This window comes from Haliotis cracherodii, unplaced genomic scaffold (assembly GCF_022045235.1).
Source record: "Haliotis cracherodii isolate W230 unplaced genomic scaffold, xgHalCrac1.p SCAF_13, whole genome shotgun sequence".
NCBI classification, from domain to species: domain Eukaryota; kingdom Metazoa; phylum Mollusca; class Gastropoda; order Lepetellida; family Haliotidae; genus Haliotis; species Haliotis cracherodii.
The window spans coordinates 32452946-32557933 of NW_027266268.1; the positions used below are offsets into that span (position 1 = coordinate 32452946).

A 104988-nucleotide genomic window follows, 5' to 3' on the forward strand; every position below is an offset into this window, starting at 1 on the left:
AACTGAAATGATGTTCAAAGCAGCGAAAAACTTGCTCACTCAGTCACTTCAAGTGCAGAGCGGACATGGAGGGAAAAAGATTAAGTAATTGTATGCAATAAGATTTGGCTTGACAATGAGTAAATATGTAATCAACGGCTACCGAATGTGGAAAGAGAAGTGCAATATGGCGGTTCTTAAACAAAAGTGACAAAACCCTTTCGATATTCAAGAAATCGCTGCAAAAAAACATAGTCCTTTGCTTGATTTCGAATATATCATGAACATGTGTTTACAATGTGTGAAGCGGCGATAAACCAAGCTGGCTCGCATAAGGAGAATCTGCTCTTCAGCAATATCCTGTCTAGCTCAGAGTACAGTGGCGGATCCTGGAGTTGAAACAAGGAGGTTTGCAGCAGGAACCGACAACATTCATTATCAGCTCCTGAAACACTTGCCCGATTCAAATTTTGAAACACTACTTAACATATTTGATGAAATATGGACAACTGGAAATTTTCCGCCTTTGTGGCATAATGCCATTATCATTCCAATACCCAAGCATACCTGGGATCACACTGATCCACCCAATTACCGTTACATATTATTAACTAGCAGTGATTGTAAAACCATGGAGCACATGGTCAACAATCGATTAGTCTGGTAGTTGGAGACCAATAATCTCCTGAGTAACATCCAGTGTGGGTTAAAATAACAGAAGTACCATTTATTATTTGGTGCGTTTAGAATCATTTATAAAAAAAAACATTATCAACAAACAAAATGCTGTATCCATCTTTTTCGACCCAGAGACCATTTCAGATACGAGTGGGCTCTGCCCTGTGTGATCATTTCGATCAAGATGAGTGCGTCGCTCAAGGCAGCATCCGATCTGTCAAACTTTTTCAGCATCAAACTTCATAGTCTCACTAAAGTATTAAACGCTTGTGTTATGGGACACCTTTTGTGGATGATTTCAGCATTTCATGCCGTTGTAAGGATATGCAGAGAAAGACAACTACAACTATGTGTTTGCAAATTTCAAAAATGGGCCAACGAAGCCCGAGATTTCAACAGTTGTACATACTATTGGTATGCCAAAATAAGTTTTTTAAATTTGCTTTTAAATATAACTTTATATTCATGACTCACCTGTTTAAATCAACGTGTTCCCGTCGTCATATGGCTGAAAGTCACCCGACAGTCACGATCTGCTTCCCATCAAACGTCTCCAAATATGGAAGATTTACGGTAGTCATTTTTGTAAATGATACCTAGTGCGACTGATTAATGTCTACAGCGTCCGAGTGGGATGAGTAGGAGTAGCATATGGCATTCATGGTCAGTAACTGGAATGGTATCAAAAAGTAAAGCAGAGCCGATGGCACATACATATTGCAGGATAAAGAAACCGATTGGCTTGAAATACAGAATGCATTGCAAAGTATATCTGTAGTTAACTTGGATGTAGCATGTTTGGACTAAATACACAAAATATTAACAAATCTAAGAACTTCATTTAATGCATGGTAAATGTATACGCCCACTATAAGAGTGGGTGACCGAGTGGCCGCTTTTAGCAATATTCCAGTAATATCACGGCGGGGGACACCAGAAATGGGCATCACACATTGTACCCATGTCAGGAATCTAACCCGGGTCTTCGGTGTGACGAGCGAACGCTTTAACCACTAGGCTACCCGACCGCCCTTCACATGTTACATGGCCTTAAAAATGAAAAAAATGGGTTTTGTCGCTTCTATTTACACAATCACACCAGGAGACATCCTTGAAAAGTCTCATCATATTACTAAATAGAAGCATGGATGAGCTAGCTTCGTTACGAGTTACAGGATGACGGTTACCTTTTGTGTGACCTACATGCACCACCGCCCACCCAAAAAGCAGTGCGTTTCCTGAGAGAGTGAGACCTTTTCCTTATGCAGAAAAGAGGAAGTGTTTTCTGAGTGAGTTCAGTGAGGAAAGTAACAAGTGAGCGGTTCGTAAAGAATCAACCACGTGATCAGTTGTACACGTTGTGCATGGCATATACACTAGAGATGTCATTACTGTCCTTGCCGCGGGATTTCCGATACGTACGAGACGGTAAAAGTCTTACGATCCCAATCCTCTATTGGTCAAGATCATTATTTGACGTGTCATGAACTTATCGTTACTGTCATTAACCAGGGTTTATACTCTGTGAGTTTTTGAATGACTCGTACGAGATGCATGAGACGTTCATTATAAATGGCAAACAAATAGTTGATAATATAATTTCATACCTAATGAAATATTCACTTTGCCAACTTAAAACTTTAAAACAATAGCCAACAGCAAACATGCAAATGTATCCTTCTATGCATATCACTGTGGGGTCCAGTTTTGGGTAACACAAGAATTTTACACATATTTTCATTGTGACGCTACCAAACAATCATTAAGTACAATACTCCATAGTCGCAATGGCAATGTTAACTAATGCTCTCTTTGTATTCATTTCAATCTAAACCAGGATATAAATTTTACATCTGTGTCCCTTCTGTGCACATCACTTTAGGAGCCAGTATTGGATGACACAAGCACGTGACATATTCATATTGTGACGCTATCAAACAAACATAGTCGCAAGGGCAATATCAAAGACACTCCTTTTGTATACATTTCAATCTCAGCAAGGATATAAATTTCAAGTCATGACTGATCATGAGAAGAGTACAAAGTAAACACTACGCTGTCGCTCAGTGGAGGAAATTTGCTAACCGATTTCAAGAATACATCCTGGTTGAATGTTGAAATGCAGTCTGACCCGAAAAAGGATTTTGAGAAAATGAAGATTCTTATTCTGCTAACGTTAAGCCAGTTTGGATTGTGCCAAGACAGTGAGTACAAACATATATTATGAAACATGTCGTTTACGTTTAGTAACCTATGGCATGCCAATATATTGGGATATAGTTTTTGCGTTTAAGCTAATGTGTAAAGAAGGGTTTACTGATGCCCATTAAGATATACTTTTTGGGAATTATCTCAATTTGATGGCAAATAAACGCCGCACAAAACGTTCCATAAAACATAAGAAATTTCAACGGAAGGCAAATTGCATTGTACGATATCAGACTTTATCAGAAACATGTGTTTAAAGTCAGCGTATCCTGTCCCACTTGTGGCACCCGTCACTCGTAAGTTACTCGTCACCCAGATGTCATTTATATGGTCTTTCACTGTCAGATATGTCCATTGCATCCATTTGGTATTTCGCGGTTTCAATACACACCCCAAATATCATTCATACAATCTCTCATGGTCATTAAGTAAGGATAAGATATATGGATGAACGACTTCTTTAATACAATTAGGAGCGACGTTTTGGTGTAGGTTCTAACAAGGTTATCAAGCATTTAGTCAGATGAAACACTTGCTTGATAACAAGCTCTCATAGAATCTCACGGTCAGGTATTTTGGTTTTATCTGATTGATTTATTATGTCAGTGTTTCAGTGATATGAGGTAGAATGGGTTTAACGTCGAGTTCAAGATTATTACACTCAGAGTGTATAGCAACGCACATGCACGCGTGTGCATGTGGTGGTTTGTTCCAGTGCTAGCCTACGGAAATACCATGCCACAGTTTAACATGGATAACTCACTCAAACTCCGAGCCAACCAGTCCATGTTTTATCCCCTTAATGCCGAGTGCCAGCCAGGGTGTCAACAAGTATAGATATGGATTTGTTAACACCACAGATGGCAAAATGACAGTTGCCTGTAATCGAGGCTGGATTAGACAAAACCAGTGTGATAAGGTGTGTTTTGCCTTGAACTGATATTACGTCAAAGAACTCGTACGTAAGCTTCTACGTACTTTAACTTTTAAATATGAGGGCAAAACTATACCTCATTACACTTCACATGGGGTTTGAGCAAACTTTAATTTTTAATCATATTTGTATGTACGTGCATGAAATTGACATATTAGCTTCTACATACCAGCAGACATCATGGTTATCAGCTACCTACACTTTGTCCTTGTTGAATACAATGTCATGATGAAGTGTCTCGTTTGTTTACAGGCCACCGTCGCATGGTTGGTTAGTTTGTTGTTTAATGCCGCACTCAGCAATATTCCAGCTGTATGATGGCGGTCTGTAAATAATCGAGTCTGGACCAGACAATCCAGTGATTAATAGCATGGACATCGATCCACGTAAATGGGATCGATGACATGCATCAACCAAGTCAGCGGGCCTGACCACCCGATCCCATTAGTTGCCTCTTATGACAAGCAAAGTCGCTTTTTACAACAAGCATGGGTTGCTGAGGACCTATTCTACCCCGTCGCATGGCAAGAGAACTGTTTTTCGGCGTCAGGCAATAAATACTTACTATTTTTATGAAAATTGTGTGAATGACAGGTGCTCCCGATCGAGCAGGTCATACTCACCCCTTTCGCGAATTCCAGGGATCATCACTTATTTCTAGTGGTCCATTATTATAATTTTGTATATTGTCCTCTACGCCCAATGGATTCTTCTTCGGCGGATAATCAACATTTACATTTTATAAGTTACAGAATGTACATGTTATTTCATGACTTCATTGTATTACATTTCACATAAGTGTTCCTGTTGATGTGAATGTTTTATCAACAGCAAACTGCGTTTATTATATGTTGGATTTTGCAAAGTGTGATTAATATTCGCATCGGTTGACTACATTTAATATTATCAGTAGACTGACTCCACGATTATACATCAGGGCAAAAGTAAAGTACTCCTCATACCTCTCAACTTCAGATGTCATTCAGCGTTAAGTACATGTGACGTATTTACAAAGAACATAACTTCATCTATTGTAAATATTGTTAATGTCCATATGTGATGGGCGTAAAGTAAAGTTAATGTTTCTGTGAATCATTTTACATTTGCCAAATATTCATGACATACAGCCACGCGCTTTTAGTCTTGTGACTTCACATATGGTCAGATTATACATTTTCTCGACGCGAATAGATGAAAGATTGCTGATGCGGCGTTACTCTTGTGGCCTGGAACTTGCACCAGGTTGATTCCGTATGGTCCAAGAACATGCCCGGGTCACTGTGTATAGTTATTGATAAATCTACTCCAGTTCGTTTTAAAAATACTTTTAGATTTTCGCCTGAGCCTACATGTAGATATTGTCGTAAGTCAGGGTATATTAATTCCGAAGGTAAAAAGCTGGCTTCTTCCCGTAATGCTTTTGTAAATAACAGATCACAGCCTTGCGAGGTTCGGATAAAGAGGAGTTAGCTTTTTGTAGACCAGTAGTGAGATGAGTAGTTACCTTTTGTTGGTAATTGGTTTGTGTCAGCTAGCTATCATTCAAAAAATGAGTTTTGATGAGGAAATGAAATCCGCCAGATGTTCCTGCTAATAATAAATGGGAACCTTTTCCTCAAATTGTTCATCCAAATTCATATAAAAAACCATGTTTTGTGTTAGACACATGAAACTCGTTTGACAGGTCATTGGGATGTAAACAAAATTTTATCCCATTTGTTTTGACCTAATTTGCGGCATGATGTGGTTGAACATGCCATTTATGTAAAAAAGTTGGCAAACCTAATCCGAAAATCCCAAACGCACCTTTGAAACTCATACCGGCCTTTGAAGAACGTTTCAGAATTGTCATTATTGATTGTGTTGGTTCGTTGCCTAAACCTAGGTCAGAGGAGAATAATTACATGCTTACTATCATGTGTGCTTCCACAAGGTTTCCAGAGGCTATTCCTTTACGGAGAATTATGGCTTAGGTTATTGTTCAAGGCTTTGGTAAAGGTCTTCACTGAGGTTTGTTTGTCCAGGATTATTCAGTCAAATCATGGCTTTAATTTCATGTCATGTATTTTCCAGCAGCAGTAAGCCAAATTCAGGTTAAGTCTAGATCATATAATACTGAATTTCACAAAGCTTCTGAGAGACTCTTAAGAATATAACAAGGACTTACTGTCTTGAAACTCAGAAGAATTTTGAAAAAGATTTCAGACTGACAGTAAATCGCCTGATGCACTGGAGCGTGTCTTTGCAGGGTCTTCATTAGACATTAAGGATTTTAAATGCAAAGACAACATTATTGCTGGTGCAGTTGGCAGAATGTGATCAGTTTTGACTGCAAACATGATTTTGCATTTTTGTAAAATATTATAATTATCATGTCCAATGTTTTTGCACTTTATTTAGCAAAGAAAGTTATCGCTATGTTCAAACCTTCTTTCCCTGAAAGGGGAGAGTGTTATGGGGCAGTGTCATTAAGTGTTGAATCTGTTGTAATTGTATTTCATTGTTTCTGTGGAGATTCAGTGGAAGTTGATAGCATAGTGTTTTGACAACAAGTAGTTGTTAGGAATGCAGTACTTTCTAGCGATATCAGTGGTGTGGAAGTTACTCTATTTGGATGTCCTTTGGAGTCAAGTGTAATATAGAATCTTCTGGAACAGCTAGACTAGTCCAGCACTGTATAGAACCTTCTAGAACATATTTAGACTACATACAAAGCGGCAAGCCGATGCCTCACGCATTTCACATTACATCACGACCAGCGGCTGTGTAACGATGACGTTTTGACCCTGGACATAGAGCCTAGGCCTCATTGACCATTGTTATTGCTTGACCATTGTTATTGCTAGGTGAATATTATTGTCACTATTATGTGTCATGCTTCCATTGTAATTGAACTGCCATTGAATGTTGTACTGCCACTATATTGTAAAGTGCCATTGCAATACTTTGCAATAATTTCCATTGATTAGACACCTAGTTAATTTATAACATTTCTTGGTTTCACACTGAATTCTTTTACGATTAGATTTCAGGGTTATTATGCTAACTATCAGAAAGTAAAACAAAAACAACAGTTTGGTGGGAATAAATGGGCGCAGTATATTTCAAATTGGACAGTAGCTGGGAGCCTAGGAACCTAAAACCTATAGTGGGTGCCTACCCGAAGGTACCTGGGCAGCCCAAGCAAAGCACAGGAAGCACACACCTAAGAGGATATCAACATTCACATCGATAGCGCCTCCTTAAGCACTGCAGCAAAAACCTATTACACAAGCAGTGTACGAACATACAAATCAAAGCATTACCAGGTGGAGTGTCACACTGACTGGTGATACCGAGAGTAGTTAACAGGTAGGGTATCACATAGCCTGCTATTAGCGAAGGGAAGCATACTCAATGCAATAACAACAAGCTAAAAGCATTTTGCCCCCAGATTCCCCTCCACCACTTCTTGTCTATGCAAGAATGTCCCACCAAATGTACCATTGCCAGCAAGCCACCAGATTTTGGGGATTAATAAGCTAGAGAGCCAACATATGAATGGTATTCAAAGCATTTTCAATGCTGTCTTGCAAAATTGTTAAATAAATGTCATTACCCAAATCAGAGAGGTGGATCCTATCATACACCGGGTCACGGTACATGCCAGATATTTGACCTGTTATGTCATGTTTAACCATAATACCCGCTCTGCTACAAACAGCCACAGCGGCAAACCAATTGACCCTTTTGCTCTTATGCTCAATAGCAGCATTATTCTTTGCCCCACGCCAGTGTAGTCTAGGAAGCATCTCTGACCACATTAACTTGGTTTGGGGCATAAGTTTAGTGATAGCTTGAATATTCACCTCTATAACAGAGCATAACTGTTTACCACTTCTATCGACAAGGTCATTGGACCCCAACTGTATAACAAGTATTTTGGGGGGTGGCAACCTCTGGATCTTTCGTCTGAGATATGGGATTAGTTGTTGCCACTTCATCCCCCTTTACCCAAGCCAAGTTATCCCTTCGCCAGGTTTTTCCAAAGACAGATGTAAACCTATTGGTTGTCCAACTGCCCTTCTGTGAGCCCAGTACACAATCGATGAGCCGACTATCCAAATTTCTGTAAACATATAAAGAATTTGATGACGAAGATACTGAATTAAGCCAAGTTAATTCTAATATATGATTTAAAGGCATTTGACTTCCACCGGCCCCACTCCAGGATTGTTTGCTCTGGGATGCCTTGAATGGCAGCAGTTGTGGCTGCACCAATGCGAAATGACTGTGATTTGTATTATGATGTACAGCAGCCAATAAATCTAAGAGCCTTAGCGTGTACAGCCCTGAATTGAAACTGAGTCACTGGACTAGTGCTGTAGTGAAGAAACAGTTGAGGAGGTGATGGCTTCGGTTGAGTTGACAAGTATGACCTCAAATTGTAAACACCACACGACGGAGTGCTATGTTTGGCTATTTGCAGAGTTGGGCCATGACCAGTCTGATCAGTTTAAGAAAATCGTATTTTTAGAGTAATATCGTCATCTAGGACTGTCACATCACCAAACAGTTATCTGCTCTCATGTTTTGATCCAGATGGTGTGACCTCACCTACCCAGAGAAATCCATAAAATGTAAGCGAGAACATGGCCTTGAACAAGCATGCTTCATAGCGTGATGAGCAGACATGCTGCAAACCGTGCATAAGTTTCTCAAGCAAACAAAGGGAAATTGGGGCCCTGCTATCATCCATGGAAGACATGATCCTCATACCTTTCAGCATTTTTCTCATTTTCTCTTTTTCATCAGTTGGGTCAGGAAAGCCAAGTAATTTATGTTGTCTGCCCAATCCTGACAAATGTTTTGCAGCTGTAGCTGGCGATGCCTGTTTTAGTGACAAGTAACCTGAATATCTTACTAAATGCTGTAAGGGGGCTGGCCATGTGACTGGAATACCTACTTGTGATCTGAACATCTCAAATTGATTTACTGCAGATTTAAATGCTTTCCTAGTATTCTCTGCGATCGAATGGTCTAGTAGCCTTTCAGCTTCAGTATAAGATTCCAAATTGAAGTTGGTATCTGTGTTGAGTCTGAGTCCGCACCTGGTGCCAATTGACGAAACCTCTGAAATTCAGATCGAGACAACGCGTCTGCTATTGTGTTGAGCTTACCTGGGATGTATTTGCCTCTTACCATAAGATTAACTTCCAAACAGCTGAGAACTAATTTCTTACGAGTACCATAACCCGCGATGACTTTGCAGATAATTTGTTCAAAATGGTCACAACAGCTTGATTGTCAGTGTTGAAAACAACCTTCTTGTGTTGGAGGTGATGACCTTGCAGGTTTACTGCAATGATTATTGGAAATAGTTCTAAAAATGTGATGTCAGAAAGGAAACCAGCTTCAATCCATTCCTTTGGCCACTTTTCTGAAACCCATCTTCCGTTGAAATATATCCCAAATACCATGTCTTCTGCACCTGCACTATCGGTGCATCTGATCATTATCCATCCATAACCTATTATGAAATACAGATATGCCTTTGTTGTTTCTGAAGAAGAAGAACCATGTTGATAAATCCAGTTGGATCTCCTTAGTAATGCGAATCCTGGCATGTGGTTTGTGAACATACTTCGTGGAGTCAATCATTCTCCTAGAGAAAGGACATCCTATAGGGATAGCTCTGCATAGACAATTTAAGGTTCCAATGAGAGACTGCATCCTTTCCAAAGTGATTTTGCGTTTTCCCATTAATTACGAGAGTAGATCCAGACACTTGGCAATTTTATCTGGAGGAATCCTGACCAACATCTCCTCTAAGTCAATTTCTAGGCCCAAAAAGGTGATCTTTGTACAAGGTTGTACTGTTTTTTCATGTGCTACAGGGACCCCCAAGTCTTCACAAAGATTCATAAAAGTATCTAGCGCTATGCTGCATTCATTTGTATTCATCTCACCTCCAAACAGAAAGTCATCCAGGTAATGTAAAACATCACCAGCTTGAATTGATTGTTGGACAGCCCATTGAAGAAAAGATGCAAACTTTTCAAAGAGAGCACAACTTACCTTGCATCCCATGGGTAGGCACATATACACATAATACTGTTGCTTGAATTTTATTCCTAAGTCTGAATGATTAATAGGACAAAGTCTAAAAGCGCTCTTTATGACTTTGCTAACTGGCAGCTTTTACCTAAAGTTTGAACTATTTCAACTGCACTGTCAAAACTAGTATATTTTACTCATGCTGACTTCTCCTCAATGTGATCATTAACTGATGAGCCTATCTGACAGGATAAATGGTGTATTATTCGAAACTGACCTGGTTCTTTTTTAGGTACAATACCTATCGGTGATATCCTGAGATTACGAGTAGGTATTGGTCGATACTGGAACGGACCTAACATTCTCCCTGCTTTTATTTCTTTATTAAGTTTATCATGAGTGACCGCAGTGTTTCCTTCTGCAGATTTTAGGTAAGGAGATCCTGTTTCCTTACGAGGACCACTATAGTTCAAAACAAAACCCTGTGTAGAACCTTCTATTAATTCTGCTGCCGCTGCCTGATCCTGATCCGGATACCTTTCGAGCAAAATTCTCAATACACTAGTCTTAATGGAAAGCTGAAACTTTTGGCTTATTTTGGTTTGTTCGAAATCTGCAGAATTTCATGGGATGAAGTTTGGTACACTGAATACAAGAATGGGAATACTTGCAATTTTGTCTGCTACAGCTCCGGTAGTTGTAATCAAAACATGGCCATGGGCGACGGCCCTGCATGTTGGACTGTAGTGATCTAGTCCGCATACTCTGTTTGGAGTGGGTGTTCTTGAACATCAGCCAATAATCTGGATAAATTCTTGCCCATGAATTGCTGGGATCGCGTGCCTGTCTAATTCTAAAATGTTGATCATATGATCTCCAACCTATACCACCATATTTTTGTCCTGCCTACCTGGTATGAATATACTTAATCTACTGTTGGTGCTTTTCTGGGAATCTTTTTCGGGAAACGATCATTTAAATAAGGAAGCATGTAGACAATGCTGGCTGAAGATTTTTTCATAACCTCAATACCACCCCTACTATTCATTGTTACCATCAGATCCGGGATAGAATAGGTCTTCAGTAACCCATGCTTGCCGTAAAAGGCGACTATGTTTGTCGTAAGAGGCGACTAACGGGATCGGGTGGTCAGGCTCGCTGACTTGGTTGATGCATGTCATCGATCCCAATAGCATGGATGGATGCTCATGATATTAATTACTGGATTGTCTGGTCCAGACTCGATTATTAACAGACCGCCGTCATATAGCTGGAATATTGCTGAGTGCCGCGTTAAACAACAAAAGAACCAACCAATGTTACCATCCCAATATGCTGTGATTCAACAAATCCTGATTGGGTTGTCTTCAGAATAATAATGATAATTCCAGATTTTTTCTTTCAGTGATTGTGGCAATGGGTCGCTTATCTTGTCTTCAACACACCAAATAATGGGGGTATCGTTCATATCTTCAGCAATTTCTGAACTAGTTAGGCCACTCGACTGACCACCCTGTTCATGGTTTAAGTTGATTGATGGAAAAGTTGAAACAGAAACCGCGTCACCTGATTTTGGCTCCTTTTTGGTCTTGTCAAACGCCATTTTCAATCTCTTGTAGCCACCTGTGGTCCCTGTCCCGTCAGTGTTCTGCGTCATCCGTGTTGCGTCGTCTGTCCCCTCTGTCTCATCTCATTGACGCTTTCGGCCGTCTTCCTTCGCCTTTCTTTTCTGTAGCTTCTTGCCTCGTGGCATACTGTTGATTGGCGAGACGTTGGTTAAATTTAACTGCACTTAGTGTTGTGACAACATCGGCAAGAAGAGACAAAAACGCGACTTGATTCTGTATATATAGTCAACGTTACCAAAGGGAGGTAACCCATCAATATTTCATGCCGCTAATAAATGAATTTATCCTGGTATTATATCTTGTACTTAGCGGATAAACTTAATTAACTTGTTGTTTTAGCTTGGAAGATGACAGGTAACATGCATTAAATATAACTTTTGAAATGGTATACATGAATATGTTTATTTTACTGCGTTAATTTTGGATTATTATTGATAGTATTTAACACTTCAGTGGTTGCATTGTTGTGATAGCATTTTTTTCTATTTCCAAAGTGCTCTTATACCACATACTTCATTAGACCACTTACCAAGCTGGAATTATCTGTGTAGAATTATATTTGAGAATACAACCTTCATTTGGAATGAAATATCTGACATATATCGTTCTTCCTTCTAGGTATAGGAGCTATCGTTGACATTCTAAAGCCAAATCAAGGGTTGAGAGACTGTACTCTCCCCAGGGAGTTCACAGTGAGTGTAAGGACACACAATGACTCCGTCACTCTTCAGTTGGAGACCAGCACGTCGGTGAAGAAAACAACCCCTGTATATGTATCTAGACAGGATGAGAAGGGGAACCCAATCATCGTCAGAGATACAGTGTTGGAGCTGGAGGTAATAATGCTGTCATAACTCAGTATTTGTTGCAAGAGTTGTTATAATGTAGATAAGATGAGAACGTATGTAGTATGGTAAATATTCATGATATCAATTTTTACAGAGATCGTTTACGCATATTAGCAAAAGGGCATGTACGGGTGTAGAAAATACAAGAAACTAACCCAGAACTGTTTGTGAGACTTTTATCGATGCAATAATCATTCTTGACATTTAACCAAGTCAAAATGTATTTTTACATTATCTAAAGGGTGGGGTGTGTATTCAATTGTCAAAATATCATTTGCATATTTCATTTTCAAAATTGATAAAATCATTTTTCACTTTTATTTTAGAAATATAGAAATTTACTTTACCCTTCTCAAAAACATTTGATGCGTGAAGATCCGCGGTAGAATGGGTCTTCGGGAATCATTCTTGCTGTAAAAGGCGACCTTGCTTGTTGTAAGAGGCGACTAACGGGATCTGGTGGTCAGGCTTGCTGACTTGGTTGATGCAGGTCATGGTATTCCAATTGCGTGGATCGATCCTCGTGATGCCAATCACTGGATTGTCTGGTCCAGACTCGATTATTTACAAACCGCCGTCATATATCTGGAATAGTGCTGGGTGGGGCGTTGAACAACAAGCAAACAAACAAAGCAATTGCGTATCTCGATGTTCTTAATGTCTATCATTGGATTGTCTTGTCCAGACGAGAATATTTAAAAAACACTGAAATATGGCTGAAATATTGAGTCCGGCGTTAAACAGCAAACAAAATAAAACAAAAAATGTTTTACAATATTAACCATGTTTATTTCTGTCTTGTTTATTAGCACAAGAATATTTAATCTTCAAGGAAACAACCGTCCGTGATACACACCGGCGTTTCAAAAAGCAAAGAAAGAAGAGTCGCACCTATATCTGCAAATACGTCACTTGCTAACTTTGGAAAATTTATGTCATAAAGCTCATATTAACCTGATATGCTTAAGGGTTAGATAGGCATTAGCACAATTCAAAAACGACACTCTCCTATTCATAAAGAATGTCATTTCCTGTTGTAATTATTACCACATACCTTTTAATTTTTTTTCAGGGAGCAGCCGAATACCAGGATGTGATTCACATGGCTAACATCGAGGTTACCTGCATTATTAAGGAGGAGAACCAACCGTATTATGCATTTGTATGTGTCACCACTTTTCAAACTAATATGAAAATGTTGAATGGCAATTGATATAATCTGTTTGATGCGCCCATAATCAATTAAAATCAACAGAACAACGCCTGTGTCGGTTGTACAGATAGTTCTATACATCAAGTTCCTTTTAGATGGAAACCAGAAGGAAATGTCTCCAGAAGGAGTTCGCTATCAATTTAAATAATACCTTTAAAGTAGCACAGGTTTATGTCTTCATGAACGTGACGCCTCATATAAAATGCATTTCGTTTACATGTGCTACAATTCGTTCACATATATCATTCGCGATTGAGGCGGACATTTCGAACACAAGGATTAGAATTATTGTGCGAGCCACAGATTGTTTTATCTTTTGAAAGTTCACCAAAGTAGCTGTATTGTAAGGTCATAAAAATAGTTTTAACATATATATATTTTGAGTCTATGAAATGTAATTCAACACGCAAATAATGAAACAGATGCAAATTACAATTGTTGTTTATACACCAGGAAGGGTTTCTCTTGCTCAATGGACCAAGTATGTATGAGCTGAAGCCGACAGGAACAGAATCAGCTTCCAGTGATATCAAATACACACTTACTTCTTCCCCAGTACACATTCCACCAATAGATAATGATGGTAAGGTGTTCGTCGGTTTAACGGAAACAAATAAATCATCCGTTGGATGTTCTAAAAAAGATTTCTTTCGCTCTTCCTTTCAGAATATTGTATGTTTTGTCACACAAACATCCCGGCTGCACCCAAATATTTAATGGTCGGTCCGTTATGACAGTAAAGTTATCTGACATTATCACATGGTAGTGTCGACTATGACACGACCAAGTAAAGAGAATGGAGAGGGGCGTTTTTCAAGGTTATATCTGTAGAGATGCAGGTTTTTTCAAGGTTATATCTGTAGAGATACGCGAATGCAAGACTGGTTCTAAACAATCAATAATATTTTGGCCTGATAACCGATAGTAAGTTGTTTTGCACATTATCAAGATACAGAAATGAGAAATGGTTAACGTAGAGGTTACAAATCACATGAGTAAATGTCACATGGACATTTGTGTATTTTATTCAGATGATGGCGAGAACGGTCAGTCAGGAAGTGACAGTGAGATGATGGCATCAGAATCCTTGAGGAAGAAGCGCCAGATTCAGGAGCCAATCTACGTGGACGTTATTACGGTGATAGCGTTCTCTGTTTATGAAAGGTACTTGTCTTTTACCTCACAACAGTTAAACCAATCAATAATCTCATACTGCAATGTGTCTTACCTAGCAAGATATTAATATCTCTGACATAATAAATACATTTGCCATTCAATCCCTGCAAATAAATACTTTGTATTGTGTAACATGGGAGATTTTATCTTGTCAACGCATTTTCTGGTAGTTGATTCCGTTGTATGTGACAGATGGTATTCCAGAGCAACCCAGCTGTCCGAAGCCTTAAAGCACCAGGAGACAAAACAAGGCATCAAAAGACACTTTGCACATCTTGTAAACGGGGTGAGGTTTCTACTAGTAACAACTTCTTGAATACTGTAAAGTCGACGTTTCGGTATAGATCCTTATACTGTTGGCGAGCAAATGGTTGTTGTCAGTCTTGCTTCACAACGGTATAAGGATCTATACCGAACATCGCCTTTACAGTATTAAAGAAGCTGTTATCCATAAATTGTGTCTACTTTATATTTTGTCAATTCAAGAAATCATTAGGTAAATTAAACAGTTTAGCATAGATTGCTTACGTGATAATATGGGTTAGTTTGGATAGAAATTGACGAGTTTAGATGTTGTCATGATAATATTATCATTTTTCCTGTAGAGTTAAGTAACCTTAACATACTATTTCCCTTTCCATAACAGGTAGATCTCCGTTATAAGAAGGCGTCCCCTCTGTGCAACATAAACCTGGTAGGATATATCATTGAGGTAAGATGTTTGCCTCCAGGGGTGTTAGGTAAACAAACACTGGCGTGTTATATTATAAGTAACAACTTTTTAAATTTACGCTGTATTGATGGTGATATCTGATAGCGTCACTGTGTAGGTGACACTAAGTTTACCTTGTGTGAAGGTATTATGTTGACATCACCTATCATCACAGTTCATATGTACCAAACACAATTCAGCTTAGCTATGACGGTAGATTTACCCCAAAGAAAGTAGCTAGATAAACCATTTTCAAAAGCACAATAACAACAAACACAGGATTACTAAATTTCCAAAAACATGGTTATGATAAGACAATATTGATATTATCATTAATAATTAAACAATCTGATTCACTCCAATATGTGAGCCTAGGATTTCTGTTGGATATAAACAACTTCAATCACTAATTTAAGACATGTAACCTTCCACTATGTATCGTTTTGTTATACATGTATGTCTCTAGGTACTCCATGTATCATAAGTATGTATGTATCATGGTACTCTGTGTATCATTAATATGTATGTATCATGGTACATGTACTCCGTGTATCATTATTATGTATGTATCATGGTACTCCATGTATCATTATTTTGTATGTATCATGGTACTCCATGTATCATTATTATGTATGTATCATTGTACTCCGTGTATCATTATTATGTATGTATCATGGTACGCCATGTATCATTATTATGTATGTATCATGGTACTCCATGTATCATTATGTATGTATCATGGTACTCCGTGTATCATTATTATGTATGTATCATGGTACTCCATGTATCATTATTATGTATGTATCATGGTACTCCATGTATCATTATGATGTATGTATCATGGTACTCCGTGTATCATTATTATGTATGTATCATAGTACTCCATGTATCATTATTATGTATGTATCATGGTACTCCATGTATCATTATTATGTATGTATCATTGTACTCCGTTTATCATTATTATGTATGTATCATTGTACTCCGTGTATCATTATTTTGTATGTATGGTTGTACTTCATGTATCATTATTATGTATGTATCATGGTACTCCATGCATCATTATTTTGTATGTATCATTTTACTCCATATACCATTTTAGGATGTGCAGTTACCACGACCGTTCCAAAGTGCTGTCGTTAATGAAACGAAGATAGATGGTGATAAACTTCTCAGTGGCACAAGGCAATGGAAGGCTGACACACCAGGATTCCCTGACAATGACCACATTATTGTGTTCGCAGCGTGAGTTGTCACAATCAGCTTAAAGTATATTTAAAGAATATTAAATTCACACATTTCCCTGACCATCTTATTCCCTGTTGTGTTATCTCTGTATTAGTTGCCCGTGTTGTACTTGTGTTTGTTTTCATTCATTAGTTCTCTTTGCTTTTTGTCTGAAGCACTGGTGATGCAGGGTTGAATTTGAACTCGCTCACTCTGTCCGTTCTAGATCGGCTTTTCTTGATATCTCTAAACAACCCTTTTTCTTTCTATCCCACTACCTTTTTTCCCCCAATGTTGTGGGTACACATCTCGTTATTTCTGCATTTACAAATGTTACCACTTACATCAGATTATCGTAGGCTGGATTCCCAAATTCGCCCTGATTATGTTTCCGGTATTGTGGTAATATGTTCACGTCTGAGACCCTCACATCGGGTCAAGGGTAGAGCCATTTACAGCCATGTAATGAACACTTTATAGGAAGGAACACTCGACATCGGTTCAAAATTCAGCTTTAAAACATTTTAAATACTGACATGGTATCAGGCTCAAGATGTCCAGGAGTCTTCTCGCGGCAGCTTATTCATGGTTCACAACAAAACATGAGCTAAAAGTCAGTATCGGAAACAAAATATTTTCAATGAATCGAAGAAAAAACGACACAAGGCAATTTGGCTACTGACGCTTTAGAACATCAAACATAAATCTAACACGTGGATATATGACTGAAATTATGCTTAAACGTAATTAACTCTATCAATTAAAGAATCCAGGGCTATCATTAATATGATGATACTCTGTCCTGCTAAATCTCTGTCGGTGCTCAAAGATCATGTCATGTTACCAATTCGTTTTAGGAACGATCTGTTCATTGTGGCGAAAACCGGACAAACGAGAAACCTGCTTGGTGAGTCGTAGTATATTTTCTTTTTGATTTTAGATTGAGAATCTAAATATTTTAGCAATGTATACATGCCTTTGGTAACACTTGGTTCGGGGATACCTTGATGTGTACTCAAAAGGAAAACTAATTGTGGTCATATTATATTATAATTATTCGTGTTTAGAAAGACATTACTCTTATAGCCTCTGGATTTTCTTCAGGAAAACTAATATACTTCTGTTTAATTGAGATATGAATCATCTAAAGATGGCTAAGGATCATCTTAAGATATGTGTTGTTCTTTACCCAATGTTAAAGGTATTGTCATTTTCATGTTCATCTGTTCTTCCCAGAACATCCAGCTACTGTGCGTTTTGTGTATTCAGGTAGAAAACAATACATCCGGATATCCACATATTTCGCATCATCCTAAATGCATATAATCACTGTAACCTTCATAATTGAGTCTACCTTTATACGGTAAGCAATGCAAATGGCAACAGCAGGTATTTCTTGATACATGAGGTGGTTGGGTAACCTGGTGGTTGAAGCGTTCGCTCATCACGCTGAAGACGGGGTTTGAAGCCCATTTCTAGGGACACCCGTTGTGATATTCCTGGAATATTTCTAAAGAAGGTTTAAAAACATACGCTTTCCTGCTATATGTTAATGTGTTTCATGCTCAGTTTCCATCGTCGTTTTGTCACAGGATATGCATATGTAGGAACAATATGTGAAGCACCAAATTACAGTGTGTCAGCTGTGGAATACACTGACAACCTGGTTGACGACATGCTCGTCACAACACACGAAGTCGGACATGCGTAAGTGTTTTTAATGTATAGTTTACCATGGTTTTTTTAATAGTTCATATTTATTGGTCGCCGGTGATTTCGAATCTATGCTAGATTACTAATATATACATCGGACACGACATGCAAAACCCGGAAAAGACACATGTACTGGACATCTGTTGCTATTCATGTTAGCCTATTCTCAAGTTGGATGGTTAGTTTGTTGTTTTACGTCGCACTCTGTCTAAATAATCGAGACAATCCAATGATTGATGTCATGAGCATCGGGACACAATGGGGATCGATGGCATGCTTCAACCAAGTCAGCGAGCCTGACCACCCGATCCCGTTAATCGCCTCTTACGACAAGCATTGTCACCTTTTAGGGCAAGTAAGGGTTGCTGAAGACCTATTCTACCCCGGATCTTCACGGACGCTTAACTGTGTGAATAAAGCAATTTCTCAGCATACAAATCTCTTGGGTTAAATCCCTTCATTGGTGCTGTGTGTGAAACGCATGGGATGGTGCTAGAATATTGATAAAAATAGGATGATGAAGAGAGATGAATATATCTTGTAAATCGAACCTGGTATTTCGCAGGCTCAGCGCCAGGCATGACGGGGAATACAACAACGCGTGTAACTCTACATACGAGTACATCATGACCGGCAGCGGGTACAGCAGGACCCATGTTCTTGACCACAACAACTACTACGTCTTTTCTACATGCTCGTCACGCTACTTTCAAACCTTCATCCAAGGAATCCTAACAAACGGGTTGGTATGAAAGACGAAACAGTGAAAAAGTAAATAAATGGAATAGAAACCTGACACACATCGACATGGGAGATGGGGGTACCATACATGTATTTCCAAACAGACGGATAGACAGACATACAGACAGGCAGACAGGTATAATGAAGTGGTGACCACTATATTAACTGTTCCTGATCATGCGATCAATTACCGTATTCGACGTAATGAGCGCCCCGCTCCAATAAGCGCCAACGGCGATATTTGCTGATATATTTGCTTGTGAACAATCCCAATTAGCACCCCTTCCGGTTGATCAATGTACACAACACTTATTTATTTGCGTATAATACGCACTCGTGTGTTATATGCACCCTTAATTATGAGCAATTAAGTTCTGGAAAAATGTATCTCTCGTATATAAACATTTCAGGATGTCAGCTTAAACCACAAAATTTATCTTTCAAACCTGTTTTTTTTTCACCAAAATAATATTCTAATAAGAGCCCCCTATTTCTAACTTTGAAAGCGCCCTGGGCGCTTATTACGTCGAATTCGGTAATTGATCGCATGATCAGGAACAGTTAATATAGTGGTCACCACTTCATTATACCTGTCTGCCTGTCTGTCTGTCTGTCTGTCTATCCGTTTGGAAATACATGTATGGTACCCCCATCTCCAATGTCGATGTGTGTCAGGTTTCTATTCCAATGTTTTATACGTTTTATTTGATGGGAGCCTCAGGTTAACAAGGTTTTACTATAAACAGTTAACCATTTTGTTTAAATGTAGCCAAGCTAGATTTTGGATCAGGATTCAAAAGTGAGATGGTAGTTTCTTTATCTATTAAGTGAATTTTACTTGTAAAGACGATTTGTCTGTGCATTATAAAATATGTATATCGTTTGAACTCGACATATTTAAGAAATAAACGACGAGAGGGAGTTATTTATCGTACAATAAAACACTGCAGGGAGAATAAACTGTAATATAAAACAACGACCACGAGACGTTTAAATCATATATGAGATATGAACATTTTGTACAGCCTTTTGAAGGATGTCAATAAATTGTACAAGCTTTAAAGACAGTAATCCATATTTAAAATAATGATGACTCCCTGAATACAGTCAAACCTCGGCAATGTCGGACAATTCCATTTTGTGTACAAGGGGGGTTAAGTTTGGTATTATCACAACTGTCACGTAGATTATCTGCACCGTTTCTTCCAATACCGATTGTCATATCTCTTCCACTTTTGGATACGATCGTTTGGCCATTGCGTGTATCTGCTGTGTCCAGCTACATCTATGGGGAACAACTCACTTGACACTTACCTCTAAAAATTAACGTCATCCAAATTACGACGTCATCAGATTACGAGCGAATGTTCGAATCTCCAGAAATGACGTCATGATAGAACAATGTTTTATCGTGAAATAAACCGCGCTTCGTTCTTCATCTTCTTTGCGATTTAACGTGTAGCTATCTTTTATAAAAATTTGGTGCTATAATAAAAACAACCTTAACACTCAAACTCAAACCTATATGTGAAATGAACACTTTTTTACTGAAGATCTGGAATAATCCGACTCGTTTTGGGGTGTCACACATTTGCTGTCGACAGCTTTTCACGTGATTCATTTTATACGGTGTATGCCAATATGTTTGTGTGCTTGCCCATGATAAGTCATCTAATACTATAAATGTGTTAGGTGTATCTAAGAATTATTTCATTACCTTTGTCCACGGCATTTCTTTCCTGACTATGAATACATTACTATTTCCTTTGATTTAGCCAAAATCAACTTGTCAATTATAAAGTATTACTTACAATAAAAGCTGAGTTTCAGTGAGTTGTTTTCCATTAGCCCTGTTAAAAAATGTTTTCCAAACCAATATATTTTCAACTTGGTTAGTGCGAAAAGTGATTGGTAAATGTGACTCATTGTTAGGAGTGAATATGTGTGGTGGTGTGTTCACTGGAATCCGAAACCAAGACCGTCGGTTGCTGGCGTAGCTAAGGCAAAATTGATAACTCTGCGTAACGTATTTACAGCATTATGGACCGCATCCGTGGTCTAGTTGTAGAGCGTCCGCCGGAGAGCGGAAGGTCCGGGGTTCGACCCCGGCCGCGTCATGCGAATAGACCTTGAAAGATGGTACTTGTTGCTACCCTGTCTGGCGCTCGGCATTAAGGGGCTAAAACAAGGACTGGTCGGCTCGGAGTCAGTATACTGTGTCTGAGAGGGGTATTCATGTTATACTGCGGCATGGTATCTTAGTAGGCTAGCACTATCAATCGGCATCAGTCCGGACTATTACAAGGAGCCACAAACGCGCACGCACGCACACACACGAGTACGCACACACGCACACGCACACGCACACACACACACACACACACACATACACACACACGTGCATGCACATCGCTATATAAGTGCAATAATCTTGGACGCAACATAAAAAGAATATTTCTCCTCACCTCACCTACAGTATTGTGACATTTTAAAATATGTCGTGGTGCCTATGCCCATGAGTATATCCATATAACATAATACAGCCGTGATATTTCCTATTCAGTATCGTATGTTTTTCAGTACAAATGCCCAACAGCAATGCCTACAGACCAGTCTCGAGCCGGCGTCTGTGACAAACATCACGGGGACGATGCCGGGGCAGCTCTACGACGTTCACACGCAGTGTCAAATGATGTTTGGGCCAGGCTTCGTCTTGCGATCAGTACGAAAAATATATTTATTAGCATTAGAAGAAATCCTGCTTGGTCAATCATATACTAGACAGGTGTAAAACTGTCTTTCTGCTATATTTCCATTATCACGATAGACATTTTACTCACTACTGAACATAACATTTACAGGATATCGACATAGGTAATTCAGAAAACATATGCAAGAGAATGGTCTGTGGCAAGGAACAGCTTAAATCGTCCCGAAACGCTGCAGACGGAACGCCATGTGGCGATAAAAAGGTACACAATCTGAACGTGCATATGTGTCTGTACTTAACCCATGTTAACATTTGTATGCGCTTCCCAGGGAACTGTGAATGGAAATTGAATGTAAACATGTTCATGAAATTGGACTGTATAAGTTGATAGGCGTAACAATTGCTATAAATGTTTCATAAATTGTTGTTATTATTATCATTAGTAGTGTTATATGTGTTGCACTGTGATTTCAGTGGTGTGTTGCTGGACACTGTGTGTTTTCCATAGATGCACCAGAACAAAACAATAGTAAGTTATTGAAGTATACGTTTACACATAAGTCAGAGGAATCGCTTCTCGGGAGCATGGGTATGATGCTGACAAACTACGGATCATAACAAAGGTGAATCTGTGAATTCGAATCCACTAGCAGTGGATCTTGGAAGCACTAAGGGATGCAACTTTGCCAAATGTGTCGTAGCACATCAGACCACCAATCGGTACAAAAAAAGTGTACATAATATCATTTAAAGAAGCAAAGGAGCATCTGAAATGGTAGTCAAGGTCATGTTGTCATGAAACGGTCACAAAACAAATTAATGATCATAAATATTCGATATTCTGTATTTCAATTCGAGTATGTCACACGGTGAACAAAAACAAATGTTTGTCGTCAGAACATTAATACAGGATACAAATTTAAGAAATAGTAAGTGGTACTTGACTTTTTTCTGGGTGTGTATGCTATACCTCGTTAGAGAGCGCCATAATATCTCGGACGACATCTTTTCCTTGAATGCAATGATCACTTTCGGAAACCTGCCAACAATTTCAGCTGACTGTCTCTTTGGGAACCAGCCAATCGTTTACCCGGGCAGTAGAACATGTGCTGAGCTGATAAGTGCAACACCACGTTTGTGCTACAATCCTGGTTATTTGACGGCCTGCTGTGAGACCTGTCCTGTCTACAAGAGAAATGACGGTACTTATTTCTTAATGATAGTAGTCTCTCGTTAAGTCATTTCAAGCATATTGTACAGAATGTACACTATTTCTAAGTATAAATCTAATGTGCTTTACATCTACATGTTTCATGTATTCGATATGTACAGAGAAAATATCATGTTCCAATAGGGAATACTTTGTAATGGTGCTATTTATGGGATCGTGCGTGGAGTGAGGTGGTGGTGGTGGGTTGGGGGTGGGGGTGACTTGACTGAGCTGATATTTTTGTTGCAGCAAATAATTTGTTTTTGATAAAGAATTAACCAACGGCAATATAAGTTCTTGTTTACATGCTGGTTGTCCGGGGGAAATGGGTTGTGAGCAAAGGGTTTTCGCTGCTTTTCTGTACTAGAAACAATTCTAATGAAACATCTACCTCTGGTACATATATAAATCATAAATCCTGTATTTTGGCTTCAATCACACTTACTAAAATGTTCAGATTTTCAACAGACGTCCTTCTCACTGTCAATCACACAATTAGTTGTCGCAGAGTAGTCCTGTAACTACCCAAGACTTTTTTTCCTGTGTGTGCTTGAGTTAACTCCCACAGTAATATTAGTAACAATCTAGCACTTGGTAGTAAGGCACATTAAGCTAAGATAATTCTCATAAGTTTTCTATAATAACACATATTAAAGACTGTGTTTGGGGATTTCGTGAGGTCGTCATGTTGTCTCCCTCTACCCCTGGGTGCAAGAAGTGTGTCCGATTCATGGTCAGGGGAGACCCTCATGAAAACTGCACGAAGTGCAGAGGTATGATCTGCACTTAGGAGAAGAGATGTGAACAATGCAGTAGGCGCGAGGCTGCCAAGAAGAAAGTGGAAAACATCGTAACTGGAAAATCAGTTTCCACTCCAGTGCCTCCCTCTCCAGTCCACCCACCATCTCCTGCACCCACCATGAGTCTGATCAACCAACTGTTCAACAGCAGGAGATGGTGAATGGCATGCTCGAGACGAAGCTCTCAGCAATGGATACAGAGATAGGAAAGATCAAAGAGATAGCTCTGGCATAGACTATCCGATCTTCTTCCACGGCCGTAGGCCCATCTACAATAGACCAGTAAACTGGGCCGTACAGTCAGCCTGCAGGCGTTACCCAACCAAGGGAGAATACCGTACGGGAACGGCACGGTATCCATGTACAGGCCGTCCACGGCAACCAAGCCAGCCAGCCACACCAGCCAGATGCTGAACAGTTGCACGGACTCCATGGGCCAGCCACCCACAGCTACCCAGCCGACCGACTACGGCTTACCGTATGACCTTCATCAGCCAACGGTTCCCAAGCCAGCCGCACGGCACACACAGGATTATCCAGGCCAGCCGGCTGGCCAGCCGGCCGAAAGTGCAACCACCGCATTGCTTCCGCTACCCATGGACCACAAGCCACACAGAGACAGATTATACCGGAATCATGGTGACCGGAGGGTGACGAAACCTACGGTATATACGCAGAGTGCGACGATTATCCATTATATCCATTATCCTAGTTATGTCTATGGACTGTGATTTACGCCTATCGTCTTTCAACATAATGCCGAATCCGGGCCCAGTGGGAAGGCGTCTACTGTCATACGCCAAAAATTGGAAGCGAGTTATGCCCGCCCACTGGATTCCACACGTCGTGGATCACGGATACAAGCTACACTTCAGGGAACACCCGATCCTGAACACACACGCCGTGGGCCGAAGATTTCCCCTGGTCGGAGCCAAGGGTTTTTACTCCCTGGTCTTCTGGAAAAAAATACAAGCGAGATGAGGATGATTATAAATTTACAAACCCTCATCAAGAGATCTGGTACCTCCACCAAAATTCCAGATGGAGTCCATACGGAAATTATGGTCTAGGTTGAAGAAAGGGGACTGGCTTATCAGCCTAGACTAACAGATGCATATCTTCACGTCCCGAGAAACCCATCCTCGAGTAACTATCTACGCTTCAATGGTCGACGCTACGAATTCCAAGTCCTACCATTCGGGATAGCTATAGAGCTTTGGCTATTCACCAGGATTACAGCACCAGTCATCAAGTTCGCTCACCTCCAGCTAGTTCGAATTCAAAGCTATCTGGGCCACTTCCTAGCAGCAGACCAAGGAAAAGATCAGCTACATCAGAACTTGATATTCATGGTCCAACTTATGACCTTCTAGTCAATCCATCCAAGTCAGAAACTACTCCGGTTCAAGACATTATATGCATCAGAGTAAGATTCCAGCTAGACATGGGATATCTATGCCCATCGGAGGATCGATTCGATAAGACTATAGAGATGATTCAATCACTTTCAAGTCAACCCAGCAAGTCGCCGAGGTGGTGGATGTCTCTTCAAGGCAACTTTACGTCTCTACAGGTTATGATCTTCAGAGGAAGGCTCATGCTACTTCCTCTACAGATATGTGTCAACTATATACGATCTCACGGCCAAGAGTGCCTGACTCAGTTAACTCCTAGATTACTATGAGACCTCCATTGGTGGAATCACAGAGAACATGTGATGAGTGGCATCCCTCTGATATATCCGACGCAAGAGCACCATCTATTCACAGACGCGTCAGATTCGGGATGGGGAGCCCATATGGACGATCTCATCGTACAGGGATCGTGGAACACAGAGGAGAAAAACCTTCATATCAACTGCAGGGAAATCAAGGCCATATATAACGCCATCCTGGAATGGTGGATACATATTCATCTATCATCTGTTCTCATAGCCACGGACAACACCACAGTAGTGGCCAATATTCAGAAGCAGGGAGGAACCAGAACAATCACCCTGATGATGAAGACTACACGATTGTTTGCCTTGGCAGACTCCTTCAATTGAAGGATCGAGACATATACCTGGGAAACTGAACAGTCTTTCGGGTGAGAATAGTGGCAACAGAATGGACATTACATCCCCAGATCTTCACCTGGATAATAAAGCTATGGGGCATATCACATATAGATCTATTCGCCACCTGCCAGAACAACCAACTTCCGGTCTATGTCAGCCCAGTTCACGTCCAAAGAGCTCACCAGATCGACGCTCTTTCGATGGATTGGACCAATCTTTTCGCCTACGCATTCCCATCATGGTCTCTCCTTGACAAAGTCATCCATGAGGTGGAGGAGACGGATGGTGTAATAATACTGATAGCTTCAATATGGCCCAGCAGGGCGTGGTTCCCCGGTCTCCTTAAGCTACAAATGGAGGAACCTATACAGTTACCACTTCGTCGAGATCTGCTATTACAAGTCCAGCATATTTCACGAAAATCTGCCCAGTCTACATCTAGCCTGGAAGTTTTCATGCAGAAGATGCAGACATCCGTATACTCTGAACTTGCCTCAGAAGCTGTTGCAAGATCGGGGAGACCTTCATCCTCCGACACCCTTGATTATTATTCTGCATATCAGGTGTAGGGAGGATTAGAAGCACCTTAAATATCAACTATCACCATTAGACCGGAAGTGAGAGAATAAGCGAAAGTGACGTCAACACCGGAAAAAAAGTTGCTAAATGACGCCTTTGGGGTAGAAATAGGCCTAGAAAGACGCCATTACCAAAAGGGGGAAGTGACATACCGGAAGTGACGTAATCGTCGGTATTAAAAGTCACAAATCTAGGTTTATTTACGATCAACATCAGCAAATATGTGGTAAATCTAATGTAAATATCACATATGTGACTGATTCTTGACACAGTATCTGATTTTCAAGTCCTCAAAGGGAATTTCAGAGGAAATTATCTCAAGTAGGATTAGAATCAGTACATAATGATTTCCAGAAGAGGTTTGCTGTGAATTTCACAGGGGTCCCTCTGGTATATTCTGGCAGATATGTAACAGGTGTAGAAGCTTTGTAAAAAAATATTGAACAATAGTTTATCATTGTTGATAATTCTAACAATACTGCCTCTTTCACATACGAATTACACCCTCTCACGTCTCGAATTCGTCTACCTCTAGTAGTAGATGAAAGTGGTGTTGCCGCCATTATGACGTGATGGCTTGGGTAGTTACGAGACTACTTGGCGACAACTTATTGTTTGATTGACAGTGAAGAGGATGTCTGTTGAAAATCTGAAAATTTTAGTTAGTGTGATTGAAGCCAAAATGCAGGATTTATGGCAGATATGTAATAGAGGGAGAAGCCTCGCTAGAATTAAAGAACAATAGTTTATCATTGTTAATAATTCTAAAAATACTACCTCTTTTACATACGCATTACTCCCTCCCACGTCTCGAATTCGTCTACCTCTAGTAGTAGATGAAAATGGTGTTCCCGCCATTAAGACGCCTTGGCTTGGGTAGTTACGAGACTACTTGGCGACAACTAATTGTGTGATTGACAGTGAAGAGGACGTCTGTTGAAAATCTGAAGATTTTAGTTAGTGTGATTGAAGCCAAAATGCAGGATCTTAGAATTATTAACAATGATAAACTATTGTTCAATAGTTTAGTGTTTAGAAACAAGAATCAAACAAAACACGAACTGTCTCAAATACAAATCACCCCCATTTCCATATTATTACTTGATGTTTGCGATTCTCACATGATAAAACCATACAATAATGTAATAGCCAAACACATCCAGCAAACATATTCAAGAAAAGCATAAAGCAGTAATGTTCAAGACTGTACTTACTTTTGTGTTTATGATAGTTAACAAAATCCTCTTCCAGAATTGAGGATACAAGTACCACGTGATAATCCAGTACAACATTCACTCCTCTGTGGTACTCAGCACGTGGTTTACGCACCTCCCCTACGGTTTGTGTCATTTGGAATGTTTCCATCAGTGTCTGTTGAACATGGGCATATTGACTGATGTGTTAACCAACGGGTCATCTTCAAGATTAAGATACCTTTGTATTTATTTGCCTCATATTTCTTATGTGTATTTGTATATTTCGTTTGCTCTAGAAAACTGTCCATATGGAGATCGATTTAGAGACTGTGACACAGTAACTCAGGACACGAAACGTTTATGCTACAATGAAGGAAATGCCCGGGGTTGTTGTGAAACATGTCCAGTTTACAAGTCGGCAGTAGGTAAGTAATGATAGAGACATTTAGACGGTTTGAGTTTCGGAGAATCTTATAAATACAGACACTGGTAAGTCGAAAGTTTGCACACTGAAATGTGAGGTTGAAATTATTAAAATGTTAATTTGTTAACGTTAATGAGTGGCAGTAAGTTATTCTATGGAATAAAATACTTTTTAAATGATAAGATGTCTGTCACCAATTCCAAACTGGAATATTTCCCCTTAACATACAATCAAAATACTTGATTTAACACCGGATCTGTGACCAAATTCATCAGTCCACTGTATCAGTTCAATGTATCAGTTCAATGCATCATTCCAATGTATCAATTCAATGTATCAGTCCAATGTATCAATTCAATGCACCAGTCCAATGTATCAGTTCGATGTATCAATTCAATGTATCAGTCCAATGTATCAGTTCGATGTATTAACCTAATCTTTTATTAACCAGTGTATAGGTCTAATGAATCAATTCAATGTAGAAGTAACCTATATCAGTCCGATGTATTAATTGATTGCATCATACCAATTTATCAATCCAATGTATAAGTCAATTGTTTCAATCCAATGTACCACTTCAATGTACCAATCCAATGTATCAGACCAGTATATCAATCCAATGTATCAGTCCAGTGTTTCACTCAAATAAATGTGTCCACTATATATGTCGAGTGTATCAGTCAAATGTATCAATGCAATGTATCAATACAATATGTCAGTCCAGTGTATCAGATCATCCCAATAAACCAGTACACATTATCAATCTCATGTATCAATACAAAATATCAATCCAGCGTATCAATATCATCTATCAACCGAATGTATCAATGCGATGTGTCAAAACAATGTATAAATCTAATTCTTCAGTCCAATGTGTCAGAGGCGGCCGGATAGCCTAGTGGTTAAAGCGTTCGCTCGTCACGCCGAGGACCCGGGTTCGATTCCCGGCCCATTTCTGGTGTCCCCTGCCGTGATATTGCTGGAATATTGCTAAAAGCGGCGTAAAACCATACTCACTCACTCCAATGTATCAGTCTAGTATATCTATCCAATGTATCAATCCAGCGTATCAATATGTACCATCTACTTCTCTAATTATTAAAGCAGTAATATGTTATTCATAAAATTGGTGTTACAATTCGTTATTTTGGATATACGATAATTGTGTTAATGGCAAGTGTTAATACACAATGCTAAACTATTAACAGTTGTGCGTATTTCTGCAATGTTCATGTTATTGAATTGTTTGTTTTCCAGTAAATTGCACATATGGGGATCGTTTCTCTGACTGTGACACTGTTATTACTCAGGAACAGAAACGTCTTTGTTACATTGAAAACAATGCCTATGGCTGTTGTGAGACTTGCTCAGCCTACTCGTCAGGTGGTGGTAAGTACAGAAAATAGGGGTTTTGGTGAGGTCTGGTTTGGGTTTTGGATGATTTAGTCAATCATTCAAATTGTAGTTTATAAGGATTATATAAGTCTAAATCTTATTTTCGAGTTTCTGGCAGTTATCATTATTAAAAGTTATTGGACAGGCCGTAAGTTTCTTTTTATTATTTGAGCACCAAGTATATATTGGCTTTGTACATAACATACTCCTGATCATCGAAATTAAGGGATTTGCTCAAATTCTAATCTGCAACATTTAGGTTATTGACGGGTATATATATCATAGTCGCAAGGGTGTTTCACATAGGTGTTGCAGACCGCCTCCGTGGTCTAGTGGTACAGCATCCGCCCGAAGAGCGGAAGGTCCGGGGTTCGATCCCCGGCCGCGTTATACCAAAAAGACGTTAAAAGATGGTACTTGTTGTTACCCTGCCTGGCGCTCGGCATTAAGGGGCTAAAACAAGGACTGGTCAGCTCGGGGTCAGTATACTGTGTCTGCGTAGGATATTCGTGTTAAACTGCGTCATGGAATCTCATTGTGCTAGCACTATAAACTGGTGTCAGTCCGAAATAGTGCAAGCGGCCTCTCCCACACATGCACGTCGCTATATAAGTGCAATAATCTTGGAAGGGACGTTAAACCCAATTTCACCTCAAATCACATAGGTGTTGCCTTTCGCGCCCAGTAGCCACCTGTGGGTAGAAACGTTTGTTAATTTTTTTGTATATTCATGTTTACAGTTGTATTATGATCTAATGTTTGAAGGCATTGAGGAAGTTATGGGTTACCTACAGAGCACTATGGATCATTAGTTCATAGTAATATATCTATTCATAACTGCTTCGTAGAAACATAAATGCTAGATATTTCTGCACACTGATGGCCATTGTCAGTATAATCATAAGTTAGCATTTTGACGCTATTCTATATGTACCTCCCCTCTATGTTTCCTCTACAGGAAACTTAAATCATGTCTACTTATATTAGGAACTATTCAGAAAGGACCAAGTGTAATCAGTCACAATATTACAACATATCTATTGTGTTAATGGCAGGTGTAATTACACAATGCTAACCATTGTCAATATTAACATGAATCCTAACACAATTCTGCTAATCTTATGAACTATTCAGAATGGATCAGATATTATCAATCACAATATTACAACTGGTTTATTAACAGTTTGACATGCAAAGTTTCATGCCTTTAACACAAAGTGTGTATTTCGTCAATATTCATATTATTGAATTGTATGTTTTCCAGCCTATTGCACATATGGGGATCGTTTCTCTGACTGTGACACTGTTATTACTCAGGAACGGAAACGTCTTTGTTACAATGAAAACAATACCTATGGCTGTTGTGAGACTTGCTCAGCCTACTCGTCAGGAGGTGGTAAGTACAGACAATAGGGGTTTTGGTGAGGTCTGGTTTTGGTTTTGGATTATGATCTAATGTTTGAAAGAATTGAGGAGCCATGGGTAACCTACGGAGCATTATGGCTCATTAGTTAAAAGTAATGTATATACTAATAACTGCATCGTAGAAACATTAATGCTAGATATTTCTGCAAGAACTATTCAGAAAGGACCACGTGTAATCAGTCACAATATTACAACATATCTATTAACAGTTTTATTTTGTTTCAAATTGGATTTACTTGGTGGTTATATATGTTATGGTTCAATACTTTGCATACATTAACCCAAAGTGTGTATTTCTTCCGTATTCTGATTTTGTTTCGGTTGATTTCGTCACTTAACAGATTTTTTTAACTGTAAATCCAAGCTTCAACACAAAAGTGTCTGATATATGCCATATGATATATGGGGGGGAGGGGGTGCAGTTAATAAGGAATCCAGTTCATATAATGTAGAATATTTGATGATAAGAGTAAGATAGAAAGAGAGATAAGTGCATGGCTTTCCTTGTCTCCTGAAGAACGAGTGTCAATATTGCAATTTATTAGACTGTATAGCATGTCCTAACACCTCTAAAACCTGAAGGCATGTCAATTCCTCTTTTGTACTGGATTCCAAAGCTCCATAATTGTTGTCTGCAGCACTTAGTCGTCCGTCATCGCAGTGTCTGGTATCTATAATTTATGTGATGACATTACGTGTGATAATTGGTCTAAATGATGAAATATGTCTTATAGTTGAAAAGAATAGTTATGCGGAATTGCATAAATTTACTGTGAATCTATCCGCGAATGGAATCTATGCCTCTTACCACCATGTGCTGCCATTGATCATCGGATTCACCAAAGGGTTAAACATGTTCCATCTGCATTACCTTGTGATTTACTTCCACATTAACCATGGTCTAGTGAAAGGTAACACGATGGTTATGATAATTGAAAGACGAACATGCTCGACACTATTGTCATCAATATAGCAATTAGCAAATATTTGAACGTTTAAATGCTTCTTGATTACGTTGCAGACTGTCCCTATGGCGACAACACGTTGACTGGCCCATGTGCCTATAGCAACTGTATCACTTCCGGTCCCGACTACATTGGGAGGTGTTGTGACACTTGTCGCAATTTTTCGTCACAATCTTCCACAACTACGACTACAACAACTACAACTGTACCAACAACCACCACAATTACACCAACAACTACCACAACTGCACCAATGACAACCACTTTACCAACTACCAAAATTACACCAACTGCCACTACTACACTATCATCTACCACAATTACACCAACAACTTACACAACTGCACCAACAGCTACGCCCCCAACAACCTCAACTACTACACCAACAACTACAACAACTATACCAGCATCTACTACAACTGCACCAACTACCACAACTACACCAATTACTATCACAACAACTAACACTAAATCAACAACTAACACAACAGCGCCAAGAACTACTAGACCTACAACAACTTCCACTAGTTCACCAACAACTACCACAACTATATCAACAACTTCTACAACTACAACAACTACACCAACTACGACTACAACTACACCAACGACTGCCACAGCTACACCAACAACTGTCACAACTACACCGAAGACTTCTCCTACTACGCAATCAACTACAACTACACCAACTACAACGCCAACTACCACAACTACATCAACAATTCCTACAACAGCCAGCACAACACAAAATTCTTCACCTCCATCAAAACAAGCTACCAGTACAGAAATAGTGTCCAGCACAGCTACAGTCATATCTGTTCCAACACTCTGGTATGTTGCAGCAGAGATGGTCGCAGGTTTACTGGCAGTGATTTTCAGTGGCAGTAAATGATTGAAGCACCAGTACAATGTCGGCGGCAGCAAGTGAATGGAATTAAGAGTTACCATCCCTGTTTGTTTGCAAACATAACATGCTTGATCCTTCGAGACGTGGGACAGTTTCTAGGAGGATTGCGGTTCCATATATAAGATCCACAAGAGTGTGAGTTGAGGCCTTTTTCGACATGAGGTCTGCCTCATTTACTTCAAAACAACATTTTCTGTAATCACCGAATCTCCACCAGCATCCAATACTAATCTGATTCAAGAAGTTGGACAGTCATGTTTGAAAGACATTATACTGAACATTCGTGAATGTTTGAACATTAATTACAAGCCCTACTGCTGCTGCCCCTCATTTGACCCATTGTATTGCCTTGTTTGATTGCGAACCTAAAACTGTGTGTTTCAATATAATGTATTGATGTTTCTTTGATTTAGTGTGGCTACTGATTTCACAGTTTAGCTCTGTTTGTACTGATTTCTGGGGTACGTTGCAAAGCGCCAATCGCTTGCAAGCGATGTACAGCGATTCGCCTCACAACAGTGCGCTAACTTTCAGCCGCTTGCAAGCGAAACAATCGCTGGCTGAGGTCGCTTCGTTCTCAAACCAAAATGGCGGCTTACTTTGACAGCGGAACAAGAAATTCTTGAGTGGATCAACGAGGAAATCAGCAAAGGCAGCGAAGACCCCATCCTCCTCAGCCTGCTCTACATCTTCAAAGTAGTCATAAATTCCATCAGCTCGTCATCGAGCCTCTTCTATTACGTTCTTCATTACGTCAAGGCAACCAAGCGCTAGTTGCGCCGCCATTTTGGAAGAGTGGGCAAGCGCTTCGAACTGTTGCAGACATCAGAATGAGCGATTAATTTGCTTTCTCTGAGCGATTCGTGGCTTGCAACGCGCCCCTTGTTTCCTGCGTAGTGATTGTTTGTGGCATCTGCTTTTTCTTGACAGTAATGACTCCATATGTGTTTGATTGCTTTTTGTTAATTCACCCTAAGTGCCATGAAATTTATTTTGACTTATGAGAGAACGACAAAATAAATTTCAAAGGAAATGTTAGCACTCTTTCTTTGGACCAGAAGCTTAGTTTGTTTGTTGTTTAACGCCGCACTCAGCAATATCCCTGCTATACGACGGCGGTCTGTAAATAATCGAGTCTGGACCAGATAATCCAGTGATTGACCTCATGAGCATTGATCTACGCAATTGGGATACGATTACATGCATCAACCGAGCCTGACCACCCTGTCCCGTAGGTCGCCTCTTTCAACAAGCATCAGAAGCTTTGTACCTGTTAGACCTCATGACATGCGAATCATGCGAACTATAGATATTCTGACCTGAGAAGGTTCACATTCAGAACCATGTTGCGTTGTTGGGCGATGAGTTCCAGTTGGATCTGCTAATTAAAAAGCAGACTAGACAATTTATGCAAACTACACATCTGCACATTCATCTTGTACAGACAGGGCGTAGGAGGCGGTGCCAACGGTTTAATACAGTACACAAACTGGTTGACTGAAGGAATAGAAAACCTCATGACTGTACAGTGGAAAGAAAACGTAATGTACTTACAAACTCGATTTTATTAATCACGTACAGTGTACCAATTTCACAGTTTAATATATATTTAACGTAGTATCTATGTTCTTCATTATCATTTACAGTCATGTCTAGCTTCCCAAAAAAGGAAGAAATATACTTTGATCCTAAAAAAGTCGCGCCTATAGTGGAGCAACGACATTTCAGAAATATATCAGTCTGAAGAAAGTAAAGGAGTTTCTGGAAGACAAGTATGCAAATTCATTGAACAAGCAGATGAAGAATAGGTTTCCCAGACCACGTGTACGAGTCAATGAGCGAGACGAAATGTTGGACATAGACCTTGGTGACGTCAGTCATCATTCCAGTGTGCGTTATTCATGGTGTGCATTATTTCTTCATAGCGATAGACATTTTATTGCGATTTTTGTGGGTCAAGCCACATAAGAACAGAATGAGTGAGTGACTTGGCATTGACGTCGCTTTTAACAGCATTCAGGCTATATCGCGGCGTGTCAGCTTAATGTGGGAGGAAAGCTAAAAGTGACGCAAGTGTCAGACGTTTACCACTTCGTTGAAACCCACGAGCACGGGTATATTGCTGACAAACCTAGAAACATAATCGGGGCGAACCGGGATTCGAACCCGAAATCATAGGTTTCTGGCGTGCCCAAGGGACGCAACTCTGCACAGCGAATCGCGGCGCCTTAGACGACTGGGCCACCCGTGCCCCCCTTAAGAACAGAAAACCAGAGATGGTGGTAGAAAGATTGAAACATTTTTCAATGAGGGTCGTCTCCCGTGTAGACAAAGGTAGGGAGTTTGCTTGTGTTTTCAAAGAAAGTAGGTAAACAAGGTATAAAACTGATAGTTACTTTAAAGCCTAATATGCGGAAAGGGTAATTCGCCCATTAAGATCGCTCATGACTAGGTATTTAACACATAAGAACACACATAAGTACATTGATGTCGAACCAAGTTCCATTCTGTCAAAAAAATTGATTTTTCAACTTAGTACACCACTATCCAACATGACAAACTTAAGGAATACCTTCATTCCTTGAACCATAGGCCTTTTGTTCCAAACGTGGTGAACACAGATACAGTTGCGTATCTATACTCAGACGTTCAGGACAATGTATGAAAAAATGAAAGCAAATGCCATCTGACGTTTACTGAGAAAACAATATGTGAAATGCTTGACTCCCTCATTGACAACATCTGCGTAAAATTGGAGGGTAAGACATTTAGGCAAGAAGTAGGCATTCCTCATAGGCACCTTCTTGCGGATCTGTTTCTTTATGCATATGAATCGGAATTTCTTTTATTTGGACAAGAAGTTTGATATTTAGATGATCTGATATCATTCAATAACCATCAAATAGCCCATTCCCTTCCACTGATTTACCCACCTGAACTAGACATAAGGGAGACCAGTGAAACCGCCTCATCTGTTTCATTGTTAGATCTATGCATAAAGATTCAGAGTGACAAAACACTCTCCACAAGACTGTATGACAAGAGGGTTGACTTCAACTTTCCAATAATCAATTTTCCCTTCATGTCGAACAATATTCAAGCAGGTCCAGCCTTTGGTGTTTACATTTCGCAACTTTTAGATACGATCGACCATGCTCTTTCTAACAAGATTTCAAAGAGTGTCATACGACTCTTGCTCAGAAGTTGTTTGATCAAGGTTACAACATTCAAGGCCTCAGTAAGGCTTTCAAAAGGTTTTATGGTAGATTTGACCTATCAGTGGCAAAAATGATGCCAGATGCATTTTTCTATAACTTGTACCATATGTTCCCATGGTTTTTTTCAGGTGAACAATTGGTTGTTGGTTGGTTTGTTGTTTAACGCCGCACTCAGCAATATTCCAGCTATATGACGGCGGTCTGTTAAGAATCAAGTCTGGACCAGACAATCCAGTGATTAATATCATGAGCATCGATCCACGCAATTGGGATCGATGACACACATCAACCAAGTCAGCGAGCCTGACCACCCGATCACGTTAGTAGCCTCTTACGACAAGCATAGTCGCCTTTTACGGCAAGCATGTGTTGCTGAAGACCTAATCGGCCCCGGATCTTCACGGGCCAGGTGAACAATTGACTTGCCTTTGCATGTGTGACGTGTGCCATCGGTGGGACAGGATACGCTCACCTTTTCGCGAACGCCTGTTATCATTACTATTTGATAGTGATTCATAAACACATCCTCATGATATAGTCGGAATTGTACAATCGATAGATAGCGATTTCTATTGAATATGGAAAAGGTTTTGTCGCATTATTTATCTGAGTTGGTGTATAATTACAATCTCACACAACACGAAAGTCCGACAATGGGCTAAAGCTGACGTCAAAATAGTAAAGAACCTACACCAAACTAAATGAAGGTGCAAATTAGTTATTTGAAAAAAAAATTCAGTAAGGAACACAACTTTGGTTGGACTGAAGAATTATTCAAAATTGTTTCACGCATTCGTCGACAAAGTATTCCTATCTACGTACTGAAAGAGTTTTACAATGAAAGGACTTTCCTACGAACAGATCAAAAACATGAACAGAGACACATATAAAGTGTTTGTACAATAAATTATATTTATGAAAGGAATCAACAAATTCTTTTTTTTAAATGCTATAAAAGGGTTGGTCACGTTTGTCAGTCCTCTACAGCTGTGACATACGAAGACTGTTTTTTATGGTTCCCTGATCAATGAGTTTCAGAGCTCAATTCTACCCTACTGCACAAATTGCATTGAGAGTCAACAACAGTTTCAATCTAAAGAAGCATGCATAAAATCTTTGAAAGTAGCTCAAGTCCGTGATTCACCAAATAATTTTGATATACATAAACAAAAAGAACAGTATTGAGGATTGAGTAATGATTGAGACGATTTATCAGTGATTCGTTTATGGGGTGAGGCTGTACCAGTGTAGAGAAGCCACTTAATTTTATCTCACTCAACCAGTCCACAGTTTAAGGTTAAGGACATGATGGAGTGGCTCGATCCTTTTATTACCGTCTTCGCAATGCTTGTGGCTTTGACTCAGAGGTCCATCACCACGAATACCCTTTTCATTGGGGGCGCACGGGTGGCCATGTCGTCTAAGGCGCTACAACTTGAATGTGGGTTCGACTTCAAGTTCGCCCCGATTATGTTTCTAGGTTTGGCAGCAATATGATACCTTGGGACATCCGTAATAAATTCATTTCTTCCTTATATTTGAATATTGCTGCATAGAGTCATGGATGAGCCAAGTTGGGGGGGGGGGGGGGGGAGATGTTTGTATGTATCTGCCTGCCTGTCTGTCTTGTGGAAGAGCGTCCGCCCGGAGAGCGGAATGTACGGGGTTCGATCCCCGGTCGCGTCATACCAAAACACGTTAAAATATGGTACTTGTTGTTACCCTGTCTAGCGCTCGGCATTAAGGGGCTAAAACAAGGACAGGTCGGCTTGGAGTCAGAATACTGTGTCTGAGTTGGGTATTCGTGTTAAACTGCGGCATGGTACCTCAGTGAGCACTATAAATCGGTACAAGCAGCCACACAAACACAAACACGTACATGCACGTCGCTATATAAGTGCAATAATCTTGGACGCGACGTTAAACCCCATTTCACCTCACCTCACCTCATTTGGTTTGTCACGGTTTCAATACACACCCCACGTGTCGTTCATACAATCTCTCATTGTCAGTTATATTGGCCTTCAGTGATGTCGACTCACACTGGTTTAACGTTGTGTTCACGATTATTACACCTAGTAGTGTAAAGCGACGTCTATGCTCGCGTATGGGTGTGAGCGTTTGTACTAGTCCCGACTTGGACCAGTTTCACAGTGCTGGCCTACCGAGATACCGCAGTTTAACATGGATATCCCACTCAGCCACTGTATACTGACTCCGAGGCGACCAGTCTACGTTTTATCCCCTTAACACCGAGTGGTAGGGTGTCTACAGGTACAAATAATGAGTTGTTGGTTTAACATAGTAATGTGATTGTTGCCTGTAAATATTCGATTATGGGTTAGACAAACCAGTCAGGCATGACAGTGATCATTTAACCACACGATCCAATAATAGGTTACTCAAGGCGCTCTAACCTGCAAGCCCGGCGGTTATAACAAAATCAAAAGGACCACTAATTTTAGTTCGTAATAACCGTAGTTCGTTATAAGCGTATATACAGAATATATACAACAGCCGGGACTAAACAACAAGTTCGTTATATCAGTCAGTTTGTTATGAGAGTGCTCGTTATAAACGTAGTTAACTGTAGTTTAATTTATCTCATGTAGGTATCACGAGACGTACATGTAGTTGTATTACAGTGTATTGTTAAGAGAAATATATGAGACGGTCATAAATGACTATGACATGCAATAGAAATCTGTAACAAATAAAACGTGACTCTCTAACTATGGTGGATAAATGAAGCGACTGAAGCGAAGTGCACCGTGGGAGACGAAATACAAACCACACCGAACAATTGCAGGTGAACATAACTGCAGAGGGGACTGTATCACTTGATAGCAAGCTGTCATTCGAGTATGGTCCTCAGTTTGAAGTATAAGCACCCCCATCCCCACGCCCATTAGTATTAGCCCATTTATATTAGTACTGTAATGTTATTGTTATACTGTTACTGCTTACACTTTAGACACAGACGTGCACTGATGCACGTGCAATTTAGTACAAAGCTCAACAGATACTTCTAGTTTCTTCATGAATGTAGTGTTTCAAACCTAAGTGAACACTGAAAAACGTAATCGTTTTAATGAAAGAAGTCACCAGCGAGATCCAAGCTAATCAACAAACTACAAGCGAACAGAACAGAAGCCACCAATCAAACTCTTAAACTATCTCCAATAGCAAACATGCAATATATCCATCTATGCCTATTTCTGAGGGAACTAGTACTGGGTGACACATGCACTACAGATATACGAGGTGGGAACTAGTACTAGGTGACACATGCACTACAGCTATACGAGGTGGGAACTAGTACTGGGTGACACATGCACTACAGATATACGAGGTGGGAACTAGTACTGGGTGACACATGCACTACAGATATACGAGGTGGGAACAAGTACTGGGTGACACATGCACTACAGATATACGAGGTGGGAACAAGTACTGGGTGACACATATACTACATATATACGAGGTGGGAACTAGTACTGGGTGACACAAGCACTACAGATATACGAGGTGGGAACTAGTACTGGGTGACACAAGCACTACAGATATACGAGGTGGGAACTAGTACTAGGTGACACATGCACTACAGATATACGAGGTGGGAACTAGTACTAGGTGACACATGCACTACAGATATACGAGGTGGGAACTAGTACTGGGTGACACATGCACTACAGATATACGAGGTGGGAACTAGTACTGGGTGACACATGCACTACAGATATACGAGGTGGGAACAAGTACTGGGTGACACATGCACTACAGATATACGAGGTGGGAACTAGTACTGGATGACACATGCACTACAGATATACGAGGTGGGAACTAGTACTGGGTGACACAAGCACTACAGATATACGAGGTGGGAACTAGTACTGGGTGACACATGCACTACAGATATACGAGGTGGGAACTAGTACTGGGTGACACATGCACTACATATATACGAGGGACAGGGGAGCGACTCATCTCCAACCCTCAATAGAATCCACACTGTGACATAAACACTTCGAAACATAAAACATTCCCCAAAAATAAACATGTCCAGTGTGTCACCAGAAGGGTAACATTGTCAGATGCTCTCTTTGTATGTATTGTAATCGATCTAGGCCAGGGTGGCGATCGCAAAACGTGATTGAATATGAAAGCCGTTTCTCATACACAGCGGTTGTTACTCACCATTCACACTATCGCCATTGAAGCGTACAAGCATACAAAGATGTGTCTAACTGAAGAAAGTTTGTTAACAGATAGCAAGGCTAAACGCTGGTTGAACGCCTTTGGACGATCTAACATGGCATACGATTTTGTGAAAATGAAGGTTCTCATTCTGCTCACCTTAAGCCAGTTTGGATTGTGCCAAGACAGTGAGTACAAACATATCTCATGAAAAATGTCGTTTACGTTAGGCAATAACATTGTAACTTGTGTATGCCAATATATGTCCATATTGTCTTCGCATTTCAGCTTGCTGGTTTGTACGAAAGGATTTACCTATATATTTAGATATATTCGTTGTGGATTTTGTAAATTTGATGGTAAAATTAAACTTCAAGATATTTTCCATAATTCATAACAAGTCTGGGCTTAAAAGAAGAGCCTATTGTACAAGTCTGACTATAGCATAAACATGTGTATATCAATTTATATAAATAGTGATGACACGTTGTTTTGCAACAGTGTCTATGAATATGTTAATTTTATGGTGTTAATATTGGATTATTAATGATAACATTTAAAGCTAATTTTGTTGTATTGTTGTGATAAAATTGTCTCTATATCAAACGTGCTCTTATATCACATTTCGACCATTTACCAAACTCGAACTGTCTGTGTAAAATTATGTTTGAGAATATACCCTTTGTTAAAATGAAATATTTGACACTAAACGTATGAATAAATAATGTTAATCTCAAGCCTTTGTTGAGGGACTCATAGCATTCATTCACAAGGAATAAGCAATCCGTAATTTCGAGGTTATTCTATTATATTACTCACTGACATTTTAAGAGACAAAATGAAGAAAAAGCGTATGAAGTCAACCCTACAGAGAAACCCTTCACTGAAGGCAGCCTATTGTTCAGATGACGTAATGTAATTAATGTGTGACGTCATGAACAATGGATGACGTCTTGTGGTATCTTTCTCAACAACAAAACACTGTGACGCCATATATGGCTTCAATTGACCCGTCAACATTTAGAATCGCTAGAATGCACATAAGCAAAATGTAGAAAGTTATTGTTACGACGTTACTACATTGTATTATGTGCTCATACACATGATTGCTCTACTCTTAAGGGCAATATAAGGTATTCTTCTCTTCTAGGTATAGGCGCTTCCGTTGACATAGTAAAACCACATCCAGGGTTGAGAGACTGTACTCTCCCCAGGGAGTTCACAGTGAGTGTAAGGACACACAATGACTCCGTCACTCTTCAGTTGGAGACCAGCACGTCGGTGAAGAAAACAACCCCTGTATATGTATCTAGACAGGATGAGAAGGGGAACCCAATCATCGTCAGAGATACAGTGTTGGAGCTGGAGGTAAAAATGCTGTCACAACTCAGTATTTGTTGTACAATGAACGTGTACTTATCAATACTAGGTAAACTGTAGATTCGATACATGTGAACGTTTGTGTTCTTTTACTTCTTCATGGTATATTTTTCTAAAGGGATATTTTACGTTGATGAACAAACATGTACGGGTGTAGAATTTACAAGAAATAAACCCAGTACTGTTTGGGATACTGTTAACAAAGCAATTAATGTTCCTATCATTTAACCAGGTCAGAAAATATAATGCAAAGTGTGTGCGTGCTCACTCATTGTCAAAATATCAATTGAATTTCATTCAAAATTGTTAAAAAAAATTTCACTCTTATACATTATGAAGTTAGTTACTTTATGCTATCTGAAACCCCATAATTGAAAAACCCGTCTTGAGCAATAAAAACGTAATTGGGAGTATGAAAGGCATTGAAGCGAGAATTGCTGAGGAATAAGTTTGATTTTACGCCGCTTTTAGCAGTATTCCAGGAATATCAGGGCGCGGTACCCGAGAAATGGGATCCACACATTGTACCCCATCGCCCCTTTATATGAACAAAGAAGAGGACGGGTATGCTGATAATATTGTGGCAAGGGAGGGTATCTAATAGGCGAGAGACCCTCATTACTCCTATTATGTACACAAACACATACATTTTCATTTCTATCTTGTGCGAGAGTGCACAGGAAGTTATGATCTTTCATGAAACATGTACAGTTTTTCCATGAGACATAACTGCACATCAAGTGTTATGCTTGTCTGCAAATACCACACTCGCTAACTTTGGACAATATATGACATAAAACTCTTGCAGCTTTATTAACGTGGATAAGGGTTAGATAGACGTTAACCCAATTGAAAGCTGACATTCACCCATTCATAAAGAATATCATTTCTTGTTGTAATACCTTTTAATTTTCTTTCAGGGAACCGCAGAGTACCAGGATGTGACTCACGTGGCTAACATCGAGGTGTCCTGCGTTATCAAAGAGGAAAACCAACCGTATTATATATTTGTATGGGTTACTGCTTTTCACGATAAAATGTAAATGTTGAATGTCAAGTGATCATGTCTGCATAAGGCGCCCCATTTAATATACCAAAGCAAACGCCTGTGTCGATTTTTCAGTTCTCTACATGAGGTTCATGCTAGAGGGAAAGATTGAATGGCATTTGTTCAGGGCCTCAGCAAATATTTCAATAAGTCAAATGGTCACATTGTTCGTGATTCATAAAACTTGCTCATGATATAGTCGGAACTGTGCATTCGACTCGAATGGGTTTTGTCGCTTTTATTAATGTATGTAGATGGCTTTCCAATTTCGCTATCAGTTAAACGCACACCTATGAAATAGAACAAATTTGTATTTCGATGAACCAGATGCCTCATATCAAATGCATTTCGTTAAACAACCGCCAGTCTTTACATGTGCTGACACCTCGTACACCATTGTGGTTGATATGTCCAGTGCAGGGTGAGAATTATTGCAAGACAAAGATAAGTCAGTCAAATGTTTCGTCCTTTAAAAAGCTCACCTGAATGTCAGAAATTTATCCTTAACAATTATATTATTGGTCTATGAAATGTATTGTAATATCAATTTTATGATATTACAATACATTTCATAGACCAATAATATAATTGTTAAGGATAAATTTCTCAACAAAATGTATTATGAGTGCATGAAATTTACCGTAAGTGCATATTACGATTGTTGTTTATTTACCAGGAAGGCCTTCTCTTGCTCTCTGGACCACGTATGTATGAGTTGAAGCCGACAGGAACAGAATCAGCTGCCAGTGATATCAGCTACACCCTTACTTCTTCACCAGTTCTCATTTCACTAATAGCTAATGATGGTAAGGTGTTCGTAGGTTTAACGGAAAAGAAACTTGTCCTTCGCTTTAACAGAATCAAATATACATTTGCTGGATAAAAATTAAAAATAATTTGTTCAGCTCCTCCTTTCAGAATATTGTTTATTTCGAAACTCTGACTGCAAGGTATTGTCATACAAAATTCCAGCTTCTCCCAGTTACTAAATGGTCTTTCCCTTATGAGGGGGCACGGGCGGCCCAGTCGTCTAAGGCGCTGCGATTCGCTGTGCAGAGTTGCGTCCCTTGGACACGCCAGAAACCTATGATTGTGGGTTCGAATCCCGGTTCGCCCCGATTATGTTTCTAGGTTTGTCAGCACCATACCCGTGCTCGTGGGTTTCACCGAAGTGGTAAACGTCTGAGACCTGCATCACTTCGGGCTTTCCTCCCACATTAAACTGACACGCTGTGATATAACTGGAATACTGTTAAAAGCGGCGTTAAATCCAACTCATTCACTCACTTTCCCTTATGATGGTAAATTCATTGGACATCATCACTTGGTAGTGTAGTACTTGTGACATCACCAAGAAAAGAGAATGAAAAACAAGCGTTTTTTCAAGAGTATATCTACAGAAATTGTGAATGTTTCACCTTATGTTTGTCCCGTCTTTATCTGCATCAAAAAAAATCTGCTGCGGTCAGTGGCTTAATAATCCTAGGGAAGCTCTCCCTGAAAACCTAAAAAATGTTGTGATACGTTTTAACACCTTTAAATGTTGTTTTCTTATAATATAAATCCGTCTTATTCTCATTCACACGAACCGATCTGAAAATAGTCATAACAATTTATAAAGGTTTTACTAATTTCTAAATTTTGCACATTAAAAGTGGATTCAATTTGTAAAGTATATTTTTTGATGCACAATATACCTGCACACCGTGCATGTTTCTAATCAAATCAGAATGCAGAAATATCGCTAAAATTATATTCCTTTTTCTTGAACAGTTTTTGTCGAAAGTAAAAGAAGTGTTTAATCATGATAGAATCGATACAATCATTGACGGAATTATGCATAGACTGTTCGTTTTTTCTTCTATTGTCAATTACAATTTTGAACAAATATGTAACCCAAGATGCGTAAATGATGTATTCTTATCCATTGAAATGAGTTTGCTGGAAAAAAAACGAGTTTGGGCATTTTGTGACAAAATAAGACTTTGATTACATTGAATTTCAAAGTGTATAACCACATGTAGTATAACAAATTCAAGATTGGATCGTAACAATCTCAGAATCGTTTGGTATGATAACAAATGATAACAAGCTGTTTTATAAAGAAACAGAAAAGAAGCCTGAGAAATGGTTAACGTACAGGTTAACATGAAGGTTAACACCAATCACAAACGACATGAGTAAATATCACAATTAAAAGTCCCGTTGTGTATTGAGATGTTGTGTATTCAGATGGTCGCGAGAAGGGTCAGTCAGGGAGAGATGGTTGGATGATGGCATCAGAATCCTTGAGGAAGAAGCGCGAGATTCAGGAGCCAATCTACGTGGACGTCATTACAGTGATAGCGTTCTCTGTTTATGAAAGGTACTTGCCTTCAGCCTTAATAACGAGTACAATTTGTACAATTTAAAAAGTGGGCCAGATAATATTGGGTTGTGCAATACATTTACCTCCACACCAATTAACCCAGTCAATAATGCCTCAGTGTGTTTCTTTGAGTAGTTATCTGGCATTACAGCTAAAATGGATAGACTTATCATTAAACCGCCCGCATGTTATCAAAAATGAGCGGGCCACTGTTAACTTGATAATGCCCTCATATTTCTTGACGACGGGCCATTGTTAGGTGACGTCATAGGATATGGATATGTGACGTCACGTTCAATAGTGTCGTCATCTGGTTTGTTCAATGATGTTTCCATATTTGTAGGTGGGTTAGTGACATTCGTGTTGATTGCATTAAATGTTTGAAAACCGATATTGTTGTTTCTTTTTATTTGATAACAAATTCCATCCATTTAAGCTATAATAACGGTAACGCTATTTTTCAGGGCATTATCATTTGCAGAAGCTCTCGGTCTTTTCAACTGCCCTCCTTCATTTGGCCGTTAATGGAAGACCTCGGGCTTTTGAAAATGATAATGCCCTGAAAAATAGCGTTACCCTTATAATAGTAAACCAAGGTCTTGGGGATGTACGTATTTGTATCTTCGTGACAAGAAATACAATTTTATGAGGTAAAACCATTGTAACATGCCCCATGGGAGTTTTATGTCGTCAAAGCATTTCCTGGTAATTGCTTCCCTTGTCGACCGTGAAGATTCCGGGGTAGAATAGGTCTTCAGCAACCCATGCTTGCCTTCAAAGGTGACTATGCTTGTCGTAAAAGGCGACTAACGGGATCGGGTGGTCAGGCTCACTGACTTGGTTGATGCATGTCATCGGTCCCAATTGCGTGGATCGATGCTCATGATATTAATCACTGGATTGTCTGGTCCAGACTCGATTATTTACAGACCGCCGTCATAAAGCTGGAATATTGCTGATTGCAGCGTTAAACAACAAAACAAAACAAACCAAAAGCTTCCCTTGTCCTTCACAGATGGTTTTCCAGAGCAACCCAGCAGTCCGAAGCCTTAAAGCATCAGGAGACAAAACAAGGCCTCAAGAGATACTTTGCACATCTTATGAACGGGGTGAGGTTTCTTACAGTATTCCACTTGGATATTCCTAGGGAAGTATGCTGAACGTCAGAGGTGACCAAATGGATTGGGTGGTCAGACTCGGTGACTTGTTTGATTGCGTGACATATAGCTGGAATAGTACTTAGTGCGACGTTAAAACAACAAACAAAACAAACCATACATGTTCGATAGGGTTAAAACCGGAATTAAAAGTAGGCCAAGACATTGTCGTTTACGCACATCTTATGAACGGGTTAAGGTTTCTTACAGTTTTCCCCGAGGGTAAATTGGGTTAAGTTTGTTGTTTAACGCCGCACTCCAACAATATTCCAGCTGTATGACGTCCATTGCGGGTTAGAATAAGTAAGTAACGACCAAATGGTCAGGCTAGTTTGATTGTGTTTCATATAGCTGGAACAGTGTGCGGAGTGCAGTGTTAAACAATATATTTATAGCATTTCATTCAGTGTTGATTATAGAGGTTGGCATGGATCAGTAAGGTGATAACAGGTGACCCTGTTTCCTAGTTTGGATACACAGTGATGAGTTTAGTTGATCTCATTATCTTCTTATAATCATTTGGTAACCCAAATTTGCTAATTATCTTTCAATAACAGGTCGATCTCCGTTATAAGAAGGCGTCTCCTCTGTACAACATAAACCTGATAGGATATATCATTGAGGTAAGAAGTTTGTCTTCAGTTGTTGGTATTTTGGTAAGCAAACTACATTGCCTTCCATACATGGCGTATCAAATGTAACAACTTAATGTTACACTGTATTGTGATGGCACGCCGAAGACCCGGGTTCGAATCTCGAATTACTGGTGTCCCCCCGCCGTGATATTGCTGGAATATTGCTAAAAGCGGCGTAAAAACTATACTCACTCACTCACTGTATTGATGGTGATGTCATTACTGTGCAGGTGACATTAAAAGTACGTTGTGTGATGGTATAATGGTGATATAACATACACATTGACTCCAGCCATGATGTTAAAGTTTACACAGCTGGATGAACCATTTTCAATAGGCTAATAGGAGCCGTCTAGCGGGATCGGGTGGTCAGGCTCGCTGACTTGGTTGCTGCATCTCATCATATCCCAGTTGTGTGGATCGATGCTCATGATGTCAGTCACTGGACTGTCTGGTTCAGACTCTATTATTTACAGACCGCCGTTATAAGTCTGGACTATTGCTGAGTGTGGCATTAAACAACAAACAAACAATAGGCCAATAACGACAAGGACAGGATTACTATATTTCCTGAATACATTATAATCAGAAGACACTATTGATATTAACGTCAATAATTAAACATTCTGATTCAGATATTGTATGTATCATGGTTCTCCGTGATATCATTTTAGGATAAGCAGTCAGAACAACCGTTCCAAAGTGCTGCAGTTGATGAAACGAAGATAGATGGTGATAAACTTCTCGAGGGCACAAGCCGATGGAAGACTGACACACCAGGATTCCCTGAAAATGACCACGTTGTTTTGTTCACGGCGTGAGTTGTCACAATCAGCCAAGTGTATAGATAATTCACACATGTCCCCGACCACCTTATTACCTGTTGTGTTATCTGTGTGTTAAGTACGCCCTGCGGTTCTAATGCTGTTTTCATTCATAAGTGGCGGTACGGGTGGCCCAGTCGTCTAAGGCGCCGCGATTCGCTGTGCAGAGTTGCGTCCCTTGGGCACGCCAGAAACCTATGATAGTGGGTTCGAATCCCGGTTCACCCCAATTATGTTTCTAGATTTGTCAGCACCATTCCCGTGCTCGTGGGTTTCACCGAAGTGGTAAACGTCTAAGACCTGCATCACTTCGGGCTTTCCTCCCACATTAAGCTGACAGGTCGCGATATAACTGGAATACTGTTAAAAGCGGCGTTAAACCCAACTCACTCACTCACTCACTTTCAATAATTCCGAACTTGGATTATCTCCCCTGAACGTTAAGTAAAGATACTTGATTTGATACGGGATTTGTGGATCATTGACAAAAATAACATGGATTTCTTTTGAAAACATGTTATATAAAATCCTAAGAACATATCATATTTTGATATTCTTATTTATAATAGGTAAAATTAGATGATAAAATTAGCACCATACCCGTGCTCGTGGGTTTCACCGAAGTGGTGCAGTGAAGTGGTTTATCAAACGTCTGAGACCTGCATCACTTCGGGCTTTCCTCCCACATTAAGCTGACACGCCGCGATATAACTGGAATACTGTTAAAAGCGGCGTTAAACTCAACTCACAGTCATTCATTAGTTCTCCATGCTTTATAGGTTGTCCAAAACGTTGCAATAAGATGTGCAGAAGTGCGCCATTTAGGCCTGCCTTAAACCTAATGTCGTGGGTTTGACTCCCAGATTCGCCGAGGCGATGTTCTAGGTTTGTGGTTATGTGTTCACGCCTGAAACCATCACATCAGGCTGTCCCCCAACATCAGCCTAACAGCCCCTGATATAATTGAATTGCTGTTCAAAGCGACGTTAATTAACTCTCCCACTTAATCAACATCTTCCCAATAATGACCCCATGAAAATGAACATCTTTGCCTCTGCCCAAATTTCGTGTTATGTGTTAGCTTAGCCCTGTTACATCAGAATAGCTGACATGTTACCAACTCGTTCTAGGAAGGACCTAATCAATGTAGAGGAAAATGGAGACACCGCAGACCTGCTTGGTGAGTCGCAGTATACTTTCTAAGGCATTCAGTCATTTTGGAATAATTTTGGAATTTGAAGTTTACACGATATGTCTTTTCCATTGGACGAGAGGTGGGTCACATGACCTAGAAATTGACGTATCATAAGCGTATGAACGACATAATTTGACGTTTATACGTTTTCCACGAGACCGTGTTCTTGAAAAGACGTGAACACTGACGGACTACTTCCACATTACTAGGGGACCCACGGGAGTTCCCAAGCACGAATACATACGGAAGTGTTGTTTCTCATCAGTCAGGGAGTTTGATTGCTTGTCTGTTCAAGGATATCCTCTCTACAACCCATCCTAGAGAACAGAGGAAGAAAAGCAGATCCAAACTGCCGTAGTATCGACTCGATCCGTCTCTAGACTAATGTGACAGTCTTCAGCAATAAATTAATGTATCTTACAGTTTCTATTTGCCACAACTTTACAATCATCTTTAAGGGATCGACCAAATGATCAGTGATGTCTAACACTAGTCACAGGTTCATCAAAAATTCGGAAATCACTCCCGTCACGTTTATTTTGTAGTCTTGTATTTGATGTAAATGTATTAGGGCGCGCTGTCATTGTGACTGACTTACTGAGGTAGTTCTTAAAAGACCTTTGACATCTGACGAGTATATTATTTGAGTACATTTATTGTACAAAAACTACACAAGTTGATCTTGTTGAGCACATTGAGCATGTTTGGCATACATAAGCTCATGTCACCACTCGTTTTGAGGAACTATTTCATTCCGCGATACAGCTGGTTGTTGTATGGCTGTCATTGAAAACATGAAGTCACACGTACTTAATATAATTGTGTAAAGATCAAGGTCTACGATCTGTTAGGTAAAAATAGTGAAACGAAAATTACAAGAATTGTATTTCTCTTTGTGTGAGTTCATTGGAGTATGAAACTTCATAGAGTGAGGGCCAAACATTGTATGAACGTCGTCCTAAGCGACGGCGTTCATACCATCAATTCCGTCGAGTTTGGAATCGCCTCTGTTTTTGTTTTTTTGTAGAATACTGAAGTTCTATTGAATTGAGATATAAAATTGCTATTAGTTTTCAAATTGAAATAACAAATTTCACCATTAGAATTTTGCCTTGTGATGTTCACCCAAGTTATGGTAAAACGGTATTGTTATTTTCATGTTCATCATTTCTACAAGGAACAGTCAGTACAACGGCATTCAGTATCTAACTGTTATGTCAGGTGCTTCATATATACAGCTAGAGGGAATCAATCTAGAAAAATTTAAATGGCATTTGGTAACACCAGGTTCTTACTGTAAGGGGGCACGGGTGGCCCAGTCGTCTAAGGCGCCGCGATTTGCTGTGCAGAGTTGCGTCCATTGGGCACGCCAGAAACCTTTGATGGTGGGCTCGAATCCCGGTTCACCCCGATTATGTTTCTAGGTTTGTCAGCACCATACCCGTGCTCGTTGGTTTCACCAAGTGGTAAACGTCTGAGACCTGCATCACTTCAGGCTTTCCTCCCACATTAAGCTGACACGCCGTGATATAACTGGAATACTGTTAAAGGCGGCGTTAAACTCACTCTTACTTTAACATGGGTCAAAGGGGTAACCTGGTGGGTACAGAATCGCTGGTCACGGAAGGCCGGGTTTGAAGCCGAGTTCTAATATACCTGTCGTGATATTGCTGGAATACTTGTGAAGGCGGCTTGAAACCATCGCGATCACTCCTGTAATATGTTGATGTGTTTCATGATCAGTTTCCATCCTCGTGTTACCACAGGGTATGCAGGTATAGGAACGATATGTGATACGCCATATGACAGTGTGTCAGCTGTGGAATATTCAGACAACCTGGTTGACGACATGCTGGTCACAACACACGAAGTCGGACATGCGTAAGTGTTTTTAATGTACAGTTTACCATGACATTTTTGTTAGTTCATCTCTATTGGCCCGCCAATGATTTCGAATCTACGCCAGGTTATGTTGGGTGGAACGCTAAATTATCGCTGTAGTTAATTTATAATTAGATCGTAATGGCGCACGCTTACAGACCTATTAAATATGTCATACGCAACATGTTTCTTGTTCTTCGTTACAGGGGGCACGGGTGGTCCAGTCGTCTAAGGCGCTGCGATTCGCTGTGCAGAGTTGCGTCCCTTGGTCACGCCAGAAACCTATGATTGTGGGCTCGAATCCCGGTTCGCCCCAATTATGTTTCTAGGTTTGTCAGCACCATACCCGTGCTCGTGGGTTTCACCGAAGTGGTAAACGTCTGAGACCTGCATCACTTCGGTCTTTCCTTCCACATTAAGCTGACACGTATAACTGGAATACTGTTAAAAGCGGCGTTAAACCCAACTCGCTCACATTTGTTACATTTTTATGACACATTAATAAGAATTGGTCGACGCTGATTTTCTTTACCGAGTTCGGTAAACAAAATACATGTATTGTCATTAGCGACTCAAGGGCGTGCAACTCTATATTATCACGGTATGGCTGTTTTGTTGCGTGATACGTGTGGGTTATGTTGTTAATATCACTTTCTATTTTGTATAACGCATCAACAGTATGCATACGACCTATACCAGGTTGGGTCAAGGGACTTTGTCTTAATAAATTAATCTTTTGTAATCAATTTCGAATGGAGGTGGGGAAATCCCACCTCAAAAACATTCCAGAAACTGTCATAAAACAATTAACGTGTATACTTACGAGAAGCTGTGATATACCGTAACGAGTCCTGTATTCGATCAAGCGCTGAAATGTTGTGCTTAGATTTGCAAAAGTAAACATTCAACAGGGGGTGTGGATTACGAGATTTACCGATACTGCTATAAACAAAGAGTCATACTATACATCGGACGAGACATGCACTACCCAGAAAAGACACATATACACATCTCTGAGCATGTATTGCTATTTTTGCTATACTAATTTCAAGTACAGCGACGCTTAAATGTGTGATTAAAGTGATTGCTCCTCATGTAGAAGTCATTGTTTCGACATTTATAATAGGTACAGTGTGCGAAACCAATTCTTACAGTTCCGGGAGGTAATATTGCTAGAATATTGATAAAAATTGGGTGATGCACAGAATGATTTAGATCTCATAAGTAATTGAGTGAGTTGGGTTTAACGCCGCTTTTAACAGTATTCCAGTTATATCGCGGCGTGTCAGCTTAATGTGGGAGGAAAGCCTGAAGTGATGCAGGTCTCAGACGTTTGATAAACCACTTCACTGCACCACTTCGGTGAAACCCACGAGCACGGGTATGGTGCTGACAAACCTAGAAACATAATCGAGGCGAACCGGGATTCGAGCCCACAATCATAGGTTTCTGGCGTGTCCAAGGGACGCAACTCTGCACAGCGAATCGCGGCGCCTTAGACGACTAGAACACCCGTGCCCCTATAGATCTCATAAAATTGACCTGGTATTTTGCAGGCTGAGCGCCCTGCATGACGGGCAGGAGAACACGTGTAACTCTACATACCAGTATGTTATGTCCGGCGATTCCCACACCACGACCCAAGTTCTTGACCACAACAACTACTACGTCTTTTCCACGTGTTCGTTACGATACTTCCAAACCTTCATCCAAGGCATCCTAACAGACGGGTTGGTATGATTTGTTTGTTGTTCAACGCCGCACTCAGTAATATTCCAACATATGACGGCGGTCTGTAAATAATCGAGCCTGGACCAGACAATCCTGTAATTGGCATCATGAGCATCGATTCAAAAAATGGGATACGATGACATGCATCAACCAAGTCAGCGAGCCTGACAACCCGATCCCGTTAGTCGCCTCTTACGACAAGCATAGTCGCCATTTATGGCAAGCATGAGTTGTTGAAGACACGGGTCGGATGGTTTGAAAGATGAAACAGGGACAACTTTAATAAATGGAATAGAAATGGGATCGACCATGGTCTAGTGGTAGAGCGTCTGCCCGGAGAGCAGAAGGTACGGGGTTCGATCCCCGGTCGCGTCATACCAAAGCACGTTAAAAGATGGTACTTGTTACGCTGTCTGGCGCTGGGCATAAAGGGGCTAAAACAAGGACTGGTCGGCTTGGAGTCAGTATACTGTGTCTGATTGGGCTATTCATGTTAAACTGCGGCATGGTATCTCAGTGGGCTAGCACTATCAAACCAGCATCAGTCCGGACTAGTACAAGCAGCCACACACACACACACGTACATGCACGTCGGTATATAAGTGCAATAATCTTGGACGCGACGTTAAACCCAATTTCACCTCATCTCACCTCACCTCACTCTAGAAGCAATCTATGTGTTTTCCTTGCCATTTGTGTGCTACTGACATATATAGTCTCGCCATTATTATTGAAAATATAACCAGTACAAAATGCAAGAAAATAACCAGTCTAGATTATCCTTTGTAACACATTCCATTTGGCGTATGGAGCACAATAGCTGTGAAACTTATATGAATGGACCACTGAAAATCAGCGATCATACCAAGTGTTCGCGAAAAGCGTAAGCATATCCTGCCTTACCGGTAGCACCCGCCATTTACACAATTTGCATCTGAAAGTAAGTATTTATTGGCTGAAGCAGCACATCAAATGTTTTGTTCGATGGGAACTTCGTGTTAACAAGGTTTTACTGCAAACTGTTAACAATTGTGTTCTAATGTAGCCAAGTCAGATTTTGGATCAGGATTGAAAAGTGGGATGTAGTTTCTTTATTCATCAATGGAATTTGACTTGTAAAGAACATTTTGTGTTGAATTTGAATTTGGCATACATTTATTTACTGCTGTGATAATAACACTTTACCCTAAATGTGAAATGAACACTTTATTACTGAAGATCTGGATTAATCCGGCTCTGTTCCGTTCCATTTTCCGTCTTTCCCTTGTGCCAAACTTTTGCTAACCATAGTTTTTCTCGTGATTCCATTCAGACTGTTGGATTTTGTTAAGTGTATCTGAGAATTGTTTCATTACCATTGTCCAGGGCTTTTCTTTCGTGACAATGAATACATCACTCTTTCCTTTCATTTAGCGCAAATCAACGTGTTAGTTTCAAAGGGTTATTTACAATAAATGCTCCATTTCAGTTTGTTTTCCATTAGCATTGCGGAAATAACTTTTGCAAACCAATTGATTTTAACTCGGATAGATGGGAGGTGAGTGGTAAAGGTGACACACTATTAGACGTGAATATGTGTGGTAATGTGTTCACCGGTATCCTACCGGGTGCTGGTATAACTAAGACAAATATCTCGTACCGAATTGTAGCGCCTCGTCATTATTGTATATGGGGTTCCCTCCCATAACGTAGACCTCCAAAATGCAGACCTCCCAAAAAGCAGTTAAAATTAGCTCACTAATTAATTGGGCCATGCTGGTCACACCTAATTAATGAATGGACTGGTCCACTCCCCTGCTATGAGGGATTATCAATATGTTGAGACAATGAGCAGTAGTGGACAACAACAACATTGTCTTAAAAAACTCCTCCTTTCTTTAATCTGCTCCCGGTACATCACAAATCTTACTCAAACATTACCTTTAAACAAGTTGTGGGATTTGTGTAAGAATATACCAAATGTTCTCAATCTCTAATATAACATATAAATATATTTGAACATGAGCTTCAATCTCGTCCAATTAAGCTATGGCCGGACTTACGAAAGTTGAGAATGTCTTGTCCCAGAAAGGTGCCCCACAAGTTCTCCTAGACGGCTACACGTACGCTAAGAACAGGACGGAGAATGAAAATGTGTACTGTGTACTTGTCCGACTCAAGGAACAGCTTCATCGCCGTGAAAAGACACCCCTTCAGTACCTGGATGCAGTTGGTCCACTGATGATAAACAAGTGAAAATGACTGATAATCATAAATGACAAATGAAATAACATTTGAATAAAAAATTGTGAAATCTACCCAGCTTTCTTTCTTGTTACATGAGTGATACCATTTTACTTAATCAAAGGTACAGGGGACTAATTACTGATGCAACCAGCCATAACGAGTGTTGTTTTAACGGGTCTGCATTTTGGCAGGTCTACGTTTTGGGAAGATACCGTATATGGCGACATTTTGTGCTAGTGTCCATGCCCATGAGTAACTCACTATAACGTGATATTTCTGATACATCTCCTATTCAATATCTGTCTCCGTATATGTTTTAGAAGATGACGACATTTTACAATATGTGCTGGTGTCTTTGCGCATGAGTATATCCATATAACCTAATATATCCGTCATATTTCCTATTCAATATCGTTCTCCGTACATTTTTACAGTACAGATGCCCAAAGGCAATGCCTACAGACGAGTCTCGAACCGGCGTCTGTGACAAACATCACGGGGACGATGCCGGGGCAGCTCTACGACGTTCACACGCAGTGTCAAATGATGTTTGGACCTGGCTTCGTCTTGCGATCAGTGAGAAATAATACATTTCACATCATTAGAAAAAATCCTGCTTGGAACATCATATACTATACAAGTGTAAAAATTGCCTAACTGGTATATTTTCATTATAGATAGACATTTTACTCACTATTGAACATGACGTTTACAGGATATCGACATAGGTAATTCAGAAAACATATGCAAGAGAATGATCTGTGGCAGGGACGAGCTTGAGTCGCCCCGCAGTGCTGCAGAAGGAACGCCATGTGGCAATAAAAAGGTACACCATCTGAACGTGCATATGTGTCTGTACTTAACCCATGTTAACATTTGCATGCACTTCCCGGGGAATTGAAAGTAAACATCATAATGAAATTGAATTTTGTCTGTTGAGCAGCATAATAATTAATATATTTGTTTCATAAAGTGCTGTTATTATTATTATTATTATTATTATTATTATTATTATTATTATTATTATCAGTCAGTGGTAGTAGTAGTAGTAGTGAGTGAGTGAGTTAGGTTTAACGCCGCTTTTAACAGTATTCCAGTTATATCGCGGCGTGTCAGATTAATGTGGAAGGAAAGCCCGAAGTGATGCAGGTCTCAGACGTTTACCACTTCGGTGAAACCCACGAGCACGGGTATGATGCTGACAAACCTAGAAACATAATTGGGACGAACCGGGATTCGAACCCACAATCATGGGTTTCTGGCGTGCCGTGCACAGCGAATCGCGGCGCCTTAGACGACTGGGCCACCTGTGCCCCCTAGTAGTAGTAGCAGCAGCAGCAGCAGCAGCAGCAGCAGCAGCAGTAGTAGTAGTAGTAGTAGTAGTATACATGTAAATTTGTATGTGTTACACGTGTGATTTCAGTGGTGTGTTGCTGGGCAGTGCGTGTTTTCCATTGATGCACCAGAACAGAAGAATAGTAAGTTGTTGAGGCTTTTCTTCTACACATAAGTCCATACGTTAGCATGGATATGATACTGACAAACCACGGATCGTAACAGGGGTGAATATTTGGATTCAAATCCACTTCCAGCGGATCCTGGAAGCACTAAGGGATGCAACTTTGCCAAATGTGTCGTAGCACATCAGACCACCAACTCACCAGTGACCTTGACATTGATCAGCGTTAGAAACTAGTCCTATTGTCCTTGCCAAACTTCCCAATGGTAAAGGTATCCTAAGGACAAGTAGAAATATACCCTTTTTAAGGGTTTTGCTATATAATATCATTATAAGGGCTTGTGGACTAAACCTGTTAGTTTCTACCGCTGTTGATCCTATTGTAATAATATTCTAAGATACAATCGATCAGTGAAATTTAGCAAAGGGTCATTCTATGCTCTTCCAGACTGACAAACAAGTAAACATAATATTAAAAAAACAAAGGAGCATTTGAAAGGGTAATTGAATAGATCTTTTCCATGGAACAGTCACAGAACAAGCTACTGATCATGAATAATCGATTTTCTGTATTTCTATTTGGGTATGTCACGCTGTGAGCGAAACCAAATGTGTGTCGTCAGAACATTAATACAGGATACAATTATATAAAATAGTAAGTGGTGCATGACATTTTCTAGGTGTATTATATACTCTTTAGAGGGCACCATAATATCCATGCTTCCATGATTTCATTTAATGCACTGATCACTTTCGGAAACATGTCGGGGGCACGAGTGGCCCAGTCATCTAAGGCGCCGCGATTTGCGTCCCTTGGGCACGCCAGAAACCTATGATTGTGGGTTCGAATCCCGGTTCGCCCCGATTATGTATCTAGGTTTGTCAGCACCATACCCGTGCTCGTGGGTTTCACCAAAGTGGTAAACGTCTGAGACCTGCATCACTTCGGGCTTTCCTTCCACATTAATCTGACACGCCGCGATATAACTGGAATACTGTTAAAAGCGGCGTTAAACCCAACTCACTCACTCACTCACTCGGAAACATGTCAACAATTTCAGCGGATTGTCTCTTCGGAAACCAGCCAATCGTGTACCCGGAAAATGAAACATGTGCTGAGTTCATAAAGGCGTCACCACATCTGTGCTACGATCTTGATTATTTTGGCACCTGCTGCGAGACGTGTCCCCTCTACAAGAGCAATGACGGTACTCCTTTCTTATTGATAGTAATCTCTCGTTGACACATGGAAACCATGTTGTCTTTCATTTTAAATAGTAATATTTCCAGGTTGAAGTCAAATATGCTTCACATCTACATGCTCTATGTACAGTAAACTACGTTTATAACGAACACGCTTATAACGAACTAACCGATATAACGAACTTTTTTTTAGTCCCGACCAGTTGTTGTATTAATGCTGTACATATGCTTATAACGAACTACGATTATTACGAACTATAATTAGTAGTTCCTCCGAGTTCGTTATAACCGTAGTTTACTGTATTCGATATTTGCATTGAATATACAGTAAACTACGGTTATAACGAACTCAAAGGGACCACTAAATTTAGTTCGTTGTAGCCGTGGCTCGTTATATGCATATATAAAGCATAACTACAGCAAATTGTCGTGACAAAAAAGTAAGTTCGTTATATCCGTCAGTTCGTTATAAACATGTTCGTTATAACCGTAGCTTACTGTATTGCAATGGGGATTATTTTGCAATGGTGGTGTCTATAAGATCCTAAGAACAAATCATATTTTGATATTCTTATTTATAAAAGGTAAAATTAGATGATATATTTATTTGCCAGGAATTTATCGTTTGCCCAAGACACAATTACTTTGTGGTAAATACGTTTTGATAGTCTAGCTTCAGTCACTCTTGGGAAGTGTCAAATAAGTATATTGTAATTGTAAATTGTCTCCATCAAATTGCACATATGGCGATCACAATTCTTACAGTACAGTTGTGACCAATAAAAAAAAGTTTATCTTACGATGAAAACACAAACTTCGGAACTTCTTCAGCTTTCTCGTCGGGAGTTCGAAAGTACAGCTATCGCTGTTTGGGATTTAAACTCCATCGTAACTAAACTTCGTCATTTTGATCTTATGGTTCTGTGATGTATTTAACAAACTGTGTTTAGTATCGTGTTTAAAATCTTTGTTTAAAGATAACACTTGAACGGACTCGTTGGGAGTTCGTAAGTACAGATATCGCGGTTGGGGGATTAAACTCCATCGCAATTATACTTCGTCGTTTTGATCTTAAGATTACGTAATATAGTTTAGATATTGTGTTTTGTGTCGTGTATAATCTATGTCTAAATATGACACGGATCATATGAGGATGCAGTACACTTTTTTAGACTGTTTAACGTCAGTCCTTTCATCTCTTGCTTCAACTCTATATCCTGAAAATATGTCAATTCCTCTTTTGTACTGAATTCCAAAGATCCATAAGGATTGATGTCCGTCCGTCCGTCATCCAAATGTCTAGTATCTATAACGTATGTGATTTCATCATGTGCTGAGGAATGGTCATATAATGAAATATGTCTTATAGTTGACAGAGACCGCCTCCGTGGTCTAGTGGTAGAGCGTTTGCCCGGAGAGCGGAAAGTCCGGGGTTCGATCCCCGACCGCATTATACCAAAAGACGTTAAAAGATGTTACTTGTTGTTACCCTGTCTGGCGCTCGGCATTAAGGGGCTAAAACAAGGACTGGTCGGCTTGGAGTCAGTATACTGTGTCTGAGTGGGGTATTCATGTTAAAACTGCAGCATGGTATCTTAGTGAGCTGGCACTATAATTCGGCATCAGTCCGGACTAGTACAAGCAGCCACACACACACGTACATACACGTCGCTATATAAGTGCAATAATCTTGGACGCAACGTTAAACCCCATTTCACCTCACATATAGTTGACAGTATGAGTTATGCAGAGTTGCATCAATTGACTGTGAATCGATACGCTCATCGAGTCCAAGATTCGCTTGACTGAGATCCATTGCCTACCAATGATCATTTGTTTCACTTAAAGGGTAAATGTCTTTGGGGTTTGCTTCCATGGTCCAGTGAAAGGTTACACGGTGCTTCAGAGGAGATAAGGGGCGGTCGGGTAGCCTAGTGGTTAAAGCGTTCGCTCTTCACACTGACGACCGAGGTTCGATTCCCCACATGTTTTAAGGCCATTTCTAGTGTCCCACGACCTGATATTTTTGGAATATTGCTAAAAGTGGCCTAAAACCATACTTACTCACTCACTAAGAGGAGAACAGACGGGGTTCTGGTAATGATAATCAGAAGACGAAAATGCTCGACACAATTATCATCATTCAGTAATTACCAGATAATTGAAGGTTTAATCACAGCTTGTTTCTGTTGCAGACTGTCCTTATGGCGACAATATACATACTGACCCTTGCGAATATAGCAACTGCATCACTTCCGGTTCCGACTACATAAAAAGATGTTGTGCCACTTGTAGCAGTTTTACGTCAACCACAACTACAGCAACTACCACAACTATATCAACGACCACAACTACAACAACTTCTACCACAACTACGCCAACAACTACCACTACACCAACAACTACACTGACAGCTACCACAACTACACCAACAATCACCACTACATCAACAACTACCACCACAACACCAACAACTACCACATCTACACCAACAACTACGACTACACAAGCAATTACTACACAGACACCAACAATGGTAACTGAAACAACTACATCAACTACCACAACTACACAAACTTCTACCACAACTACGCCAACAACTACCACTACACTAACAACTACACTGACAACTACCACAACTACACCAACAACTACACCAACAACCACCTCTACATCAACAACTACCACCACTGCACCAACAACTACAACATCTACACCAACAACTACTACTACACCAGCAATTACTACACAGACACCCACAATGGTAACTGAACCAACTACATCAACAATTCCCACAACAGCCTCTACAGAACAAAATCCATCTGCTTCTTCACCAAAACCAACCTCCAGTGTAGTAACAGTGTCTAGCAGAGCTACAACCATATTAGCACCTACACCCTGTTATGTGGCAGCAGGGATTGTTGTAAATATATTTGTGGCGATTGTCGGCGACAGAAAATGATTGAAGCACTAGTAAAATGCCGAGGGGGCGGGGGATCAGCAAGTAAATGGAATTTAGAGTTACCGCCCCTGGCTGTTTACAAGCATGACAGATTTGATCCTATGAGAAGTTTCGTGATGGGACAGGTTCAAGGAGGCTTACAAGATCAACAAGAGGGCGCTTGGAGTCTTGACGATGTGCCTTATCTATTTGCCACATGCAAATTGAATACAAAGCTGCAAACACTGGATTCCTGCAGGCATCCAATACTATTCTGATTCAAGAACAGTTCGATCATGATTCAAGGCATTATTCTGAACTTTTGTGTATGCACAAATATTAAATTGTAATAAATGTATCTACCCCATATTATGTATTTCATCGTTCGTGTGTGGAAATAATCCTAGAACAAAGTTTCTAGCTGAAACAAAACTCTCACCCCAACACATCCCACTCATCACCATGGTAAGCACCTAACAATAGGTCAAGCAGCACTGCAATTCCGTGCTAATCCGGGCGATCTGATCACCTGAAAATACCGGCACTTTCGTTCTCTTTCTCACTAATCAGGTGCTTGGAGGGTCCTATAAGTGGATGGTTCTCAGGTATGGTTTTTCTGTGGCCCCATGGTTAGTCATCATTTTCGAGACCTACGTACACGATTGCATCCAGTTGAATTTTTTCTTTATTTCACATACTGAAGAGGCCACAGGCCTATAGTACAAGTTGAAGAATATACAGTTTTATACAATTTATGTACATATCTCACCAGATCACCTCACGTCATTCCACCTCGCATTTCAACGCAGTCACATAATTTCACACATTCAGTACAATACCATGCCCTGTAATTTCATAATTTCTATATTACCATATCACATCTTGTTATATCATACAACATATTCTATAACATCATATCATATTGTATCATTATAAGATCATATTATATAGTATTATTTCATATAACATTATCATAACATACTATACATACCATCGTACCATATATCACAACTATATTGTATCACATTTCAACATGTCATATCACACAACACATTAGCAATGTCATAGCTTGTCCCATCTTATCTTATCATATCCAGTTACTATTGACACTCAAACAACCGTTACTTCTTCGCCAGTGGCAGGAACTCCTCAGCTTTCTAACTTCAGTTCAAGCACTCGCTCAGTGAGGTCAAATACATCTCCGAGCGATTCAGTGCTTCCTTCAGCCCTTACTTCAGGAGGACAATTTGGTGCGGCCATTTATTTTTAGGGTTGTCCCAGTCCTCTACCTGCTCACCTCTGCCTCTGTATGCGTGATGTCTCAACAGATGGTCAAAAACGGGTTGGGGTTTGTTTGTTGTTTGTTTGTTTGTTTGTTGTTTAACGCCGCCCTCAGCAATATTCCACCAAAATGACGGCGGTCTGTAAATAATCGAGTCTGGACCAGACAATCCAGTGATTGACAACATGAGCATCGATCCATGCAATTGGGATACGATGACATGCATCAACCAAGTCAGCGAGCCTGACCACCCGATCCCGCTAGTTGCCTCTTACGACAAGCATAGTCACCTTTTACAGCAAGCATGGGTTGCTGAAGACCTATTTTACCCCGGATCTTCACTGGTCTCGATATTATGAGCAACAATCTATGCCATTTGGATACGATGACATGCATCAACCAAGTCAGCGAGCCTGACAACCCGATCCCGTTAGTTGCCTCTTACGACAAGCATAGTCGCCTTTTACGGCAAGCATGGGTTACTGAAGACCTATTCTACCCCGGATCTTCACGGGTCCATGAGCCAAATTAGAATGCGGTATCTTCATGTAGTAGCGAATAATAAGGAAGTCAATGTTTACTATAAAAAAAGAGTCCTATGAAGCCTAAAGAAGAGAAAGGCACTAGGATTGCTTTATGTAATGCGAAAATCTGACTAAATGTGAAATTAATACACACAGAAGGGGATAACATAATTTATGGCGCCAATTAAGTCTTGATAAGTATTTCTTATATAAGCTTGCATAAGTTCATCTAACTTCATTAGTTTCAGAGAAAGCTTGTCCCTATTGCAGACACTACGCACTAAGTAATACACAAACATCAAAACTTCACAAGGCACCAGTTCAGCATGTGTTTGATACATATGCAAAGTTTCATGATAAAATATTAAGATGTTTCCAAGGTATGTTCCGGAATTGAAACGTGACAGACGGCCGGACGGACAGCACTTATTTCTATACCCCCTCCCACTTCGTGGAGGGATAATAGATTACTCGCTGCACGTGCTGGACAGACTAAAAAGTGTGATGTCAAAAAAGGGTTTTGTTACTATATATATATATACAAAATCATACAGGACATATGCGTGATAAAATCTTATATTCACAATATAAGAAAGTTGATGCATAGAATCATGGATGCACGTGCAAGTCAGTATTAAGCTCAACAGTTACTTCAAGTACACCTGTACTGTTTCGAACCCATTCAATGATGATTGAAAAACGTAATCGTTTTGATGTAGGTAGTCACCATTGAGATCCAACCTGATGAAGGAACTACAAGCGAGTGAGTGAGTATGGCTTTACGCCGCGTTTAGCAATAGTCAAGCAATATCACGGAGGGGAAAACCAGCTACCCGACCGCCCCAAGCTACAAGCGAAAAGCACACTGAGCCACCAATCAAAACGTTAAACTATACTGAACCAAATTAAAAACTTCACAATCCTAAAATTTTAACATTTTGACCAGTTATCATTGTGGGCCCTTATTGTGTAATGGCCACGTATTGTCTTCAGATAACACCCGTTTTTGTGCAGGTAAATCGATCAAAATCAGGTGCACAGCACTATAGTGGCAAAAGTGTTTTTTCACGTGCAACTGGTCACGTGGCCATAATACCGCACGTGTTTTCAGCCATACTTGTTAGCAGTCATTAACAAAAAAAGAACAACACCAGAAAATAAAAGTCTTTACGGCCGTTTGTCATGCCACGCCTTTCAAATGTGCAACGTGAACGTGCCATCGGCATGTTGCAGACGGGAACGTCCGTTGCTGAAGTCGCAAGGACAATGGGTTTTAGTCGACGGACTATTTATGATTTACAGACGATTCTACAGCAAACTGGTACCACCGATGATCGCCCTCGGCCAGGTCGACCACGTGTGACGTCACATGCAGAGGATCGTCAGATTGTCTTACGTCACCTCCGTAACCAATGTTTGACGGCTATACCAACCAGAAATGAACTGTTTAGGGGTAGACTGAGTGCGCCAACTGTTCGAAACCGTCTGAGAACTGCTCACCTTCAAACACGACGGCCATACTGCGGGCCGATTCTGACTCAATTACACAGACGTCAACGTCAATTGTGGGCACAGCGACACTTACGATGGACTTAGAGGAATTGGAATCAAGTCGTCTTCAGTGATGAATCCCGATTTAATCTACGATTTGCTGATGGTAGGGCGAGGGTGTGGAGGCGCCGTCATGAACGTTACGCCCAGTGTTGTGTACAGGAAGTTGACATATTTCGAGGCGGAAGTGTCATGGTGTGGGGTGCTTTCTGTGGCAATGCACGTTCCAGGCTTCTTGGTCATCCGTGGCAACCTCAACGCTGCTGCTTACCGCGACCAGGTACTGGCACCAGAACTTCTGACTTTTATGGCAGCAGATGGACCCGGTTTGATCTTCCAACACGACAATGTCAGACCCCACACAGCAATTTTGACAAGGAATTTCCTTCAGAATGCGGGAGTCAACGTCATGGACTGGCCGTCAAGGTCTCCCGACCCCAATCCCATCGAACACGTCTGGGATGCTCTTGGCAGAAGTCTGCGCACTCTCCAGAACCAACCACAGAATTGGCAAGATCTTGGCACAGCAACAATGCCGTCGTCTTCCCAATCATGTGTTCACAAGCATCACAAGGTCCATGCGGAGGCGTTGTATGGCAGTTGTCAACGCACATGGTGGCCACACACGCTACTGAACTTGTGTGCCATCAGATTCTCGTGCTTGGGACTTATGATTTAAACTGTTGATGTTATTACCGAATACCGTAGGTGTTTGGAACAAATTATGGTTACCACCGTTAATTAAAATCCTTCTTTGGACATTAATGATTAAAAATTACCTTCTCTTATACATTTGTCCGTTGTATATCATATATGGGATTACTTTTAAAAATGTGAAGTTTTTAATTTGACTCAGTATATCTCCAACAGCAAACATGCAATATATCCTCTGTGGGAACTAGAACTAGGCGCCTCATGCACTACAGCTATACGAGGTGGGAGCTAGTACTGGGTGACACATGCACTACAGATATACGAGGTGGGAACAAGTACTGGGTGACACATGCACTACAGATATACGAGGTGGGAACTAGTACTGGGTGACACATGCACTACAGATATACGAGGTGGGAACTAGTACTGGGTGACACATGCACTACAGATATACGAGGTGGGAGCTAGTACTGGGTGACACATGCACTACAGATATACGAGGTGGGAACAAGTACTGGGTGACACATGCACTACAGATATACGAGGTGGGAACTAGTACTGGGTGACACATGCACTACAGACATACGAGGTGGGAGCTAGTACTGGGTGACACATGCACTACAGATATACGAGGTGGGAACTAGTACTGGGTGACACATGCACTACAGATATACGAGGTGGGAACAAGTACTGGGTGACACATGCACTACAGATATACGAGGTGGGAACTAGTACTGGGTGACACATGCACTACAGATATACGAGGTGGGAACTAGTACTGGGTGACACATGCACTACAGATATACGAGGTGGGAGCTAGTACTGGGTGACACATGCACTACAGATATACGAGGTGGGAACAAGTACTGGGTGACACATGCACTACAGCTATACGAGGTGGGAACTAGTACTGGGTGACACATGCACTACAGATATACGAGGTGGGAGCTAGTACTGGGTGACACATGCACTACAGATATACGAGGTGGGAACAAGTACTGGGTGACACATGCACTACAGATATACGAGGTGGGAACAAGTACTGGGTGACACATGCACTACAGATATACGAGGTGGGAACAAGTACTGGGTGACACATGCACTACAGATATACGAGGTGGGAACTAGTACTGGGTGACACATGCACTACAGCTATACGAGGTGGGAGCTAGTACTGGGTGACACATGCACTACAGATATACGAGGTGGGAACAAGTACTGGGTGACACATGCACTACAGATATACGAGGTGGGAACAAGTACTGGGTGACACATGCACTACAGATATACGAGGTGGGAACAAGTACTGGGTGACACATGCACTACAGATATACGAGGTGGGAACTAGTACTGGGTGACACATGCACTACAGCTATACGAGGTGGGAACTAGTACTGGGTGACACATGCACTACAGCTATACGAGGTGGGAACAAGTACTGGGTGACACATGCACTACAGATATACGAGGTGGGAACTAGTACTGGGTGACACATTCACTACAGATATACGAGGTGGGAACTAGTACTGGGTGACACATGCACTACAGCTATACGAGGTGGGAACAAGTACTGGGTGACACATGCACTACAGCTATACGAGGTGGGAACAAGTACTGGGTGACACATGCACTACAGCTATACGAGGTGGGAACTAGTACTGGGTGACACATGCACTACAGATATACGAGGTGGGAACTAGTACTGGGTGACACATGCACTACAGCTATACGAGGTGGGAACAAGTACTGGGTGACACATGCACTACAGCTATACGAGGTGGGAACAAGTACTGGGTGACACATGCACTACAGCTATACGAGGTGGGAACTAGTACTGGATGACACATGCACTACAGATATACGAGGTGGGAGCTAGTACTGGGTGACACATGCACTACAGCTATACGAGGGACAGGATTTGAAGTGACTCACTCCCAACCCTCTCTGAGAATCCCCACTATGACATAAACACCTTGAACCCAAAACTACAAATCCGATCCAACACACATTAACCATCAACCTTAACCCCATGAAATCCCCCCCAACCCCCACCGCCACCCACACCCACACCCCACCCCCCACCCTCCAACCAACCACACAAACTCTTACCCACTACAAATCATACCACTAACAGAGCTCACACACCTCAGTGCTATTTTCATTGTAACGCCACCAAACATAAACAATTTTTTTCCCACAAGATATAAATTTCCAGTGTGTCACAAGAAGAGTAACATTGACAGATACTCTCTTTGTGTGTGTTTCAGTTGCAATTTGAAATCGATCTAGGCCAGGGTGTAGATCTCAAATCGTGATTCAATATGAAAGGTAGTTGAGCGTTTCCCATACACAGCCAGTATTACACAATATGCAGACCAATGAAACTATCGGCATTGACGCGAACATGCATACAAAGCTGTGTCTCACTAAAGAAAGTTAGCTTAGGGATATAAATACTACACCCTGGTCGAATATTAAAGTGCAGTTGGGTGATCAAACCTGAAATACGATTTTGTGAAAATGAAACTTCTTATTCTACTCACTATAATCAAGTTTGGATTGTGCCAAGACAGTGAGTACAGACTAATGAATCATGGCGTTCATGTTAAGTAATTACAGTTTAACTTATACACATGTGTGGATATAGTTTTCGCATTTCAGCTTGATTATATGTAAAGAAGGATTTACTGGTGACTTATCAGATATGTTCGTTGTGAATTTTCTTCATGGTGTTAAATAAATGCTACAATGCCCTGCTATAAATCGTAAGAAAAAGCAGAGTCCATTTAACGATTCCGTCCATATCATGAACATGTGTTTATGAATCTCTATAAATAGTGATGATACCTGGTGTTCGCGAAGAGTTAGGTGTCCTGCCCCCCACCCCACCCCCACACCCACCAAATTGCTGAGTGCGACGTAAACAACAAATAAAGTTTTCTTCTTTTTTTTTCTTTTCTTTTACAACAAAATAAACTAACCATGTCAGATATGGAAATCGAACGTTATTTCTTCTTACTGAGGGATGAAAAGAGGCAATAAAGGGCCATGGGATATTAGACATGAGATGATCTACTTTCATCACATGTCGTTATGAGATCTATTTGAATGTCTTGAATACTATTTGGTTTACATTTATACCAGAGATACCTTTTGAAACAGTGTACATAAATATGTTACTTTTACGGTATTAATATAGGATAATTAATTATAATATTTAAAGTTTCTTTCGTTGTATTGTTGTGATAGCATTTACCTCTACTTCAAACCTTATCTTGTATCTCATTCCGATCATTTACCAACTGGAATTGTCTGTGTAAAATTGTATTTGAGTAAATAGCCTTTGTTTGAAATTAAACATTATACACTAACAGAATCGCCAATGAGTGAACGATTGGTGTTAATCTCAAGCCTTTGTTGAGGAACTCACAGCATTCATTCACAAGGGGCAGGCAATCCGTAATTTCGAGTTTCGAGTAGTTTATTCTATATATTACTCACTGACATTTTAAGAGACAAAATGAAGGAAAAAACGTATTAAAAGTCCACCCTTCGAGAAACTTCACTGAAGGCAGCCAATTGTTCAGATGACAAGATGTCTCTCTCTGACGCTCTATACATCCACTAGACCACGGACGTGTGACGTCAGGAACAACGGATGATGTCATGTGGTATTTTACTCAACAATGAAACACTGCTGTGACGTCATATGACTTCAATTGACATTTAGAATCGCTAAAATGCACATATACAAATATCGTAAAGTTATTACACATGATCATTCTACCCTTATGGGTAATATATAGAAGATATAATACGAGTGTTCTTGTCATACTATGTTTACGACACGAGTGTTTAATTTCCGGTATTTCACGACCGAGAGCGAGGGAGATACTGTTGGCACGATTGTCGTAAACATAATATGACATGAACACGAATATAATGTTCTTTTTATTACCGAAGAAGATATTTACAGAGACGAATTTTAGTGTTAACTTATAATACCCACATTCCACTAAGCTGCGCTCTGTGACGCTCTTACAAATCGCCATAGATCGCCAAGATCTCCAAAAGCGTTAATGGATCGCGAGCTGATCTCTAATGGATCTCCATGATCGTCAACGTCGCCACCTGTCGACTTCCCTGGTGAGATCCGTTGCGCTCCGCCCGGAATGCCGTCAGATCGCTTACTTCATCGCCGAGATCGCCATCGTAGTGCTACTTTATCGCCAAGGTCGTAATCAGAGCGCTATTGTATCACCTCAGAGCGCCGCCGATCGCCACGAAAGACCTACCCCTCTGCTACCAAGCGTAGAACTGATGAGCACCTCAGGACGCTACGAGTTTTGATAGGATCAGACCCAAAATTCGCAATAGGATGCCATAGAGCACATATTAAGTCCTAATGGACCTCCATAGGTCGCCTAGATCGCATAAAATCGCAATGCTCGCAAAAGGAGCGGGAACTGATCGTGCAAGATCGCCACATTTTGGGTCTTCGAGACGCTATTGGATCGCAGAGATCGCTATTGGATCGCAACAGGAGCACTATCTGATCGTAATCAAATCGTAAGTGCCCCGAGATAGGCGAAAAATGAAGAGACCTATGGCGCTCCCTCAGAGTGCGCAGAACGCAGTAGGGCGTCGACTAGTGGAATGGGGGTATAAGAACAGCAGCGGAACCACAATTTGTCGAATGACGTCAACAATTTTCAACTATGACGTCGTTTCTACTGTGACGTCATTCCCACCTAAAGTCACGATCAGATTAGAATGACGTCAACAACGCGTCAGGATGACGGAAACAATACACTGTTGTCTCGTGACGTGATATGACCCAAGGGCACATATGATATTTATGATCCCCAACGTGTTTGCCCTCGTAGGTAATAAATGATATTCTTCCCTTCTAGGCATGGAAGCTTCCGTTGACATAGTAAAACCAAAGCCAGGGTTGAGAGACTGTACTCTCCCCAGGGAGTTCACAGTGAGTGTAAGGACACACAATGACTCCGTCACTCTTCAGTTGGAGACCAGCACGTCGGTGAAGAAAACAACCCCTGTATATGTATCTAGACAGGATGAGAAGGGGAACCCAATCATCGTCAGAGATACAGTGTTGGAGCTGGAGGTGAGACTGCTGTCATAATTCATTAGGGCGGTCGGGTAGCCTGGTGGTTAAAGCGTTCGCTTGTCACGCCGAAGACCCGGGTTCGAATCCCGACATGGGTACAATGTGTGAAGCCCATTTCTTGTGTCCCCCAGCCGTGATATTGCTGGAATATTGCTAAAAGCGGCGTAAAACCATACTCACTCAGTCATAATTCATTCTATGTTGTACAAAGAACTCTTAAAACTTAACAATAGGTAACTGTAGATTCGATAAATGTGAACGTATGGGTTCTTTTACATCTTCATGATCTCAATGTCTACAGGGATGAAGAAACAAAGGCATATACGGATCCAAATCCAAGAAACTAACCCAGTACTGTAGGGATACTGTTATCAAAGCAATTTCCGTTCATGTCATTTAACCAGTGAGTGAGTGAGTGCATATTGTTTTACGCCGCTTTAGCAATATTCCAGCAACATCACGGCGGGGGACACCAAAAATGGGCTTCACACATTGTACCCATGTCGGGAATCGAACCCGGGTCTTCGGCATGACGAGCGAACGTGTCATTTAACCAAGTCAGAAGATATTTCAATAATGTATAGGGTGGGATGCTAACTTATTGTCAAAATATCACTGGCATATTTCAATCAAAATTGGTAAAATTATTTTGCACTTTAATATTTTTTATGTGGTTAGGTATTTATGCATCTTAAAAGCATTCATCGCAGAAAACGTCAGGAAGAATCTGTAAAAAATTATTTTAATTTTTTTTGGTATTTTTTTTTTTTTTTTTGGGGGGGGGGGGGGTGGTTATGATAAGCATTGAAGCGGGAATATGAACAAAGCAAGCAAGGAGTGAGTGAGGGAGTGAGTATGATTTTACGCCGTTCTTAGCAGTATTCCAACAATATCACGGCGGGCGACCCGAGAAATGGGTTTCACATATTGTACCCATGTTGCGAATCGAACCCGGGTGTTCGGCGTGACGAGCGAACGCTTTAACCACAAGGCTACCCCATCGCCCCCTCATATGAACAAAGAAGAGGATGGGTACGCTGATTGTGGCAAGGGGAGTTTATCTAATAGGACAGAGACTCTCATTACTTCTACCATGTAAACAAATGCATACATTTTCATTTCTATTGTATGCGGGAGTGCACAAGAACCTAGGATCGTTCATGAAACACTTTTGTCATGAGACATAACTGCCAGCAAGTGTTACGCCTATAACTGCAAATAACTCACTCGCTGACAATATATGACATAAGACTCTTGCACCTTTATTAACTTGCTATGGATAAGAGTTAGATAGACGTTTACCCAATTGAAAGCTGACATTCACTTATTCATAAAGCATATCATTTCATTGTGTAATACTTTTTAAGTTTCTTTCAGGGAACAGCCGTTTACCAGGATGTGACTCACGTTGCTAACATTGAGGTGTCCTGTGTTATTAAAGAGGAAAACCAACCGTATTATCTGTTTGTAAGTGTCGCCGCTTTACAAGCTGAAATAAAAATGTTGACTAGCAATTGATAATGTCTGTATAGGGCCTCCATAATCATTTCAAATTCAAAAGCAAAACGACTGTAATGAAGTTCGTGTTAAAAGGAAAAATTAAATGACATTTATTCAAGGCCTCAGTAAAGCTTTCAAGGAGCTTTAAGGTAGCCATGTGAAGGGCATTTCTATACCTGGTGAACAATTGATTTGCCTTTGCATGTGTTTGTGATGGGTGCCACCGTTTGGGCAGGATATGCTCACCTATACGCGAACACCTGGTATCTTCACTATTTGATAGTGATTCACAAACATGTTCATGAGAAAGTTAGAATCGACTCTACGTTTAGCAGAGATTTATTGTGAATATGGAAACGGATTGGTCGCTTTAATTAATGTCTGTGCGGCGTCAGGCAATAAATACTTTCTGTGCAAATTGTGTGAATTGCAGGTGCTACCGTTAGGGCAAGTCATGCGTACCCTTTTCGCGAACACCTGGTGTCTTCGCTGACTTTCAGTGGACCTTTCTTATCATTTGCTGCAAACTCGTACACCATCTCAATGCAAATATTAGAATTATTGCGGGATCAAAAACGATAAGTCAGTCGATTGGTGTGTCTTTTGAAAGTTCACCTGAAAAGCTGTTTTGTAGTGTCATGCAAATAGTCTCAACACATGTATTATGTGTCTTTGAAATGTACATCGACATCAAGATGCATATTGCAATTGTTGTTTACTTACCAGGAAGGCCTTCTCTTGCTCTCTGGACCACGTATGTATAAGTTGAAGCCGACAGGAACAGAATCAGCTTCCAGTGATATCAGATACACGCTTACATATTCACCAGTACACATTGCGCGGATAGACAATGATGGTAAGGTGTCACGCTTGTACTAGACAAAACTTGTCCTATGGTTAAACAGAAACAATAAATCATTTGCTGGATGTTCTGAAAATTTATTTTTCACCCCTTCTTTCAGAATATTATGTTTTGATGCCCTGACTAAAAATATTCTGTCACGCAAAATACCCTGCGCTCTCAAATATTACATGTTCTGTCCCTTATGACAGTCACATTACTGGACGCTGATACCAACACTTCAGAGTGACGTACTCAGGGCATGACCAGTTAAGAGAATGAAAGAGGGACGGGTTTCCGAGAGTGTATCTTTGATTGTGAATGCTTCCTCATAAGTTTGTACTGTCTTGCCCTTCATCTCCTGAGACAATCAACTGGAGTCAATGACTTTAAATATTGGAGAATCCTTCCTGAAATCATCCAAAATATTGTGATACGTTATAAACAGTGAGTGAGTGAGTTGGGTTTTAACGCCGCTTTTAACAGTATTCCAGTTATATCACGGCGTGTCAGCTTAATGTGGGAGGAAAGCCCGAAGTGATGCAGGTCTCTGACGTTTACCTCTTCGGTGAAACCCACGAGCACGGGTATGGTGCGGACGAACCTAGAAACATAATCGGGGCGAACGGGGGTTCAAACCGACAATCATAGGTTTCTGGCGTGCCCAAGGGACGCAACTCTGCAAAGCGAATCGCGGCGCCTTAGACGACTGGGCCACCCGTGCCCCCTATAAGCATACAAGATACAAGAAACTTGACATTTGACGTCAGAGGCAGCAGTAGAACATAAGGTCTTCAGAGCTGTCCGACCGAAAGGTAAAAGAGATAGAATATATAACAACTGAAATGTACATGGCAAACTAAAACATAATTCCAGTTACACTTTACAGTAACATAGTTAAAATTACAATAAAAAGGAAATCACAGCGGAGAATCATATATACATATAGAGCATTTGAATATGGGGCCTGACAAGATGTTGAAACCTGCAGAAATCTCTATAATATTCCGCCTAGTTCTCTTTCACACGAACTGATCTAAAAATATACATGACAATTTAAACACAATTTGCTAATTTATTGAATTATGCATATCGAATGGACCAAAAAAGCCCTTCGTCCTACAATCACAGCTTTGTATGAAATAACATGTCAAACACGGGTTCAATTTGTAAAGTTTGTTTTTGTCGGTGCACAATGTATCTGCAATATCTTGCTTAGTTTTACTTCAGTCAGAATGCTAAAATATTTCCGGAATATGTTCTTTTTATATTGAATTTTTTTTTCATCGAAATATTTAAACATTATGGGATCGATCCATTTATTGAAAGAAATACGTATGAACTTTTAATTCTTATTATTTCATTGTTAATTACTACTTTGAACTTAAATAGCTGGATCTGAATAAATGTGAATCAAAATGCTTAACGCAGTTTATATAACGATGCTAATAAAATTAAATATGTGTGCTGGAAGAAACAATCATTTTGCCAATATTTGACCAAATAGGTTCTTTAATTAAAATGAATTTCATCAACATGAACTTTGTTGTCCATGTAGTATAGCAAATGAAATATGGATCGTAACAATATAAGAATATTTTGTCATGATAACAGATGGTAAGTGTATTTTTTTATCAAGAAACAGACATGAGACATGAGAAATGGTCAAAACAGAGGTTAACATACATGTTAACACCTATCACCAATGACATGAATAAATGTCACGCAGTTCCTTCGTGTATAATGAAGTTGTGTTTAGATGAGAACTTTGGAAAGGTGTAAGTACTTAAGCATAGTAAATTGATTGGATCTAAACAATCAATAATATTTTGGCCTGATAACCGATGGTAAGTTGTTTTGCACATTATCAAGAAACAGAAATGAGAAATGGTTAACGTAGAGGTTACAAATAACATGAGTAAATGTCACATGGACATTTGTGTATTTTATTCAGATGATGGCGAGAAGGGTCAGTCAGGAAGTGACAGTGAGATGATGGCATCAGAATCCTTGAGGAAGAAGCGCCAGATTCAGGAGCCAATCTACGTGGACGTCATTACAGTAATAGGGTTCTCTGTTTATGAAAGGTGCATATTTTCAACCTTATCAATGCGTACAATTTCAAAAGTGTCTGTAACCTTGTCTGTAACCTAAACTCACAACAAAGACTGAATCAATGTTGTCATATCTCAGTGTTATCTAGCAATAGTAAATGATGATATTGGAGTTGTCCATATTTATATCTCTTTCACAACAAATAACATTTTAAGGAACTACTGCAGTTAAATATTTGCATGATGAACCATAGGAGTTTTTATCTTGCCAAAGCATTTTCACGACCGCCTCCGTGGTCTTGTGGTAGAGCGTCTGCCCGGAGAGCCGAAGGTCCGGGGCTCGATCCCCGGCCGCGTCATACCAAAAGACGTTAAAATGTTACTTGTTGTTACCCTGTCTGGTGCTCGACATTAAGGGGCTAAAACAAGGACTGGTCGACTAGTAAAATGTGTCTGAGTGGGGTATTCATGTTAAACTGCGGCATGGTATCTCAGTGTGCTAGCACTATAAATCGTGCATGCACGTCGCTATTCATGTATAAGTGCAATAATCTTGGACGCGACGTTAAACTCCATTTCACCTCACCTCACCTTGTGTATCACAGATGGTATTCCAGAGCAACCCAGCTGTCCGAAGCCTTAAAACACCAGGAGACAAAACAAGGCCTCAAAAGACACTTTGCACATCTTGTAAACGGGGTGAGTTTCTTATAGTATTCAACATGCGTATTCCTGGTTACAGTAGGTCCTTGGGAAGTATGCTGAACGTAAGAGGTGACCAAATGGATTGGGTGGTCAGGCTCGGTGACTTGTTTGATTGCGTGACATATAGCTGGAATAGTACTTAGTGCGACGTTAAAACAACAAACAAAGCAAACCATACATGTTCGATAGGGTTAAAACCGGAATAAAAGTAAGCCAAGGCATGTACGTATGGTACATTCTTTTCATTGTAATAGTTCAAAAGGTGTTCATCAAACAGGTTCACATAGATCAGTAAGGTGATAACAGGTGACCCTGTTTCTCAGTTTGGATACAAATTGATGAGTTTAGTGGTTATCATTTTCTTATTATATTTTTTTCCTTAGAGTTAAGTAACCTAAATTTACTATTTCTTTTTCCATAACAGGTAGATCTTCGTTATAAGACTGCGTCCCCTCTGTACAACATAAACCTGGTTGGATATATCATTCAGGTAAGATGTTTGCCTCCAATTGGTGTTATCTTTTACAAACATAAAATACCTTTGATAACCACACTGGTGTATCATAAGTGTCATATGTAATGACTTATGTTGACGCTGTTACGTTTAATGTGATATTGTCAAATTGTGTGAACTTGTGATGGTGACATCAGATAGCATCACTGTACACATGCCAACTCGACATGTGAAGATCCGGGGTAGAATAGGCCTCCAGAAACCCACGCTTGCCGTAAAAGGCGACTATGCTTGTCGTAAGAGGCGACTAACGGGATCGGGTGGTCAGGCTCGCCGACTTGGTTTATGCATGTCATCGTATCCCAATTGCGTGGATCGATGCCCATGATGTCAATCACTGGATTGTCTGGTCCAGACTCGATTATTTACAGACCGCCGTCATAACAACAAATAAACAAAACATGGCCACTTGGCATTAATAGAGCGTAGTCATGATAATAACATTTACCCCAAACAAGGCAGCAAGATAATCTATTTTCAATAAACCAATAACGACAAATACGGTACACTAAAGACATGATAATCATGAGACAATATTGATATTATCATTAATTATTAAACATTCTGATTCACTCAAATCTGTTAGCAGAGGAATTTCGTTATCGATAGAATGTTTCTTCAATCACTCCTTCAAGACATACAACTTTCTCCTATGTATCATTATTATGTATGTATCATGGTGCTCCGTGTATCATTATTATGTATGTATCATGGTACTCTGTGTATCATTATTATGTATGTATCATGGTGCTCTGTGTATCATTATTATGTATGTATCATGGTGCTCTGTGTATCATTATTATGTATGTATCATGGTACTCCATGTATCATTATTATGTATGTATCATGGTTCTCCATGTATCATTAGTATGTATGTATCATGGTACTCCATGTATCATTATTATGTGTGTATCATGGTACTCCATGTATCATTATTATGTATGTATCATGGTACTCCATGTATCATTATTATGTATGTATCGTAGTACTTCGTGTATCATTATTTTGTATGTATCATGGTACTCTGTGTATCATTATTTTGTATGTATCATGGTACTTCATGTATCATTATTTTGTATGTATCATGGTTCTCCGTGTATCATTATTTTGTATGTATCATGGTTCTCCATGTATCATTATTATGTATGTATCATGGTACTTCATGTATCATTATTTTGTATGTATCATGGTTCTCCATGTATCATTAGTATGTATGTATCATGGTACTCCATGTATCATTATTATGTGTGTATCATGGTACTCCATGTATCATTATTATGTATGTATCATGGTACTCCATGTATCATTATTATGTATGTATCATGGTGCTCCGTGTATCATTATTATGTATGTATCATGGTTCTCCATGTATCATTATGTATGTATCATGGTACTCCATGTGTCATAAAACATATTTATATCATGGTACTGAATGTATCTTTATACTGTATGTCGCATGATACTCCATGTATCATTATTATGTATGTATCATGGTTCTCCGTGATATCATTTTAGGATAAGCAGTCAGAACAACCGTTCCAAAGTGCTGTAGTTAATGAAACGAAGATAGATGGTGATAAACTTCTCAGTGGCACAAGGCAATGGAAGGCTGACACACCAGGATTCCCTGACAATGACCATATTATTGTGTTCACAGCGTGAGTTGTCACAATCAGCTTAAAGTATATTTAAAGTATATTAAATTCACACATTTCCCTGACCATTTTCTTCCCTGTTGTGTTATCCATGTAATAAGTGCCAATGCAATTCTTGATTTCTTCAGTTCTTGTTTTATGGACCGCCTCCGTGGTCTAGTGGTAGAGCGTCCGCCCGGAGAGCGGAAGGTCCGGGGTTCGATCCCCGGCCGCGTCATACCAAAAGACGTTAAAAGATGGTACTTGTTGTTATCCAGTCTGGCGCTCGACATTAAGGGGCTAAAACAAGGACTGGTCGGCTCGGAGTCAGTAAACTGTGTCTGAGTGGGGTATTCATGTTAAACCGCGGCATGGTATCTCAGTGAGCTAGTACTATAAATCGGCATCAGTCCGGTCACGCAGCCACACGCACACACGTGCATGCACGTCGCTATATAAGTGCAATAATCTTGGACGCGACGTTAAACCTAATTTCACATCACCTCACCAATTAGCTCTGCAGAGGGGCGCCCTGTAGGCCTACCTTAAACTTAATATCGTGGGTTCGACTCCCAGATTCGCCCTGATTATGTTCTAGGGTTGTGGAAATGTGGTCACGTCTGAGACCATCATATTAGGCTTTCCTCCAACATCAATCCAACAGGCCCTGATATAAAAATGAAATGCTGTTCAGAGCGGCGATAATTAACTCTCCAACTTAATTAACACCTTCCCAATAATGAACCTATGCCTGTCTCTGTGATAATAGTGAGTGAGTGAGTGAGTATGGTTTTACACCGCTTTTAGCAATATTCCAGCAATATCACGGCGGGGGACACCAGAAATTGGCTTCACACATTGTACCCATGTCAGGAATCGAACCCGGGTCTTCGGCGTGTCGAGCGAACGCTTTAACCACTAGGCTACCCGACCGCCCCTCTGTGATAATACTGTATTAAGGAAATTCTTCACCTTGTTGAAAGTTAATGTCATGTGTTAGAATAGTTCTTGTTACATCAGATTAGCTGCCTTGTTACCAATTCGTTTCAGGTACGACTTATTCCGTGAAGAGGAAAACAGGAACACTACAGACCTGCTTGGTGAGTCGCCGTATATATTCTGAGACATTCATTGAGTTTGGATTGAATCTAACTGTTTTAAACAATTGATACATAGCTTTGACAACACCTGCTGGGGGATGTTTTGATGTGTACTCAAAAGGAAAACGTGGTCATATCATACTACCCGTAGAATCGCCTCTGGGTCTTTTTAGAACACTTATGTACTTCTGTTAAATTAAGATATAAAATGGCAAAGGATTTTTCAAATTGAAATCACAAAAGAATTTCATAATTAGAACTTGGCCTCGAAATAGGTATTGATATTTTCATGTTGATCTGTTCTGCCCGGAACGTTCATAAAACGTCATCATAACACTTGAACTTTTGAACTTTTGAACTTTTGAATTTTTAACAGTGACTTTTATCCACAATGTACCCGTGTTTAAGTTATTGTATAACTAACTGAATAAATAAAATGAAATATTTTTTTATGGGAGGAAATTGTCCTTGGTGGCAATCGTATACAGCTAGAAGACTATCAAGCTGGAAATATTTCGTATCTTCATGAATGTATGTAATGACAATAACTTTTGCTACTGAGTACTTTCATGAGATAAGCAATGTAAATGGCATTTGGTAACGCCAGGTCCTCATTGTAACATGGGGCGGTGGGGTAACCTGCTGGTTAAAGAATGGCTCATCACACTGAGGCCTGGTTTGAAGCTCATTTCAAGTATCCCCGCTGTGATATTGCAGGAATATTAATAAAGGCGGCTTGAAACCATACTCACTCACTCTTGATATTACTTGATGTGGTTCATCCTCGTTGTCACAGGATATGCATATGTAGGAACAATATGTAAAACACCATACAACAGTGTGTCAGCTGTGGAATATACAGACAACCTGGTTGACGACATGCTCGTCACAACACACGAAGTCGGACATGCGTAAGTAGCTTACCATGACATTTGAATTACCGTATTCGACCTAATAAGCACCCAGGGCGCTCTCAAAATTAGAAATAGGGGGCTCTTATTAGAATATTATTTTGTCAAAAAAAAACAGTTGAAAGATAAATGTCGTGGTTTATTTTCAGCCTGAAATGTTCATATAGGAGAGATATATTTTTCCAAAATTTAATTGCCCATACTTAAGGGTGCAATTAACACACGAGTGCGTATTATAAGCGAATAAATAAGTATTGTGTACATTGATCAATCGGAAAGGGTGCTAATTGGGATTGTTCACGAGTCAATATATAAGCAAATATCGCCATGGCCGCTCATTAGAGCGGGGCGCTTATTACGTCGAATACGGTATTGCATTCTTATTGTTCCGCAAGTGGCTTGAACATTCGCCAGATTATATACATCAAACTTGAGATGCGCAACTATGGCAAGCCGTTTTCACATTTATTACGGAATTACAGATATCTTGAATTGTTTTAAAAATATCTTAAATTGAATTGAAGATATCTTGTATTGAATTGAAGATATCTTAAATGCAGATAATTGTGGATATCTGCAATAAAATTTAAGATATCACGAAATGAATTAAGGATATGGTGAAACGTATTACTGATATCTTGAAATGAATTGCTATCTTAAATTTAATTATTGATATCAAAATATGATTTAAAGATATCAAAATATCATGTTTTGTTATGATGTCAATAATTTAATTCCTGATATCTTGAAACTAAATACACTTATCAATAATTATTTTTTGATATCTTCAATTGTTGCCATTATATAAGATGTTACATTAATAATGTTACTTAAATTAGATAACTGATATCAATAATTGATATAATTAATGATATCTTTAATTGGATTTTTGATATCAGTAACGGTCAGAATTAATGATATCTTGAATTGAATTAAAGATATCTCTAATTGAATTAAAGACATCTGTAATTCATTTGTGGATATGTATTACTTATTTCAAGATATCTTGAACTGAATTTAAGATATCTTGAATTTATTTCTAATATATTTATGTACTGTAGGATGGTAATTGTTTAATGATATCTTAACTACATTTAGATATATCACAAACTAATTTGTTGATATCACCGTAACATTTTAAGATATCAGTAATTGTATTATGGATATCAGAAATGAATTTAAGATATCTTTAATTATTTTTTGATATCTCAAAAACATTATTGATATCTTTAAATAAAATACCGATATCTTTAAAACAATCGAAGATATCTGTAATTCCGTACTAAATGTGAAAACGGCTTGCCATACGCCACCCGGAAAATACGTATATCTAAGCATGTGGTGCTAATTGTGCTGTCTTAATCTCAAGTAGGACGGTTGGGTAAGCGTGTATTAAAGCAGTTTCTCGGCATGAAAAGTCCTTAGTTCCAATCCGCACACCGGTACAGAGTACATTATCCATACTAAGAGTTCCAGATATTACTAGAATAATGCTAAAAATAGGGTCATATATTTAAATCTAGTAAAAATTAACCTGGATTTTGCAGGCTCAGCGCCAGGCATGACGGCGAATACAACAACAAGTGTAACTCTACATACAAGTACATCATGACCGGCAGCGGGTACAGCAGGACCCACGTCCTTGACCACAACAACTACTACGTCTTTTCGACGTGTTCGTTACACTACTTCCAAACCTTCATCCAAGGCATCCTAACAAATGGGTTGGTATGAGAGACGGAACAAGGAAATTTAAATACAAAATGTCAACGCCAGAGAATAACGAGTCTCCGTAACAGATTACACTGGGCGTGAATGGCAAAGTAACGATGAAACATATATGAATGGATCACTAAAAATCGGTGGTGACACCGGGGGGTTGAGAAAAGGGTAGAAAGAAAGGGTAGAATAGAAACCTGGCACACATCGACAAACGAAACGGGAGTATCATACACGCATTTCCAAAGAGGAACATACATATATAGCCTTACCTTGATTACTTGTTTGGTCTAGTTAATAGAGCGTCTGCCTGAAGAGCGGAAGGTTCGATCCCCGGTCTTGTCATACCAACAGACGTTAAAATATGGTACTTGTTGTTACCCTGCCTGACGCTCGGCATTGAGGGGGTAAAACAAGGACTGGTCGGCTCGGAGTTAGTATACTGTGTCTGAGTGGGACATCCATGTTAAACTGAGGCATTGTATATCAGTGGGTAAGCACTATAAAACCGGCATTAGTCCGGACAAGTACAAGCACACGCACGCGCGTATACCGCACAAATCATGTCCAGCACAATGGCCTTATTACGATTTTGGAATACTAAATTCTTCAGGAAAAACAAAGGATTGCATCAAGTGAATTGAAAATCCATGGTCAGTAATTGTATGTTCAACGGCCATCAGACAGTCAAGGATATAAAAGAGGTTGAGAATTTTTGTGACGATAGCGAGTCCTATTAACACCTGTCTGACAGACCCGTGAAGATTCCGGGGTAGAATAGGCCGTAAAAGGTGACTCTGCTTGTCGTAAAAGGCGACCAACGGGATCGGATGGTCAGGCTCACTGACTTGGTTGATGCATGTCATCGATCCCAATTGCGTGGATCGATGCTCATGTTATTAATCACTGGATTGTCTGGTCCAGACTCGATTATTTACAGACCGCCGTCATATATCAGGAATATTGCTGAGTGCGGCGTTAAACAACAAAGCAACCAACCAACCTGTCTGACATCGTCAGGGAATGCAAGGGATGAGGATCCTGACCCCTGTTTTAATGCAGGCAAGCTAGAGTTTGGACCACTATTCAAAAGCGTGATGAACATTTTGCGTGAGCATCAAAAACTATGTATGGCGTGTGCACTTGACATGTGTAGTGCTGTGATAACAACAATCTAAGCGCTTCAACAATAATGTGAAATGGACACTTTATTATTGAAGATGTGGAATAATTGCGGTGGACAAATGTTTTGAGGCCATAGCTTTTCACATAATACCATTTACGCGGTGTATGGCAAAGTGTTTTTTATAAATGGCGACGATTAAAGAGGTTGGGTGAAATGGGGTTTAACGTCGCGTTCAAGATTATTTCACTTATATAGCGACGTGCATGCACGTGTGTGTGTGTGTGTGTGTGTGTGTGTGTGTGTGTGTGTGTGTGTGTGTGTCTGCTTGTACTAGTCTGGACTGATGCCGATTTAGAGTGCTAGCCCACTGAGATACCATGCTGCAGTTTAACATGAATACCTCACTCAGACACTGTATACTGACTCCGAGCCGACCAGTCCTTGTTTTAACCCCTTAATGCCCAGCGCCAGACACGGTAACATATTTTAACGTCTTTTGGTATGACGCGGCCGGGGATCGAACCCTGAACCTTCCGCTCTCCGAGCAGACGCTGACGATTAAAGAGAGTTGTATTTACGACTATGTTTTTTTCACATTATCAATACCGAAATGATTTTTTATGTGTATGTAAGAATTATTTCATTACCTTTGTCCACGTCTTTTCTTCCCTGACTTTGAAAACATTACTTTTTTCTTTGATTGATCCTGCACAACGTGTCATTTATCAAGCATAATTTTACTTACTTACTTACACACTTACTTTTTATGAAAATTGTGCAAGTGCCAGGTGCTACCGGTAGGACAGGACAAGCTAACCCTTTCCGCGAACACGAGGTGTCATCACTGATTTCCAGTTACCCTTTCCGCGAACACGGGGTGTCATCACTGATTTTCAGTTACCCTTTCCGCGAACACGAGGTGTCATCACTGATTTCCAGTTACCCTTTCCGCGAACACGAGGTGTCATCACTGATTTCCAGTTACCCTTTCCGCGAACACGGGGTGTCATCACTGATGTTTAGTTACCCTTTCCGCGAACACGGGATGTCATCACTGATTTCCAGTTACCCTTTCCGCGAACACGAGGTGTCATCACTGATTTTCAGTTACCCTTTCCGCGAACACGGGATGTCATCACTGATTTCCAGTTACCCTTTCCGCGAACACGGGGTGTCATCACTGATTTTCAGTTACCCTTTCCGCGAACACGAGGTGCCATAACTGATGTTTAGTTACCCTTTCCGCGAACACGAGGTGTCATCACTGATTTCCAGTTACCCTTTCCGCGAACACGGGGTGTCATCACTGATTTTCAGTTACCCTTTCCGCGAACACGAGGTGCCATCACTGATTTCAAGTTACCCTTTCCGCGAACACGAGGTGCCATCACTGATTTCAAGTTACCCTTTCCGCGAACACGAGGTGCCATCACTGATTTGCAGTGATACATTCATATGATTGCCACCGATATTTTGTCTTTTACGCCTATGAAATCTGTTTCGGATAATAATGGAGACTGATTGTTCCCTGTTGTTAGCGTTTAATATTTACAATAAATGACGCGTGTCAGTTTGTTTTCTATTAGCTCTGCTCAAATAGATTTTCCAAAGGACTTCAACTGGATTAATTTTGGAAGTTATATGGTCAGGGCAGCGTGTACACTATTTAGAGTGAATAATGTGAATGAGAAAGTTGGTGTTTTCAGTGGGGTCATCGGATCCTGGCACGACAACGGCAGGTGACTCTGCCTACTGTATTGTGGCACCGTTTCCCCTAGACCGCGTCATTATGGTATTATGACGACATTATACAATATGGGTTTGTACCTAAGGCCATGACTATCTCACTATAACGTAATGTCGTGACATATCCTATTCGATATTTGTCTCCGTATATTTTTCAGTACAAATACCCAAAAGCAATGCCTACAGACAAGTCTCGAGCCGGCGTCTGTGACAAACATCACGGGGACGATGCCGGGACAACTCTATGACGTTCATGCACAGTGTCAGATGATGTTTGGACCTGGCTTCGTCTTGCGATTAGTAAGAACAAAATATATTTATCAGCATTAGCAGAATATCTGCCTTGGGCGCATCATGAACTATACAGGTGCAAAAACTACCTAACTGGTTGATTTTGACGCTATACTTTCTTACAAGTGAGTGAGTGAGGTTTTACGCCGCTTTTAGCAATATCACGGCGGGGGACACCAGAAATGGGCTTCACACATTGTACCCATGTCGGGAATCGAACCCGGGTCTTCGGCGTGACGAGCTAACGCTTTAACCACTAGGCTACCCGACCGCCCCCTTTCTTACAATGTCACCCATTATTGATCATGACGTTTACAGGGTGTCGACATTGGTGGTTCTGAGAACATCTGCAAGAGAATGGTCTGTGGCAAGGAACAGCTTCAGTCGTCCCGAAACGCTGCAGAAGGAACGCCATGTGGTCATAAAAAGGTAAGCCATCTGAACGTCATATGTGTCTGTGCTTAACCCATGTTAATGTCTGTACCTACAGTGAATTCTGAATGGAAATTGAATGTACCTTTATCTGTTATCAGGCGTTATTATTATAAATATTACAAGTACTGTTATTAGTATCACTACTACTACTACTAACACTGATAGTTATATATACTACTCAAGAGAAGTTAAGGATCACCCGATTCTTTCATATTGGTAATGTTTATCTGTCATGGCATGAGAGATTAACTATTGTAATATGAAAGAATCAGGTGATTCTTAACTTCTTTTGAGTAGTATATGTTAATCAATACCACCATGTATAACAGGGAACACAATGACAATACACCTCACACTTTCCCGGTCATGTCCCCGTATTCTGGACACCATAAACATCCGGGGTAGAATAGGTCTTCAGCAACCCTTGCTTACCGTAAAAGGCGACTGTGCTTGTCGTAAGAGGCGACTAACATGATCGGGTGGTCAGGCTTGCTGATTTGGTTGATGCATGTCATCGTATCCCAATTACGTAGATCGATGTTCATTACCGTATTCGACGTAATAAACGCCCAGGGCGCTCTCAAAATTAGAAATAGATGGCTCTTATTAGAATACTATATTGATGGAAAAAAACAGAGTTGAAAGATAAATTTCGTGGCCTGGAATGTTTATGTACGACAGATATATTTTTTTCCAAAATTAAACGCCCATAAGTGCGTATTATACGCGAATAAATAAGTCTTGTGTACATTGATCAATCGGAAGGGGTGCTAATTGGGATTGTTCACTAGCCAATATATTAGCAAATGTCGCCGTGGGCGCTTAATAGAGCGGGGCGCTTATTACGTCGAATACGGTATGTCAATCACTAGATTGCCTGGTCCAGACTTGATACTTTACAGCCCGCCGCCATCCTGGAATATTGCTGAGTGCGGCGTTAAACAACAAACAACAACCGTGTATTCTGATGTCAATTTGAAGCTTATTTGTCACAAAAATAGCAACTGTATGTGTAACACGTGTGATTTCAGTGGTGTGTAGCTGGGCAGTGTGTTTTCTCCATCGATGCGCCAGAACAAAACAACAGTAAGTGTAGATTGATATTTTTATTTATACAGTTTGACGCCATTTGGAATAGCATATCAGATATACAAGACGGCGTAGCGCGTATCAGAGGAACCGTAGATGAGGCAGATTGTAGGCCCTGACAATTTAAGTGCCTCCCAGGAGCACGGGTATGATGCTGACAAACCATGGATCATTACAAGATTAATCTTTTGATTGGAATCAGTACTAGCGGATCCAGCCAGCACTAAGGGGTGCAACTTTGCCGATGTGTCACAGCGCATTAGACCAGCAGGTCACCTCGATGACGTTATAGACGTCCACTTAGACACATGCACAACATATGTGCTCGATTATCGACAGTCGTGATATATCTGCGCTGGTAAGACTTGATTTCGATCCTCCTTGAGTCACGAGTAGCTAGATGGATAAAGGCCACGAATGTTCCTCCACATTGTTCTCATTTTATTAGACCCGTGAAGATTCCGGGGTAGAATAGGTCTTCAGAAACCCATGCTTGCCATAAAAGGTGACTATGCTTGTCGTAAAAGGCGAGTGACGGGATCGGGTGGTCAGGCTTGCTGACTTGGTTGATGCATGTCATCGATCCTAAATGCGTGGATTGATGCTCATGATATTAATCACTGGATTGTCTGATCCAGACTCAATTATTTACAGATCGCCGTCATATAGCTGGAATATTGCTGAGTGCGGCGTTAAACAACAAACCAACCAACCAACTTTCATTTTATTAAATGGGCAGGATACCAACGATAGCTGATACAAAATTGGTAAGGGAACACTATGGTGATCTAGATGAACACCAGTAACCGGTTACATTATATTATTTAAAGAAGAGGGGAAAACAAATGAAAGCGTACTCTATGCACTATTGCCATGGAACGGTTACAAAACATATTATTGAATAATCGATTTTCAGAATGTCAGTATGAGAATGTCTCATTGTGAAAAAAAACTGCAAATGTGTTTTGTCAGAATATTAATACAGGAAACGATTTAAAAAAAATATTAATTTAAAAAGTAAAAAATTCAATTTGAAAACTTGACGAGGAAATATAGTACCCGGTGCTTGACATGATGCCAAGTATATGTGTATATAAGTACCGCTAGGGAGAACCATTCCGCTGATTATGATGATCAATCAATTTCGGGAATTTGTCTACATTTTCAGCTGACTGTCTCTTTGGGAACCAGCCAATCGTGTACCCGCAAAATAAAACATGTGCTGAGCTGATAAGTGCGACACCACGACTGTGCTACAGGTCTTATTATTTGACGGTCTGCTGCGAGACGTGCCCTGTCTACAAGAGAAGTGACGGTACTCCCTTTTCAATAATAGTCTCTCTCGTAACGTCATTGCAAGCATGTTTTACAGAATGTGTACGCCTGTCTTTTAGTTCAATTAGCACGACTTCCATAGAATCTGATATTCTTTACATCTACACGTTCGATATGCAGTAAACTACGTTTATAACGAACACGCTTATACCGAACTGACAGATATCACGAACTTATTTTTTGGTCCCGGCCCCTTGTTGTATATGTGCTGTATATATGCTTATAACGAACTGCGGTTATAACGAACTAAAATTAGGGGTCCCTTTGAGTTCGTTATAACCGTAGTTTACTGTATTTGATGGGTCTTTTTTTGTAATGGTGCTTTCTAACGGACCGAACATTTGATATTTTTCGAGAGAGAGGCTTGGGCTAGGATTTATTTGTGAAAAAATATAGTTTGTTCCAGTAAAAATGAAAATAAAATTGCCTTCGAAAATTTAGAAACGATCATTATTGCGTGTTTAGAAGCAGTGACAAGAATCACACCGCCTTAAAGCAGTATGAACGTGATTATGCAAACAATCAGTGTGGTTCAAGTGACTTTGTTCGAAATGTGCCTCTATTCAACCAGCAGTGAATGGGTACCCGGTAGGATGAGATGACAATGTAGCTTGGGTTGTATACTCCCTAGGGAGCTGAGAATGATTGTTGAGTGCACAATGATCCGGTGACCGGGGCAATAATAGCGCTTTGAGCATGCCCAGTTTGGTGTGGAAATATGCGCAAAATCAATGGCCTATTATTATCATCATCATCATCATCATTATTGTTATCATCATCATCATCATCATCACCACCACCATCATCATTATCATGAATCACTTCTCTGTGGTATTCAGTACGTGGTATTTACCTCACCTTCGGTTTGGCTCATTTGGAATGCTGCCATCAATGTCTGGTGAACATGGACACGAATTGTTTGATAGGCATTACTTAGAAGTTGAGGGATGACAAAGTAGACACAATTTATCGATAACAACTTGTTGTTATCCATAGAATGTGTCTACTTTGGAATACGGACACTTTGAATGTTTTGTTTACCAAGGGGTTTGAAAATTTTACGTTTGTACAAATATGCCTCGTGAATATTACTAATGTGTTCTTGAATATGTGATTTACTCTAGAAAACTGCCCATATGGAGATCGATTTATTAACTGTGCCACTGCAATAACAAGGGACACGAAACGCTTGTGTTACGGTGAAGCAAATGCCAATGGTTGTTGTGGAACATGTTCAGCTTTTAAGTCGTCAGTGGGTAAGTTTGTTTGTTTGTTTGTTGTTTAACGCCGCACTCAGCAATATTCCAGCTATATGACGGCGGTCTGTAAATAATCGAGTCTGGACCAGACAATCCAGTGATTTACATCATGAACATCGATCCACGCAATTGGGATCGATGACATGCATCAACCAAGTCAGCGAGCCTGACCACCCGATCCCGTTAGTCGCCTTTTACGGCAAGCCTGTAGTGGGTAAGTAATGAGAGAGACCTTTAGAGGGTTTGTGTTAAGGAGGATATTATAAATACGGCCATCCGTTCGTCGTCAGAGTAGATAATGAAATGTCATGTTGAAATTATATAAGTGTTCATCCTGTTAACGTTGAGGGTGGTGGAGCGCACGTCCTCCTGATGATTAAAACAATTTTACAATGAGGAAATGTCTTTCAATATTTCCAAACTTAGATTATCTTCTCTTAACTTTACATCACGATACTTAATTTGAGACCGTACCTGTTGACCATCGACATGAATAACATGGTATATATGTTTTGACAAAACAACATATAATCCAACGATAAATGTTTTCTTTTGATATTCGTATTTGGTAAGAAGTATATTTAGATCTTATATTTATCTGAATGAAAGTGACAATTTACCCAAGACTCGTACCTGTAGTATATATACATCTTGAAAGTCTAGCTTAACTAACTCTCGGTTGTAATTTAATTGTATTTTGTCCCCAGCAAATTGCACATATGGTGATCACTATTCTGACTGCACCGTTGTGACCAAGGAAAAGAAAAATCTTTGTTACGATGAAAACAATGCCTACGGATGTTGTGAAACGTGCTCGGCTTACTCGTCGGGAGTTGGTAAGTACAGATATGACTGTTTGTGATTAATGGTCTATTAATACGTCACGTCGTTGGTTTAAATGTTACATATATCCAATTAAATTAACAAAAATGGAATGATGGTATTGGTGCGGTTTGAGGAATGAACTACGTCATTTATATGTGACCGTAAGTAATACGTGAGTACAGGTAGAGAGTTGAATAAGTTTTACGCCGTTTTGAACCTTATTTCTGCTATCTCACGGCTTTTTGTTTGAGTATTTACCTAACATTTAGTTACAGAGTAGAGAACGATTGTCATGACTACTCTGGTGCTGATAGACCAAGGTTTAGTTTGGTTTGGTTTGTTGTTTATCGCCACACTCAGCAATATTCCAGCTATATGACGGCGGTCTGTAAATAATCGAGTCTGGACCAGACAATCCAGTGATTGACATCATGAGCATCGATCCACGCAATTGGGATCGATGACATGCATCAACCAAGTCAGCGAGCCTGACCACCCGATCGCCTTTTCCGACAAGCATAGTCATATTTTACGGCAAGCATGGGTTGCTGAAGATCTAGTCTACCCCGGAATCTTCACGGGACGATAGACCAAGGATCATAATTAGGGTTAAGCTGGCATCATGGATCACCGGGTCCTGGCACGATCAACTGATTGTATATCAGTGCACTGACCACCCAATCCCGTTAGTCGCCTTTTACGACAAGCATGGTCGACTTTTATGGCAAGCATGAAATGCCTATGAATCATGATCATGTTGGTTCAAAGTGAGTGGATAAGTGAATAAGTAGACGTGTGGTTAAAGCGTCCGCTCGTCACGCGGAAGCCCATTTCTGGTGTCCCCCGCCGTGATATTGCTAGAATATAATTGCTAAAGCAGCGTAAATCAAAACTCACTCACTCTGTATTCTGGTGTACGAGCCCATGTAGATCGTAAGATTTTCTACACTCCTCTAGTTACACGGGTAACTCATAGTGATTGAAGTCTAGGGCAACGATACCCCGGATATGTTTTGAACATTTATTCCTTACTCATTTCATTATTATGTATATACCAGTAAATTGCACATATGGCGATCGCTATTCTGACTGCACTGATGTCACCAAGGACAAGAGAAACCTGTGCTACAATGAAAGGAATGCCAACGGCTGTTGTGAAACTTGTTCAGCGTACTCGTCGCCTGTTGGTAAGTACAGATACAATCTCCTTAAAATCAGACCTCAGTTCTCGCTACCGCTAAACAAAGATCTGAGGACATCCCATTACGGGTCACGTCAGAACGACCTTTCATCCGACCAATCAGAGCATCGCTTACCAGATTATGAAAGTGACAGTCGGAATGGGATTTCTAATCATGCAGCCTCGAAAACTTTAACTCCGAACGATAGTTATGGGTTTAACGACTGTATCCATACAATCTAGACCATCTATTAGCTATTCCAGAATGTTCTTTTGTTCAGGTTTCAAATTTGTAATCGAGAATTTGTCAAAATATGTTTCGAAGCGTAGTCGCCAATTTGAAATTAGTGCCGTAAAGTACCAGAAAGCTGCCTTCTGATTGGTCATTCCATTGGTCGGTCAAAGTTCGCGCAAGGTCGGTCTGACGTGACCCGTAATGGGATGTCCTCAGATCTTTGTTTAGCGGTAGCGAGAACTAAGATCTGATTTTAATGAGATTGGGACAGATATGACTGTTGGTGATTGGTCAGTCTATTAATACCTCACGTCGTTGTTATAAATTTTGCATATATCCAAATAATTTGACAAAACGTTTATTGAAAGGTGGTTTGGGTTTTGATTTGGATTTCAGGGGGGAGTGTGGCACCTTCAGTGGAAGCTGTGGATGTCGGGGGGACCTGGGTTATACTATTCGTTTACTCTCAGCCAATAACTCTTCCTTATCAAACCCTTATCTACGTACTATAGGGTGGGTCGGGTAGCCTCGTGGTTAAAGCGTTTGCTCGTCACGCCAAAGACCCGGGTTCGATTCCTGACATGGGTATAATGTGTGAAACCCATTTCTGGTGTTGCCCGACGTGATATTGCTGGAATATTGCTAAAGGCGGCGTAAAACCATATTCACCCACTCACTGTTTATACTTGTTATATGGAGCTATATGTTATTATGATAGATACATTTCGCAGCTTAAAACATGATAGGTATTATTAAATACTGTGAACCACTGTCCATAATATCCTATATTATCATTTTAGTCGCTACTTTATGTTCTCGAGAAACTTAAATCATATCACACTTAAACTGCTTTATGTTATGAACTATTCAGAATGGATAAGCTATCATTATAATACAACTGATTTATTAACAGTTTTACTTTTTATAAATGGTTATGGCAGCCATATTCGATTCAGTTGGTGGCTCTACATTTGATGGTAAATCAATTAACATATTCGACCTACATATTTTATTTGCGATGTTTCATTCCTTTAACACAAAGTTTGTATTTATTCCCTATTTTGATTATTGCGTTATCTTTTTTCCAGAAAACTGCACATATGGTGATCGTTATTCTAACTGTCGGGCTGTAACTTCGGCAACGAAATACCAATGTTACAATGAAGACATTGCCCATGGCTGTTGTGAGACTTGCCTATCCTATTCGTCAAGGGGAGGTAAGTACAGATTATGGGGATTGTCTGGTTTGGGTTTCAAATGAGTTAGTCAATCATTCAAGTTGTCAATTCAATTCAAGTAACGTTTTAAACACTAAATCGAAGTTTTAAGTCTGAAGTATGTGATATGATATATATTATGTTAGATTATCATTTCTACGATTCCTTAGGCAGGAATGATAGTGGTCCTACGACCAACATAAATATATCTATTATTAATGAACATAATTGTAATAATTACAGTAAAAGTATGCTATATTCATCTGATGATACTTACATTTCTTCTTAACCAGATATAGGTTTGTCAGCACCATACCCGTGCTCGTGGGTTTCACCGAAGTAGTAAACGTCTGAGACCTGCATCACTTCGGGCTTGCCTCCCACATTAAGCTGACACGCCGTGATATAACTGTTATAATGTTAAAAGTGGCGTTAAACCCAACTCACTCACTCACTCACTCACTCACTCACTCACTCACTCTTGACCAGATTGTAGGTTACGAAAGCTGCATCTATATTACCAATTGAATTTGTTAAAAAATAATAATGATAATAAGTCCACCTTAATGCGACAACGTAAATTTACCAAGAGAATGGTCAGGGTGCTACATAGTATTATTACCCCTGTCTTAGAATCAGCATGCACTCACACTCCATTCTCAGATTTCTGAGGAGTATACAATAAAAGCTGCCGTATGAGGCGCCAGAACGCTTAAAGCCAATTTACCATTTCGTCCTACCGGGTACCGGGAACCCATTCACTTTACCTACAAAACATCTGACACTTACAAGACGCCCCTACAAAAAACGATACCAAATTTCCATGTTTTGAGTCAGGAATCTGGTAAAAATACCTTCAAATAATGAACTAGTACACTATTTGATGGTAGGCGATTGAGGCAAATATGGATTAAGCTTGCTCCTTGATCAACATGTGTCATTATTTCAATCAGTCCTGTATTTATATTAGACTGTATCGCATCACCTTTTAGCTTGAGTCTAAAACCTGAAGACATGTCCGTTACCGTATTCGTATATAAAAATATACCCAAGACACAGTTAAATGTGTTCAATCATACTTTATAATTTCGCACGTCCCGATGTGCTTTAAATTGCATCTGAAATATATATAATATATGGGGAAATATATATGTGAACCATTACGCAACGAATTGCCAATTGTTTTAGGTATGCCCGTTTGCGCTAAGACGGAACCCGGCCGCAAAAATGGCCATGAGAGGGACACGAGTCGCTGTTCGGCTTGTCCCGGAATAACACGAGTTGGTCCCGAATGTTACAGACTGCTGTCATATAGCTGGAATATTGCATTGCCTTCCACATGAACCGTGGTAGAAAGGAATAAGCATGGCCAGCATTCAAAGTACCCTAGCACTTAACTGTTTAAACAACGTTGTTTTGATAACCGTATTTTAAAAGAACTCTTTGGTTCACTGTGAGAGCACATATGTGACCAACTCGTGTTATTCCGGAACAAGCCGAATAGCGGGGTTACGGAAAGGCGCGAGTGGTGACGAATGTGTGAGAGCACTGCGAGTCGGCCCTGCGTGGTGCACGTGAATGTGCTCCCTGAGCCGATGGAATGCATGTCCAAGGGCACGTATACAATTCATATAGGATCAACTTGAGCACACTTAATTATCAATCACCTAACCATGACTTGCCCATGTTGAAGGGCCTAGTGTAAGCAACATGGCCCTGATCCCGATAAGAGTAATTTTTTTTCTATCTGTTCGTTTCTTCGAACGAAATGCTACCTACTACTTACAATGCATAGAATGAATAAAACACATATTTCGCCGTGCAAAAACTGTTAAACTATAAACTACATTAGTCGTTAATTTCATAAAGTGTCTTCCATTTTACTTTCGTAAGCCTTCGGTGCAAATATCGCGGGTTCGAATCCCGCTGGGGAAACAAGCTTTTTTCATGAAATTTTCATCAAGGGATTAGTAGGGAAAAAGAGAAGTTCCGTCATTGCCTTGTGGTTTTAACTGAATTCAATCTCATAAAAATCAGATATTAGTTCTCTCTACCGCTAAACAAAGATCTGAGGACATCCCATTAGGGGTCCTGTCAGAACGACCTTTCATCCGACCAAGCAGAGCGTCGCTTACCAGATCATGAATGTGATTTCTAATTATGCAGCCTCGAAAACTTTTAAACGGGGTATTCCGAACGATAGTTACTGGCGTAACGACTGAATCTATACAATCTAGACCATACATGAGCCATTCGAGAATTTTCTTTTGTTCAGGTTTCAAATTTTTAATTGTCATAATATGTTACGAAGCGTAGTCGCCAATTTGAAATTAGTGCCGTAAAGCACGAGAAACCTACCTCCTGATTGGCTAATGTCGACTTCTTGTCAGTAATTTCATTGGTCGGTCAGAGTTCGCGAAAGGTCGGTCTGACGTGACCCGTAATGGGATGTCCTCAGATCTTTGTTTAGCGGCAGCGAGAACTAAGATCTGATTTCAATGAGATTGAACTGAATTCAGTTAAATAATGCCCGGTCAAAGACAAGGAAGAACAAAGTGGTGTCTTCCGGTAATGTTAATCAGAAGACGTACATGCTCGAGACTATGATCATCAATATAACTACATATTGGAAGGTTTCAATGCTGCTTGATTATGTTGCAGACTGTCCCTATGGTGACAACACGTTGACTGACCCATGCACTGAAAGCAACTGCATCACTTCCGGTTCCGACTACATTGGAAGGTGTTGTGACACTTGTCGCAATTTTGTGTCACAATCTACCACAACTACGACAGTAACAACAACGACTACACCACCAACTACCACGGCTACAACTACAACACCCACTACTACACCAACTACTAACACAACAACCACGGCTACACCACCAACTACCACTACACCATCAACCACGACTACACCAACAACTACCACTACTACAACTACTACTACTACACCGACAACTACAACACCCACTACTACACCAACTACTACCACAACAACCACGACTCTCCCACCAACTACCACAACACCATCAACCACAACTACAACACCCACTACTACACAAACTACTACCACAACTACAACCACGACTACACCAACTACTATCACAACTACAACTACACCAACAACTACCACAACTACGACTACACCAACAACGACTACCGCACCAACTACAACATCTGCAACAACTACTAATACACCAACTACCACTACTACAACAATCACGAATGCACCAACTACTACAACCACTACTACACCGACAACCACTACTACATCAACAACTACCACTACTACACCAACTACTACAACGCCAACTGCAACAACGGCTTCACAGACGTCATTGACAACCAGTACAAGAATAGTGTCAAGTACAGCTACAACCCAATCCGCACCTACACCCACAACAGTCAATCCCATCAGCGGTAAGTTGGTTGGTTGGTTGGTTTCTTGTTTAACGCCGCACTCAGCAATATTACAGCTATATGACGGTGGTCTGTAAATAATCGAGTCTGGACCAGACAACCCAGTGACTGACATCATAAGCATCGATCCACGCAATTGGGATCGATGACATGAATCAACCAAGTCAGCGAGTCTGACCACCCGATCCAGCGGTAAGTAAAGCAGACACCCAGATTTATTATTGGTCCCCAGGAACAACTGCTTGTCGTAAAATGTGACTAGTGAGTGAGTATGGTTTTACGCCGCTTTTAGCAATATTCCAGCAATATCACGGCGGGGGACAACACAAATGGGCTTCACACATTGTACCCATGTCGGGAATCGAACCCGGGTCTTCGGCGTGACGAGCGAACGCTTTAACCACTAGGCTACCCGACCGCCCCTAAAATGTGACTAAATTGGATCGGGTGGTCGTGTTCGGTGGTTTGCTTGATTGCATATCATCGTACCCCGAAAGTTTGGATCGTTGTCATACCATTAACCACCGATTCGTCTGGCACAGACTCGATTAGTTGGAATAGTGAGATGATATAGTTGGAATATTGCTGACGACGGCTTAAAACAACAAACGAATACACGTCAATGAGTGATTTGGTTGGTTGGTTGGTTGGTTGGTTGTTTTTCGCCGCACTCAGCAATATTCCAGCTATATGACGGCGGTGTGTAAATAATCGAGTCTGTACCAGACAATCCAGTGATTAATATCACGAGCATCGATCCACGCAATTGAGATACGATGACATGCATCAACCAAGTCAGCGAGCCTGACCACCCGATCCCGTTAGTCGCCTTTTACGACAAGCATAGTCGCCTTTTACGGCAAGCATGGGTTGCTGAAGACCTATTCTACCCCGGAGCTTCACGGGTCTGTTAATGAGTGAAGAATGTAGAGATAGAAAATCCCGGGAGACTGCAATCTCCTGCCACCAATTTTTCCTTTGTCAATTATTTCCTTTAAGAAATAATTTGTTCATGTTGAAACATGGGTATTAACAATAAATGAAATTAATTAGTCAGGTAATTAATTACGTAAAATACTCATTTGTTTCCAGATATCTTAACAGAACCACAAAAAATTATCATAGCGGCGAGCTTCGCTGTAGGTCTTGGGATACTCATCATCATTGCTGTCATCGTCTGTGTCAAAATCAAAAAGTGCGTACAGCTATCTTCTTTAGATTAAGTGACCAACCATTGGGGGTGGGGGGTGGGGGCGGGGTTGGGGGGTAGGGTGTGTGGGATGGGGGGGTGGGGGGGGCGGGGCGTCAGATGGGGGTGGCGTCAGACTGTTGAAAACTGAAAGATCGCCTGTCATAAAAATTATATTGTTGCAAGGTTTTATTTTCTTTTAAAAAAGCAGGCTCATAGTCTTAAATTAAATAATATAATCTTATCTACACGCACGCACGCACGCACACACACGAACAAACAAAATGAAAAAATAACGATTGATGCACTTCGCGGGGTAGGAACCGCTTTATTACAATATAGATCTTGATTATCGATCAGATCGTCTTGACTGGCATTTTGTTTGAAGTAAATGCAAGCAATATGAGAGATAGAATCTGATTGGCCAATATGAGGAACATAGAAGGGGCATAACTCGTAATATTGACTGGGGGTGTTTCGATCGAGCCTGGAAATTTCCAGCCCAGTTCGGCAAGGGTGGAAACTGGACTTTTATAGTCAGTCTGCGCCCTTGCCTCGGGAAGATGAGCGCAAAATAGTTATCCACTATACAAACAGAACATGCAATGAAAGCAAATCTCAACAGCAAACACATTGTTGAAGTAAAATAATACTGTACAGTTGATATTTGGCCACTGGTCATCAGTTCATTATTGTTACGAGGTGCTTTTCAAATTGAAACGCAAAGGTCAGTGCAGAAATCATTACCTACAGAACTAAATTACAAAATCAATAACTGACCACTCAAGATCAATGAATAAACATTAAATTGTAGGGGAACACACAGTTGTCGTTATTACAATCAATTGGCCAAATAGGTGGCAACAGCCCTGTACTTAATGTGGGCACTTGCGAATGTTCAGAATTGTGTGACTGTCAAAAGTCTTGAAACAGTCCGTTCTTAGCTGATCTTGAATCCGGAATAGGGGCGGTCGGGTAGCCTAGCGGTTGAAGCGTTCGCTTGTCACGCCGAAGACATCATTTGCAAATACACTCACAAAAATCTCTAATGATTATGGGATTTGTATTCAGTGGATTTAGACATGTGTAGTGATTTGCTACATTTTCCTTGAGTATTCTGACTATATTCTTCAACGTTTCACATTGTGCAGTTTGCTCTTTGTTGAGTTACGGGAGTTATAAGGGTTATTTTTGCGATGGACTAATGCCCTGGGTGCCGTTGTACAAAGCGATCTTTGCGCTAAGGTGATCTTAACTCCCATAAGAGTACACAATTAGGTGATACTTTGTCATTTTGATAAATATATTGTGTCCACTTTTTCAGAGGCGTTTTCAGAATATTGCCAAAAGCAAAACCTTCATGGACACGAGCTGGAGACTTGGATTACACTTCTCCTCCTCTGGGGGCGTCTTCACGGGGGTTCTCCTCATACCCATCAAGTTTTTAATGTTAGCCGATTGAGTTAGACATTGATACCCAGTACAGGTTCACCCAAATGATGCACAATCATGGTCTTAAACAGCAACCGCGTGTGCGTGTGGGCTTGTGTGCGTGCGTGTGCGTGTTGGCTTGAGTGTGAGCGTGCGTGCGTGCGTGCGTGCGTGCGTACGTGCGTGCGTGCCAGAGCGGGAGAGTGGCTTACGGAAAGTTTATTTTTTTATTCCACCGAATGGCTTCGTGTTCATCACAGAAATGTGCATACAAAAGGTTCAACTTCGACTACAAGATGCTAAATATTAAGACATTTAGTTACTTTTACCCTTTTTCCACCTATGGCTAGAATTGTCAAATGAAAATCTGTACACCAAGAAATTAAAGTATTCGGGTATTATTGGTTCGCATGATTCCTAGACATGAGGGGCGATATTACCATATTTGTTTCACCTCTATTCCTGCAATATCAAGCAGTCACAGGGGGTTGATCTGATTAGGCGTTGGTTTACTTATTTAAGTAAATGCCATTAAGTCAATTACCTTTCAGTTTCTGGTGTCATCGCTTTTTTTCGGTGATCCATTCATGTAATTTTCACCACTTGTTTGCCTTTTACGCCTATTGGAATCTTTTTCAGCAGCTAATCAGGGCTGATTATTCTTTGGCATTTCTAGATTTACAATCTTTAATCAGGTTTATTTTACGTCCATATCTTCACTTTTTCTATTGCACAGTTCACAAATAGATTTTGGTAACTATATTGCATAGCAAGAAAAACGTTTCACCAATAAATAAATGGCACCGAGCCATTCGAACAAAAGTGTCTACTAAATTCAAGTGTGTCCTCGTATCTGTATGTGTAATTTAACTAGTGTGAAACACATTTTTAAGTTTCTAATAGTTTCACAATATACGTCTTCATTTTTTATTTTTTTTATGACTCTCCACTTGATTGGTGATTGTATACCTCTTTTGTATGTTTCATGTTTGTGGGTTTTTTTTCATTTTCGTTTTTAATAAAGAAAGTCTGTTTAACATGTTCCTTGTCCTTTAATAATATTTTCAAAAAATTCAAATATTGTTCACATTAATTCAGTCACAATAAGGGCAACGTTTGTCATGTTTAAGTTCAAAATACTGGCTGTCTAAGTTGGCACCAAGCACGTGGGTATAACATTTTGGACTTTCCTCCCACATTAAGCTGACTCGCCGTCGACGTAATAGAGTTGAAATGCTTTTCAAAGCAGCTATAAACTCACTCAATCACTTCGAGTACAATTAAGGCTCCATGAGAAAAAAGCCCGAGAAACTATGCAATCAAATTTGGTTGGTTGGTTGGTTGGTTTGTTGTTTAACGCCGCACTCAGCAATATTCCAGCTAAACTAGTGTACAAAAGAAACGATACCAACTTATCTTCAAAATTGTTTTTTACTAAGTGAATTGTCTAGTATGACAACATGCCAATTCGTATTGCACATCCCAAACACAGCATAGTCGATAAAAAATACCGGGAACACGTGATCACTTCCGGGAAAAAACGTAAATTTCGTGAAAGTGACATTTCCCTCTCTAGCATGTTCTGCACGTGCATAAAAACTGTATAAAACGGCTGATCAGACACGTTGATATCACAGCAACAAAAAGAACACAAGATATGCCACGTTTGACAGCCATCGAGAAAGAGAGAGCCGTTGGAATGGTCCAACACGTCGACGTCGCCAGAAGGTTGGGCTGCGCACGCATCACTATCACCAGGTTGATGCAACGGTTACGTCAGACAGGCCAGACGTCAGACAGGCCCAGGGTACCGTTTCACATAGCAGTCGTAAGTCTTACGTGCGTGTAAAACTGGCGTAACTCGGAAATACTGAACTAGGGGCGTTTCACAAAGCTAGTGTAATATTACGTCCGGGTAAAATTGGCGTAAACTCTACGTGTGGTCTTGGGGTGGTGTAAATATTTACGCAAGCGATAAAGATGGCGATCAATCCAACCACAGTCGAGATTGCCAAAAAAGTATGTAAGCGAGAACGTGTTTTCCGCGACAGGTCGAACCCCCTCGACGATTTGGATGATCATGACATCATCGAGAGGTACCGCCTATCACGACACATGATATTTTCTATCATTGGTAAAGTGAGTGACAGACTTGAACATCAAACTCAGCGTTCCCATGCAATACCACCTTACCTTAATGTTTTAATTGCTCTGAGATACTTCTCCAAGGGTGGGTTTTACAGTGAGATTGCCGATATCCACGGTGTGAGTAAATCCTCCGTCTGCAGAGCAATCCACGCAACAACAGACGCATTATGTGCAACCATGGGTGATTTTGTATTTCCCACGATGCCTTCCACTCAGAAGAGTACCAAAGAATCATTCTCCGACATAGCTGGATTCCCTAAAGTACTCGGTGCAATTGATTGCACACTCGTACCAATAATGGCGCCGAAACGTGACGAAGTAGCCTACGTTTGTTGGAAGGGTTACCATGCACTGAACATACAGGCAGTATGTGATGCCAACATGAGGTGAGATACATACACACATGGTAGATATGTCTTTTATCATGAATCAATTATTCCTATTCCTCTTGAACAAGGCACGACACAATGTAAACATTACAACATGAAATAGATGTCCTTGAAATTGACGCATGCTGCGCCCCCTAGGTAACGTTTTGGGCGAGATAAGTCATGATGCATACCAGTAAAAATGAATCCATTGTGATAATGTTTTCAAATTTCCATTGTTTCCATGTAGAATAACTGTTCCATAATTGAAATGTGAATTAATAGTGTTTATTTGTAGGCAGATGTAGATCTCTAAATGAGCTTTATAAAGTTATGCATGTGCATTTTAAATACTGGAGTTTCTGTTATTTCTGGATTTATATGGATATAAATTGTTATATTTTTCTGTGTGTTCAAGTGGCCTGGCTCTCTCCATGACAGTTACGTATGGAATAACTCTGCCCTTGGTCAGTACTTTGAAAAGAAAAATATTGATGGATGGCTACTTGGAGACTCTGGGTAAATATAACTACAACATATATACCTTACAATGTGTGATAAACAAATCTGACAAAACTGCACTTAGTAAAATATTGATGATATTTTGATGACCTGGCTGGATATAGTGTTATCCTTATTACTTATGTTACAGATACACCTGCAGACCATGGCTGCTGACCCCTGTGCTCAATCCCAGCTCGGAAGGACAGGAGAAATACAGTAGATGTCATATCAAGACACGGAACACAATAGAGTGAGCATTTGGCTTGTGCAAGTACGGTTTTAAGTGGCAACAGTAAGTTGGTAATGTAACCAAGAAATTATTGTAAGTGAAATAATTAAATATTGAAGGTACAGTTATGTAGTCGGTATAATGCTCCCCAGCCCAAGGAGGTGTCATGCTTACCCAACGTTTTTTTCTGAAGCCAAGTAAAGACAATATTAGTGGAGATGTAAAACATTTAATGTTTTCAACAGAATGGGGTAAAATCATCTGCTCATGCATCAAGCGCACATGGCAACATTTCTTACACACCTGTACAGTGAAATAACATTGCTTTCATATACAATCTGTAATCATAAATCTTATACATACATGATACATGAAACTTGGAATAAAACTTGGAATACTTCTTATATCTTCAATCTTACATCTTGACTTAAGGGTATCTTTAACATTGCATTCTTAGTACTTAAGCATTATCTCCCTTGGATTACTAAATAATTGACATGAAAATGTTTAGATAAACAATTCTTAAAAAACTCCTGATGAAATATAAATAAAGATATTTATGAATTATTGATGAAAAACAAAGTTCCAAAATATTTAGAATATTGATAATATTTTGGTTAAAATATATATATATATGATGATGATAATGAAAAGAATTTAATTTATACATTTGGAAAAAGGATGATGAAACACTTACAATGAATTTTAATCAAAATGAGACAAACAAGCCTTTAATAAAAACAAAACTTATTTCAAAGAAACTATCACAGCAAACCTTGAAATATCTACGCATACTTCTGATTAAACTGATAACTAATTGACAAACCTATCTACATGATCTAGTAATACTTTGACAACATACCCAAGGAAATCAACCTTTCAATACATCATACGTCATAACCACTTCTGAGTCCTGACACTATTGAACGATAACTTCAGAGTGACACAATTCAATAACAATATTTATCTTGAGAGACAATCACAAATCATAAGGATATAATGGAAACTTACTCTATTTTGCAAACACATGACTTGCTAAACACTGTACTTGTCTCAAGATACAACAAACTTTGAACGAAAACATTTTCACGCTACAGATTTGTTTACTTCCGCTCATCAGCAAAGGGAAATAACTCTCTCACACATACAGGCAATACTGCTAAGAAATTTGACTTGACGAAATGACATAAATTCTCATCAAATTAAACTTATTCCTATCAAAACATATCTGAACTACAGAAATATTCATTTCCATACATTTGTACCATAAGCTAATAGACAACTTCAATATATCTATGCTATTTATGCAATAACAACTTTTCTGACCATGCCGTTCGAGCAGACGAAAAACTTCTATGCATTGGGCCAACAATAATCATGAAATACAAACTATTTAATAGTGTTAATTAACATGATATTGCTAACAATTAAATGTTTATATGCTTATGAGATGGAAGGTGTGTATTTTGTGCATTGACAATTCACCTGAAGCCAAATAAAGACAATAATAGTGGAGATGTAAAACATTTAATGTTTTTAACAGAATGGAGTAACATCAACTGCGCATGCGTGAAGCGCACATGGCACCGAAGATGCTATTTACGTCCAAACCACTAATATATATGAATTTGAAATGGACTTCTGGTGAATTACAATATTGATAAAATATGTGACAATTGTACTTCTTTACAGTTACAAGAGGAAAACATGTAATAGTATCTATTCATGGTATCATTGTTGAAAACTTGAAAAAAATGGAGTTACTTCTTATCTCAAATTTAGCTTTTTTTTAAGTTGTTGTAGTATTCCGAGAGAATTGTTAGAAAACATTATCAACTTAATTTTGAACAAACTGATAGCCTGTCTAACAGGGGTCTGTGAAGAAGTTGGGAAAATAACTTATAATACAAAAAATGTGTTCTATCACATTTCCAGATGCCTTCACAAGACAACTGGTGTCTTACAATTCACCCCAGAAAGGAGTTTGTGTGTTGTCCGGCTTGCTTCTTGTTGCATAACATGTGCATCAATGAAAGAATACCACTTCCCCGGGGCATTGAGCTACTCAGAGGAGAGGGAACTGCCACAGAGTTGCCATGTGCAGCTGACTTCCCAACAACAAGCTCTGGTTGTGATGGACTGTCAGCAAGACATCAATTAATTGTGCATAAGTTCACTAAAATTACAGCCTTATGCTATTGTTTTCATCATTTATAATAAGCACAAGAATATAAATCATGACATGTAAGTGACTTTCTACTCTGTATTACTAGACAGTCATAACTTAAGTTAAAACAAAGTTACGTGAACTTTAATGACAGTTGGATAGGCGCGATCATTTTGCTAACACTCCAATAGTATGAGTATGGATACTAAACCGTCCCATAGTTTTCCTTGAAAGGTTTCCCTCCCATAGTTTAACAAGAACCGTCACCCTCCCATAGTATAGCATAGTATAGTGAACATCACTTGAAGATTAGTTTGAGGCATTAACTTGATCGAACTTTGTTTTAAGTAGGAGAAAGTCCGAAATCTCGCGATTATTTTCGCACATGAAACTTGTTCTCGGCCTAACGGCTTCGAACAAGCTTCACGTGCGAAAATAATCGCGAGATTTCGGACATTCTCCTATACATAATTTCATATTATACAAAAATATAAAATACACAGCTTTTGTCATGATCAAAAGAATTTTATTATTGGGGAAACATTTTGGCCATTAAGTAGAAAAATATGTACAAATTCCCTGAGAAGCTTTAGCTTCTCCTCCTCAATCTCTACTCTTCTGTTCTCAGCCAAGAGAATCTGGCTCTGTACAGCTATTAATTGCTGTATTGCGTCAGCAACTGGATCTGGTCCTGTAATAAAACATTGTCTAAATCAATATTGCAGTCTGGTGTATTTTAGGGGTTTATGTAAAACTCATCACAGCTTGATATTCAGCCACAATTATGCAGGAAATGTAAAATTTGATTATTTTATTTAAAAAAAACAAATCCTCCATGCATGTTAACAAACTCATAACTTGACTTAACCCTGAAAACAGGACCAATGAAGAGGAAGATATTTTAACGTCTGTTTTTACATTAATATTGCATTCAATTTGACTGCCAAGGGCACTTAATTTGGAATCCTGGATAAATTCCTACATTCATTATAAAGAAAATTATTAATCAATTTCAATGTGACTAACAGTGCCAAGTGCCAAACACCTTTGAATCTACAAGCCCAAACTTGACCCAGAGCATCATTATCAGAAATGTATTGTGTTATATGGATAAGTATTACCTGATCTTTCTATACTAAACACAATGTTACCAGATTCGAGCTTCTGACATGTTGCAGAAGTCGCTGATTGCACTTATAATTTAATAAGTGGTAATTTTAACTTTGTTCTGTTCACATATTGATAACTGATAAAAATGTGTGACTTAATGTTGCATAAATCTTTACCTTGTTCACCTTGTGCCTTTCTAGCTGTGATGTCTGAAAATAAAATATTTGAGCACATTTATAATATATTTTGTACAGTACATTGTTCAAAACTGACAAATGTCTCTGATATTGGAATACAATGACTGTGTTGATGCCAAGTTATTAATAATAGTCAGTTGGCCAGGGATGAAAAACAAGATTTTCCTTCCCACATTTTCCTGTATACCTTAAACCTTTTCTATTGCATAAAGGAGGTATCTGTACACAATTTCCATTGGGTAGTAAGCTTGCAAGTGTGTGCAGGAACTGCATAAATTGAAGGAAAAATGCATAATTTGACAAAATTGGCTGTAACATTTTTATTAAGTCATTAAACTATCCAAATTATGTGTTCGGTTATCTGAATTTGGCAAACATTTTGTTTCATTTAACTGTTATTCTAAATCTCAGTGGAAACATTGTTTAAAAATCATGTTTTTTTACTTCATTTTCAAATCTTGTGAGTAGGTGAAACACTAATTCCATTAGATTGTGACAATAAAACCACTATAACTGGGTATTAAAATCTGCCTTAACCATTGTACTATCCTATACCAAAAAAAAATGAAAATATATTACATAGGGGTTGAGATATTGTATACAATGTTACCCCACCCCCCAAAGACCCCCCCAAAGAAAATTGCTTGAGATATGGTGGTAGATGATGTTGCTGTAGTGGATGAGTGGGATAATTTCAACAATGCTTAAAAACACCAAAATAGTAAACTCATTAAGAAAAATGATGTTTCAAGTTTTTCTGTGAGCATTTATGGTGGCCATCTTGAATTTCAAGATGGCCGCCATTTTGACCTGTTTTCAAAATCAAGATCTTATATAGTTCTTCAACATGGTCATGTAATATATCATATGAAAGCTTTTCACATAGTTTTTTCAATGATGTACATTATTCACTGACTCCTGTGGTAAATTGATCCCCAACAATGAAAAAAGGAAATATTGAAAGCTAATTTCTCTCGAGAATTAAAATGGATATATAACTAAATGGTATCAGTATTTTGCATAAATATTTCCCATATGCCAGTAGAAATAAAGTCAATTTAAGCTTTTTATAAGTCTGTTATATCATTATATATAACACAAATAACTAAGAGAGGTAACATTTGTTTGTCTA

The 104988-nt window shown here is 40.0% G+C and overlaps 3 protein-coding genes and 1 pseudogene across 3 annotated transcripts; all 4 read left to right on the forward strand.

Moving 5' to 3' along the window:
• Positions 1-2738: 2738 nt before the first annotated feature.
• LOC139459864 (uncharacterized) lies at positions 2739-33222 on the forward strand. The gene is made up of 19 exons (XM_071241572.1): positions 2739-2861; positions 12082-12299; positions 13384-13473; positions 13978-14107; positions 14556-14688; positions 14893-14986; positions 15347-15412; positions 16515-16657; positions 17497-17546; positions 18232-18346; positions 18918-19094; positions 21674-21815; positions 21955-22065; positions 22278-22332; positions 22859-23005; positions 27944-28072; positions 29329-29460; positions 30731-30862; positions 31913-33222. Exons 1-19 carry the CDS (start codon positions 2777-2779, stop codon positions 32746-32748), a joined length of 2985 nt encoding a protein of 994 aa, XP_071097673.1. The 5' UTR covers positions 2739-2776; the 3' UTR covers positions 32749-33222.
• Positions 33223-40278: 7056 nt separating this feature from the next.
• LOC139459866 (uncharacterized) lies at positions 40279-60584 on the forward strand. Its single transcript, XM_071241574.1, has 16 exons — positions 40279-40366; positions 41329-41546; positions 42479-42568; positions 43283-43412; positions 44839-44971; positions 45990-46083; positions 46689-46754; positions 47441-47583; positions 48721-48770; positions 50552-50666; positions 52223-52396; positions 55058-55199; positions 55339-55449; positions 56047-56101; positions 57144-57290; positions 59481-60584. Exons 1-16 carry the CDS (start codon positions 40294-40296, stop codon positions 60245-60247), a joined length of 2508 nt encoding a protein of 835 aa, XP_071097675.1. The 5' UTR covers positions 40279-40293; the 3' UTR covers positions 60248-60584.
• Positions 60585-66736: 6152 nt separating this feature from the next.
• Positions 66737-95622, forward strand: LOC139458626 (uncharacterized; the record flags this gene model as incomplete). The annotated part of the gene is made up of 21 exons (XM_071240049.1): positions 66737-66809; positions 69151-69368; positions 70749-70838; positions 71598-71727; positions 73667-73799; positions 74372-74465; positions 74896-74961; positions 76501-76643; positions 77670-77719; positions 78516-78630; positions 80178-80354; positions 83380-83521; positions 83831-83941; positions 84979-85033; positions 86205-86351; positions 87496-87627; positions 88338-88466; positions 89514-89642; positions 90959-91087; positions 93749-94513; positions 95606-95622. Coding segments are annotated over exons 1-21 (3024 nt in total), but the record flags the coding sequence as incomplete, so codon positions are not given.
• Positions 95623-99458: 3836 nt separating this feature from the next.
• On the forward strand, positions 99459-100449 carry LOC139459861 (putative nuclease HARBI1; annotated as a pseudogene).
• The last annotated feature ends 4539 nt before the right edge of the window (positions 100450-104988 follow it).

Coding starts and splice junctions, on each gene's coding strand:
- LOC139459864 (XM_071241572.1), top strand. CDS start 2,777: ATGCAGTCTGACCCGAAAAAGGATTTTGAGAAAATGAAGATTCTTATT. Junction 22,333..22,858: donor TGCACCAGAACAAAACAATA/GTAAGTTATTGA, acceptor CAACAATTTCAG/CTGACTGTCTCTTTGGGAAC. Junction 30,863..31,912: donor AGCCTACTCGTCAGGAGGTG/GTAAGTACAGAC, acceptor ATTACGTTGCAG/ACTGTCCCTATGGCGACAAC.
- LOC139459866 (XM_071241574.1), top strand. CDS start 40,294: ATGGCATACGATTTTGTGAAAATGAAGGTTCTCATTCTGCTCACCTTA. Junction 48,771..50,551: donor AGACACCGCAGACCTGCTTG/GTGAGTCGCAGT, acceptor GTGTTACCACAG/GGTATGCAGGTATAGGAACG. Junction 56,102..57,143: donor TGCACCAGAACAGAAGAATA/GTAAGTTGTTGA, acceptor CAACAATTTCAG/CGGATTGTCTCTTCGGAAAC.